This window comes from Aulonocara sp. 'chitande type north' Nkhata Bay, linkage group LG2 (genome assembly GCF_057382095.1).
Source record: "Aulonocara sp. 'chitande type north' Nkhata Bay isolate Kocher_YH1m ecotype deep benthic linkage group LG2, A_spYH_male_GT1.1, whole genome shotgun sequence".
Lineage (NCBI taxonomy): Eukaryota > Metazoa > Chordata > Actinopteri > Cichliformes > Cichlidae > Aulonocara > Aulonocara sp. 'chitande type north' Nkhata Bay.
This window is the reverse complement of record NC_141345.1, coordinates 30,078,552-30,222,730: the sequence shown is the minus strand read 5'-3', so window position 1 is coordinate 30,222,730 and position 144,179 is coordinate 30,078,552. Positions and strand designations below refer to the sequence as shown.

Genomic DNA, 144,179 nt, shown 5'->3' with positions numbered 1-144,179 from the left:
AAAATGTTATGCAAATGTATTCATGGTTCTAGTTATGCTTTTCTGCTTACAACAGGGAATGACTGCTGTTGTACTTTCCTCTGATGGAGGTTTTTGTAACGTTTGATGTTGCAACTTGGAGCCAAATTTGCAGCTTTAATGGAGGAAATGTACTGGAAGACTACACAATGGCTGCCAGGAGTCCAATAAAGTCCTTCCTCTGACTGTACAGACAAGCAAATTTCCTGTGTCTGCATACCTGACAAATGATAACAAAATATTGTTTTGAAGACCATTTCCAAGCACACACATTTCTGTCAAAACAACTGGAGGCAATTGTCATGGTCCCCGCACCTCGCCAGCTGACAGCAGTCAGGCGCTTTGTTTTGTTTATTCTCCTCTCTCGCCTCTGCTCTCTCTTTCTCTCTCGTCCTCTCCCACTCTCTCTTTCTCCTGCCGGGGCGGATCTCAGTATGGGCTCCCGCTCCTGGCCCACGCACCTGGGGATGATCAGCACACCTGCCGCTGATTACGAGAATTGGAGTCCTACTTAAGATGGCGAGTCTGCTCTACTCGTCGCTGGATCGTTGAGCTATCAGCGTCAATCGTCCTGCACTCTGCAAAGTTTGTTCGTGAGTACGTCTGAACCAGGAGACTAACTGTTTCCTCTGTCTGTGTATAGATTTCCCCTGGACCCGTTTCCCTGTGCACGGTGACTGAGCATGAGCAAGAGTGGTAGAGGAAAGAAGAGGAGCTGTGTGTGTTTGCGAGGGCTGTATGGAAATCTCCCCTCCCTGGACTCCTGCCCCTTTCACTCCAGGACCCTGGAACCCCGGCCCCTTTTCCCCAGACACAGGTGTGTGTGTGTGTGTGTGTGTGTGTGTGTGTGTGTGTGTGTGTGTGTGTGTGTGTGTGTGTGTGTGTGTGTGTGTGTGTATATATATTTCACTGTGGAGAACACTGTAAATAAATTCACTTTTGATTTGAAGGAACTTGTAGTCTGCGCCTGAGTCCGCTCCACTAATCGTGACAGCAATGAAGCTGAACAAAAAACAGCTTCTTGTTTTAATCAGCAATTCAAAGTAAAAAAAAAAAAAAGTCAGAGATTGTTTATAGGCCTTATATTTCATGCCAGCAGTCATTTTGGATAAAAGAAAGATACCCGTCTTTCTCCCCCCCAAGAGTGAACCCACATTTGCAGGGAATGAACCATAAAAGCTGGTGACATCCATGGGTTTTCATCCTGTTATAAGCAGCACAGGTGCATCATGGCTGTGGTATCACCTCCCGTCATTGGCTGCGCATCACATGGCCTGTCCATGAGCTGGTTGACAGAAAATGTGGCAGCAAAGTGAGGGGGTGGAAATCAAACAGGGAAAAAAAAAAAGTAAAATGGGGTTTACTGTGGCACAATGACAGTTCAATCGGCACGCGGTCTTTGGAGTCTCCGATGGGTTACACAGCCTCAGTGTTTAGCTGTCCCTTTGTAAATGTCATAGACAAAGCAGAAATGCCAGGCTTTGTGTATTTTCTGGCTGTAGCATGTCCTGCAGCAGAACAAAAGGAGTTATTTACATAAACACGGTGCAGATGTCCGTCACGCGTGTGATTTGGCAGCATTGGGCCTCACACAGAAAGGACTACGTGTGGCACGGGAAAATAACTGCTTTATGTGAGCTTCTTTTTTTTAAGGGTCTAAAAGGTACTGTGATTAGTAGGTAGATCTGCTGTGGCTGGTACAGCTTTGTCTCTAAAATATTTTCAGTAGGTTTATTATGCCCGGTTTAAGGGGGCTGAGATGCAAAATGAAAAGCATCCATTTTCCCAGAGCAGCCTCATGAACAGCTAACTAATGATGAATAAAGGTTTTATTTATTAATCAACACTTTTACAAACATAGGAGATTAAATTAGTGTTGGGGTAAGTTAGGGCCAGAATAACAAATCAGTCCACAAGTCCCAAACAAGATAAACCCAACTAAAACACGAAGGCTTACCTTACCCTACCAAAATAAAAAGGCCTATGCCTGCTTTAAGTTTGAGCACAAAGCTCACAGCAGAAGTTGCAGAAAACCACTTGTGTTGCTGGTTGGGAGCTGGTTCCTTATGTATGGTGTGGTCATCAGGTTGGAACCAACATCTTTGAACTCAATATTGGCAGACCTTTGCACAAAAGGAGAAAACACCACCTTACCCCCAAATTAAGCATCTTACTGCAATGTTTAATTCAAGAATAAAGCCAATTTAATGAAAAGCAGGTGATTGGTTATAGGTTAATCTATACCCTGGTAGTCTAGTGGAAAAGCATAACTTACACTAAATCGATTGGTGTTAAGCTTAAGTTTAAAAGGAAGAGCAAAACTGGCAAGTCAAAGGATCAAACAAAAGGCTTCAATAAACTAATCAAAATTTTTAGATGAGTCACTAAATCAGTCAGTCGTAAAACAAATCTAAGCTAACAACAATACTTTCCTATCAAACAGCCTTTCTCTCTGCATTTTTTTATTCATTCGTTTATTTTTCATTCCCTTGTCTTAATTTTTGGCACAGGGCCCGCATCCTTGCAGACATTCTGCTGAGCATTTTCAACAAGTTTCCGTTCACTTCTATTCAGTTTAAATTAATTTTTTGTTATAAAACACCAAATCACAACAGCAGTTGCCTCAAGGCTCTTTATATTGCAAAATAAAAACATTATTCGCTATAATATTCCACTAGATAGTGATATATTTTATTAGAACAGCACAGCAATTGCAAACATATGCATAAATAACAATGACAATGTTAATAAAAATCACACAGTATTGACAATACAAGATATTTTTAAAGGCAGTAGCACTCCAAGATAGTGTGTGTCTGTGGGTACCTGTGTGTACACCTATGTGAACACTTGTGTACACATCTGTGTGTGTGTGTGTGTGTGTGTGTGTGTGTGCGTGTGAGCGTGCTTATGTTCATAAGGTTTCTCCATGTAGTGTCTCATAGTGGGTGTGGGGAGCCACAGCCCCTGCCTGAAGCAGGCATGGAGGAGACCTGGACCACAGTCATCCAAAGACCTAAGACCCAGGAACACCTTAGCCCCCAGCAGGGATCTGACAGAGCCAGGGGGCTGAGGCCCGCCAAGCAGCTCCTGGGAGTGAGCCAGCACACAACAGAGCATCCACCCAGTGGGGAGTCTGACTCTTGACCTGACACATAGACAAACAGGCACACACAGTCACAAGCATGCATTCCCACCCTCATGCACACATACACACCCAACATGAAGACACACAGCAGAGAGACATGCAGATGGCCCCTGCCCAGAACCCTAAATGTCCACATGCAATTTAAAATTGACAAGAGCGCACCGGCTCCAGAGGTGAGGCTGAATGAATAGATCCCCCTCTGGATGTCGTTCAGTGTGTCCACCCCTAAGACCCTATATGTATGTGTCTTGAGAATGTAATGAATAAGAGTGTCTAAGTTGTGAAGTAAAATTGAGACACAGACGGCCATGGGGGCAGAGAGAAGGAGGACCTCCTCTGCACCTCAGTGATGCACCTGCACCCCAAGGTCCTGCATGAGTGGGTTGATGGAACGAGAGGAGGGATGTAATTAGGGATGGGGAGGAAAGGACCAGCTGGGCACAATACCGCTGTTACTCAGAGAGGTGTGGTGAGGGAAACATCAGTCTTCACTCTATCTTAACTGAAGTAATTGCTTTTATTATCTCTCGCCAATATCATGCACATACTCAAAGGAGCTTGTAAAGAAAAGCGTCTGGACTTCTTTAAGTGCACATGCACATGCACATACAGACAGCATCTATACTTTAATTCCATTGTTTGTTCTCAAATTCCATCGTTTTCATTTTAATTCCGTTGTTTTCGTTCAAATTCTTTGGTTTTTGATCAAATTCTGTTGTTTTCATTCAAATTCCATTGTTTGTTCTCAAATTCTGTTCGTTTCATTGAAATTCCGTTGTTTTCATTCAAATGCATTTGTTTTCATTCTAATTCTACTCTTTTTATTCAAATTCTATTGTTTGTTTTGGAATTCTGTTGCTTTCATTCTAACTCTGTTGTATACATTCTAATTTCGTTGTTTTCATTCAAATTCCGTTGTTTTCATGCAAATTATTTTGTTTTTGATCAAATTCTGTTCTGTTCATTCAAATTCCATTGTTTTGATTCAAATTCTGTTCTGTACATTCTAAATCCGTTGTTTTCATTCAAATTCCGTTGTTTTCATTCAAACTCTGTTCTGTACATTCTAAATCCGTTGTTTTCATTCTAATTCTGTTGTTTTCATGCAAATTATTTTGTTTTTGATCAAATTCTGTTGTTTTCATTCAAACTCTGTTCTATACATACTAATTTCGTTGTTTTCATTCAAATTCCGTTGTTTTCATTCAAACTCTGTTCTGTACATTCTAAATCCATTGTTTTCATTCAAATTCCGTTGTTTTCATGCAAATTATTTTGTTTTTGATCAAATTCTGTTGTTTTCATTCTAATTCCGTTGTTTTCATTCAAATTCCGTTGTTTTCATGCAAATTTTGTTCTGTTTATTCAAATTCCATTGTTTTGATTCAAATTCCGTTGTTTTCATTCAAACTCTGTTCTATACATTCTAATTCCGTTGTTTTCATTCAAACTCTGTTCTGTTCATTCTAATTCCGTTGTTTTCATTCAAACTCTGTTCTGTACATTCTAAATCTGTTGTTTTCATTCAAATTCTGTTGTTTTCATGCAAATTATTTTGTTTTTGATCAAATTCCGTTGTTTTCATTCAAACTCTGTTCTATACATTCTAATTTCGTTGTTTTGATTCAAATTCCGTTGTTTTCATTCAAACTCTGTTCTATACATTCTAAATCCGTTGTTTTCATTCAAATTCCGTTGTTTTCATTCTAATTCTGTTGTTTTCATGCAAATTATTTTGTTTTTGATCAAATTCTTTTGTTTTCATTCAAACTCTGTTCTGTTCATTCTAATTCTTTGGTTTCATTCAAACTCTGTTCTGTACATTCTGATTCCGTTGTTTTCATTCAAATTTTGTTCTGTTCATTCAAATTCCATTGTTTTGATTCAAATTCTGTTCATTCAAATTCCGTTGTTTTCATTACAGTTTCACTCTATTGGTTTGGCTCATTTCTTGAAACCGAGATGACATTCTCAAAACCATAAGGTCATTTGCCCAAACAGTCTTACAGTTCTGCCCAACATTATAGCTCACTAGCAAAATCAAATATCTTTCCCCAAACTCTTCGTCCATGCTTCAAAAGCAGATTCCTTTCTCATATAAAAGGTCAGTACAGTCAAAATAGCACAGATCCTTCTCAATTGCCTTGGCACATCTGCATTCATTTAGTGCTTTTGTCAAAATAACCTGGATGGTTTAGCACAACACCATGGATCCCCTGCAAAAGCTCATATCTCTCCCAAAAGAGTTTATCCATGTGTCAAAACTAAATATCCTCATATAAATAGTCAATGCCCCCAAAATGCATTATACCTTTGGCATTGTTTAAGCACTGCAAGTCAAAATGCTTAGACGTTTTGTCACTGAGGCACAGGTCTAGCAACAGAATACCACTATGAATAAAACTAAAAGATTTTACAGTAAAATCAGCCTCCAATAAACCACTCATACTCAAGGAAACTGTAAACATTTTTATTCGTACAAAGAAATGTTAACATTAGAGAACATACTGTGAAAAGAAAACATATACAGGATTCTGTAAATGTGAACAGTTATAAACACAAACAAAAAAAACAAAAAACTCTAGCCTACCATACTGTAAATAAAGTTTCAGAACTATAGTACAGTAATATTTTCAGTGGTCGCCATTGTCACCCTCTCTTTCCTGGCCACATCCTCATCCCCCTGGCCATCGACGCGCTGCTCTCTGTCAGGCCATAAATTCTCATCCACATCGCAACGGATATTTTCTCTTGCGATGCAGCGAGGGAAGAAACGGCGTGAATCTCTCAACCATCCCCTACATTGATCCCCTGTGATGTCCTCACATGCAGCATCCATTGCATGCAGCAGGGCCCTCTGGTCTTGAGCCTGATGCTCATACACCCTCCACCTCCAAGCTGAAAAAAACTCCTCAATTGGATTTAGGAAAGGAGAGTAAGGTGGAAGAAACTCCATTAGCATCCGGGGATGGGTGGTGAACCAGGTTCTGATGCATGGGCCGCGGTGGAAGTTCACATTATCCCACACAATGACATAATGTGGTAGCTGAGGTCTTTCTTCACCTCTCTCATTTTCTGGGATCAGATCAGTATAAAGGTGGTCCAAAAAATTGAGGAGCTTTTGTGTATTGTAGGGCCCTAAACTGGGAATGTGTGGCCACACCTCTTTCTGATATAGCGGCACACATTGTTATATTTGCTCCTCGCTGGCCTGGGACATCCACAGTGGCTCGGTGGCCAATGATGTTACGGCCACGCCTTTGACCTTTGGCCAGGTTGAAGCCAGCTTCATCAACGAACACTAGGATGTGAGGGGTTTCGTTGCCTTCTAATGTCATTATTCTCTACAATAGAAGAGAAATAAATCTAATCAGTCAAGTAGAGACAGATACTGCAGGGAGGATCTAAAGTACTGTAAAAACAGGGAGTGGAAAACTGAAGACAATTTCTAGGCAAAATGCTCTAGTCACACAAAGCTGGATTCTGAAGGTAAAAAGGATAACGCAAAACAAAAAAACTGTGGTAACCATGTCTTACTGTAATAGTGTTACAATGATAGACAACCAGTAGTTGACTTACATGCACATACTGGTACCGCAGCCCTTTCACTCTGTCAGTTTCTCTCAAATGGTACCCTGTAAATCTGTTTCATGGTCATCTGATGTTTCTTCAATACCCGGTCTATTGTGGAGATGCTGATAGAGTTTATATTTTGGAACATTACATTGTCTAGCAGGATTGCATTACGAATCTGTCTCAGTGTGATGGCATTATTTGCAATGACCATGTTGCATATTTCTCGTTCTTGTTGTTCATTTAGAAGTTTTCTTCTGCCACCCACTTGAGGCTGTCGTCCAATCCTAGACATACAAGTCAAAGGTCAACACTGTAAATTTGTTACAAAATGAGTTACCAATGTAATTGTACTGCTGTTGTATGGTACTAAAAGTGTGATGCACTGCACAGTGACTGGAATACTATTCACAGTATTTTCTCCATTTTTATAGTATCATATAACATCACATGAAGATATTACAGTACTCTAGGCCTACACACACACCAACACTGAATAGTTCAATAGCATAGTTCTGTACCTGTTTTCCCTGCGAAAGGTTTGGATGATGGAGGAGACTGTAGACCGAGGCACATTAGGCTGCACTCGGCGACCTGCCTCTGCCATTGTGAGGCGATGGTTTATAACGTGGTCAATAAGGGTGGCCCGGATTTCATCTGGGACATCATGGTGCCTCCGTGCTCCTCGGCCTCTTCCCCCTATTCCTTCATGCATTCTCACTCCTCCTCTTCCTCTTCCTCCTCTTCCTCGAGCAGGAAGTTGCTGTTGTACTTGGCGAGGTGCTTCCATGTTCACACTGCAAATGAAACTGGCCCCGGGCCAAGCTCTGTCTATATACTTTTGGCAGCAGTCATAATCATAGACAACACCTGTCAGGTATCTAAACAACCTGTTTGATTGGTCATCTGAGATGTGGGAAACTGCTCCTTCGTTAGTTCTAATTTCACCTGATTGATTGTCAAGTACTGTCATAACTTTATCAAATGTTCCAAGATATTCTTTCATGGTATTATATCTTTGACTAATTTTGACAGTTGAACAGACAATTGTGCATATGATGACTTACACAATGAAACCCTGCTGATATGTTTTGGAGTGAGTAACTATTTCACTGAAAAATCAACTAATCAGTTTAGATCGCCAAGATCTATTTATTTGGAAAATGTGCTAAATGTGGGCTCATTGTGCTAACTGTAGCTACTTGTACATAATCATTTGAAAAGAAGCACAGAGTCACTTGAGACATGTACTAAAGCATTTGCAATTTGATAAAACCAATGAAAAATGACATTCTGTTGTGAACAATTGCAAGGTGGTTTGGAGATTTGTCCATGTTATTTTGAGAATGTCATCTCGGTTTCAAGAAATGAGCCAAACCAATCGAGAAAAACTGTAATTTATTTTGTTCTGATCTTCAATTACTGCTCACATCAATACACACAACTGGGAATCTCCAATGCAGCTGACTTGGAACTTAACACAGACCCTCAAAGCTCAAATATTTGGCTGTCTCATGTCACTAAAAGTCTGTTATTCAGGGTAATTACACTCAAGTTTTCAGGATGTAGTGTTATTTGATCAAAGCACAATTTTAATTCAAGCACTGTCAGACAGCAGAGTCAAACAAGCAAATATTTCTCAGCTCAAATAAATTTACTAGGCCACATAAACACGTACTCCTTCAAATAAGAGAAATTTTGTCAGTTTAAAGCTCATCAACTTTTTAAGCTTTTACTTAAATTATGACATGTTTTTTGCTTTAAATAATTTGCAACAGGCACAGAAATGACTGCCTGTGAAGTGAATTTTGCAGTTTGTGTGACTGAAGCATAATGCTCCTTGTCATGGGCCTGGGTGGACCCAGGGCTCATGTGCTATTTTTGGGAGTACTGAATACAGTATGATAAGTCTTATTAGACTATCTGATTGTTTATTGTTGTTTGTGGGTGTGATCTGCTCCTGGTCTCTCGTTTCCCTGTGTACACATTTGAGTGTGAGTGTGTGTGTGAGTGTGTGTGTGTGTGTGTGTGTGCGCTGTGGTGTGTGAGTTTTGCTGCCACACCAGGTATGGAGAGTCGTCTCACCTTTGAGCATTCCACACCTGGGAGTAATCACTCACCTGTTGCTGATCAGCCTAATCAAGGAAGCTATTTAAGAGAGTAGTGGAGCGGCAGACTGCATGGCAGTGTTATAGAGGACTGTGGAAACATGTGGACGGAGCAGAACACTGATGTACACAGGCACTGAGGAGGACACAACACTGTGGATTGTTGGCACTGTTTTATGTTTTTTTCTTTGTAAATAAACACACTGTCTTCATCCAGAAAGTCCTGCGTTTTGGTCCTACTTCAACCAACCCTGACACCTTATCATATCTAGTATTTTACTTCCCATTCTGTTGTCACCACTAAACTCTTGGGTAAAAAAGAGAACAACAGAAAAATAGTGCAAGGAAAAAAATGTCACCTAACTGTCACACAACAAGATTTCAGTCTAAAATAGGACATAAATTAGGGCTTGCTTCAGTCATGATTTGAGACAGTCTGCATTTAAACCTGAAGATGTGTGTTATAAATGTAGCCCAGGTTCTGTTACACAATACTGCTTCTCCTCTTTAGTTTGATGAATTCAAAAACTCATCAGACTGAGACTGAAGAAGTCACTTGGATGAGTGACGAAACGTTTCTTCCACTGAAAACTTTACGTCCAGATGAGCAGAATTTAATTTTTAGGATTTCCTTGCCTGGATGATTGAGCGTACATCAAGACAAATCCATTAACACGTTCCCAAAAAGCCACTTGAAGAGCATGTGAGGCTTTGGAGACGAGAATTTTCAGTGAATGAGCGAGCCGTATTCAACACTGCTGACAGAATCTTTTATCTACAGCGAATGCATAAGAGGTTACCTTGGAGAGAAGTGCACTTGTTATAAGTCCTTCAGTTTTCCAGAAATCAGCCACGAGTTGGAACAGTACAAGTTCTTTAAATGTTCCATTTGAGTGAGGCTGTGAAATAACTCAAACGCTGCACTGTTATCGTTAATATTGAGCAGTCTAGTTGCACCGAACGGATCAATAAAGCAACCAGTGGCACAGGCTTCATTAGAAATATCCAGGCTAAATGTTGCAGAAGCTTTGGAACAGTTTTGGAGTAGCACTCGTTTAATTTGTCTCAGGCGACAGAGGTCTTCAAATTAGAGTCAAACTGAAAATCTCCCAGAGACAAAAACATTTCTCTTTAAAACGCAGGAAGTGAAATGAATGAGAAATCTTTTCTCACCCCGTTCTCTCAGACATGATGTTTGAGCCTGTACTCAAAATAATAAAAATGCGTTATTGTTGATTTAAAAAAAACAAACAAAAAAACTCCACTTAATTATTACCTGGAGTAAAGCTTCATACCTTAACAAATGCACACTCATATAGCAGCGCTCATTGTCTCTCACCTTTATTTATTTTGAACAATTCATTACGTCTTTGCCCTCTGAGGCATAACCGATTCCTGCTGTAACTATGTCAAGCTACTTTAACATACATTTTGAGTAATACATCACATGGGTTTATGAAATGTTGAAATTTGACATTTGGATATGACAGTGATCATCAGTCATCAGTGTTTTTAGGGCAGCGTCTAAAATATCTACTAAAATGTGTGATAAATCATATCTGGGGCAATTCTTCCCACGTGTACCTTTTTTTCTGACATGACAAGAATATTTCAGAATCAGCTCCTTTGTACCAATCTCTGTGTCAACATTGACTCTCTCCCTGTTGTTCAAAAGGAAGCAGAGCACTTACTCTGTTTTTGATTTGCTGCTTCACAGCTGATGATACTTTGCTTAAGCAGTTCATGGCACATCCCATCATTAAGGTACTTTTTCTGTAGGTGGTTGCTTATTTTTACCTGCACATATGTGTGCTCTGCTAAACCAAAACACTTAAAACACTGTGACAACACTTCCCCCTCTCAGGTAATGTCCCTCCCTCCTGGCTACAAAGTCAAAAGTTGAAATGGCTCCGCACACCCCGGCACTTCTTTCATCTCCCTCTTCCTGCTCTCTCCTTGAAGATGGTGGGCCTTTTCTTTGGGAAAGCCCCAAAGGCAGCCTGGCTTGTGGTCTTTGATGTTTTCTCCCTGTCTCCCATCTTAGAGACCCCAAGTGCTAAGAAAATGGCTGGAGAATTGACATCTGGGATACATGAAAAGACAGGTTAAAATGCCCATCAATTAGATATATTACTTGAAACTTAAGTATTACAAACAAAAGCAGAAAACTTCTAATAAATTATTCATAGGGGCCCTCTAATGGGACCTATTTTCTTAAAATGGCTTAAAATGGATTTTGGCTTCTTTCCCAAGTGGTGTGGAAAGAAAGTCAGCCAAACTCTTAAAGCACTCTTACTAATAATGAAAAACTGAACTGACTCTGAGATATTTCCTTGAGGCCAAGGAGGTCAATATCTTGGAAGAAAAAGTGTTTCAGTTTTTCCCCTTTCTGAAGATAAATGTGTTTGTACCTGTTAATAATTGCCACACAGAGGAAAGGTGAAAAACCTGCCGTCACAAACTCATCCTGGTATCATCACTCTTCCTCTGTGATCTTTTGTAGCTATATGGCTTTGTTACACTAAAAACAGTGGACTGAGATGCACACATGTGGACGCACACATGTGGACGCTCTCAAGGAACTCATTAAGCAGCCTGAAAAGAAATTGCAGAAATTTTTTTTCAGTCAATTTACGATGAATCAAGACTTTATCTTAAACCAATTTCTTAAAAATGTTACCCAGAAAACAGCATCTTAACATTTTTTAAAGATTTAGTAGTAAATTTAAAACTTTAAGTCATCATTGTAATGCAGCTCACGCTTCAGTGGTTCAGGTAACATCATAAACATATCCCCAGTGTCACAGTGGGGAAAAATCCATAAATAAATAGCACAAACATGCATACCATTTCTGTTCCTCAGTGAATTCATGACCATAAACAGTCAATCAATCATGTCTTCAATTCAGCTGAAGCCCCCTGGGAAATTTGTGGGGTTGCAGATGATCCCTTGTCGTGGTCTTAGAACCAACTCCCCCTCTGAGAATTACGTTTTTGTGTGACTGTGGGGAAATACTGCAATATGTGCAAAATAAAAGCAGGTGGATATTTTGATTTGAATACACCAACCAATAAAACCACAGATGGGTGACGTAAATAGCACTGATTACTTCATTCCGGTGCAAGTTTCTGCTGGAACACACTTGATACTGTGATCTATCTGGGTATTAGATTGATGTGTACCACTCATCCAAACAGACCTCACATACGGACAACCTCCACCAAGAGGATTAGCTAGTTTATTCTGCAATGTACAACATCACAGTGCATAAGAAAATTAAAATAGGCTCAAGTTTAGTTCAAAGAACATGACAAATGGCCCAAGACGTTACGCAGCCTCCAAAATCATCACATCCCTGAGTGTACAGACTCTGCCAGGCACCAGAGGACACCCCGGGTGTCCTATGACCCTGCCGGCTAACCACGCCTCTGCTGTGCTGGAGGTATTTTTGCCAGAGTGACCTATACAATGCTAGCCAGGCCTTGTTTAAGTTGTGGTTTGTGTATGTGTGTTCAGTGTTGGTTCAAAGTCTCATTTTTCTTGGTCTTTTGTCTTTGAAAATGAGCCGTTTTGTTCTCATTGTTTTTGTCGTCACTCATCCATCAGCAGTTTTCTACCTAATAATTAATATCTGCTGTTATTTCCATCAAATAACAGACAGTGATGCCTATTGATTTGTGAGCATTTGTACTATAAGCATCACACAGTGTTTGAAATAGTTTCTTGTGACATATTCCCTACATTTCTTATTCATTCATTAGGAAGAGTTATCCCCTCCTTTACCTCAAAGAAATAAGACTAGCAACTAAACAGAGACTAGATTAAAGTCCAGTGCTGTAGGTGTTTCAGGATCATGTAAAAAAAAAAAAAAAAAAAGCTTTCTTTACAACCCTGATTTAGTGATTTGGAATTTAAAATGTCATTTAATGTGCCTTAATTATACCCAGATAAAAGTGTAACAGTTTTGTTTCTGTAACTCTATATTTACATCCTCACCAAATTAAAACAGCATCATCTAGCAGCGTGGTTGTTGTCCCACTTACATGTTGTGGGCAGAAGCAGGCAGCTCTGCGGAGAAGAACACTCTCAGCATGGAGGTGGCCAAAAGGCAGAACACTGTTTGGCAAGAACATAATGTGTCTGGGTCTATGCTTCATGGTCCTCGGCTATCAGTGGAGCAGCTTTTAGGTACGTACTGGAAAATAAAATATTTATAGTCCAATTCTTTTTTTTTTTTCTGAATACATCACACGAGGCAGTGGAAGCATATTTCAATATCACTGTTCAACACCAAAATGTCTTTTCAGAGATTATATATATACACACACACACACACACACACACACACACACACACACACACACACACACACACACACACACACACACACACACACACACACACACACACACACACACTTGCTATTTTGAGGAGGGTTGATAGAGCCTTTACCCATTTAGCCATTTGTAGGAAGATCCTGAGCTTGGCTAGCTGCTTGTTTGTTGTGTAAAACAACACTGAATGCTCTTTCCTGCAGGAGAAAGTGCATGTAGGCGCTGTGTGGAAACGTAAACCATGAAAAGGGGATGTTCGCGCCTGCTGCTGATCTAGTCTGCTATGATAAAGTAACTTTTGATGGCTCCTTTTTTCATAAGGCATCACCACAGGAGGTTGCTCTGCATGTTTGATTTGGGATGGTTGGCAAATCTCCCTCTTCAAATTTGGCAGATGTGTAAATCACTACACTTTGGAGCCTTCTCCTCTAATTGACATGAAGCACAAAAATATACATACATGCTCATCCTCCCAAACCTGGTCTGACCCACATTTTTTAAACGTTTAGACAAAAAATTAGAGAAAACAAAAAGGTCTGCTACACAATCCTTCCTGAAATAATTTATAGACTTAATTCCATGTGAAGGTTTCCCACTAGAGAAAAAAAAGCTTAAATTTCAGTGATTTTCAGCCAATGTCAGGGTTTGTATCTTATTTGATATGAACATTTAAAACAGGCTGAATCCAATAGCACACTTTGGTTAAAGTAAAACCTCAAGCTTGGTAAATGTAGAAATCAATACATAAGATGTTGTAACACTCATTTAATACAGAACAGAGAGTTCAAGGTAGGATTTCAGCTATTTTACAACATAATACGTCTCGGAATGAATGTGGTCTTCATATGTAAATACACGGAGGTACACCATCTGCTGCTCTGAAGCTCTCTCTCTCTGCACTCTTGTTTCTTTTTAGGGGTTTTTCATTCAAGACTTCTTCATGAATATATTCCTCCTGAGCTGTTACTTTCATCTGCATACAGCTCAGACAGCGCACCCCATTCAGTACAATTTCTACTTCTTGTTGCCCCACTTTTTTCATCCCCCTGCAGAGGAGAATCTATAAAAGCAGCTGTGGCTTCAAACAAAACATACACACTGAGGAAAAAACAGGGAGGTGGTTGAATGATGAAGAAAAAGGAACAACTCTTTAGGAGGGGGAACTATCAGTGCTGTTGCTGCTGATTAACCTTTAATTGTGAAATTTAAAAATGCTTTCATTGCTTCACCGCTAAATGCATCCAAACAGAAGACCTTAAAAGTAAAAGCTTATGTAAAACTGTCTCAGCTCTTTGCTTATCAGAAGCTTAAATAAGCTACTTTGCCTTGTTTGCAAGGCGTCTCCACAGTGGATAGCTCCACATGTTAATTTGGCAGTGGTTTTTTTTGCCCTGATGGCCTTCCTGACAACTCCAAAGGGGATTTGTCTTGAACCATGGATCTTTCTCTTGTTAGGCTAAAATGGGTCAAAAAAAGAAAAAGGTTACGGTTTGGCAGCAGTCAGCAAACATAGATGTGTGCTCAAACACCAATAGCACACACAAGTGCTGCTAAATGGCTGCAGCATAGCGCAATAATAACATTTGACATGTTGCAGGGATCGGTTGGTCGACTGAGGGTAATGGCTTCAGCAGTGCATAGAATCTGACCGTACCGCCGCTGGTAATCCTGTAGGGAATTGTGGCTATTATAGAGATGTAGGCGACAGCCACCTTGACCAGCTCTGCAATGTGGCGAGTGACCTCTAAGCGCAAGCAAGGCAATTAACAGCAAATTAAATCCATGGAAACGACTTGGATTATTTTGGTTGCCTCTGCCGTGATTTTTTTTTTTCAGCATGGGGAAATGAGAAGCGAGCTGTAAAGCACATACCGGGAAACCTATTTTTGCCCCAATTACTGTGGTGTCTGTGTCTTTTACTAGACTGACAGAATGGAGTTTACCATGATACAGCTCTCAGGGTAAGCACAGTAGACCTCTTGTTGTGGTTCTTTAAGCTTTGGGCTACTGTTGCATCAAATATCGGACTTCAAAGGTTTGTGGCGTCATCAGAGAGAGTTCCCTACCAGGTGTGCTGACTCTAAAAAAAGGGCCCAAGCATAGAAAATATTATTGCATGCTCTCTCAAACCTCAAATGCAACATATTCACCTATTATGGCTGAGACAAAAGCATCTCTGTGCACAAATGTAATGCTATCCTAGAAGCTTGGTGGTAGAATTATTAGGGTGAACACTCGTATCCTGCCTCTGCTATCCCATCTGTAGCCTCTGGCTCACATTTTTCTGATTACTTAGTTTAAAGATTTTACCTGTTTACTATGTATGGTGGATTTATTATAGGTGCACCTTCAGGCCATTTATTCAAAGCCTCACAGTTCTCTACTTCAAAAGCATGCATGCAAAGTATCTTCTTTACTTGGACAAACCTATTTGCGTCAGTTCTTTTGTATTTACATGGCATTAGGTCCCCATATGGCACCACATTTTGCATTTCATTACACCGATGGTGTTTTTTTTTGCTAAGCAGGAAGGCTGAACGTAAATGCACTGAATCATTTATCAGCTGAATGCTAATGTAAATGAGTGTATTTGTCTTTTTTTACTGTACCAATCACACAGCGGTCGAAACCCAAACACACTGTTTAAATTTGCAGAGCAAGAGTGATGAGCAGAATGCTGTGCCAGGCATCAGGAGTGTCACAGGAGATTTACTTTATATGACGACCAACGTATTTAACACAGGCACTGCCATCAGTATATTGTTCAGTCTTTTGTAAGATCCATGTTTAGATTGCCAGTTTGTCTGGCAAACATGCTTTTGAAATGGCAATTGCTTGAAAGAGCACTTTGAATCTTAATGTCATAAATTGCAAGACTGGGAATCCCACTGACACGAAAAAAATGACTAGCTTTCAAACAAACAAGAGACAGAACAAAGGTTTGGTTTTCTCATCTCTTTTAGTGAGCATCCAGAGCTTTACTCTCTCGGGAGAGTGACTCACAGCTTCTGCACGTATCAGTTCATCCAAGGATTCAAACCGTAGTGGTTCCAATTACAACCCTTTTTATGCTACCTTTACAGTACAGCTGACCTTTAAGTTGGTCAGGAGCTAAGTGACTATTCCTGTAGAAATCCCTGATGAGATTCTCAAAGACAGTGTCAATCAAGACTTGATAAAGTAGACCAAAATAAAAGAGTAGCCTTAATCCTCATGCTGAAACAAGAATCCAAACTCAAACACGCCACAGAACCCTGAGACCATAACATCATTATTTTAATCATCATGATCATAAAAAAAGTTATGTTTATGCACAGTTCTTTCAACAAAGGCAGTGAAAAGTGAGTGCTGTTGGTTTAGTTGGTGAATGACCATGGCACGTGCTTCATTTGTATGCATGAGCAATAGGGGGAGTGAATTGCGTAAAGCTGTTAATTCCATTTCAGGGAGAAAAAAAAAAACTATTGGAGATGAATGTTGCACCAGTATGATTGGCTCTGTTCAAATTAGTTGCAGTCCTGTAAGGCTGAACTTGTGAAGTTGGAGGAGGAGGAGCATTTAAGCACATGCATCAGGGCTGTAATTATGTTTCTACAAGCCACCGGCACGCCACTTATTGCCTTGGGAAGTAGATGTGAGAAACTGATAAACATGGTCCCTCCCCAGTCACTTGTTCACTGTATAAATTTGCATATGGAGCTTCTCCTACTCATTGTAACAGCTAAGTGTTTAGCCTCGCAGTTTCATCTTTGAAACTGCAGAAATTCACAAATGTAGCAGCAAATCATTCATTTGCCCTTAGGTTTGAAAACATATTTATATATTCTATGAATAATAAAAAATATTCAATGAATCACTTCAACATGTAATTAAAGTTTGAAAGGAAAGCATACCTCTTTCTTTTTACTTTGTTTTTTGTTGGTGGTTCAGCATTAGGCAACTATAATAACATCTCCAGGAAAAAAATAAATAAATAAAATTGGATCAAAATTGGTTTTGAAGATTCTTGTTGTGCGGTGAAATAAATGTTTCTGTAAATTTTAGCAGGTTGAATCTTCCTTCCATTCCAAAAATGAGAATTTTTTTCTTTTTCCTTTTTGAGTTGCTCTTGTTTCTGTCTTATTTTCACAGGTCAGTGGTAATAGATCCTCCACTGTTTCTATTGTATTCTAAATACATTTGGAGTACAACACAATCTATAATTAGAGAATGCTTTGAGATTTGTAATAGCTTTAAATGGGCGTGTGAGAGGTGGAACCTAGACTCTCTTTGCTTGAACTGGGGCATTAAGTGCAGACTGGTGGTGTGACTGACTGTCTTGATTTTCCAAAGGTAGACTGAGTTGGATATTGTAGACCCCTGCCGACAGATTAGACCATAGAAATTGATGTATGTTACTGTGTCAATGTGACGCTTAGTGTTGAGGGTTATGCTTAATCTTTAGGAGAAGACCCTATTTTTGATTCCAGTCAGAAGCTCACAGCAGACCTAACCACCTGTGAAAACTTAATCTTGGGTCTGGGAGCTTAAAACAGATGAAAATAGGACCGATATCCCCTCTGAGGTACCTTTTTATTTGTTCCTTAACCATACTCATGCCCTACTCCAACTCAGATTTCCAGGATCGACTGCTGCTTTGCCTACATGAATCCCAGACGAGATGGCTGTGGCTACTGCACACATGCTGTTAAATGTATACCGTCTTAATTTATTTTATTTTTGGAGAGGTTCTTAATTCATTGTTTGCTTTTAGTAATTATGCACAGCATTGTATGTCATGGATATGACGCAGTATAGGAACACTCTTTACTTAAGTCTAATTACCAATTCATCTAAGATAGTTCTTGTAAAGTGTTGCTGATGGCTTTAACAAGTCATTCACTCAGGCTGAGCCTCCTACAGCCCCTGCTTGGCCCCTGCTTGGTGAAGATAACTTCTGGGGGAGAGAGCAAGATAAATAAAAGTTAATTTCCATTACTGGGTGTAATTTTTGCTTCACTCCTCCTGACAGCTGGACGAGAATTGAGAAGCAGAGGCCCATAAATCAATTCACTAGGGTGTTTGCCCCAAGACAATGCTTTCACAGCACACAGTAGTAACAATGCTAAATTGGTTGGATAAGGACAAAGGCATGAGGACAATTTAATAGTTTTCATGTAGCCTGGAGTCTGGAGCAAGAAAATGACAAAAGCTCTCACAGAATAAAATATTTTAGAGTCAATATTCAAGAAGGGAGTAAGCTTCCACATCCAGATGAAGACATTTTGGAAGTTTAACCACATTACAGCAGCACCAGTGCCTCATCTCCAAGAGAATCAGGTACTGTTTTTAAAGCAGCTCATTCATCAGTCATCTGTGATTGCACTGACCCAGTACACAGAGGCACTTCATTCACCAAGCATGGGAAAATCAAAAACTCGCAATCATGACACGCGTTTGTTGTTATGAGACACAGATCATAAAAGGGACAACAGCAAGATACAATTAGGACTAACTACAATAAAATATTTTTACATTCCTTATAGCTGTAGCTGACTCTTGTCATATCCTTCTCCCAAAAACAGAAAGAACATGCTGAGCTATCCACTGCAATAAAACAACAAAATATCCCTGTGGATGGTGTTTCTTCTTCAGGCTGTGATTACACTAAATAAGCATATAGATGTAAAACAGGATACAAATTTAATGCACTGGAAGCAAGAAAAATGTGTTCCAAGGCATCCCTAGTCAAGAAAAGTATAATTTTCTTATCTTTGTATCTAGGCCTCAGGGCAACAGACTACAAATCCCATGTGAGTCCCATGCTGGAAAGGTTAGGTAGCCTTTGCCTCCAGGGCCAAGCATGCAGGCAAAGGTATAAAAAAAGCTGCTGACCTGAAGCAGTGGAGCACATATCTCAGATGTTTAGTGCAATTTTCCCTGGACAGATAAACTGTGTTAGTATGTAACATTACCTTCTCCCAGATGTTCCTGGGTTGATGCTAAATTTACCTGAAAAAGGTCACCTTAAAAAAAAAAAAAAAAAAAAAGATTTATAGACACAAGGGGAAATTAGCAATTTGTGGGTCTTTTCTGATGCTTCTACACATCTCATAGGTTTGATTTGTCATCTTCCTGTCTACTGAAGAGTTTATAGTACAAACAGAAAAATCCAATTAAACAGCTCGTGTGATAAAGTTTCATCCACAGGAAGTGAATAATCTTGTACCGTTGTTACCTTCTGTAACTACGTGCTATGTTTCTTCATCTTCTTTTCCCACAGCAGCCAGCAGATACAAACACAACCACAAGCACATCTGTCAGAGAGCAATAAAACAGACAGCAATTCCAGCAGCGTCATTGATACAAACATAGACGCAAGCTGCAACTGAAGAGAACCAATACATCAACTCACTATGAGCCTATCACACAGGGATACGAGCCAGCTTGCCATCTTAAGGAGATATGATTATTCCTCCACAAGCTGTAGCTGACAGCACATTTGAAGAAATGAGACCTGACAAATTGCATGTCTTTAGATCTCATGTGTAGCAGGCCCTGACCTGGTAATCTAGTCAAATACATATTTTCCCCATTTAAATCTTCATGAGTCATTTTAAATTGAAAAACTAAATTCTTCACATTCTGAAAGGGTTTTCCCCATTTTTTTTTTTAAAACACAGAGCCTCTGGGATTTTTAAGAGCTTTTCCAAACTGTTTAAACATCCTTGATTTTTATTTTCAAAGCTTACTTTTTTTTTTTTTAAACTTTGACCCTGGTATTTTTTGGTTATTGTGAAAAAACGTGTTCTGTGTGCATAAATATTAGCTCCCCTGATAGTAATAGTGTCATGTACATCTCCTTAGAAATTGCAGCCTATTTTTCTTTTGGAATGTCTCAGGCTCCTCAGGCCTGTTTATGCCCTGTCCTTATCTCCAACGTCATGCTGCTCTGCTGTATCTTAATTGCCCTTTGGGGATAAATAAAGTCTTTCTGATTCTGAGATTTGATGGTCTTCTAATATGGACCTTGGTCTTTAGTTCAGCCCACAGATTTTCAGAGGATTCAATTCAGGGTTTTGTGCGTGCCAGTCAGTAAAGTTCACTTTGGACCTTTGGAGGTAGTTCTTCACCAGAAGCAACATATTTTTGGCATCGTTGTTTTGGAAGACAACATAATCCCCTAACCCAGTTTTGCTGCTCACTGCTTGAAGTTTTCTTTCAAAATCTTCACGTCTTTCCTTCATGATTCTTCCCATCTTGACGAGATTTCCAGTTCCAGACTTACTGAAGTCCCCACAGTATAATACTCCCACCACCACCGTTACTGTGGGGGATGCTGTTCTTTGGTTCGTTAAAGTTAAAGAACATCATTATTTTTTTGTGCTATGGCTCAATAAAAATGTCAGCTTTTCAGGGGGCTGATAATATTGGTAATTATTGGAAATATTGGAAAACGGAACAAAACTACTTTGGTTAGGAATGCTATACTGAAAATCACCTGCTCTGTTAAAAACTTATTTTTGTTAGCAGTGGTCTATGCATTTTATTGTAATTTCTGGCCATTTGATAAAGAAATTCTAGTTTATGTTTGATTAAATATCTTCCTGCTTTTAAAAATATATAATCCTAACATCAGGGAGTTACCACTAAGTCTGAAACTGTTGGCCATTGAATGGTTAGTCCAAGTTCTTCCTCACCCGTTTCATTTTTATTTATTTTTATTTTTTTGTTAGGCCTCCCATCTGCCTTCCTTATGTTGTTCTTTAGTAGTAATTATATTTCTACTATTAAAAGTGTGTTTAACTGCAACAGCATTGTGGCATCTTATGTTATGTTTCTTTGAGTCAGGGATTTAGGAAGAGTAATATAATTGGGGGAGCTGTGAGCGGGATTTGAACACAGAACACTATGGATAGAATGCCAGAGAGCAGAGATTGATGTGAAGTAAAAAACTGGCCACATTCATTTGCTGTGATTCCATCAAATGCACAACGCAAAATAATAGCTAATGTGTTAGCTATTAACATCATAATTAAATATTTTAAAGAAAAAAAAGTTTTTTGGTTGGCTGGGAGACATTGTTCTTCACAGTTTGTGGCATTTCAATGATAGTTTTGTGTCTTTATTGTGCATCTTCCAGCACACTCTCTCCATTGCCTCCATCAGCATCGACATTATTCCTCAGTTGTTGTTGTTGTTATGTTCAGAGCTCAAACAGAACAGGTAGTCCTGCTTTCAGCTTAGTTTGCAAATATTAATTTAGGGTAGTGGTGAGCAATTCTGCAAATTTTGGTTTCAATCCTGTACTAAGTAAATAGTATTGTTGATACCTTTTAACCTTTAAAGGCAGGTTATGCAATGTGTCATGATTGATGACATGAATCATCATTATGTAGACTGGTTAATGGACTGGATCTTACGCAGCACTTTTCTACTCCGAACAGTCAAAGCACTTTTTTCCAACATATCTGATTCACAAGCATACAAGCACTTTTTTCTATGTTAAAATGCTTTTTAACATTCACAGGCATCACACTCCTATGGATGCATCGGAGAGAAACTTGGGGTTATTATCTTGGCCGAGGATATTTGGCATACAGACTGGAGCAGCCAGGGACAGAACCACCAACCTTCTTATTAGTGGCTGATCTGCTCTACCTCCGGAGCTACAACCTGAACACATTTTAATGAGCACTACATCACTGTTATTTATACTTTCCACAATAATTAGTCAATACAGGAAAAAAACCCAAACAACTCCACACATTACAGCTGACATTTTGAAACTGTTTTTTTGGAGACTTTTAATGTAAATCTTTCTGTCTCTAAAGCATGTTGCATCAACTTCTGTACTCTAAATATGCTATAATGTCTATAATGCAGAACTGAAATATAAAAGATTGAGAAGCCAGGTATCTAATGCAGCCACACTTTGAGTACCAGTAATAAACATGCCAGTGTGCATAAATTAAGGCTCGAAATACGTCAACACTCAGCTCTTCTTATATTGCCCTTCCCCCCGGGCTTTGTGATGGCTGTTGACAGGCACTGTGACTACTGATTAGAGATGGACCGATCCGATATTACGTATCGGTATCTGTCCGATACTGACCTAAATTACTGGATCGGATATCGGAGAAAAATAAAAAATGTAATCCGATCCATTAAATATCACGAAAGCACCTCACAAAACTTGCAACATGCCGTAACTCACCTCAGAACGTTAGCACGTCGGAGCAGTATGCATCACGTGATAGAGCGGCTGTGGCATGCGGGACCTGTCGGTGGTCTGGATAGCATGTGGAGCTTCGCTAGCAACCCGGCATTTCATCTCCGACAAAGTTATCCCGAGAGAAGTAAAGCAAGTGTGTAAGTCCATCTCTGAATGTTTGTAAAGCATTCCTGCGTTAAGCTTAACAAACGACTGCCTCTCCTGCTGCTACTTCAATCATGAAACTGCTTAACGATCAGCTGATCGGCTTTTCTGTCGCGAGTCCGTGTCTCTAGTTTGCTTTTGGCCCACTTTGCACCAGAAAGAGGAAACCAGCGGCTGAACAACAGCAGCACGTTTAAGCTTGATCAGCTGTTGTTAGAATTTATTTAATATTACTTTCTACTCGAGGATCTTTTCTACGTAGCTGACGGCTGGTAACTGTGCAGGGGCGGATCTAGCAAAGTTTAGCCAGGGGGGCCGATAGGGCATGAACAGGGAAAAGGGGGCACAAAGACATACTTTTCTTTCTTATTCTCATTTAAAATGTCTAGCTTTTAATAAATAATTATCTGACACCCAAAGTTTTAATTTGATGTAAAATGAATAGAAGTCAATTACTGTATATAGTAACTATTAAGTCTAATATATATATACCCTAGTAAGCTATAGTACTTTTTACTTTGGGAAGGTACCATCTGTGCAGTCTGCAATTTTGTTGAAGAAAGATGTTGAATCTATTTAATATTTCTTGAAAAATAATTGATTTCTGTGCATTTTTTTTTTTCACACTGCATCAAATTAAGGTTGATTACGTTGATTAAGCATCATGAGGTGGAGCGTGAGGGGTGGTTCCCTATTTTTTTTGTTGCTGGGAGTTGGAACCCTATTAGTTAGGTTGCTTAATATTTATGCTAAGTACTCTTTAAAATACCAGAATAGGGAGGATGGTGTAGGTTTAAGTTTATTAGATTGATCAGTATTGCTGAACTATGAATTTTTTTTTTTTTGCATACAGGTATAACAGAATAGCTTTAGTGTAGTTGTTGTTTTAAACTTGAGTATGAACTTATACAAAATGCAGCAAGATATTTAAAAAACAGTTTTGTTGATTAAAAAACACTATATCGGATTCATATCGGTATCGGCAGATATCCAAATTTATGGTATCGGTATCGGACATGGTATCGTGCCATCTCTACTACTGATGTGCTGTAACTCCCGATTCAAATCCACTTTTGAGCATTATTTGGAAGACAGCAGTGTTGGACTAGTCTTCCAGAAAAACTTAGGCTCTTTGAAAGCCCATGAGTTCATGCATTATTTTGGGAAAGTTTGAGGCAGGCTGATCAGATTCATCCTTTTTAAGGGAGAACCCAGGAGAGCTAATTTTGATTTATCTGTTTTCACACCTCATTACATTTTTATACTTCTGTGCCCTGAGGCAGAGATGCCTCCTTTCCTTCTTTTGTATCACAGTTTGATGGGAAGACCAAAATGTCCAAAAGAATAGAGAAAAAAACCAAAACGTCCAGCTTATCTTTGAGGCGATGACTAGTGGGGATTCAGGAAACAGTGAAGGCACAAAGAAGCGTTTCTAAAATGTCTTGGTGAGTGAAGACCACCTTACTCAGCAGCTTTCCAGCTCCAGCTTTCCTGGAGCCACACACTCACATTACCCATGAAGCTCAGGGCTCAAGCTGACAGCAGCGTGTACCATGCCAGGCACAGTTAGTGTTGAATTTAAGGTGGAATAGAAATGTCGGGAATTTTGATTTGTTGTCTGTCTCCCTCACCAGAGACACTAACTCTACTTAAGAAAAAAACAAAACTAAAATAAAGCTGATGTATGAGTATATTTGCAAAAATTCATGAGAAAAGTCTCTGAGATGTAAAATGAAATTCTGGCCTCAGTTTGAGATCCCCATTAAGTTTTCCGCTGGCACCAGAGTATTGATCCAAAGTCCAGTGTCCCAGCGCCATCATTGCATCTTTATATTAGACTATTAAAACTTGCGAAGCATTAAATGAAATACAGAAACATGTGATTGCCCAAATATTCATCATTTGCTATGAAAGCTTAATTAAAAGGAGAGAAGTTAAAATCATATTTTTACTAATCTTTTTCTTTATTTGGACATTTAGCATTGATATAACTAGGAGAAAAACATGCCTGTATTTGCTAAATGTAGATCCTCCTAAATAGCCATTATAACTGCTTTATTCATGATTATTTTACACCACTGGTGGGTAAAAATATACACTTTTTATAACTATTTGAGATGAATGATGGTCCAGATCTTCAAAGTTCAAGAAATTTGATTGATGAGCAAACAAGACGCCACAGCTAAGGAGCCATACTTTAATGACACCATAATAACTATGAATAGAAACAAAAACAGAAAGCAGTTATGCTTGAAGATCCTGACTATAACGGCTCAGCTTAACTTACCTTTTACTAATTTAAGTTTACATTAATATTAACATTTAGCTTTCAACACAGCACTACAGTTTAACTGTTAACTGATAATTATGTCACAATGCATTTTAGGTCATGCTACGTCAGTAATGCAAAGGTAATAAAACAAGTAGTGTAATAACTATACTTTATCCTGTGAGTAATTATGTACAGCACAAATTAATGTTATGCAATACTTTGAGTAACTCCATCATTAATGGAGGAAATTATAAACAGTAGAGACACAACTTCCTGTACAGTGTTGAAACATGGCATTAGAACAATCTGCAGATTTGAGATAATGGCTTACCACTTAATACAGGAGCACAACACGGCAGCTGTGAAGTTTGACAAACTGACTTTAAAGAACCTAGATGTAAAACAAAGTGTAACTTGAAGAGTAAGGGGGGATAGAAATGCAGTGCAGGGCGTCAGTGCACAAAACTGTGACGCTTCCCTGTTTGTGCTTCAGTGCTCGCAGCTCTGGTGCTGAATGTTAGTGAAGCCAGAATGCTGTCAGAACCTCCCTCACTGTTCTCATGAGAGGTTTACTCTTCAGTTAACAGTGCTTTTTGCAGCCCAGCAAGAGAGATGCTCGGTGATGGACTGGAATTTTTTCAATGGCATACTCGTTATTTATGTGTGTGGAAATCTGATATTTTCACATCACAGGTAATGAAAAAAAAAATAATAAAATGAGACTCTTGTCTGGGCTGTGTTACAGAATTATTAGGGAGACTGTTGATATTAACTTGCGCCATAATGTGCAGTTACTGTAATGGACACTAAAATTTCTCAACAAAACAAAACAAAACAGTTTAACAGTAATTACAGCCTCAAGTCTTTTTGAATACAGTGGGATGCAAAAGTTATTAACCTTATTAATAGTCATTTTCCTGTATAAATCGTTGGTTGTTACAATAAAAAATGTCAGTTAAATATATCATATAGGAGACACACAGTGATATTTGTGAAGTGAAATGAAGTTTATTGGATTTACAGAAAGTGTGCAATAATTGTTTAAACAAAATCAGGCAGGTGCATAAATTTGGGCACTGTTGTCATTTTATTGATTTCAAAACCTGTAGAACTAATTATTGGAACTCAAATTGGCTTGGTAAGCAGTGTTGGGGAGTAACGGAATACATGTACCGCCGTTACGTATTTAAAATACAAAATATGAGTAACTGTATTCCGTTACAGTTACCGTTTAAAAAGGTGGTATTCAGAATACAGTTACTTTGTTGAAATAAATGGATTACACTGCTCTAAGGAATGTAGCATCATGGGCAGTGTAGTCCGTGCTGCAGGGAGAATGGACTGCCATACACGTTATGTGTCTGTGAGCGCGAGGAGGGAGAAAAAGGGGAGTGGAAAGGTACGAGTTGTCATCGAGCAAAAACGGGAGCTGGAAGCATGTAAATATAATAATAACCACTTCAGCCAAGAAGAGTGCCTGACGAGCCCAGTTTTAAATACGCTATTAAGACTCGACTGTACACCGTGTTCGTGTTTTCCTCCGAAAACAATAAGTTCCGTTGGAGCAGCCTTTCAACGCCTCTCTCTGTCTCTCGCAAGAAAAGTTGACCCACACAACAAAGTAAAGCTATTTTTCGGCTACGAGCCGACAAGGACCCCGCCATATTAGTCAGAGGTCCCTTTACTACAGTTCGGAGTCGCGGACCTTCAGTAATAGTAATAAATCACACAGCAATAGTACATTCACATTGTTGTAAAAAGCATGATAATATATTAAGTAATCCAAAGTATTCAGAATACGTTTACAGAATACATGCCGCAAAATGTATTCTGTATTGGAATACATTTTAAAAGTAACTTTCCCAACACTGTTGGTAAGCTCAGTGACCCCTGACCTACATACACAGGTGAATCCAATATTGAGAAGAGAGTATGTAAGGGGGTCAATTGTAAGTTTCTTATAATTTTCTCTGAAGAATAGCAACATGGGGGTCTCAAAACAACTCTCAAATGACCTGAAGACAAAGATTGTTCACCATCATGGTTTAGGGGAAGGATACAGAAAGAGATTTAAGCTGTCTGTTTCCACAGTTTGGAACATATTGAGAAAATGGAAGACCACGGGCTCAGTTCAAGTTAAGGCTCGAAGTGGCAGACCAAGAAAAATCTCGGATAGACAGAAGTGACGAATGGTGAGAACAGTAAGAGTCAACCCACAGACCAGCACCAAAGACCTACAACAGCATCTCGCAGCAGATTGAGTCACTGTGCATCGTTCAACCATTCGGCGCACTTTACGCAAGGAGATGCTGTATGTGAGAGTGATGCAGAGGAAGCCTTTTTTCTGCCCACAGCACAAACAGAGCCGCTTGAGGTTTGCTAAAGCACATTTGGACAAGCCAGCTTCATTCTGGAATAAGATGCTGTGGACTGATGAAACTGAAATTGAATTATTTGGGCATAACAAGGGGCGCTATGCATGGAGGAAAAAGAACATAGCATTCAAAGAAGAACACCTGCTACCTACAGTAAAATATGGTGGTGGTTCCATCATGCTGTGGGGCTTTGTGGCCAGTGCAGGGACTGGGAATCTTGTCAAAGTTGAGGGACACATGGATTCCACTCAGTATCAGCAGATTCTGGAGACCAGTGTCCAGGAATCAGTGACAAAGCTGAAACTGCGCCGGGGCTGGGTCTTTCCACAAGACAACGGCCCGAAACACTGCTCAAAAATCCACTAAGGCATTCATGCAGAGGAACAAGTACAACGTTCTGGAATGGCCATCTCAGTCCCCAGACCTGAATATTATTGAAAATCTGTGGTGTGAGTTAAAGAGAGCTGTCCATGCTCGGAAGCCATCAAACCCTATTTTGAGCAGATTCTCCTTTTGCAGAACTTCTCTACCTCAATCAGGTTGGATGGAGAGTGTTGATGCACAGCCAGAGATGTTCAATTGGGTTCAAACTATGGGCTCTGTCTAAGCCATTTAAGGACATTAAGAGTTTGCTCCCAAAGTTGCTCCTTTGTTATCTTGGCCTGTGCTTAGGGTCGCTGTCCTATAGGAAGATGAACCTTAACTGCAGTCTGAGATCCAAATCACTCTGGAGCAGGTTATCATCAAGGATGTCTCTATATGCTGCTGCATTCAACTTTTCCTTGACCCCGACTAGTCTCCCAGATTTGCTGCTGAAAAACATCCCCACAGGATTGTGCTGTCACCACCATGTTTCACTGTATGGATGTTATTGGCCAGGTGCCTGGTTTCCTCCAGACATGACAATTGGCATTAAGGCTAAAGAGTTCGATCGTCTAAATTCTCTAGTCTGAAGAAAAGAAACAAATGGTTGTCCTTCTGGGAGGTTCATCTCTTCGTAGAGCAGTCCTGAAGCTCTGACAGAATGATCGAGTTTTTGTCTGTGAAGGTTCTCAGTCATCCAGGTCATCGTAGTCAAAGGAGCTTGCAAAGAAAAGCGCAGTGCAGCGAGGAATGCTCAGACCTCTACATTGGAGAGACCAAACAGCCACTTCACAAGTGCATGGCACAACACAGAGGAGCCACCTCCACAGGACAAGACTCAGCAGTCCATCTGCATCTTAAGGATAAAGGACACTCTTTCGAGGATGCCAATGTTCACATTTTGGACAGAGAGGACAGATGGTTTGAAAGAGGAGTGAAAGAAGCCATCTATGTCCACTGTGAGCGACCATCTTTGAACAGAGGCGGGGGTTTACGACACCAACTCTCTGCCATCTATAATCCAGTTTTGAGATCCCTTCCCAGACGCCTTAACACCCACTCACATCCTGGGCCATCTGACCTCAGGAATTCGCATGATAAGGTGGGGCCAGGTTTCACAATGAACACACCCGAAACTCTGGCTGATTGGGACCCACACCCAGTTTCACACCTTGGCTCAGGCGATTAGAGGATCATCAGGGGGTCCTTTTGTCCCTCTGTGGGGGGGTTACTCCCACTAGGTTTATATCTGGGACTCTCCACCATTTGACCTTAGAACTGAAGAAGCTTCTCGGATGAGAGGTGAAACGTCTTCAAGCAACTTAAAGAAGTCCAGACGCTTTTCTTTGCAAGCTCCTTTGACGATCGAGTTTTTGGTCACCACCCTGACTAAGGCCCACTCTAATGCAATTGCTGAGATTGTCTGGGCTCCCAGATCTTGGAACAGTCCTGTTGGTTCCAAAATTTAGGCCACTGTGCTCATTGGGGCATTAAATTTGTCTTTGAACAAGTGAAGCAGTGAATACTTTCCAGATGCACTTTATTTGTAGAGTCTATTTTCACAACAGCTTAGGCAGATGCAAGTCTTTTTTGATATAGCTTCACTGGCCAATTCATCAATTACAGGTTGATAGTCCTGGGTTGGAAGAACCCATGTGAAATGCATCTTCATAGAATCAATTCAAAAAGGTGAAACAACAAAAATGCTCCTGAGAGATTTTGGTTCACATTGAAACAATAGCATCAAACAGTTGCTGCAGATTTTTTGGTTGCACATCCATGAGAATCCATTGGATTGAGATCTGGTGACTATGAAGGCCATTAGACTACACTGAACTCATTTTTCTGTGCATGACTCATCCCTATGTGACCCATCTCTTTAAGGGATGGAAATGGATGACTTGACAATCAAGATTCAAAGTCATAGTCTTTGCGGTACTGCTGCCCTTTTTGTCAGCACGCAGCAGTCTGGGAATTCTTCTCTAACCTCTGACATCAACAATGCATTTCCACAAAAAGAATTAAGCTCAATGTGTATTTTGTGCAGAAAATCACAGTAGGTCACCCGTTTCTGAAACACTCACACCTGCCTGTCTGGTACAAACAACCATGCCTTTCTTCCCAATTTTGATGCTCTGTTAGTTCGTGACCATGTCTACATGCCAAAATGGGTTGCTGCAATGTGATTGGTTCATTATATGTTAACAAACAGTTAAACAGGTATACCCAATGAAGTTGCCAGTGAGCGAAAGAAGGATACACAGACTCTGGTCCGGTCTGAAATGCAGTGTCATTTTTACCGCGCATGCTCTTTTCCTGACTGTCACATCCAAATATTCAATTAACTCGAGTTGTCATCCATGACCAGTAATGTCAGCTGATAGAGCAAATCTGTCGCACATAAATTAGTCTTCGAGATACCTCCGTGCTCCCTACATCAAACATGGCTCAACTAATTGGTAGTTTGAAAGTGAAAACACAAAAGTTGAATGTCATTCCAAAGAAAATTAAAGTGCCTTAATGGAATACAAAACAGAAGCCCCAAGAGAGCCAGCTCGACCTGAATGCCTTCGTAGTAGCACATTTTTATTTTTTATTTTTTTATTAACCTTTATCACATCAACAGATGATGAACATGAACTTCTTGGGTGACCTTCCAGGGTTGTCTGTTAGGAAGTGGCGGGGGAAGAGAGAACACCGGCAAGCTTTGAGAATGCTGATGAGGAGGTCAAGAGTTGGAAGCGAGAAAGTTTGACACTTTTTAGCCATCTGGGCCTCAGGTGTGGATAATAGTATGATGCTAATCATCACAGCTTTGGCGGTATGTGACTGAAGTTAATGAGCCTTTTGCTGTGCACATCAAAGGAGGGTAAGACTGAGGCTTTGCTGTCCTTCATGTATCACTGACTCACACACCTGAGTAATAATCCTGCCAATCAAACCCCAAGCTGGACCACAGAGCACCTGCACACAGCTTTTAAATATTCACTATTGAGTTTCTTTGTCCCTCTGATGACTGCATTAATGTTCACTGCATTAATGTTCTGGTAACTGACTGATTTAGGGCACACACATGCTTTTCCATACAGTGTTTTTTGATATAGTTTCTCTTTTCTTTTTTTTTTTTGAGCAACAGCCTTGAGATTTTAGGCTCTTGTAACAAAATTCTAGTGACATGTCGAAATTAAAAGAGAAATTTTCAGTGAATAGCTACCATCAGGATGCCCTTCGACAAAGAATTTAATTGTTAATTGAATGCTATTTTTCAAATGATCTTTCTCGCTATGCATGAAAGGAATGGGGGATTAAGCACTGGTTGAATGGATCTCACATGAAAAAAAAAAGTTATGTAGTCTACTGTGTCCAAAGAAAAATCTCAATTAAAAAATAAATAAATACAAAAACAAGATGATGAAAGGACATTTAATTTATGAAAAGACAGACTGCTTCATTATTGAAGTCAAGATGTTACACGTTATGCTATGAACCATCTTACATGCTCATGTCTGACCACATGAGCTTAACTGATGCAGTCAGCTGGCATGTTTTCTTTCTGTTACTTTCCTGGCTCCTCCACCTCTTCACTCTGTCTCATCGTATGTCTCCATTTAAATCAGATCTTGTGTACATATTCTTTTTGAAATGTAGTTCCCTTTATCATGTGACATTAATGAAACTAGACTAAAAGTATCTAAAGAAACAGTGATTTTATGACAAGGACAGTCTCAAAATAAATCTCCAACATCTTCTCCCTTTAGGTAGGACATCATCAAAAGTCCTCAGTATCTAAATATGTTTTTATTTTATATTGAGAGAACCCGCTAGAAGTGGTAGTAGCAGTAGTAGTTGCTTGTTATTAGGGTAGCTGGCATAATTATTATTCCTCAACATTTAGAACAGAACATATTTGATACTGCAGTCAGTATGAGAAACCTTTGACGTAGTATGTTATTCCAAATAATCATTTTCAGAGAATCAAGGAATTTGTGTATAACTATATAATGATGACAAAAGTATTTTTTATTTAATTTTTAACCAGCATCTAGGCTGGTTTTGTAAAATAAAAACAAAAAATTGGAAAATGAAATTGGCCAGACATTAGAAGATTTCTAGGTGGCTGCAGACACACAAAATGTCTTAATTTGAAGGAAAAATTTAAATATGAAAATATCTGACTGAAGTTTGTCCAGTTATCCTATAGCAAAATCCTGTTTGACACAGTCAAATACACATCTGCAACTAACAAAACAAAACACAAAAAACCCAGCTGTGAACTGTGACCTCACTGAATATTTCCTTCAATTAAATAAATTCTCTCCAGTCTTAGCATATATGACTCATCACTCACAAAGTCAATGACTTTGTCCCATTTCTGCCATTTCATCGGCAAGCGGTGACTTTCATTAAAGACGACAAAATATTACACAGCGCCACTGGGGACCCTTCTGAGGTGACAACATGCATTTTCAGAGTCTTGCTACATTCATTTCCCATTTTCCCTTCAATCATATCTTTGTGCCTCTGTATAGAGTGAGCGTGCTCTATAGGGAATTGATTTAATTATGCATGCAAGAAAATTGATACTCTGAGCTAAAGGTGGTCCTTATCATTAATTTTCCTCCTCTTCATTATGCTGTTATAATTCAAATAAATAACTGAAAATTCAATATCGTCAGTGTAATCAAAAGATGTCTCTAAGTGAGGAGTCAGCTCTTCATTTTTAGGTATTATGGGCTGTCATGGGTGAAGCAAGCAGAAAAGAATGAGACTTAGATCTGAACTTTCCCTCTTATCTGCATCATTACTAATTCTTATAAATTGCCACTGCTGTTCAAAATGATACAAGGATGGTGATCCAAGTGAATCTTGATCAAAAGAAACTGCCATAACATACCGTGCAAGTGCAAAGTTTGGACCCAAATGCAGAAGCCTGGAGGCAGACTTGGCATTTGTTAGACTGGAAGAACAGTCCACAACAAAACTACAAAATGTGAAAAAGATGAATTTCATTCATGAGCCTAAAGAAAGATTGCCTATTACAGATGACCACAAATGGGGAAACCAACAAAAGACAACCATAACAGGCTCTGTGACAAAGGATGAGGGGAAGACAGGACAATTTATAAACACATGGCTGATCAGGGAAGTGAAAACATCTGGGAAATGAGACACAGGTGTAAACAATCAATAACATCGCAGGGTGACAGTAAAACTCAAGACAGACTCACAGTATACTTGGAATGAGGAAACTGAGACAGGAACCAAAACATCAGTCAACAAATGAGTCCAAACTCCAGACCAAATTAGTGATGTGTTGTTTGTGAACAAGCTAGCTCTAAGTGCCAATTCGTTTTAGCAAACAGCTATTCTCTGCCCTGCTGGAAAACCACGTAAGCCAGGGCGGGACTTCATTTTCATAAGCACACCATGTAGCCAGTGATATGCAAAGACAGACTAGGAACATACCATGATGTGCAAGAAGGAAGGGGGACAGACACTCGAGCTAGTGTAGTGGTGCAGGCCAAGTACTACCTAGTAGTAAATACAATGAAATAAGACTTTTAAGAAAACCCTAGAAAATTCCTTCCCAACACACAAATTATTCACAAGTATTATATGCAAACAAAATTTTACAAAAAATAATTAAATAAATAAATAAAAAATTTTTTTACTGACTTTGAGTTCTTTGCAGGTTCCGTCTGCTTTATCTGTGATTTAATAACAACCAACAAACAAGGTAACATACCTAAACTACAGTGACAAACCAAAAGCACTTAAGGCAGCACTCCTACAACCAAAATGTGTCTAATTAGACAAACCTTCAGGATCCATGGTATGGTGGAAGGTGTAATCTAGGCTTGAGGCTTGGCCAGAGAGGCTCTTCACAGGTGCAAGAAAGAACCTTTCAGTCTGTAAAGCAAACCAGCACATAAAAGGTGGGAGTCAAGGATTTCAGCCCACACCTACAAGTTTGCTACGTTAATGACTCACAAAAAAAGAATACCACTGCAGCAAATGTAAAACAAGGTACAGACCTCTAATTAAAAATAGAGAGCAGCAACAAGGTGCTAAAATAAAATCACAACCACCATAGCTAACAGCTTAGCTGCTTCTTTAGGTAGGTGAGATAGTGAGCTGGGGCACCCTGATTGGACCACGTGGCTGGGGTGGCAACTCAATAAGGCACAGTGTGAAGGAAAAGCAGAACTGGAACATGGTACATGCCTACAGGAAGAAAAATAAAACAGGGATACAACACAGTTTAAAGCAGTTAAAGTGCAATATATCTGGCAAGACAATGCTACGTTCTTTCATAACCTTTATGAACTGTTGTTTTCATTTGTATTATCCCCTACCTCTCAGTGCTGCTGACACACAAAGCCACCTGTACATCTTGATTTCATCTTGCAGTACTCTTATCAGTGACCTTGAGGAAAACATACTTGTGACCATGCAGCCTTTTGTATGAGCAAAATCTTCACAAATGTGACTAATTTAAAACAATCTCATTTACACTGTAATGCAAAAACAATGTCGCACACTTAAGGTGGTAAAAGCACAGTGAACAGCGTTAAAAGCTATCATAGGCTATACAGGCTATTGAAAGGGGCCGATCGATAAGAGAGGACCAGTGGGCGTTGGTCAGTGAGGGACTCACAAGCTGCACTACCACACAAGAGATGGCAAATAAATTATTCACTGAAGTGGTTGAAAGGACATATATGTTGTTGTCTGTCAACAAAAAAAATCTATACACTGTATTATGAAATCCAAGTACCTCATGACCCTGTATTATCCACTATGTCAATATGCAGTAGGTGTGGAAAAGATTAGAAAATTCTAAATGATGGATGTAAGTGTATGTAGGTCAACATGTTGTGAAACCCCTCTTCTGCTTCCCCACGGTAATTCTGTGCAGTTTGATAGCACTGGATATTAACCAGCTTCCTTTCAGCTCTACAATTGTGGCTTTGATGCCAAGTCCAGTCTGTGTTTTGATCTCAGATCACAAAAGCCAGCAAAAATCTGGTCTGGCAGTAATTTTCAGTTCAGATGGCAGATCAGGGGAGAAAAAATCCAGATCAAGTAAAAACCAGCAATGATCACAAACTGGAAGGTAGTCATCTCCAAGGAAACTCCCCCCAGTCTGTGACTGTTGTAGCGTAAGACAGAAATATGCTTTAATTATAATTTCCTTGCTCTTGTAATTTAGAAAAAGAAGATGATTATTGTGGTTTGTTTTTACTTTTCTCGCATAATGTGTGGGGTTTTTTTTATATTTAAAAATAATAATACAGGGTTATCCTAATTATCCTAATATCCTAACCTGTTCCACAGCCGCTAACATCCTTATGGCAGTTCTTCCCTTATAATATCATTCAAAACACTAAGAGAATGGCGTGTAGCAGATTTATAATGCCACAAATCAATTTGTAATGTAAAGTTAAAAAAATACAAAATTAATATGGTGTACTATCAGTGTCAGCTATGATATTAGGACGTCTTTTTAAAAGGTTTTTAAATGAATGAAATGCAAGGGGTTATGAACTGTTGATGGGTGGGCAGTTGTTATAATTAACTCTCTCTCTCCAGGCGCGCCGACACCTCCGGAGATGCTGTTGAACAGAGGGGACAAACTGCTCACCTTCGACGGCTGGGAAGAGTGGCGGTTGGTAGCCCAGAGACGCCTCGAAATGGGACACACCGGTGGCAGAAGAGGTAAGGCTGTTATGAGCATATTCAATCCACGACAGTTGCTCGCTCCAGGTTGACTGGTTAGTGGATACCAGGCACCGGAGAGCCGCCTCGAGCTCCTGGTTGGTACGCTCCGTTTGGCCATTGGTCTGTGGGTGGAAACTGGAGGAAAGACTGACCTGAGCTCCGAGGGCACTGCAGAACTCCTTCCAGACACGTGATGTAAACTGCAGTCCTCGGTCTGACACAATATCCGAAGGGATTCCATGGAGGCGAAAAACATGGTTAGTTAGTAGTTGGGCGGTCTCTAGGGCAGTGGGAAGCTTAGGGAGAGCGATAAAATGAGCAGCTTTGGAGAAACGGTCCACAATGTTGAGAATGACAGAGTTACCTGACGAGACAGGCAGGCCGGTGATGAAGTCAATAGCGAAGTGTGACCAGGGACGGCTCGGAGTCGGCAGAGGTCGGAGGAGGCCCGAGGGTGGTTGATGGCCGCTCTTGTTTCGAGCGCAGGTCGGGCATGGAGGTCCCGTTCCAGGGTCTGGTTCAGTCTGTTGGGCCTCTCCAGCCAATGGCGCCACTCCTCCAGCGCTAGCTTGATGGCTAGTAGCTCTCGATCTCCCACATCATAGTTGTTCTCTGCGGAGGTGAGACGGCGTGAAAAGTAGGCACAGGGATGAAGCTTACCACCTTGCTGCTGGGAAAGCACCGCCCCCACTCCAGCGTCCGAGGCGTCCACCTCCACAATGAACTACAGGTTGAGGTCGGGTTGGACGAGAATGGGCGCCGAAGCAAAGCGGTCCTTCAGATGGACAAATGCTTGTAGAGCCAGCTCATCCCAGCAGAAGGGAACCTTGGGAGAAGTAAGACGGGTCAGAGGAAGGGCAAGTTTACTGTAGTCGAGAATAAAGTGACGATAAAAGTTTGCGAACCCCAGAAAGCTTTGGAGCCGTTTACGTTTAGAAGGGGTCGACCAGTCAAAAACGGCTTGAACTTTTGCGGGATCCGTTTTGAGGTTACCATGATCGATGATGTGGCCCAGGAAGGAAACAGTTGAGACTTCACTAACGCGTGGTAGACAACGATCCAGCGATGAACAGCAGTCGCCTCCTGGTTTAAATGCTGATCGTCTTAATGAGACCCAGGTGTCTCATCTGTCGAGGACGTGGGCCAAGGGCATGAACCCACAGTGAGTTCAGCCCCGGCGATAGAGAGAGAGAGAGCTGATCAGCGTGCAGCTGATCCGCCTGGCCGTGACACTCTCCTACTTGAGATCTGATTTCAAGTCAGAGAGTCCACCCTGTGGCTTAGGCAACAAAGGCACAAGAAAACTCAAATCATATATCTGGATATTAAAAATATCCCCTTTCACTCATACATATCACTACTGCACACAGTGGTATGAAAAAGCATTTGCCCCCTTCCTGATTTCCAAATGTTTTATATGTTTTTCACCTTTCAATGTTTCAGATCATCAAACGAATGTCAATATTGGATATAGATAACACAAGTAAACGCAACATGCAATTTCTAAATGAAAGTGTTATTTAATAAGGGGAAGTAAAACCCAAAGCTACATGGCCCTGAGTGAAAAACTGGACCCGGAAGACCTGCTGTGGCAAATGGAACCAAGGATTCTGCTGTCTACCAAAACATCCTGAAGGAGAACGTCCGGCCATCTGTTCATGACCTCAAGCTGAAGCATACTTGGGTCTGCAGCAGGGCAATGATCCAAAACACACCAGCAAGTCCACCTCTGAATGGCTTAAGAAAAACAAAATGAATACTTGAGAGTGAACTACAACAAGTCTGCAAAGTTGAGTGGGCCAAAATTTCTCCACAGTGCAGTAAAAGACTCTTTGCCAGTTATCACAAATATCTGATTGCAATTGTTGCTGCTAAGGGTGGCCCAACCAGTTATTAGGTTTAGGAAGTTTAGAGCCCTTTGCTGCAGGTAACACAAAAATAACCACAACTCAAATATTTAAAATCATGGAGTTATATATACTTCTCTGGGCCTTGACTCACATGTAAAGTCTTTGTTTCGTCCTTGTTTCTTTCATTTAAGGAACCTCTCTAAACTCCAACATATGGTTTCCTCAGCTGAATTAGAAAAAAATGTTCATGCATTTGTGTCATCACGTTTAGATTATTGTAATGCCCTGTTTACCAGCTTGAGCAAATCATCTCTTTCTCGCCTCCAAACGATACAAAATGCAGCGGCCAGGCTACTAACACGTTCTAGTAAACGTGCTCACATTGCTCCCATTTTATATTCTTTACATTGGCTCCCAATAGATTTTAGAATCCGTTTTCAAATTCTTGTTTCAACATATAGAGCACTAAATGGCGAAGACGAAAGGGGAGAGAGCCTTTCAGTCTTTGGCACCACGGCTGTGGAACAGTCTACCACCACAACTACGTTTGGTTGACTCTGTGGAATCCTTTAAAAAGCAGTTAAATAACTTTTTTGTTTAAACAGGCCTTCTTTTAATCAACGTTTTTGAATTGTTTTGAATTTGCATTGTTTATATCTATTTTATTTTACTTAACATTTTCCATATTTTAACATTTGTGTATAGCGCTTTGTGACTGCCTGTCTAATAAATAAACCTTACTTACTTCCAAATTTCAACAATGGTGAGTAGGGATGGGTATTGATAAGATTTTCACGATTCCGATTTCATTTTCAATTCTGTTTAACGATTCGAGTCTTTATCGATTCTCTCATCGATTCTTTTTAAAAAAGGAGAACACTAAGGTCGATTAGCTTAGAACTTTGTTTTATATCTTCTCTTTGAACAAGATAGAAATTTAGGAGTAACATGGCCTTACAAACCCCCTACGGCTCTTCAATGGGGTGTAACAGGGTCCTCGGGAAAAAAAAAATTGTAAATGTAAAATAATAAAATAAATATTCTTCTGTAGCAATAACACAAGAATATCCAGTCCCTGCCTACAATTAAACACATTCACTTACCGAAAATCGGGGCATCTGCTGTGGCAAATGGGTGCAAGCCTTTTACCACAAACTTAGTCACTGCTCGGTGACATTCGTCTATCCTAGCCTGAAAGGAGACGCTACCGGTAGACTGCAGTGAGAACTGGCAGCATCTGAGCCAGACTCTGTCTGTCTCATCATGGTCACCTAAATGCACAGTAATGGCAGGTTTTGTAATAAGGCCGATCGCGCTAACATAATATGCACTGTTAGTTGATTATTTACCTGCCGCATTAACGGGAGAGGACGTGCAAACGTTACCGCTGCTGCTGGGTTGAGATTCACGAGTCTGGAGCGGAATTAAAAACACAACATTCATTTAAGGTCATCGCATGTTTTGTGCAAATGCTTTTGCATATTCGTAGTGTTTCCTCCCTTAAATGAAATATCTACTTTGCAAGTATTGCAAGTTGCCCTGTTGTAATCCGTTCTCGTAAAGTATAACCAAAATTTTGAGCGTCTGAGCCGCCATGTTTCCTGCCAGGTAAATGATGTGGTGACGTCATTTACCTGACGTCATTCGAGGCAACTGGAATCGATAAGGGAATCGTTTGCAAAAATGGCAAACAATTCCAAGGAATTGAAACAGTGGGAACCGGTTCTTGTTGAGATACCCATCCCTAATGGTGAGGGCAGACTTTGTTATGCAAGATTCATATCTAAGAACTAATGCCATTGTGTGGCTGCATCGTGAAGGGGATCTGGTGTGAAAATTAAAAACTGCCAAACTCTGCCAAACATGCAGAGCTACCTGCTGTCATGACTTCTTGTGACAAAGGAGCGTCCACAAGTAGCTTTTATATCAGTAAAAATGAAACTTAACCTGACATGTAACACAGACTTGTCGTCACTTGGATCAACATGTGAGTTTTCTCCCTCTTACAGAATAAAAATTCTCCACTCTTCATCTGCAAGTTAAAAGCGAAAATATTTGTCAGATGTCACACATCGTCAGGGTTCTGTGAGAGAAAATTAATAAGATTTTCCCAGTATACCAACGCAGTGTTGTCACAGCTGGACTTGGAGTGGTTCAGTGCCCTCACTGGGGATCCTTGGTGATAAATCTTGTTATTCCTGAATTAATGGCTAACTATAGCACACCACAGGATGACAGTTTGTCATTAGTTTCTGAAATATCAAGCAAAACTGCTTTGCTAAATGAGCTGCTGCTCTAATTTTATTCCCTAACATATGTCTTCCCTTTTTACTATAACAGGACAGTGAAGAAAGTGGTTTGAGTTATTTAGAAGATTCTACTATGTAAGTGTTTCCTGGAGGTGACTGGGACTCTGTGTAGTGCCAGGGGACGAGTACATGTGTGCCCTCCACATCAATGTTTCAGGGTCTGTTCACTCCACTGGTCCCCACAGAAACGAGAGCACTGCTCTTTTTGCTGTAGGCCACCAACAAACACAGTGTATGGATCCAAAGCAGGGGTGAAGCAGGGACTATGTTTTCTGCTGAACTGTTTACACACAGAAACATTTATTTAATAAAACACGACCTCTCGCAGTTCAACAGCTAGAGTAAGACTTTTATTAAACAGATCCTCATGAGCCTTATTAAAAAACTAATTAAAAAATACAAACTATCACCTGTTAATTCAACTCTTCAACAGATTAATTTTTTTTAGAGATTGTGAAATATTATTATTTTTGCCTACCACCATTTCTAGTATCAACAATCAAATTTCACCACAATATTTAGAACAACATGAATAAAAAGTCCTTAAGATTGTCTTGAAAATGGAAATATAAATCCTCCATTGCGAAGATCAGTAGCTCCCATTGTCATTAACAGCTACAGGAATATTTTTATCAGAACAATTTTCTGTACATTTTACATTGTAACTCTCCCTTCTTGAGTCTGATAGGATACAGTAACTACATTATGAATAAGAGAGAGGATTTTGCAACCCTTCCTGCATTTATTTACACATAATTGTTAAACACTTGGTTATAATCAAGATCATTATGAATGAACTGAATATTTATAAGGCCTAAGAATAGGTCATGTGAAGATAATGGTGTTAAGCAAGTACCAAATGAAATTTAAATGACTGGTCTAATTAAATATCTAAGAGGGCACATGATTCTTTGAAAAGTGCCACACTTGTCTTTATTTCTAATTGAAGCTGCAAAGTCTGCTGGACCTGGAAAATTCTTTGCAAATAATCACCAGATTTTATTCAGTGATGTGACTCTTTGTAAAACACAACTGCATATCTTCATTCATGCTTTACAGCAGTGTTTTGAATCATAAATTGTAATTTTTGCATGAATATCTATTGCAGGAAGAGATAAATTATCCTAGGACAAATCCCCTGGGACCCCTCAGCAGATCTTGTTTACAAAAACACTGAGAATCAATCAAAAGCAAGTCCTGACATGATAAATGGCAGCCCTTACCAACACAAAGTGAATTAAACAGCCTCACAGCGAGGCAGGGGGAAACTGGGTGTCAGGCTACAATCAGAGGCAGAGGCCCCTTGAGGTTAATCTGATCTCTCAAAGAAATCCAATTAAAAGGCCAAAACTAAAGAGTCATACATTACTGGGCATCTTTTATTTTACATAGCTTCTGTACAAGAGAAACAAATCACCATGACACCTGGGGAAATAAAGCCTGGTTGCTGTGGCTATTATAAAAGTCAGCATTTCCTATTGTTCAGGGGAAATGTGGAGTCTGTCTGATATGAAGACTCTTTGTTTCTCTGCTCTGATTGTTTTCCTGGGGTCACTTTGCCATCTTTCTTTGAGGTGACAGAAGGGAAACGTTAAGACCGCAGTAGTAGCCACAATTAAAGTAAACAACAGGAGAAACTTTGCACCAAGAACATTCCTGCTTTTACTGGCTCATGTTGTGAAAAGAGGAAATTAAACCTTGAAACCACGCTATGCTCCAGCCAGCCACAAATTATTCAGCATCCATCATGCCCATCGAAACACACAGTCTAAAACGGCCTAGTCGGTGATCTGTGATCTGTATAGATATTAATGTGATCGTAAAATGTGTACCTTTCTACTAATGTTTCTTAAAAAAGGATTCAACTAAGTATCTCCCTGGTCACTAATAAATACAAGCAGTGTGAGAGCTATGTCTCAAAAACTCTATTGACTGTACATGTTATTTGATCTTTATTATAAATTAGGGCTGGGCGATATGGCCTAAAATCCATATCACAGTATAAGTTGAAGCATGTGTGGTAACGATATATATTGCGATAAAAATCCTTTAATTTTCTCAAAAATTGACAGTGTGCTTTATGTATGAATTCTGGTTGTGCTTGCTGTCCTCGAACCGATTTTATGTGGTACATGGTGCGCAGAAATCTGTCAATAAATGTTTTAGTGCGACTTTGGTAAGCTATGAAGCCGCACCGTTTGATGGATTGTCGGAGCATTACGGCTACCGTAATCAGGAGCCTTGCAGAGTAATCTGGGTCCAAACTCCGTCAGCTTGAGGTCCCAAAGACGAACACTGTGGCATCACTGGGAGTTAAAAACTGTCTAAATTCTTTCATCTTTAATAAAATGATCAGCGTTGCTGCTTTACCAGGTGTAACTATTGAGTTTAACATCCAGACATCCATGAAAAAAGAATTTATTAAATTCAACGGAGTTAGAAGTCAGCTCGCTAGTTTCCACCTAAACATGATATAGCATGTTCTGACTGAGAGATTTCTGAAAAAATTTAAACGTACAGCTCTGCTATCACTTCCAACATAAATGAAGATGGGAAACTAAACAGCAGTGACTTTTGTAGGGTTACTGAAGTTGGGCTAGCTGGTATATAATGATGTCCTACATGATCGCTAGCAAAACAACATATTGCACAAACAGCACAACAAACAACTACTTCTTCTGCTCCAAATGTTAACATTAGCAGAGAAAGCCTTGCTCAGAAACACAGGCCTGTGGTGCTGGTATCTGATTTACCTTAAATAAAAAGAACATGAGGTCATAATCACAGATGAATCCTAAATCCTGTCTTAATCCACCGCAGCAGCAACGAATAAGAAAGCTGAGTGAATTAGCTCCTGCGGTTACCCATCTAGCTGATCGCTCCTGAGCACCTACAGTTGATGGTACACCTACATGTGCTGCCATTTTCTACAGATCAGAGAGAAGTGATGCAAGGAAATTCTAAATAATGCAAGAAAACATAAAACTTGAAATGAGGGAAGCTCCTAAAACTTGTGAAGAAAGGCAAAACTTATTCAAAGTGATTGTAGAAGTAGATGAAATTCCCAATTTGACGCTTTGGTGCTCTAAAAAGCTGAACATTTCTTGTTGAAATATTGTAGGTATTAAAAGAACTACCCATTCACATTACTGGATAGGGAATGGTTAAAAACACTATTTATTACCTGGAGTTGAAGTATGTGGGCTCAGTGGCGTGTCTAGAAAATTTTTGTTGGGGGGGCCAGGTAGGGGCACAGATTTGGAGAAGGGTGGCAGATTTAATTGGCAGATAATGTTTAAAAAAAAATATTCTACCAACCCTTAACCATAATTCAATAATCCTATAAACCTAATAACCAAATGCACTTTTAACTCTTATTAGAATGAGATTTTAACCACTACGGTGCAAAGTTTTTAGATACTGCGTTGATAAAGTACAAGAGATACAATCAGTGCTTTGTCAGTGCTTACTCAGCATTCAAGGACATCAATATTTGCATAGTATTTTTACTGACATATAGTGCACATATGTTTTGGGCAAAAACATTTTTGAAAATTAAAATACGAACATTTGTAACAAACAATTGACAAATTAGCCAATGCCAATGCAAAACTTTATCTGCCTGTTAAAAAAAGAAGATAATCTTCTCACAAACTGGTGTTTGATTTTGAAACAGGAAAAAAGTGGGGAAACAACTGAAAAGACTAACATTTGAATAAAACCTGAAAGCAAGTAAATACTTTCTATGCTGCCTTATGGTAAACTTTGGTAATATTGATGTATGAAGAACAACACTGGCTGATGATAAAATACAGTCAGCTGGCATGGTGACACTGCCAGTATTAACCTGCAGGGCTGGACTGGGACAAAAAAATTGGGCATTTTTACTACAGACCGACCCACCAGGTATTAAAGCCATAAAGCCTTTGAATGAAAACAAATGCTGTTGTGACAGTGATGTACAGTCTTGTTGGTATATGTATGATTTCTATACATTTTACGTCAGATAAAAACTTTGGTTGTAAGATTTAGATAATTATTTAATAAAAACTAGGTATTTTAAATGAGAATAAGAAAGAAAAGTATTTCTTTGTGCCCACCTTTCCCTGTTAATGCCCTACCTGGCCCCCTGGCAAAACTTTGCTAGACCCGCCCCTGCACAGTTACCAGCTGTCAGCTACATAAAAAAGGATCCTGGTGTTATTTATCTCTCAGAAACAGTTGATAACTTCAACTCATTCATGTCACCTAAAAGGTAAACCTGTTTCTCCATCACCTGTTCAGCTCTGATGGTTCAGTAAGGACATCTCCTGGTTTCATCTTCATGTTTCCCTCTCACCACATATCTAAACAGACATCATGACCAGCAGCTTTACAGCTGTGGCTCCAGCAAACATCAGCTGATACTAGAAATTAATATTAAATACATTCTAACAACAGCTGATCAAGCTTAAACGTGCTGCTGTTGTTTAGCGCAATATCCGCTGGTTTCCTCTTTCTGGCGCAAAGTGGGCGATAAACAAACAAGAGAGAAAAGCCGATCAGCTGATCATTGATCAGTTTCATGATTGAAGTAGCAACAGGAGAGGGAGGGGGAGAGAATGAGAGAAGAAGAGGCAGCTGTGCAGCATAAAGACAGAATAAATCCAGCTTTGTGTCTTTTTTCCATTCTAGCTAAAGTCCGGGACAAACTGCGTCTCTTCTCAGCTCAATACGAAACGCGTAATATTTTCTCTGAATGAGGGACCATTCCATTTTTTTAAGGAGCAGTTGGCAACTCTACTAACCTTATGAATAAAATAAAGTTCACTATCAGTAACATCATAGCACCCACCCAGCTGTATAAAAACTCCGTCAAACTGGCTAGAACGCAGTATGAGTTATTGCAACTGACAGTAAAAAGTCAGCAACATGAAAATAAACTCCACCTAAACTTGGTTTATATCTGACCCAGAGAGACTGCAGGTCATACCTTCTTACCTGAAGTTCAGTTCACCTGACACTCGGACTGGCGGCTGCTTCGGGTCTCTCCTCCTGCCTCTGCCACAGCTGCAATAATTCTTTAAGTGTTATTTTTTTCCTTGGTATTCTAATTTCACCGAAGTTTACTAAACTCAACAAACTTGATATTACTTACCGGGACATTTATTCTGTCCTCATTTTCTTTCACCGAAAAATTGTTTCCTGCAGTGCCGTCTTTCGCGCTTGGCTCTCCTACCTTTGCTAACGTGATGCGCATAGCAGAAGCGATGCTGCATTCACTTACACTCGGATATCTGAGCGTCACCGTGAAAACATAATCGGACATTTGATATTTGATTGAATTTTATTGTTTTGCCTTTGGGGTGGCACCTGGGGTGGCCAGTCTGGTTTGGGGGGTGGCCTGTGCCCCCCCAGGCCACCCCGCTGGACACGCCATTGTGTGGGCTAGCTGATGCTCCCAAATGATTGTGGGGACCGAAGTGTTCGAGTGACCCATGCTCTTCTTTTTTCCAATTATAATGACATGCAAGTAGATCATGTTTGTTCTCAGTAGTCCTACGTCATACTATAGACATGGCGGTTCACTAAATAATTTGGTACTGTGCTCACCTGGTGTCCTTCAAGGTCATTTTCTATTTTTAGTTCCAATTAAATCTCTACTGTTGAATTCTCCACAGAGAAAATTGCATGTGTTTTAGGTGCACTCAAGCAATCGCATGCTGTGCCTGGCTTAATGAGCAGTCTTATCTGGAGCTTCTAATATTACTGGATGCAAGTCGAATGTGTTTAATGAAAAGGCATGTCGCTTTTCTAACTTATTTTGATTGAAGAAAATCATTTTGTTTGGATTTATTTGTTCCCAACAATCATTAACATTAGTATGCCTTTAGATGCTGTGTGTTGTAGATCTGTTAACAGACTATTTTAGACTCACATTGTCACCATTTTATCAGCTCTATGATTTCTAGGTCAGAAAATCCACCTATCCCTAATATCAACACAACCATCTTTACTACATTTTCAGTTTATTCTTGCTGAAGCTGAACATCCATATGGATACAGAGATAAGGAATGTGCCACAATAAAAAACAAAAATATGGGTGATATATTTTCATCTCTAAATGGGAAATTTTAAGTGATTGCAAGATGACCGTTCTAGTTTATAATCCGACATCTGATTTTAAAGACTTCAAAAGAGGAGCCCATGAGAAAAATCAGGTCAGAAATCTTACAGGCATCGGCATGGAAGATTACCTAGACAGGGAACTGGACCTGGGAACCAACAACACTCAGATTTCTGATCCAGTCGATGTATGATGTTCTGCCAAACCCTTCTAACTTGCATTGTTGGGTTCTTGCACCTAGCACACCCAGTGTGCCAGGCAGGTTGTTTCCTTGAGCATGTTTTGAGCTGCTACCGCAAGCCTTGGTAAAGTAAAGAGATGCATGGCGCCACAATCAGTATTTGAAGGCAGTAGCTGACGCCATCTGCACCTGGATCCAACAGGCCTAAATTAGCCATCAGCAAGGTGAAACATTGTCTTCACTGAGGCAGCGTTTCTTTAAACAAAGGTAACTTCCAGTCACAGAGCATTAAAATGAAATGTTGTATTTCAGTGTTAAATTTTGGATTAACAGTATAAAGCAGGGTTCTGCTCCCTAACGTAATTGGGAATCTGCATTTTAAGCACATAAATCTCCTAAAACACACTGCACTGACAGGGATCTCAAATTAAACGACCTGCTCTTTAAGTCACTGGCTTCTGATTGAAGATCATAAGCTGCCCACTGGTTCCTCTTATACAAAAGCCAGCATTTCAATTTCAAAGCTGCCCATTTGTTCAAAGCAACACAGCATCTCTTCTGCATAAATCGCAGCCCATCTCTTGACAGTGGAACAAATGAACGACTTAAATTAAATTTGAGTCAATTAGGCCGTCTGCTATATGTAATTGGTTTTCTGGATGGATCACAGTGCCAGCTAAGGCTTGGATAAGAGGCAATGTGGGTGGATTCAAAGATGCAACAAGGGGGAACTTGGACTGAGAAGTTCCAGATGGTTCAACAAATAAAATACTAATAATATTTTATTAGTATTTTATTATTTTATTTTATTATTTACAGTTTTTGACTGGGGACCTTTACCTCCTAGTCTGATTTCCTCTTTTTATTTTTTCCACCTTTACTACATTCCCAACCCACTGATAGCCATATAGATAGTGATTTACCTTACAGCGCTCTCTGCCACAGCTACTTCAGAGTGAGAATTCAGACATCAGGCTCAGAGCATTACCCTCTGTTATCAAATTTCCATAGACGACTGGCAGTTCAATTTTGCAGCTCAGCAGAGCTTATTCCAAAAGAGCACTTTCTGGGAAGTAAGGCTTCAGATTGAGCTCGGCTAAATGTACTGTTATAGTTCATGCATCACGTTTGAAAGTAAGTAAGAGTACACTGAGGAAGGTAGACCAAGACTCTGATATTGTGAGATACAAGGAGGCCTTTTTGATGACCATAACATGTAATGTACTGTGTGGGATCAATAACTAAGAAATAAAAGAAAAAAAAGTGTCACATATTTTTTAACAGACACCAAGAGAACAATGCATGGAATCTTTTTAAGTTTAAAAGGGAACATTTATGATCTCCCTTGTCCACTAGAAATAGCATAAAAATGTAAACGGAGAAGGCAAGTGAAGATGCCTAAAATGAAGTTAATGCAATCAATGAATGAAATCCGCACAGATGATTTTTCCTAATGTGTTTTAAAAAGCGGCGTCAGTCAGTCTCTAAAGACTGTTGATGTCTCTGAGGCAATGGGCCATAATTTCCATGCTCAATCAGTGTAACATAGTTCCAGTTTTAATTAGAAACAGCAGTCCTCCCAGTCTGCTCATCAGAAACCATCTTCAGATCACATAAACCCAACTCTTTCAGTTCCGACTTTTAGCTGTAATAACGGAGTAAAATGTGAAGGACGTGAGACACATGTGACAAAACCGGTTACATGTATTAGTGTCTAAGGACATCTTAACCTTAGAAAAATAAGAACAGGTTGGAAAAAGTTGACAACTCAGCTGCTTACATTTTTTTATTGGGGTGGAAAAATAATCGAATGGTAAATGGCCTGTATTTGTGTAGCACTTTATTTAGTCCCTAAGGACCCCAAAGCGCTTTACACATTCAGTCATTCACACATTCACAAACTGGTGATGGCAAGCTACATTGTAGCCACAGCCACCCTGGGGCGCACTGACAGAGGCGAGGCTGCCGGACACTGGCGCCACCGGGCCCTCTGACCACCACCAGTAGGCAACGGGTAAAGTGTCTTGCCCAAGGACACAACGACCGAGACTGTCCAAGCCGGGGCTCAAACTGGCAACCTTCCAATTACAAGATGAACTGCCAATTCTTGAGCCACGATCGTCAAGGTAAAAAAAAAAAAAAAAAATTTCAAAAGCCGTTTGGCTTTTGCTGCCATGATGCCAGGTCTCTCTTGGAAATGAGATTTTTACCTGGACAAATGAAGAATTAATAATTTAAAAAATAAATAACTTGCTGCGTGCTTTTGTACAGATCATTGAGGAAGTCTGCACTCTGGGTTTCGTGAGAAAAGTCTAGGAATCAATTTGGATGTTACTGAGTATATACACACGTTCACTTATAGATCCAAAATTAGAAAAAAGGGCAGGGCGAAACAGTTACACACTCTAGACAACTGACGGAAAGAATTACAGGTTAAGAAAGAAGAGAATAATCTTACCTGAATACATGAAGGGCAGTGACACTAATAAAAAACTATGTCAGGTAGTACCACATTTATTTAGCTCTAAAAAGAAAGGTTTGAGAATCCTGAGCCACATCAGCTGAATCTATAGCACAGCTGCCATCCCAGTGTGAATGCTGGTTGATTTATTTTCTTTTTCTTTTGGGAGACAGAAGAAGCAGCACTTCCGACTGACAGATTCCCAGAAGGAGACGTTACTGAAGCGCTGTGGTATTTATAGAAGGAGGAAAACATCCTGTTTACCTCCTTCAAATCCTGATTGGGGGGTTCATGCAGTATTCATATTCCCAGTCTCCATCTTCTGTTTTTAGATGGAGGAAGTTTTATATATAATGCAGGTCAACTCGCATAAGGTTTCGCGGAACAGTGACAAAGACTACACATCATCATCGCATGTCAGCTATGTAGCACTTCATACTCGGAGGAGAAATGCTCGTTAATTGAGGTCAGCAGTGCTCTTTAACTGAACTTTTTAAATCCTTTTCTGCCCATTTGTCTGCTCCTTTTAACACAGTGAAATGGAAGATTGTTCCCTGAGAGTCCTCTGCTTAAATTAAACGCCTTATAATACGTCCGACCTCTTGTCACCAAGGTGGATAAAAAAACGCAGCTCCCTTGTCTGTTGCTGATATGTGTGGGGAAGGTCTCTGAGCTACTTTTTCATTAAATGGACCTATTATAGCTTCACCTGAGCTTTGGCGGCTGCTGCAATCTTATGTCAGTGGACTTGTCAATCACAGGGTCCCCAGGATGCTGCTGATACCTATCTGAGTCCAGTGGATACAGGGCTGAAAATGGAGAGTGAGGTGTTTTCACAGACTTGAATCACATTTACTTCCCAAGAGTTAATTTGCATATACATAATCACCATATGCTAATCAGAGGAGTCAGCAGGCTTATCTGTTTGGAGCAGTGTGTCCATTTTGGATTTAGTTGAATGAGAAAACACACAAACCTTTTTCAGAGTGATTGCCTGTTTCTGTGTTTTGGTTTTGCTCTGTAGAAATATGACCACACTGAACGCACACTGTTGGTCTTACTGTATGTTTCACTGTAAAACTACACAACCACAGACATATGTACTGTTGTTGTTCGCAGACCTATAAGAATAAACTTAAACTTACAGGAGATAGAGCTTCTTTAAAAGTAAGGTGTCAGTGTGTGGAACGGGTTCACCAACTTGCTGTTGATCAAATGATTGTGGGCTTGAAATTATGCAATGAGCCAGAGAATTAAGAACGGTGAACATTCTGCTGGTATTTTGGTTGCTGCCAAAAGCATCGACTACAGGATCTCTGAGCTGATGGCCTTTGGGATATCATACAAGGACTTCAGCTGCTGATCCTTTAAGCCTGTAAGTTGCAATTTAGGATAGCTCTTCATGTATTCCCAGCATGATTTGTTCCAATATGCTTATTACAACTGACTGTACCTGTACAGATTGTGTAATTATGCAATAAAAACCTATTCATTTCATCTGTCAGATATGTTTTGGCATCTGATTCAGAAAACGATTCCCTCCTGCATCCCCCGTCACGCAGAATAGCAGGTCAGTAAGAGCACATAAAATATGCACTGATATTGTTAGTGTCACATGTTGCCTCACCTTGTTATTAAAAAGCTTCTTCTCTGGTAAATATAACCAAACTTAGATCTTTTCAGAAGAAACCTGAAGTAGTTCTGTTGCTGTAACCTAAACAAACAATAACTTAAAGCAAAACCTCACGAACTAAAGTCTGAAAACACTCTTGGTAAGTCTCTTGATAAACAGTCCAGGAAAATGACCTGTCCATTCACAATAGCCAACAGAGTTTTTCAGCAAACATGCACATACTGCATGTATAACGCTCCTTCCATTCAGTGAAGACCTGAGGATCCATCTTGAAGAGTTATTATTCTCACATGTGTGATCGGCAAGAGCTGTAACAACTGTTGATGACTTTTTAATGGTCTGATAAATGTAAAATAACAACAAATCCACTTTAATGTTGGAGCTCTGATTTATGTCCACAGAGATTGGAGAGTCACACTCCATGAAATTATTTCAGCTGAATCAAACTGAATTCAGTTCAACTTTATTCAATTTTATTTTTAAGCGCCAAATTACCACAGCAGGTGCCTTAAAATACTTGTAAAGACCTTACAATAATACTGAGAAAACCCCAGAAACCGGGCACCGCCTGTCAGCATGCACTCGGCGACAGTGTGAAGGAAAAACTCCCTTTTATCAGAAGAAACGTCCGACAGAACCAGATTCAGGGAGGGGCGGCCATCAGCCGTGACCAGCTGGTGGTGAGGGGAGGGAGAATTTGGTTTAGCATCTATACGGTAAATAAATATTACGCAAAGAACTAAATGCAGTATGGCCGAGTATTTTTCATTTGCTTCATTCAGTATTGTGGGATTACGAAAAAAGCTATCAAACCTGGATTGTTAGATCATGAATTAACTGTGGTTAACCACAAAAAGCATCAAGTCATGCTAGCTTTAGTTGGACATTTACTTTTTCATATATAGACAAGTAGGTTTGGATAGCCTCAGGTTATCACTCAGGTTATCTGTCTATTATTGTCATTTAGATTTATTGTTAATAGAGTTATATATTATATCACAACAGTGCGACAGCAGTTCTGTCCATGTTCCCATTAAGTTTTTTATAAAAGAGAAAAAAACACTGATTCCAGTTTCAGTGTGAATGTTGTAAAGCCAGGAGTCAGTGCCCAGTAGAGAGCAGTTAATTGACATCGACTGTTGCATGTCTATAGGACACCAATAGAGCCGTGGCTCTCCTGCTGCCTAAGTGCTGCTCAGAGAGCACAAAGGCTGCTGGGTTTGAAAAAGCTGCCTCAGTGCATGAATGCTAATGGAATTGATTTATACCTCCATTTCCTCCACAAGGGAGACTTGTGGACTTTTATTGCAGAGGGGGAACCAAGACCCTTCTGTGTGCTCAAAAGTGTGACGAGGTTGAAATCGTAGGAGGCAACTACAATCATGATTTAAACAGAGTCCAGAGCTGTTATGAAAATCCACTGGGGAAATGACTGTGAGAATATAGTGGCACACACAGAGACAGATGTTGGTGGTTTTGGGTGTGTTTTAATTTATTTTTAAAACTTTTTAAAACGTATGTAAAGTGAAAGAGAAAATCTTTCTTTTCTTGTCTTTTCTTTAACAGTGATCTCAGTTAGCGTACTAGTAATTTCGCAGCCTCGACTCTGGTGAAAATAGAAGAATATATGGGCTTTCTCTGAGTTAAGCTTGAGGAAATGCTTTGAATACATCTTTGCTTCATTTGGTGTTGTGAATGACTCCAGGTAACTTTAGAAAAGACATTTAGTCCATTTTTTATTCAAAAATTTGAAGGTTGTATTTAGTTGTTAATCTTAATATATTGCTGTTAATGCCATTTTAAATACTAATAATAACAACCTGTCAAGGGATGGGGGTATCTATGCGTGAAGAGCCGGCAGAGCATAAATTGCTCAGCATCTGTTGGAACAGACAGTAAGAAAGATTTTTCCCCATGTGCACTGGAAACCACATGTGGTTTCTGAAGTTCAACAGAATGCATCCAAATTGCCTGCTTTATCAAGTGAAAATACTATTATTTATGGATAAATTAACGTGTTTGTTATTCTTGTAAAAAAGCTGTGTATTTCTGAAAACGCACGGCAGCGCTGCAGAGAAGAATGAAGAATGTCAGCATACCTTTACCAAGTGGAACTTGCTGATGCATGAGTGGGAGGTACATAAATGACAAGCCTTGAACAGTAAATGCTAAAATGTGATGCTTGTAACCTTGTGGGCAAGCAACATTAGAAATCCAAAATAGTGAGATAAGGAATAAACTCAGAAATGTCAAAACACATTAATTGAATAATTTGGTTTTACTTTCTGCCTGCTTTCTGTTCCCAAATTAAAACCAGCGCAAAAGTAGGGCGCCATCCCTCCTCGGCATTCCTTTATTATCTTTTCAGTGGATTTGTTTGATGTTAAAGGTCTGCTGTTACCCGTAAACCCATTATCACAGACGCACTTATGGCAACCAGTTTGCTATGAGAGATATGCCATTTGCATCTCTTTGATGTCTATGTACTCACTGTGACACGATCACAAGTCAGGTCTGCCTCCAATCACGATTTGAACGACAAACTGCATTCTGTTTACAGCCCTTTTCGCTTTTATTGAATAGATGTTGAAATTCCTTCTGAGAAAAAAAAAAAGTAAAAAATGCACAACAGTCATGTTGAGATGAAAAACAGGTTTGACTGACACAAACAGTAACATGTGAAATACATTAAAGGTTTTTGCACATACTTCCTCAACGAATGCCATGCAATGGGATATGATCCATGATGGCAGGCCACGTCTCAGAGTCACAAAGCGGGGATGATCCCGCCTCCCAGAAACACACTACATGACTCTACCACTCCTTCCATATATTGTTTTCTTTTTTTCTCTTGTACACACAGGTAGCTAAAGACTTGCTGCTGTACTGTTTGAATGCAGAAACACAAGACGATGAAAAATCATATGAAATCACTTTATTCTCAGTGTGCGGTGATTCCATTTTTGCAGGAAAGTTACAGACCGAAATATTAGTCTAAAATGGCATGCAGTGAGGCTAACAGGTGGCGCTTTGAAACACAGAGAGGACACGGAACGATTATATCAACAACCTTGCCTACATCGCACACCATAAGCATGCATACATGTTGGTCAACAAATAGGGAGCTACAGAGAAAGAGAGAGAGAGAGAGGAGGGGGGTGAGAAGATTTTGCAGTACAAAAGAATACACTAAATGAACATGTTTTTTTTTTCTCTCAAAATATCAACCACCAGAGGACAGGACCGGCTACAGACAAGAAAGAAAAACATACTGCACCAGACTAAATATCTTCTCAACAAGTACAGAAAAGAGAGAGACAGATGCAAGAAGAGAGAAACGTCAGACAGTTACATTCAAGTCACATCAAAAGATTTTTTTTTTCTTTTTTGTGCCATGTTTTTCAGGCAGCTTTTTAAATTCTATCAATGGCTGTATGAGTGGCACAAATGACTGACTGGGTGTCTGACACAGTCTACTGGACAACAGGATATTGATTACGCATGACTTGGGCAGTTTGTTTAGGCAGTGATCAAAAAGCCATTTGGAGCGCAATCAACCGACATTTACAAGATGATGATGATGATGATGATGATGATGATGAATGAGTCCATGATTATGTCAGTGGATGAGAAGCAAAGCTTGATCTGATTTCAGAGCACACTCACTCATAGCCTGAAGGAATGCACGCGCTAACGACGTTTGCTAAGGTGTTGTCGTCCTTTGCAGGGGCAGTAATTGTAGCTTTCTAGATTATTTTCTGGGCCAAAAAAAGAGATATTTCACTCATAAAGAAAGACCGTAGCTATAGGCTTGCTAATCCGCTAGCAATGAAAATATAAAATTCTTTAGCCGAGAACCCAATGAGACTCTAAGTGAAGGCTAAATATGTTTAACGTCTATGAAAAACATTACTAGAATACCTGAGAATTTTAAAATAAATCAGATATGCAGGAACTAAATGGGAATGACACCCCTTGACTAGGTCTAATACTACCAGCACTATTCTTTGGTTTGACTGAATAACTGCTGTGATGATGGATTTGAGTGCATGAAACATCTACTGGCTTCTAGCTAGCTGCTAACACACTGTAGGAACAGAGGCTGGCAAAGGCAGTTTACAGGTACAATAAAATCACAGGAAGTTCAATAAATGTGCTCTACAGATGATCTTACCACACTGTGCCATTTGATTTTGTTTTAACATATTCAGGGTATATATGTATATATTCACCATGATTACAGAGCTCACAAAACACAGAGAGAAGCTAAATTTCCCTTTCTCTACGCCACAGAAATACACAAGATCAGAATTAGTGTCATTTCATGGTTAGCTAGCTTAATAAAAACAGTCATAATGTGGCGAAACAGCTGGTTTTGAAAACCCTAATTTAACACCTACCTATGGCTACTGTGCACAAGTATTTTCCAACAAAATTTAACCGATCACTGCAAAAAGCACATTTATGATTTCCCCTAGACTTCATGCGGGACTTTTCCTAAATGGCAGCTAATATAACCTCTCCGCAGCAACATTTTAGTGCCATTAATCAGATTCAGTCTAGATAAATTTTGCGGTTACAGCATCAAATTTAAGTTATTCATTGTGATGTACTTGTAGGCTGAAAAGGCATTTACTGAGGTGTAGTGTAAATCTAAGTTTGCGTGTTACCAGCTCGAGTCTGGTGGAATGTCTGAAATATCTGGAATGTTTAACAAGACACTGGGAATGATGGAGAAATTTAAAGAAAAGGCATGAGGAGGATATATTTATTCCGTCCTCATTTGTTTTTAAATTTGTGCTATTACAGTTACCTGCAAGGCAGAGTAAACTGTAAACTATAAACAGCAGGTCAATGTTATTTTTTCAAGATGCCAAGGATGACTTTGATTTGTTAATGTCTGCTTGTAAAAACCTGTAGTTTGTAACTCTGAACACAAACCCTGGATGCCGTATGTCACGTGGATGAACACTTCTCACAACATTAAACGAATCATCCCACTTTCTCTCTTCCTTGTTTTAAGTAAATACCTCTGACCAATGCACTCTTAAGTCTCGCTACAGTAAGTAGCCACCCTCGCGTCTTTAACATCGACTAACATTAGGGATTAACTTCAAACACACAACAATGAAGATTGTCTGTTATTGCTGATTTGGGACTCGACTCCCATCAGTTAAACCAACGGACACGAGACAACTTCATTTTGAACAATATATTGCACTATTGTCACTGTCTGTTCACATATAGTGTATTCACAACATAGTTGTGTTTGGGAAGTGTCTTTTTAAAAAGTAAAATGATGAAAGTGTTAGCACGATTCAAAATTAACAAGCCTGGCCAAACGTTTACATTTCCTATTACAAAAAGCTGAGTGTGCAACACCACAGAAGGAAAAGAACTTTGTTTTTTTAAGCCTCAAACATGTATAGCCAGTGACTTTATAGAATTTAAGGATTTCATCTTACTCTTTTTAAGACAAACTTTATGGAGAACATTTATAATTTCCACCATGGAAGAACGTTTTAGACACAAAGTCAATTATCGCTTACTGTACACGGTGGTGGATGAGACGTTAACTAAATAAAAATGGAAAACCAGTTATTGCCTCAAATTTTCAGTGTATTTTGCTTCATCATAACAAAGGAAATGGTATCCATATATGTACTTCACAACTTTACTGCATGCTTAAAAAAGTAAACAAAACAAAGCAAAACAAAAAAGTTTCATTTCAACTGAATTCCTTCACTTTTGAGTTTACAGATGTATTGGCTTTGCCAGTGTTCGTACTACACATTTACATTAAAACAGTGAGAACATATGGGACAGTTTGTGGGAATGATCCTAACCAAGGAGAACCAATAAAAATGCAAGTATATATACACTGTATGTATCAAATATTAGCAAGAACATAACAGGACGATTCAATTAAATTTGATATGATTTGGATCATTTCTTACAAGTTAAAAATATGGCTTATACTCTTAGTTATCTTGTTATACGTCATATTTCACTGATATATAGTACTCTTTTTATATAACCGAGGCTATTTACAAACAAAAAGGGTGGATGATGGGTGATATCTGGTCGTATTCTAAGTGCTGGGCATTTTGAAAACATGGCATCAGTTTGCCTTAAGTAAAGACATTCGATCTGTGTAGGTGTTGCATACTTTTTAAAACACGATAATAATCACAGGTTATCAAGAAAGATCTCTGTCAGAGATATTAAAAAGTATGAATCACTGTGAGATCAGAAAGTTTAACTTAAGGGCAAAATCACAGCATGTTGTGTAATTCCAGGACACTTAGAAGTTGAGTTGACTGGGTGGGAGGGAGGTGAAGAAAGGTGTGGCTGCAGCTGGAGGTGGGGCAGGGTGGTACAGCATTGATTAGATGGACAATGTAAGAAGTTAACCATTTTCCTGCCAGAACGCTGTTACTTTTTATTGAACATATCCATGAGTGGTGCAGGGATGAATTTCATGACCGTATCCACGATGCTCTCTTCTTCCTCCTCATCGCCGCAGCCAGCAGGAACTGCTTTTTTCGGGCGGGTGAGGCTGCCCTCGGAGGCCTGCTCCATAGCAGCTGCTGCCTCGGCTTCCTTCTCCTCCTTCTTCTTGATGCCATACTGCACGGTAAAAGGGAAAACAGGTAAAAACAAAAAATAGTTAGAAAATGAACACCCTGTAGAGGTTGCAATCAAGACAGAAGCAAAGGATGTTACCATAAAACCACCAAATCTGTACAGGTAGGCTAGATGGATGAGTTGACAAAAAATTGAATTTTAGCATAATTCCTTTAAGTTCATGTAGTCAGTTTTGTTACAATGATGAAAATGGTTCTTTCAGTTGAATAAAGTCTATCCTTCAAGCTTGGATCCTCTACCAGAGGCCTGGGAGCTTGAGAGTCTTGCGCAGTATCTTAGCTGTTCCCAGGACTGCGCTCTTCTGGACAGAGATCTCCCGATATTGTTCCCGGGATGTGCTGGAGCCACTCGCCTAACTTGGGAGCCACTGCACCTAGTGCTCCGATTACCACTGGGTCCACTGTTACCTTCACCCTCCACATCTTCTCCAGCTGTTCTCTGAGCCCTTGGATTTTCTCGAGTTTCTCGTGTTCCTTCTTCCTGATGTTGCTGTCATTTGGAACCGTTACATCTATCGCTACGGCCGTCTTTTTCTGTTTGTCTACCACCATCAAGCCCGGTTGGTTAGCCACCACCATTTTGTCTGTCTGTATTTGGAAGTCCTACAGATTCCTTGCTCGGTCATTCTCCACCACCATTAGGGGTGTCTCCCATTTTGACCTCGGGACTTCCAGGCCATACTTGGCACAGATGTTTCTGTATGCTATGCCGGCCACTTGGTTACAGCATTCCATGTATGCCCTGCCAGCTAGCATCTTGCACCCTGCTGTTATGTGCTGGATTGTCTCAGGGGCATCTTTACACAGCCTGCACCTGGGCTATGCTTCATGCATGAAACAACACCCCATTCTCATTCACATACTTCCACTATGTGTCAAACCCGCTTGAGTCTCACAAGATACACAAAGTGTCCTTTGTTGTTGAGTTGTGTTGCCTAAACATAACAAAGCAATGACCAAAATTTCTAAACAGAACAGTGTCCTGACTGACAAACTTAAGCCTTTCCCTACCACAACCCCCTCAAACTCCTATTTACCTAATTTGTTCTGTTCTTTGTTACCAGATGAAGGAGCTCTAAAATCACTCAGCATCTGATATTAGTATGGAGGGTTCAAAAGACACCTATGACAGCAAGATCTGACAGCAAAGCTGTATCTGATGACAAGGGATTAGAATATGCAGTTTTATTAAATTTGTATTAAATATTCACCAACCAACCTGCATAGTTAAGGCCAAAATTCTTCACCAATTATGATCAACTAATTTTGTCAAGAACTTAGGGATAGAAATATGAATGAGTAATAAATTTCATTGTTACATTTCATTAAGCAGTATATTTGCCTCTTTTTAAACTCAACCCTTTATAAAGTCTATTCCTTCTGTCAATTAGTGTCTGTCCAAAAATGTATTTATTATATTTGTAGACACAGGGCCTTAAGCTAGTTAATTGTTTTTTTGTTTGTTTTGTTTTTTGCTTTAAAGGCTTGCAGAGAAAACTAGGATTCACTTTAAAATATCAGTTTCTTTTAAATATAGGAACATAAAGACATGAATATTTCAAGCAATTCCAGGAGGTGGTGACTGGTTAAAGCAATAAGTATTCTTATAAAGTAACAGATTTCTTAATTTGCATGGTTTAGCTTGAGGCTACACGCAAATTAGGCTAAACACAATGTATACAGCAACCTTTAGGTCCTGTTGCAACTGATTTCTGCAATTAGATGCAGAAAGAAGTTCAGGTTCTTGTTTTATTTTTGGTTATGTTTTTGTGGGTGTATATGGAGGCTTGAACTGCTGCTAGCTCTAATTTAACCTTCCTGGATATTTTATATAGCAATTACAGAGGCAGAGGCACTTGGCAGGTGTCCTGGACAAGGTTTGCTTTTAAAAAGCCCATTTTTAAGACTACTACTAAATCAAGAGTATGTTTGGAGAACAACAAGCTTGTTAAAACATTAAAGACATCAGCTGGGAAATGCATTCCACTAGTAAGTCCACTGACACAGCCATACTGTAATGTCTGTGAACAACTGCATTGAAGATAGTATGGAAATGATTTTGTATTTTATGAGTGATATGCCCATAACTAACCAAACACTGTGACAATATGACATGAAACATGAAACAAACAAGTCCAGACAGGCTGAAATAATTCATCGTTATTTCAACACGTTAGTTCAAGCACCACAATTGAACCTGAAGCTTTTATGAATTCAGAATAGATGGATAGATTGAATTTGTTGCCATACGGAAACTAGGATCCTGACCTCAATTTCTGCATTAAACCTGAGGATCTGTGTCCAGTTTTGTGTATTTTGTGCATTTGTGGTCATAGATTGAGAAAAATCAATACAGGAGGACTGCAAGGAAAAGGTTGCAGTGCACGGGGAGGTCAGCGGGCCGAGTGATAGTTGATCTTGAGGCAGGGAAGGGGAAAATGAGCTGCACTCCTCCATGACCTCTTGACTGCTTTGCCAGGCACACACTAATGTGATTCTGTGGCAATAAATATCTTAGAGGAGGAGTCGCAGTGTCCATTTCCACTGCAGAGAGGAACACAGGGCATAAGTGGGTATGTCTGTGGAGTGAAGCTGTACGACTGTTTGAGGGAACAACAGCTGAAAAAAAACTGTTGCTTTAAATATTTTTTGTTTTTTGCCTTCATGACTAAACCACTCTTTTGTCAAGATCTTATGTTTTTTCTCTTTGAGGTTTGAGGCTCAAAGACTTAATTACAGTTTAAAAAATGAAAAGACAGGCCTAAATCAGGTATCATAAGGAAAGAGTGGGAGTCGACCCTGGACAGGCCAACAGTCTATCACAGCACTAGCACAGCGACAGACTATAAGTCACATTTATGGCTGATTTGGATTAGCCAACAATGATTTTAGACATTATTTTTCAATTATACCGCATACTAAATTGTGTTTGATTACAATATATTATTTTAGGCTAGACTGGCTCAGATCAGGCCAACAGAAGAATCCTTCAGAACTGTTGAATTGTAGGTTTTCATTTCCTCGGTTCAGTTAAATCCACCGATTTTCAGAAACAGCATCAAATACTGATGTTTTGTCACATCTCAGCCTTAACCATCAAATGGTGAGGAACGACATCAATGCTAAAGGACAATGTTTGTGTATCTTTAGGTGGGTCAAACTCACAGCTCATCGGGTGTATTTGCTTGTAAACAATCCCTTGCATACATACACTGGGTAATATGCAATGTTAATGTTAAGTTAACAGCTTTTCCAAAACCTAACCAAATGCTTTAGGTGTCTTAAACTAAGAGGTGTCTTAAAAACAAAAAGAAAAAAAGAAAACCCAAGTGAAAATTAAGCAAAACAAAAACATGAAACTTCCATATAGGACACAAACTGCAGTCCCTAGCAAACGTTTGACTCACTCAGCCCCTCCAGGCTGCAAACGGACTGTCAGAGGTTGAGTGGTTGGTGGATGTTGTTGCCATTTTAAAAAATGATGTAATCTCTCAGCACTGATGCTTTCCTGTGTCCTCAGTAGTACATATGAGCATAGATATCATGTCGACTGCTTTACTGACAACATTTTATATACCAGTAATAATTCATAAACTGTCACAAATCTTTCAATACCAAAAGTATATTAACACTCCAGCTGCTGCAGTTGGAAAATGTGGGAATCCTCATATACATATCTTCAACAATGACTATTTTAAAGATGTGACTATGAAGAAAAGTTTAACTTCAGCAAGATCGAGAAGCTAAATATTTTTTGACTGGCTGGAGGGGTGTATCTTACTTCAGTACCTAAGAAATATTTCTTCTGAATTTCCGACAGAAATAAAACAAACATTGGTGTAATTGGTTGATGTAGCTCTCTTCTATAACTCCCTCTGTTTCCACTCGGTCTCTCTTTCTTTTTTAGACTTGTTCCACAGTAACAAAGACTTGCATCAGTTGAAATGAACAGCCATGCTTAGTCAGCCCCTCTCACCTTGCTATAATCAAACGCTTCCCAAAGATATGCTGTCATATTGCTCTTTTTTGAGAGAGCGAGAAGGAACTCCAAACATAGTTTTATAAGAGCTACACATAGAAAAGTTTCAGTCTCTCTCAGGGCATTCAAGTCAAATATCTAATGCATTATTAGCAGTGTCAAGGGTAACCCTTCCCGGCAAGCTGCAGACACTTTGATCATCATATCTTATTACAGCTTAATCAAATTTTAATTTAGACATTATCAAAGCCAGAATTATCTTGGTGACATAAAAAGTCAAGAATTTCCATTGAACTTTGAAAATGAACTCCAGAAGGGAATATGTTTAAGGATCTATATCCAGTAATTTAAAAAAAAAAAAATTAAGAGTGCAGAGTTTTAAATCAAAACAGAAGGACTAATATATAGTCCAGTTTTTTAAACCTCCATTCTCCATTAGCTAATTCATTTGAAAGTGCAATTTGCAGTATAAAGCTTGATTTATAGTACTTGTTGAATCCTAATAGAGCCATGCCAGAGAGGCTGATGCTGTTGATTATATTTGTGCAATGGTCTCGCTGCACTGTTTTGTGACCATGAGTGAAGCTGAGCTGTTTATGACGGGCCTGAAGCTAATCGGTCTCGAACAACAGTCACCAAAATGCAAGAGATGTTTTTTTAGAGCCGATTGAATTTATTGCAGCCAGTGTATAAAAGATGGATGTAACCACCATGACTTCACCCTCTGGTTCTGACCCTGCAGTTTGAAGCCTCAGTATGTTTATCACTATGTTTTTTTCTTTGTTTTGTTTTTTGAGTCAGATGTTGCAGTTTTTGGATCAGAAAGGGTAACTGTTGAGTTATTAGCCAATATCACCTAGACTGGTTTGCAGCCTGGATTCATGGCCCTGTGTGGGCTGAACACAGACACATATATCACTGACGACTTTAGTTAACAAAATAGTAAAACCAAAACTGAAGCACAAACTTCTGGACAGTCTGTACCTCATCACAAAAACAAATATTTCTCAAATAATTTCATTACAAAAGCTCAAGCAGCATAAAATGAGCAGAAAGGTCCAGATCAGTGACTCCAACTGTCATCAAACACATGCAAAAAGTGCACGTTTTTAAGGAAGCCTGAGGAAATGCAGGTTTTGGGATGTTGAGTTTGATGCTTGGTTTATAGACATGTTAGCAGAACTATACGAGAAGCAAAAGCAGCATCTCTCTACGACTAAAGCCAATCCCACTTTGTTTTACAGAAGTTATATTTGTTTTTTTTACACTGTTTCTATTCTCTCCTTGTCCAATTTAGGGTCAGTCGGAGGCTAGAGCCTATTCTGTCTAGGGCAAGAGGCGGGGTATGCCCTAGACAGGCCAGTCTGTCACAGGGCTAATACAGACAAACGGGCAAGTGTTCATACTCACATTCACAGCTAACGTCAATTTAGAATCACCAGTTAACCTAACCCTACTACTTGCATGTGTTTGGACTGGGAGAGAAAGCTGGGGAGTACCCAGAGAAATGACACAATCTCCACACAGAAAGGCCCCGGACAGGTGGCGGAGCTGAACTCACGACCTCACGACCTTCTTGCTGTGAGGCTGTAACCATGCTGCCCAAGTTTACATTGCATATTTCTACTAAACAGACCTGTTTGTAAGCATGTATAACAGCTGAACAGCAGTTTGTTTAGTCTGTGGACTGGATAACAGTTTAAGAACAATGAGAGCTCTTTGAGCATGATTAACTCGTGAGGCTCTATTAGTATTGAAGTTTACCTTATCCCTGATGCCCTGTCGGATGTTTTCTCTCTCTGCCTCCATTCTTGCATATTTGGCCTTCCTCTCCTCTTCCTGTTGCCTCAGCGCTTCTTGTCTTTCCTCTTCTTTTTTCTGAGCATCAGGATCCTTCTCCTCCTCTCCACCAAGCATCTTGCCCATGTCTTTGGTGGCCCCTGTTGTTGGTAATAGACAGAAAGAAATTGTGAAATAAAAGAAATTCAGTCATTTCTTTTATGGAGTGACACTGGCAGTTCATAGTGATTGCACATAATAGATCACAGCTATCGGGCTGGTTTTCAACATCTGATGTGCCCAGCATTACATCTGAAATCTGGATAATTCAATAGATACTGCTTTGTATTTAAATCCTCTCAGGCCAGTGAATGCATCCAGAAATGCATACACTATTATATATTGTACATATATTTATTAGTTTCAGGTTGGCCATTCTTGTATTTTGCTCGTTTGTGTTGTTGTGTTTGCACATCTCTGTTGCTTGTGGGGCTCGCACACAAGAATTTCACTCGCATGTGCTGTGCCAGTGTGCCTGCACATGTGATGTGACAATAAAAAGTGATTTGTGATTTGTGATTTGTGAAAGAGCAGCACTTGACTGAACCAAAGACAAAAGGGTCTGACAATAGAGAGAACAAGAGGTGAGCAGCACGAAGAGAGCTGAGATAAAAGACTGTAATAAATTATTAGCAATTCTCTTGATTGCCTTTGTGCTGCTCATTTTGGCCCTTTACTATCTCCAAGAGGAATTTAGATACAAGCGCCCACTTGGACCATGGGTTAAGACCAGAGAACAAAGGGCATGGGGAGCAGTTGAAGGGACAATAACAATCAGACACAGGGGCTCATTCTGCTACTGACGTCTGAACTTATTAAATATGTAAAAACTGAGGATGGAGAATGTGGTAAAAAGATCTTCTGTGCTTCACAGCTGGCTGCTGAAGGTTTAACCAATGTGTATCTTATCTGTTCAATTTAAATGCTGCTTATCTTGGAAATTAAACATTCTATCACTGATCTGTATCTTAAATGTGAATGTTTGTCAGCGATGTTTACGTGGCATTAATGAAACACCTGATTCTGATTTTCGGGAAGTGTAAAAAAGAATAGAGAGAGAGAGATGCCAGAAAGTCTTTTTAATGAGGTGCTCTCTTGATGAAGGCTGGATTATCGAAAGTCCTGCTGGTGCTAGCAAAGCTGCAGCAGGCACTGACATACTGCTCTATCTGGACCACTTCTTTTGTGTATGTGTGTGTGTGTGTTAGTGGATTATCTGGTGTGTGTGCTGCAGGCGTCAATTGGCATTCCTCATACGTCACTATATGGCCAGTGTGTTTATTTCCACCCCAGCGCCTCTTGGAATCATTCTGTAATTTACATCAAGCTTCAGCCAAGGAACACGCCTGCCTTTGTAGAAATACACGGGATGTAAGTGTCTGAACATTAATCACACACGGCAACCGTGAACTTTTTATAGGAAGAAAGAATATTAAAACATTGGCTTTGGAAAAAAAATGCATTAAACATGCCAGCTCCACACTGTCAAAGCTTTCAGAGCTCAAAGTAAGCCAAATACTGCGCTGGAAATTGATCAAATAAAAATATCTTCCACACAGATCTTTGCCCCTGAGAGGAAATATTTTGTTTGTTTTCCATTTGATTGTGTTTTAAAAGGTATGATTACTGGCCTAAGATACAAATCCATCCAGGAAAACATAACACTCACTGGTATTGATGCTTTATGCTTGAAATGGTGCCCGGGGTCATTTCAATGTTAAGCAATTCAGCTAACCAGTTCACGACCCTTTTAGTGTCCTTCAGGATGAGTGTCCCACAGTCTTATTCACACTCAGAGCAACAAGAATGTTGGTTTAAAAACCCTCCGCTATCATCTTTAAAGTGACAATCACTTGAAAAGCCAAAGATCAAATCAGGAAGTTACCCAGGCTAATCCTGACTGTCAGTCTGCATGTTGAGCTGCTCCCGAGGTGCTTTTGCACACTGGCTTAACACGGAGCCCAGCCTGTATGTGCGGACTCCAGAGGCATTAGCTCTTCTTTCCGGCTCGCTGGCTGGAAGCAAGCCAGCACTCTAACAGTGGTCTGACGAATCTTGAACCCATGACTCTCTGCTCACTTCCAACTTGAAAGAAGGGAATTGATTTTAATGAGAACTGGACCTTTGGACATGGGTAAATTTGAAATACACTCGGTTCTCCCTCTGCCCTTGGCCCAGCGTACTTGCTTTCACTGTTAGGGCTTTTGCTTCCTCCACCGCTCTGGGCTTGACTGTAAAGCTGAGCTTCACTGGTTCTCTGGAGGAAACACTCAAAGACTGAGCCATCTGTTTAGGCGGTGAAATTGATGAGACAGCGATGACCTTAAGGTTCTTGGCTGTAGTTTGAGCTTGCCATATTGACATACCAGTACAAGCCCCAGTCGTTACTCATAAAGCGCAGGGTGATTGCTAATTAATGTTTCTTCACGGTAACTCTTTAATGTCTCTCACACATGGCATGCTGTCATATTGAGAAGGTAGTGCATCATCATTGATATCTGTGAGATTTTATGATATACATGTCAAACATCTGCTTGCACAGTGAGCAAACGTGAGCCCTTTAAAGGCAGTCTATGTTAAGTCTTATTTTGATAGTTTTATCTCTGCTAACCAGGTGGCACGTTGCTTTTGATAGTCCTCAGCGTCATTCAGCTGCCTCTTCAGTAAGCCTCCTCGTCTCTCAGTGACCGCAGACAGACTCTCTATGCCATCTTGGGCAACTTGTTCTTGTGCTCTCCAGCCTTGGGGAGCTTGGCATAGTAGCCTTTCTACAAGTGCAGTTTCTGGTGGGAGTATCCCTACAACTTGCAACAAAAGTTCTGCTGCTGCTAACTGAAATCATGAATTCATAGAAAGAAGAGAATCTCTGGAGATGCCATGACAACAGTGGCCTTCCTAACCTGCAGGTAGGAAAACTAAAGATGGGACGAGGTGGAGGAGGATGGCTGGTTACTTACAACTGCAAGTTTTACAATAAAGATTGTATTTGTTGTCAGTTTTTATTGTCTCTGCGGGTAGAAAGAAATAGCTGCTAGCTGTCATTATAGTTTAGTCTCTCTGTGAGGCTGTTATCTGTTCATATTTGCTATAGATGCCATAATTTATTTCCAATTCTTAATATTAGTTAATTGACTTTACAGTGCCTACAATAAGGAGAGAATTTCAAATGAATTTTTGACTTCAGTCCAAAGTTGGCCTGTGATTAATCTCATCTCCACACTCAACGTGAGGTAAAAATTAACAAATAATGTTGTAGGAAAAAAGCTGCAAAAGCGTGTTTTTTAAAAGACACATGCTATCAGGATTACGATGCTGTTTTCATCTGCTGTTATGATCCTCTTGCTTTCTGTGCAATCACATGTTTTCCTTGCAGGCACCAAGGAACTCTGGGGTTTAATTAAAAACATTCTCTATGCATTTCTAAAGAATTCAGATTTGTTTTAGGTTACTTGTTTGGTATAACACAGAATATGTGTAGCCTAGAGATTATTTATTTTTGTCTGTGCCTTGCCTCAGGTTGAAGTGCTGAATTAAACTTTGCTTTCCTGTGACTTTGTTGGTTGCTTGAGGAGATTTTCCAAATCTTGTATGAGCAGCAATTGTCACAGAAGCTGAGTAGACTCTACAAAGAAGATACCCTTAATCACTTAGGGCTAATACAGTCTTCTTTGGCCAAGCTGAACAGAGAAACTTTTAAAACTCAAAGTAGTTATTATACGTTAGAGTCTGCAGACACAAATTAAAATGCAGCACGACAGATACTGTTACCTTGTCTGGGTTTATACTTTATTAGATATATATTCCTACATTCCTGTCATTGATAGGTTTGTAGCATAAACCTATTCGCTGGAACGTTAAGACAATATAATTACACTGCAAGCAAGACGCAAGTAGGCAAACTTCTTCATGGTACTCGTGCACGGGAGAGAACCAGACAAACGCCGTTCCTTCGCTTGACCCCAGTAGCTCTCGTCCGTCCTCCCGTACACTGTCCTTTTATTGAGGTTACATGAATATGCATAGGTTCATTAACATACGACATACTGTGTGTGTGTGTGTGTGTGTGTGTGTGTGTGTGTGTGTGTGTGTGTGTGTGTGTGTGTGTGTATGTTACTGCTGATCAAAGGGTCATAAAAGCACACAAGCAAACATCCTTGGTTAGGAAGAGGGTAGACTAGACCCCCCCCCCCGGTGAGGAAGTCCAGCAGTTCATCTAAACAGAAAAGCACTTAGACTAGAACAGATGTAACTACGTTAATCCTACCATAACAATTAAACAAGGTACAAACTTTCCCATGCTCCCAGTGTGGAATGCACACCAGGCCTCTGTAGCCCGTTAAAGATCACACAACTTATCACTACACAATTAATTATACACTTCTAAGCATCTATGGTTAAACATTTCTAAGCATAAATGACAATCAACAATACAACTCTATCATTCCCCCCTTTTCGACATTTATGCTAGAAAAGTTCCCAGTTATGAATACCTCATGTCTGACAGCTTTAAGGCAAACATTGTTATATTCAGCATATGTTAAATCACCCTAAATTACTGAAAAAGTACACAGTTTAACAAACGTATTAGCAGTTATCCCATTCCTCATTGAGCTCATCTCATGGCAAACTGCATCTTACGAGCAAACAAAGAAATTGTTAATTTAATAGTGAAAATAAAAAAGTAACATTTTCAAAAACATCTCAGCTTGGTAATGCTTCCTCCAGGTGTGCACATCACATGTCTCTCTGCAGAGTGGTTTGAGTTCTGCAGGGCGTCATGAATGTCTCTTCCAGTTGTTTCCATCATTGTCCATAGGACCAGAGTCCAAACGTATGTAGAATAAACATTCAAACATACCAGTTGGTTTTGTTGTTTGTCAACATGGGTCTCAGCTATTTCCAAAGCTGCAGACCTCTCAGCACTCTAGTTTTATGGCCTCCCATTACCTCACTTCAGGCCTTCGTCCTGTGAGGGGGATATTTATGACTCCTTCATTGTCCTTCATTGTCCATACTCTGCAGAAAACACCTCTGTGGAAAGGGTGCAGGGTTGTCTTACTGCTATTATGATCCCAGCAGCCTTCAGAGTGTCATCGTATGCACAGTACAGTGGCACATTAGGTGATGTTCATAGTAAACTGCTGTCATCACCACCATAGCTTCTGGTTCCTGTGCTTTCACAGAATCATGATGTCATCCTCGAACTCCTTCTGCGCTGTCGATGGAGCTTGGCACGCTCCTCATCCCCTGAGTGTTTATGTTCCAACGCTGCTGAAGGTTTAAGGCAGAGCACGTCGTACACCTTAGTCGTCTTCCTCAGCGTCAATATTGAATCTTTCATTGTATTTAAAATCTTGCTGTGGGAAGTCTCCTCTTGATTTCCTGGAAGCTTAGTAGCACAGCTCTCTGTGTCATGTCTGCTGTGCTGAAGATGATCTCTGATCCTCCTGAAGCCTCTCTCCCATCTTGTATTTTTAGATGTTTCATACATGGTTCAGCATTTTAGTTGTTTTCACAGGTGTGCTCTATATCTCAACAATGGCTCATAATGAGACGACAGTCTTTCACACAGGTCAAGTGTCTCTATGCACTTCATTAGTTTAAATATTTACCTATATCACTTCACCTCACATGTCATTGTACTGAATTTAAGCAACCACAAGCTTAATGTAGATTACTTTTAACAACTATCCACCTCAATTACGTCCATGGTCTGGCACACAGGCTGTTAACATTTTGTGTCAGGAAGGGGTGGGGGGAAAGCCACCCACCAGAGCACAGCTGCTGATGTGGGCTGGCCTTTTCCACACACTCCTGGTTGCTTAGGAAACCCATGATAACAACAACAGCTGCTGACGTCACACACCACGCGGTCTGCTCCGCACACACAACAACAACAACGAGACGACGACGAAAATGACAATAACACAAAATAGGCCTACTCCGGACTCACACCGGACCGCTCGGGACCCTGACCCAGCTGTGGGACGCTCACCCACTCGCGCGACAAAACCCAATGAAGGGACGCTCGGGACACACACCCAGGGCGATTTCAAAACCGGACACACACCAGACGCTTGGGACCCTTGGGCGATTTAACCAAAACTTCTTTTTCGGGACACAAACCCAGTTATCGCTCCACAAAGCAGCGAACTTCTCAACGCCTCACAAAATGGCGGAGACTGCACAATGACACGGTTATAGAGTCGGCCTCTTTAAACTTACTTGGCGTTGCTTAGCGTGTAATATCAGCCTGAATTCCGCCGATCGCCATTCATCGAGGAGAAGGACAGACAGCGAATCCACAGGAACTTCCTGGCTGACGTCAGTCTTTCAGCGTGCCTCCCCCCCCTCGGTGAATGCGATCCCAGGGAGCCGGCATCGAAGGACCAATTAATGATAGGTTTGTAGCATAAACCTATTCGCTGGAACGTTAAGACAATATAATTACACTGCAAGCAAGACGCAAGTAGGCAAACTTCTTCATGGTACTCGTGCACGGGAGAGAACCAGACAAACGCCGTTCCTTCGCTTGACCCCAGTAGCTCTCGTCCGTCCTCCCGTACACTGTCCTTTTATTGAGGTTACATGAATATGCATAGGTTCATTAACATATGACATACTGTGTGTGTGTGTGTGTGTGTGTGTGTATGTTACTGCTGATCAAAGGGTCATAAAAGCACACAAGCAAACATCCTTGGTTAGGAAGAGGGTAGACTAGACCCCCCCCCCCCCCGGTGAGGAAGTCCAGCAGTTCATCTAAACAGAAAAGCACTTAGACTAGAACAGATGTAACTACGTTAATCCTACCATAACAATTAAACAAGGTACAAACTTTCCCATGCTCCCAGTGTGGAATGCACACCAGGCCTCTGTAGCCTGTTAAAGATCACACAACTTATCACTACACAATTAATTATACACTTCTAAGCATCTATGGTTAAACATTTCTAAGCATAAATGACAATCAACAATACAACTCTATCAGTCATCATGAGCTATTCTCACCATCTCATTTGCACTTCCACTGATACTGAAATGTAAATTTATGCTAGCAAAATTGGATCACACTATGCAGAAAATATATTTCTACCCCAAATTAAAGTCATATATAAAGGAGGTTTTGAAGGGTGTTTGATTTTTGTTTGATTAAATTGTACTCATCAGTATTGTCTCATATAAATAGGTTTTCAAAGTGAATCATATTCTTCTTTTCCAGTTAACTGACATATTTCTAATTGTCCAGATGAATAAGCTGTGTTATATTTAGGCATTTTTCAATAGAAAGAAGCTGTAACATCAGACTGATATATCGTCTGTGGCTGATATAACTTTTTCTTCCTGATTTTTTGTCAGTTCCCATGTTGCTGTTATTCTACGCTCGCTTCTCCCAAACCTCTGCATGACTAATCTCAATGCTCAAGCCTAATTAGCTCATCTGATTGTGACAAAGTTGTTGTGTAAAACTATGAGACATTTATTGTTCCCCAAAGCCTTGGTATCATCAAAAGATGCCAGCTATGAAGTCTTGAAGTAGTACAGTGAGAAAGCCCTTGAGGAAGAGCTAAGAGCCTCAGTTATGGTTAGAAAAACGTCATAAGATGGTTTAGAGTACTCCATTAGAAGACACAATGCACCACAAAATCAGTCTTTTACAGATTTATAAGATCACTTGTTGTTGTTGTTTTTTTTTTTATGTTAAGACCATGAAAGGTTTTTAGTGGGTTGCTACATTACCTGCCCTTAGAGATTATTTAACCAAGCCAATCAAGCTCATGCACAAGGAGATATGATCTGTAATGTTCAAGATCAAAGATGAAAGTTGAAAGTTAATGTATCCAAAAAACATTATATTATAAACCTTTCATCATACCCATGGCTCCTTTTTAATGCAAAGAGAAAGAGAGTGGTTCTTCATGGTATCTTATAATGTCTGTTAAGTAAGAAAACGCTGTTGAAATAACTAATATCAAATATATATCAAAGCAATCTCAGACTGTATGAGGATACCAGATCCAAACTACAACATGGTCAGCAATCAGCCAGGAAACAATGAACAATAACAATAATAATCTTAATCATGGGATAGAAAAAGCCTCCAAAGTCTCAAGACTATTTGTTGTACTATTTAAAAACAAAAATATCAATATTTTACCTCAGACTGTGAATCATTCCACACATATTAAAAAAAGTTGACCTCTTTATCTTAAACTCAGAATGTATTTTCATTCATTCAGAATGATTCCATTAATACTTTAAAAACGAATACACCTCATTAAATCTAAGCTTGAAACATGACATGAAACAAGACAATTATGTCTGTCTGCATGCTAACACATACAAAACGTATACTGAAGAAAACCATACTTTTAAGTTCAGTATATAATGAAATTTTTTGGACTGATTAAACACTTGAGATTTGAACACGGTGGAAAAAAAACCTAAATCTGACATTGCAATTGAGCCACCAATCTGAACATTTCAATCTGAGCCACAAAGATAAAAATGCTGATATTGCTGGAGGAAAATATAACAACAGAACCACTGAGTTCTGTAGCAAAGTTCATGGCAATCCATTCAATACTTGTTGAGACATCTAATTATAAAAAATGTCAACTTTAGGGTTGGTGAGCAAAAATCTCTTTCAGGGTACCATGAAAGGCAGAACCAAATTTCAGTGCAATTGACTGACTGGCTGAACTCATTCAATACCTGACAGACAGGTGTTGCCATTTCATGAATTATAACGCTTGAGTGTCTAAAACCATTTTTTTTCAGTCACTGCAATACACCAGAAGCACAGCATCAATGCTAATAATCACATCACTTCTATAAATAGAGTAAGCTGTATTTATGCGTGTCGTCTCATTACGGCTTTTAGGGGCATTTTTTTTTTAGTTCAGCTGAGACATAGGGGCTGATTATAAAGGAAGAAAAGACTTGGTGAGAATAAGGGTGAAAATTTAAAAGGGGATAAGGAAGAAGTTGGAAAGTTGTGGATGGTTGGTCTAGGGACGGATTAAACTGTGCAGAGTTACATAAAAGCTGGCATTGGATTTGGAAAAATGTGGAAGCATCGGTGGTACTCTGCATGTGTGCATGGATGAAACACTGGAAAATGAAAACAAAATGTACAGGTCTCCATTGTGCTATTAAAGTAAGATTGAGTGCATGTCCTCCAGGTGCATTTGAGCTCCAAGAGCATTTCCTCTGAGTAAGTGCGTGAGCTACAGTAGCGTGTTTCATCCTGATAGACTCGGTGAGATCACGAGATGTGTCCCCTGTGGAGCACAACGCATCTGAAGGACAGAAAGGGAAATGGGAGCAAAGTCAAAAGAAGGGAAAAGGGAAAGAAAAAAAAACCAAATAAACAAGGTAACATGTAAAGTGTGAGCAAGAAAATTAGAGAGGTTGAAATAAAAACTGGCAGTGCAGAAGATTTAGAAGAAAACAGTATATCAGAGATAAGTTAAAGAGCTAAAAAACAACAACAACCAAACAAAAAAAACAAAACAACAACAATTAAAAAGAAATCAAGAGAAGAAAAGAAACTTGTGTATTCAGTTAGGAGAAAAGACATAAGCAGAAAGACAGGGCAGTGACTGGTAACAAAGGAAAAGCACAGAGAATGATGACTGAATGATAAATGAAGTTAGGTGGGAGAACAAAAGAATAATGAACATATTCCTAAATGACAAAAGATTTCTCAAAAATGATTTAATGCACTGTGAGAATGAGATTGCTGCTGCAGAAAAAAAGTGATAGCATAAGAGAGGAAAACAGCAGGACCAGCTCAAGGACTCTGTGTTCCTGCTCTCCCATCTGTCACTACTACTCAGCAGTCCCATAGCTGCCTACTGTCAGGTCCCCCCATCTTGACTCCAGTGGGTCGGACCATCTTCATCAGCCTCCCACCCTAACCTGGATGGTCCATAATCCCAGTGGGAAAACTACTAAAGACACCATGCATGGCTGCATTCTCTTTCAGTGCCTTCCACAAGTGGGATCCCACATCTTTTAGAAGCTATGACTCGTTCCCTCAAATTGCAAGATAAAATAATATATAAAATATATTTTTAAAACCTCAGAATGGTGTAATGTTACAGAGGAGGAAATTCACAATATTGCTGATAAGAGGTGAAATGTGGTTTTAATTTACGATGGGCAAAAAAAGGTGGGGCACATCCGGGAAAGGTCAGCAGCCCATCACAGGGCGAGCACAGAGAGAAACAATCACATCCACGCCAGTTAAGTTAACAAGCATGTCTTGGAAATCTAAATTGAGTTATTTAGATCAATGAATGGGCATGACGAACATCAGAGGAGGTATTATGTACCATGACTCATCAAAAACCAAAGTAAAGTAAGCACAAAGCTTTTACATTTACTGATAGATTAAAAAGGATGCTCCAGTTTTTCCAGATTTTAGATTAAAATAGTCTAAATACAATTTTAGATTTAAATAATCTAAAATAACTATGTGACAAAATTGGTGACCATTTTTTTAATTGGATTCAATAATTACCTCACATGCATTTTTCCTTGACTGGATTAAAACAGTCATGCTGATGTCAAGGAACCAATGGGGCGTCAGCGTAGGTGTTTATAAAGTGTCAAAATTTCTTGCCAACTTTTTAGAGGTGCCATAGAAGTTGTGGTTGCATCGTGATGCTTTAGATCTGTGGCTGTGTTTCAACTCCTACACAAAGTTTTATCAGTGTCAGACCTTGAAAAGATCTTTTGTTGAAGCAGCACTGAGTCACTTTTCACACTGAGCTGTCTGTTCCCGTCCTAACTATTGACTCGTTCTCGGAGACTGGTATGGTTTTTGGAACACAGCTGTCCTTGGAGAGCTCTAGCCACACTTAGTGTTGGAGAAAAGGAGAAAGCCCCGTTCAGTACAGAAGATTACTTCTCTATTGCTATGAGTGACAGGCTGACCAGGGAAAGATTATTTTATAGTGCAACTGCGCCAAGTTAAATCTTCTCTGTCCTTGAGCGAGAGACAGAACCATCTCCTTTTCATTCCTTGTACATTCTTATGCATAAGAGAGTGTCCTTTAAGTGGCCTTATGTATAACACTTTTCTTCTACCAAGGTAATTGAAAGCATTAACTCACTAAAATTAAAGCATTACGCTACGACAATAATAAGGAAAAACGGATGGCATATTGGTGGATAGAAAACAGATTCACTGTACAAGTTTGTATGGGGATCCCATTGTTTCTTCATTAACACTTTGCATTATAGCATATCATTACAACATGCCAATAAGGATCAGTTTTATTTAAAAGAATAACATAAAAGACACCATGTAGCCTTCATGGGGGACATGGCTAGCAGAAATAAAAATACTATGTAAATGAGGCATAAAAGAAACACCGAGCATTCTGACTTCCGAGTTATCACATCTATGAAACCATAAAGCTCCAGATTTTTTGAGTGTACACAGTAGTCCAATACAGATGCTATGACACTGAGCGAAAAGACTGGTGTAATACCAACCTAATGCCTAATTGTGGTAACCAAGGAAAAGCTATGCAATGTGTTTATCATTAAGCATGCGTTTAAAGCCATTATTCTCTATAAATGTAACCAAAGTGACAGAAAAGTTAAAGTCAAAACCAAAGTAACATGAAGCCAACCCCGCCCCATTGTGTTAAATAATTTTTGGAAGAGTGAAACAATGCGATGACGTGTTGGGAATTGAGTCTGTCCTTGCTGTTATAGGTTAAAAGGCAGTATGACAAAGGTAAGCTCAGCAGTCTTTTGCAGGGCCAGTACTGACAGACAGAAAGACATTCACACCTGTGACCAATTTATAGTCAGGACACCTGCACAGCCACAGGGAGAACATGCAAACTCACACACACGGATGCTAAAGTAAAATTTGGATTACTTTTTGATCTGAACAGGAAACATTAGACTGCTCTCCTTCCCTGTCAGCCACACACAGCCAAGCAGTTCCAGTGATGTTAAAGTGACACTAGAGAGTGTTGTTTTTAACTTCCTGTGGTATTTTTAGTGATTGCTTGAGAAGATCAGGAGTATGACAGCCCTCTAAAGTGGAGTGCAACTGGCCCTGATTTGTATCCATCTCAGGAAATCCCAGATGGATGAATTCAGATTTACTGAAGAGATGCAATACAGAAAAAGATACATGAAATAAAGAAGTATGAATGAGGCCATATTGTCACCATCTGCAAATTCAGAGGAAAAACGATGTTTACTGCCCTATTTGTTTACAACATTTGATTTATGATGACAATCAATCTAGAGGATTTTGGTTGAGTATTTTTCTTTAATTTTACTTTAGGAATGAATGTTATTTAAAACCAATTTGAAGAACTAGATTAGAAAAATATTTATTGAATGACGTGGACATCCCAGTGTTCCAGCAAGTAAAAACTGATGATGCACGATGGGGGTAAAGTGGCCTCATTTTTCCAGATTCACTGAATACCTCAGTAAATCTCTGGGGCACAAGGGAAAAGGAGGCTTGAGCTACATCATTCCTGTGCTTTATCACCCATTTGCAACCAGTATCATTGGAAGGCAGCCTCGCAGAGGTTGGCCTTGGAGATGTGCAAGCAGCGACAGAGCACATTCATCACCTCTGAGGATGGCACCAAGCACGAGGCAATCCATCCATCCTCTTAAACACACATCACACGCAGAGTTGTGTATCAGAAACTTGAGGAGACATTAACTTAAATCAGTTTCCTAAAGACTCTAACTCAATGTCTACCCAAACCAAACATTACTAATATAGGGAACACATACCTACACAGTTACACAAACAAAAACAAATCAAAGTGTTCAATTGAAAATCAAAACAGCTGTATTATCGCATCATATTATGCAAGACAAACATTTTATAAGAACTTTATCTATCTGGGGGGGAAAAAGGCAAATCCAAGTAAGCCTTGAACAACAATCTCAAGTCAGGGATCATTTCCTTCTAAGATTACATAAAAAAAGCCCAAATAACCCTAAATGTAATCATTTCTGCCACAGTTATCTCCAGGGTAATACCACTTTCATCATGACATCCAGGCCTCATTATGATAACTGGCTTTGTATATGGAATCTAGGTCTGATTTCCTTTTCTGCCTCTTCCAATAAGGACTATCAGCGTTAGAGCGTGTTCACCCAACCCCCCACAGCTCAGGGTGTCACGTTTGGTCGCGTGCCACAGATCACTGAGAGCAATAGCAGAACTTCATAAGCAATTACTATGGAGTCACTGCAGTAATGAGTCATAGGAGGGGACACTGCAGCAGGCTGAAACTCCACCAGCAGCACCAAAGACGCTGCCCCCATTGGAAGAAGAGGAGCAAGAAAACAGCGAGAAAATAAAGATCAAATATCAAAGTTTTAAATGGGAAATTTCCCAAAAAACAGATTAAGTTGAAAGAAACACACACACACACACACACACACACACACACACACACACACACACACACACTGTGCTGGTGTTCTCAGCCATGCCCTGCACAGTAACCTTTACTCAAAAGTCACATAACTGAACTTGAAAACAATGTAAGAGTACTTTAGGATGATGGACAGCAAACATTTTGGCATCAGAACATCCTCGATAGAAAATAGATTCTAGTTTTCATTGATCAGATATTTGGTTTCTACATTGTTTCAGCTGTTGTTTTGCTGTCCAAGGGGACAAAGAAGAGACCAAAAGGCAGTTTACCGGTTTAAAAAATAACTTTACTGCGGGACTCTTTTTTTATTTAGCAACCTTTACTATAAGATTTAATGATAGTATTCGAGTACTTCAGTTAACTGACAACAGCAAGTCTAGTTTTACAGAATGAATAGCTGATGAACATGTGATGTAGATTTCATGTATAGAAATTTCTCATCCTAAATCAACAACTTCCTTCTCTCACCTCAACCGGTCGCAGCAGATGGCCCCGCCCCTCCCTGAACCTGGTTCTGCTGGAGGCTTCTTCCTGTTAAAAGGGAGTTTTTCCTTACCACTGTCACCAAAGTGGTGCTCATAGGGGGTTATATGATTGTTGGGTTTTTCTCTGTATGTATTATTGTTGGGTCTAACTTACAATATAAAGCACCTTGAGGCAACTGTTGTTGTGATTTGGTGCTATATAAATAAAATTGAATTGAACTGAATATATGAAATGAATTCATTATTTGACACTAAGCTTTTGGTGACTGTGGGTGGCCTTGGTAATAAAGATTTCAACATTCCGTCATAGTAAATTATCCAAAAAGTGTGGTATCATAAAAACCTCATTGTCTCCTATGCCATCTGTTGTTTAAGCATTAAAAATTTGGCTTCTTCTAAAAGTTATTCATTAACTGTCCCCAAACTTGCACAGTCAACCAATACAAAAGTGTCCCTTTTACAAACACATCTGCTTCAATTGGGAGACAATTTAACTTTCAGCTGGGACCAATTTTTAGGTTTTGATTTCACTTCCTGTTCACTTGTGTTTGGTATCTGCCCTTACTATTATTGGAACCCCCCACTGTGTAGGTTTCCAACGCCATCTGAAAAACAATCTAAAAATGTGATCAAACAAGCAGGTGTTTAAGCGTCTGTTTAAAATATAGCTACAGTGCAGGTTATAATAGCAGCTTACACAAATGACCTATCGGATCATTTACTGGGGGAGGGCAGTCTCCACAATTTATAAAACTGCATGACTTTGTGGAGGTTAAGTCATCAATTCAAGGTTTCAACCTCTATCATAGCACCGCTGAAGAGTTCTTCAGCAAATTACTGCATATTTGACTGCTTCAAGGGCCCTGCTCTAAAAACCACAGATCTGTTATGGCAGACTCTGACCTGTCGACAGGGGATGAGAGATCAATAAGGTATCAGACAGTGCTTTGAAGGCATAATCTTACACCACGGCTCTTTTATTGCTATGTCTGAGTTTCTGAACGTTGCATATGCTCACATTAAAGAAGATATCCAAGCACAGCCAGCAAGACAGCTCATTAAAGCAGCGAGAGTTGAAGTATAAAAGTTGGCTTTCTAAATAAAATAAAGAGCCTTTGTACACTGAAGGCCAAATTTACAGTCATCTTCAGGTCAGATTTTAAGTTTTAGTTACAAAAAGTAGATGAAAAGTGGGAGCTACCTCTACTGACCTGTCATTTCCCCTTCCAGTTCCTTTTCAAGTCTTGGATTGTTCATTGTACATGTTCAGTCATTTACTGATGAAAATTAAAAAGCACCTGTTTCATCTGCACCACACACAAAACAAACAGCAGCTGCTAGCTGTAGACCACCTGGAAGAGAATGAAGCAAGGCTTTACATCCATTTTTGATCCTTGCCGTCAAGATAACATGTACTCTGCACTCTGCTATAGGACTGAGGTGGAGTTTTAGTTACATAAAGCCACAGTGACGTGTGAGAGCTCACCTGGAGGACGTGTTCTGAAAAATTCAGACATTCCTCTGGTTTACTGTCTTCATTTTAAGGAATTATTAAAGAAAGCACTGCAGCTTTAAGCCTAAAAAAGTTATTTTAGCATTAGTTACTGCTCTACTACTTATCCACACATTCACTCCATTCATATTTCACTTCAGCTTTCCACTGTTCCACAAATGTTGACTGGCAAGCTAATTAGCTCTGTGAAGACGCTGTTATGTGACGGGGGAAAAGTGAGCAGGTAATCAGCTCTACAATCACATTTAAATGAAATGTTCATTGATTAAATCTTTTATTGCTTTTCTATGAATGAACAATGGGAGTGTACTAAGCATAGTTTTTTTCAGTATGCTGGGGTAGTTCAGCACATTTTAAGGGCATTTCGCTGAAGCTAACAACCAGTTAGCTCACAAATGTAATGTAAATACAAGTGTATTAAAATGTTTTTAGATGGATCAGGTGATTGTCCAAATTGTATCTGAACCAAAAATTTGATTCACTGTCAGCTCTGTAGCTCTCTTATTGTCACGGATTGCCGGGGCAAGCCGTGTGGAATGTAGGAAGGACCCAAAAGGCAGCAGCTCTGGTGCAGGTGAGTGTTTATTAACAGGGGTGGGTAAGTACAAACAGCGGTGGCGACAAAACATGAAACTGGAAACCTAAACTGGGTAAACTAATAAGACAAACCAGAACGAGGATGCAGGGAGGTCCGGAGAAATACATATGGGAAGACGCAGGGAGACCAAGGGGAAACAACACAGACGAACCAGCAATTACTAAGACAGAAAATACAACTTAAATACACTCAGAGAACACAGGGAGATTACACACAGGTGGGAAACACAGCTGGGAGTGATTAACATAACGAGACTAGGGAGGCAAACTGAAAACACTCACATAAGACGCAGACCTTCACAATAAAACAGGAACACACGGGCAGAACAGAGTAAACACTAAACAAAGGAAGAACAGAACCAAAATCGAAGAGAAAACACAAAATGCTGGGTCAAAAGGACCCAGGATCATGACAGAACCCCCCCCCCTCAAGGGCTGGCTCCCGACAGCCCAAAAACAAAAAAAAAAAAAAAAAAAAAAAAAAACAGAAAACAACCCGACCAGGGCGGGCGGAGGGGGTCTAGGACGGAGGGCTCGAGGCAAAACAAAACAGGAGCACCAGAAGGCCAGAAGACAAAAAGAAAAACAAAACACAAGTCCAAAACCAAAAGAAAAGCACACCAAAGCACAGGAAAACCGAGTCCAAAACAGAAAAGACCAGGGGGCCGACAGCACAGGAACCCAAACAGTCCAGGGGGCCGGCCGCGCGGAAGGCAACGGCGGCCACTCAGGCGATGGCGGTCCGGGGGCCGGCCGCGCGGAAGGCAGCGGCGGCCACTCAGGCGATCCGGACCAGGCGAAGCACAGGCAGTAGCTGGGCCAGGCGAAGCACAGGCAGAAGATACGGAGGCTGGGCCAGGCGAAGCACAGGCAGAAGACACGGAGGCTGGGCCAGGCGAAGCACAGGCTGAAGACACGGAAGCTGGGCCAGGCGAGGGTGAAGACACGGAAGCTGGGCCAGGCGAGGGTGATGAAGCTGGGCCAGACGAGGATGATGAAGCTGGGCCAGACGAGGATGATGAAGCTGGACCAGACGAGGATGATGAAGCTGCAGCAGGAGGCTGGACGGGCTCCTCGGACCCTCCAGCGGAGACAGGAGACGAAGGCCGGAGCGGTCCCTCGGACCCTCCAGCGGAAGTCAACACTAAGCCAGTAGTCATGGAGTCTTCTGGCAAACACGAAGGCAACTGGCAATGCACTGAGCACTGGCTCTGCCCAGGCAACGCTGACATGGTGCAGTTCTCAGGTGGCTGCATAGACTTCAGGGGTCCAGAATCAGCTGGGGACTGAGACCTAGCCTCTGGGGAAGCCCTGGAGCGGCAAACTGTGCCAATGGCGGCTGAACCACGAAAAGCCCCTTGAGGTGATATTAGACTTTCTCCCTGCATGGAGTGAATGAGTGAAACCGGGGATACTGGGGCCTGCGCTACAGGCGGCACTGAGGGAGCTGACTGAGCTGAGGGGGGCTGCGAGGGAGCTGACTGAGCTGAGGGGGGCTGCGAGGGAGCTGACTGAGCTGAGGGTGGCTGCGAGGGAGCTGACTGAACTGGGAGTAGCTGGACAGGCGATACGCAGCTCGCGTTGACATCCGCCACACAAAACACAGCCCCTGAATGAACAGTCACGTTGTCTGGAAAAGACACAGAGTCCTCACTCACCACAGCCGGTAAATTAGAAGTCCGAACGTCCGGCTGTGGGGTGGCGCGTCGGCGGCGCGATCGGCGTTTCCTCCCCGCAGACGGCTCCGACGGGCCGGGGAAGATCACATCCGGTGAGTCGGGCAGCGAGGCAGGAGTGGCTGAGAGAAGGTGAGGTGTGTGCTGGAGAAAAGCCTGCATGGTCGGAGGAAGCGATTTCAGAAGCCATGGCAGGCCGGAAAAGAGCCGTTGTAGCCGGCTTTCGACGGTGCGGCGAAGCTCCTCTGGAGGGTTTTCAAGCCACAGCCCGAGGAGAATCTCCACGTTATATGTAACGTCGTCCTGGAGCTCCTCGGACGGATTTACTGCTGCTGGGTCCATGGTGGCTGGTTCGTACTGTCACGGATTGCCGGGGCAAGCCGTGTGGAATGTAAGAAGGACCCAAAAGGCAGCAGCTCTGGTGCAGGTGAGTGTTTATTAACAGGGGTGGGTAAGTACAAACAGCGGTGGCGACAAAACATGAAACTGGAAACCTAAACTGGGTAAACTAATAAGACAAACCAGAACGAGGATGCAGGGAGGTCCGGAGAAATACATATGGGAAGACGCAGGGGAGACCAAGGGGAAACAACACAGACGAACCAGCAATTACTAAGACAGAAAATACAACTTAAATACACTCAGAGAACACAGGGAGATTACACACAGGTGGGAAACACAGCTGGGAGTGATTAACATAACGAGACTAGGGAGGCAAACTGAAAACACTCACATAAGACGCAGACCTTCACAATAAAACAGGAACACACGGGCAGAACAGAGTAAACACTAAACAAAGGAAGAACAGAACCAAAATCGAAGAGAAAACACAAAATGCTGGGTCAAAAGGACCCAGGATCATGACACTTATTGACAAGAATATTATCAAGGATGTGCTCCAACACAGCAAAGAAAGACAAGTTAACCCAGGGAGCCATGCAAGAGATTTGCTTTGAGATAGTAAACGGAGAAATTTGTTTTTTGTAGACAAATATTTTATTGACATGATGACCTGTGGCTGTATGTCCATATAAACTAAAATCAGCGTTGCACAATGTTAATATCCTATAGAGTCTACGATTTGATTTTTACATATTTCAGCCACTTTAATGTTAAAAACATGGTTTTACAGCAGTTGCTACATTTAAAATGTCCTCATGTCTTAAACTGTAAAAGTGTAAACTACCAATAAGTCACTTTCAGGGCTGAATCATAAAAAGTGTTTTAAAAACAAGCTGTACAAACCTGTAGATGTAAATTATTCCTTCCTCACATATTCCTGAATACATTCGCTTTATTTTCGTGTCCTATTTATACCTTTTTTTTTCCACATATGTGAGATGTGACTTCTAACACATCAGAATTCATACCAGAGCTAATTAACAGGTTGATTAACAAATTCCTTCATTTTCTCTTATTACAGCTCAGATGAACAAACTCTCGTGCTTTATAATATTCATCAACGATAACCAGGCAGCCAGGGACTATGTTTAGGAGAATCCAGCATTCCTACATTTACGTTTAGAATTAATATTTCCCACATGGTTAAAGATGCTAATGCAACTCCCTCGTCAGCTCTGCGATAAAATTCCCCATCAGCTATTCAGCAGACAGACTCTTTGATGTTATGGACAACAGCCTTTTCCAACATGACTTTCACTTTAACCAATTTCTGCATCTGTCATCTAAAAAACAATCATCCAATCACTGCCATAATCACATCCCGATCTGCCTGAACAGCCCATCACATCTAAAGGCTAACATTAAAGTAAAAGATCCTTGTGATCATTTAAAATACAGGAATAAATACAACTAGACGTTTTAAACCAACCAGTGAGATTAAGAATCTAAGCCTGCAGCATTCAAATCCCAGCAAGATGATTAAAGAGAGCAAAAGCTAGATGTTTACAGTTTAACAGACTTCTTCAAGTGGGTCAAACTTTTTTTATAAGCCAGCTTGTTTACTTTATTAATAAGGAATTGGGGCATCACAAAGAGTCAGTTCTCTGCTGCATTGACATTAATGAAAAGCTGACTTTATAAATTGATATTCAAAAATTCAATCTACATAAGCCAAGGTAAACAGAGTCTAAATCCCAAATTGTGGAATGACCTTTTTGGAAAGTCATCTTTTCAAATCCTGCAGCTCCTTAGAGAGCACCGTGAAGCTGCTGTCGCCTCCTGAAACAGGAATTATGAAAAAGCCAATGGACCCGAGCTCACTGAGATCCTCCTCGGGTATGTGTTGTCAGTATTATGCACATGCATATTGATCCCTAAGACCCTAGGCTTTGCTTGCCTTTCACCCTCCCCTAATATGCTTTTAGATTTATAGCTCCAGTTTTGCCTCCTGCCTCTAATATCAGGGGCTGTGATTCAATCCTCTGTGCCTCCTGACAGCTTTGGAGAGCTTCGGTTTGGGAATTAGCTAGATGGATTCATGGTATCCTGATATGCGTTATCACTCCAGTCTCATCTTCCCCTGCCACTCCCTGAGTATACTCATTGATCACGTGAGGGAAATCTGATTTCAATGATAACCTAACACCATTACTCAAACATGAGATCGCGCCGACCTCTACGCCGTCACCCGTGGTTTGGATTTGTGCAGCTTTGGAGCATTTTGAGTGTGTGAAATATGAAAATGCAATTCATACCAATCCCTCGCACAGCATGAGTGGTCATGCAGGGGCGAAGACCGTGCATGCATATAGAGCTGGACTGTGGAGCTCTGCATGACTCAGATGAGGTTGCAATTTATAAATCTGCAGCTACAAGTGTGAAAAACAACAACTGCCACTTTACTTTATTTAATCTGCTGACCTATATGCTTGTCTGCAGTCCAATGTTCAACTCATGTCATTTTGAGGTAGTTGTAGTTTAAATATTTCTATTATAGACTAATTAATGGAGGAAGGCACACTGTACTTTGCTGACAGAACAATTTTGCTGCTGCTCCTTTATGTGCCACCATAACAGCCATGACCCCCTGAGGCTTGGAGTGCACACGATTTCCCTGTTGTCCCTAACACCAGTATGTCAATAGCCACTAATTTAGACTGGGAGCCAGCATTGATCAGTCTCATTATAGCACATTTTCCATCACATAGACCCATACGGAAAAGAAATAGTAAAAACTTATATGTGATTACTCATGAAAGTGGCCACTTTCATGAGTAAATCATATAAGGCTTACATGATTTACTCATGAAAGTGGCCACTTTCGCATTACTTTCATACATTGTTTTAGTAAGTATCCAAAACATACAAGTTTCATTATATAATTTTTCAAGGGATCTTATATCTGTTTTCACACTTATATGCTTTTCATACAAGTTTCACACAAGACAGATACAAACTTTATAAGATTTATATATATCTTTTCCATATGGGGAAGCTTTAACCTGATTAACAATAGTTCTCCTCATTAAGTATTTTGACTTGAGAACCAGCTTTCTGACTTACCACTAAATACTAAAATATATCTGACAATTATTAAATCTTAGATAACAGAGAAATTTTATAAACATGTTTTTTAGGTTGATACAACCACAAAAAAAAAAAAAAAAAAAAAAAATAGGTCCACGTAAACCACCTAAAACCTGGGTGTTGAAAATAAGACCAGGGACTCAATCCGGATCACTTGTGAATGTGAAGGAAAGCATAAATTTTTGGACTTTTAAATGTTTTTTTAAATACTTATTACATCTTTTTCTGGTGGTCAGTGTGATGCCAGATTTGTTTCTGTAATTTTACACATTTATTTCTTAAAACTTAAGCTGAAAGAACCATATTCAAAAATGTATTTTATTTATTACAGCAGCATTTCTATATCGTGAAAATTTGGGACTGCTGGAACTGCACTTCTTTGTCTTATATTAAGCTATCTCAGGGATTACATGTGCTGTCAATTTACATATTCCTACTCTCACCTATGGTCATGAGCTGTGAGCAGTGATGGAAAGAATAAGAACATGGGTAGAGTGAGTGGAAATGACCTTGGGTTGAAGAGGTTCAGGCATCTGACCAGGATGCCTCTGGGGCACCTCTTAGGGTGAGGTGTGGAAGGAGGTCTTGGGGCAGAACCCGGACACGATGGAGCGATTACACCTCAGTAAATATTTGCAGTAACATTACCATCAAGATTCCTGAACAATCTGCATCCTTATACACAAATTACTGCTTCTGTTTCGAAGATTAAAAAGTCTCTCTGTCTCTCATTAGTGAAGGTTCAAAGAGTGAATTCTAAATTTTAAAATCCCAACGGGGTGATATCGTTCCCTTGAATTTATTTCCTATGATTACACTTCTACAGAGAGACCAGGTGCTCTTCATATTTTATATATTCAGACTTGGGAACTGGGTGAGCGCAAAACAATGTAAAAAAAAATGTGACACTTCGAAGTCAACCTGGCCTCAATGAACAAGTCTGACTGGCAGAGAAAGAGATTAATACAAATGCTAAAATATATTTTAACTCTTTGCACCGAGAGTAATAGAAACTCTGACTTTCCACTCCTGAATTTTTCTGACTTATCATCCTGTCTGGAAGTAAAGCGACAGTTGGTAATGGGATACAGCCGAGCTGATTCATACTGTGAATCAGAGCCTGTTGAATAATTATGGCCCCTCTCTTTGTCTTCAGCTCCATAGAATCTTCCACTGAAATGATATGTAATGTGATATTATGCAATAAAATGTTTCCTGTATTCCATCATAAAGGGTGGCCTTATTAATTATCAGACTCGTGAATTTGCAGAAGATGCATTTGGATTTATACCATTGCTTTACACTTCATGAAACGCATTAGTAGCTTTATTATGAGCCTCAGTTCGGCTTTTGCTCTGTAGCTGCTCGCCATTTTGATTTCTCGCTTTGCATTTCTATCTTACCTGCAAAATACTCTTGTCATTATACTTGATTAGACAGTGTGCATACATTACTGTCTTTAAGTATACTAATTCATGAACAAATAACAACAGAACTTCTTATTTAGTGAGCTTTACATGTGCTGGTAGGCAGGCACTCATCTCCCAATAGAGCTGTTTTTAGCGTTTGTGCTTAACCTATAACACTAGCCCTCCTGTCGCGTTCACCTCCCGCCCCGTGTTCCCAGTGGAAGTTGACTGGTATGTTTTAACAGCTCTTAAATTAGCACAACAAACATTTTTCGCCACCGAATTCAGTTCGGTGGGGGTCGTTCAGTGGGCCATTCAGTAAGTAAGTGAGTGGATTCCTAATAATTTCCTATGGCTGTCACTTTTGACCGGGAACACCATAGGTGTCACACAGTGTTTTGATTTGTTTATTGTTTATTTGCGGGGTTATTACTGTCTGTGTTTTGGTTTTGTATTTCTAGATCTTTCGTTCTTTTGTTCCATCTGTGTTCAAGTCAGTCATGTCCCTGTGTGAAGCCCATGTCCTCGAGTCTGTGTACTTCCTGTTTTACTTTGGTAGTGTTCAGTCTGTGTGCGTCAGGTTCTGTTTTTCTGTCCTCCGTCTCGTCATTGTAGTTCATGTCAGCTGCGTGTCCAAGGTGTTTACTCTTTGCCCTGTTTCCCTTTTGTATTTAGTGTCTACTCGCTGTCACGTCGCACCCTCAACCAGCTGTGTGTTCTGTCTGTCTATCTGCCTGCCTGCATACTTAGTTTGTAATCTCAGTTAAGTTCAGTTTGTGTACAGCGATAAAGCTGTTTTTCAGTTCACTTTCCACCTCCGTGAGTCTGCATATTGGGTCATTTTCCTGCCTGCCTGCACGCAGTCATGACAATAGGTGTAACAAGGTTGATTAAAACACTCAAAATTCAGTGAAAGAGGTGATCGTCACTTTTATATGTTCAAGTGCATAGTGTGGAGGATATCACAAGGCCTTCAGATGTAAAACACAATATTTATGAGTGTTTAAGGTTGTAAAGATTTGACCCGAACACAACGGGAAGGCTAGGTCAAGTCTTAAAATTTATTATGGTCCACATATACTTAATGGTTTTCTAGTTTCTGTGTTTTCCTATTTATGGCTTCATGTTTCCCAGATATGCACTCTTTGAAGGTTATTTTCCCCCACGAGTGTTACTGTCTTTGTTCTCGATGTTCTGCACTGGCTGTGTCTTGTTCCTCAATCAGCCCTCTCCCCGTCAGTCGGTCCTGTTTGCATCACCTTCTCCCTTCTTCATGCTCCTTTCTGTATTTTGAGTTTCTTTGATTTCTAGTTTGTTTATCTGTGGGTTTTGTGTAGTTGGTCGAGCATTTTTTGTTGTTATTCATCCTCATGTGTCCTCTATTTAGATTTTTCTCCCATGGATCTTAAAAAAAAACACCTTTCAAAAAAAAAAAAGATGAGGTGATAATGTGAAAATGAAAAGTTTTATTATTTGTATGCTACAGAGGACAACGATAACTTAAAAAGCTCACACATATGTAAACAATGTTTTTGGCTCGCACCTTTCTCCAAATAGACGACTCCTACTTGTCACCCACTGTGAGAGCGGTACGGTAAGTAGGTGTAGCTGACAGCGATCCAACTAAAAACAAGCCGAAAGGTTATCTCTGCACAGCACACATTTACTTTATTTCACTTTCACTATTAATCCTAAGAAAGTCATGTGGCTGCAAATGGCTTTTCATAAAGGAAAAGAACTTCCATTAAATGACGTTTTTTCCCTCTTAAAGCCTGGCTTGACCTTCAGTTTGACAACCTCTGCTGTGACACGTCCACTAAGTTAGGTGTGAAAAGTGGAACTGTCTGCAGCATAAAAATCCCATCATGCCTTTCGTCTTGACTGAATCTTAATCGTGCCGCATGCTCTGGCACGCTTTCAGGCTTTCTTGGTGCTTGAGTATTTCTAGAGGTCCTCTGATGTTCACCGGGTGACTGGTCCCCTGCCTAACCCACAGCTCTTTGAAGTTCTTCTCAGGAAAAAAGAGGACAAGAAAATTGTAAGAATCAAACTCAGAATTCGGGTCAGCACACTTTCGGAGGCCTGATATACCCTCAATTTTTCTGTTTGCCTTTCAAGAAATTTAATACCTACGTCATAGAAAATGGAGTAATAGGAGAGGGTGAAGGTGAAAGAAGGAGAGAATCAAAGAGAGATTGGAGCAGCAGACAAAAGGAAACCAGGGAACCAAAAAAAAATCAAGAGAAAAAGAAAGAGGTCGAGAAACATCCTTTTTCTCCTGGGGAGAAAAAGGAAGTAGAGTGTGACAACAGGGCTTGCGATGCTGACTCATCCATATCGGTGACCTTGGCTGGCAGAGGAAGAGGAGCAGCACAGAATATCAATGTTTTCCCCTTGGATATAGAGTAGAAGGAAATGGGTCATACTTTACATGTTAAAACCTGACAAATCTGACAATTGAGGAGTTTTCTAACAATGTTTTTGGTTACATTCAAACATAACCACAGTTGGCTTTATTTTAGGTGGTCTGTTGATGAACTAACTGTACTAATAAGTTAATTTATTGGGTGGTACAACTGGGAATCCACTTACAGCATAGAGACACTTGCTCAGTAACAAGAAAAATAAGAAAATCATCTCACTGCCTGCTTTCCTTCTTATTGCTGTGATGTGTTCATGGTGCAAATGTTTTGTTTGGGTTTTTTTTTTGTCATGGTGCTAAATGGAGTGACCTTTTTTGTTAGTGGTAACTTAAAGCAAGTTCTTGAACATCTCAACAAATAAAACAAATATGAACATTTAGCTAGCAGACACATTGGCTGTTATTCAAAGGTTGCATGAAAGTACTGTACTACGCCATTTAGTGTGGACAGACTCGGTTAGCTTGAGTATGTATGTACATCAAGTATTACATCAAGGGTAGCAGATATTAGTTTATATTCCAGCTGATGATGTTGATTAGATCCACTCACTGAATCCTTTTATACTATTTATCATGTCAAGAAGGTAAAAAAAAAAAAAAAAAAAAAGATTGTGATACATTTGCATCTATCTTGTTGAATTTAATTAGCTAAACAAAGGGCAGCAGTGCAGGTCAGCTGATCCCAGCCTGTAACATTTTATTAGGCAACTTTATTTCAAAGTGTTTCTTCTCGCCTTGCTACAGCGCTACACACTTTAACCCCTGACTGTAGTACAGAGACGGTTGTCCCCTCTACTAAACAAATGCAGTATACTCCTGCTTTGACATGCTAAAATCTTGTTTGCTAGCTAAATAAACAGCAAGTTAAACATAAGGGAATTTTAGTGAAAAACAGGCTTTTTCATGTCTCATAGCTTGGTTTCAACCAATCATATATTTAGTTCAATTATTTGAGCAGTGGGTGGACTCAGCCCTTTAAAAGACCACACTTCAGGTACATTATATGTGTGAAGGGAGTGGTGTTGGTGAGTGTCACTCCTGATAAAAGTGCTCCTCTGTGAGATACACAATCACCTCCAGCTGCAGACCTGCTGCTGTTTCTCTGATGTGTAACCTCAGAACGGAGGAAGGGCAGAAAAACCAGCATTTAATAATAAATATATTTTTGCTTCTTACTTCTATTGCTTTGGATTCATCATGTCAAACAAATTCAATTAAATCTGATGAAGTCAGGGAGTCTATTGAGAATTTTCTGACCTCTAAGAACAGAGCTGTATCAAAACACATTTCAAAGCCGCTTGACTATAAATGATCTGCCGGTGTGCTGATGTATCATGGGATGCTGTGGAGGTAAGGTCAGCGAGGACAGGCAGAACAGAGATGGATGTTCTATACTGGAACTCTGAGGGAAAATCATTAGTGCTAGTTTATGGTGTCTTTATTACAAACATTGATAAAATTACATAAAAGGATTTCCCACATGAAAAGGTAATTATGTTCTTTAGTGAGCCCGTCTAGTCCCAGTGGGAGAGTGCATATGGAGGGCATGCATTTGACTGTCTTTGGATAATTACAATGTCTTCGAATAAGCATGGGATACCACACAACACAGGAACGCACACAAACCATAAAAAGACAGTATTCTCCCAAAGTTGGAGGAATTAGGGGTGCTGAGGGTGCTGCATCACCCCCTGGTGAATGATGGAGGACTTGCATGTTCATGACGACAAAATAAATCAACAAATGAGTTTTCATTTGATTTTTTTCCCTTATATTACAGAGCGCTATGATATTTTAATTATAATATTAATCATTTTAGCGTAAGTGTTTAACAGTTGATCTATGGCGTGGTCACCACAAATCTTCCAAACAGGAAGACAAAATTTAGTATTTCCTCATGGATCCATCAAAGAGAGCAAAACTAGATTATCAGCAGCTCACAGCAGCAACTACAGTTCACAGGTAACTTACCTGTACCTTGCTAACTCTTTGGATGCAAGAAAGAAGAGGGTAATATTTATGAAGCTAGTAAATGGATACAACCATTTTTTAACTCTCTGCCACCTTACAGTCGGTGTATATGCACATTAGCACATTATTAACTGTCGCTTAATGATCCAATGCAGCTTGCTTTGCCTGCAAACTCTGTGTCGTATCATTAATAGATTAGATCATTGTAGGCTTTGCTGGTAAATAACGGAGTAGCTACTTGCCATTTCTTTGAACATTATTGACAGATACTGTGTCTGATGTACAATATATTTTGTGCATGTTTTTTGTTCTCACATTATTATATATATAAATGTATTTAACATACAATCCAAAGAGAAAGCATGAATAAAAATATATTTTAAAGCAACATCACTGATGCACATCTTTCTTTTATCTGTGTTCAGGCTGTCACAACTTCCCTCAGGTGTGCATTATATCAAGTACTCAAAGCAGAAGCGAAAGCATTTCCAAGAACTCTTACAGTACTCTGTTTTCATGTGTGCTGATCCTTCGAGTGGCGCAGAGGATTATCACTGTAGCAGGGTGTTGCTTTGCTTTAAATGGCAGAACATGGAACATGGAACATGAATTAAACACGTACAATAAAACAGATCACCCAAAGTGCCACAAAATTCTTCAAGCAGCAACAGATTATTTGGCAAACAGGAAGCTGAAGGAAATATTCATGAATCTTTGTTTGCAGGGAATCATCTTTTAGCATCAGTAGTCCCCGTTACTTTCTTTCACTACATTTGTATATAATCTTATGAACTGAACATTAAGCCGTGCCCTTTACCCTTTTATATAAATCTGAAAAAAGTATAACATTCACTTGCATAACCACAAAGCACAGCAATTTTTGAGGTGGTCATTTGTTTTTTTTTAACCACAAAGTAAAACTGAATTTTAGTATCCTTGTATTGGTAATCCTAGGTGTAATCTGAAATCAGATTTTGAAACAGAAGGACAAGTATAACACAATTCTTCCGCCTCCTACAGCAAAGAAACATTTAGGCATCTTTTAAATCACCGTTTTTGTGTTGCAGCCCACAACTTGACTAATTTTGGTTCAGCCTCAGCTCTTAGACTAACTCTTGCTTCCTATCCCAGCAAACAAGCTGCTTTCAGTGATAATACCACCACTACCCACCAGTAAATGGCAAGCAAATTTAGGAAACAGACATGAGCAAGTGCAACATTTAGCTGCTAAAGAGGCTTTAGGAGATGTTGGAGAGCCAAAAAGAGCTGAAAGGAGAAAGAATACAGGAGCAGCTGCTTGATCGCTGCTTGATGTTTCTAACCATATATATGATTATAAGACAATATAATATGTTGTGTATACAGTGTATACAGTGTATACAGTGGCTCATCTGCCTTCACCTCATCCTACTTCCAGCATCCTCCTCTGTCACATCAACTCTCTGCATGTCCTTCATTACGTCCATGAATCTCCTCTGAGGTTTTCCTCTTTTCCTCCTGCCTGGCAGCCCCGTATTCAACATCACTAGTCCAATAAATTCATCCAATCCTCATGTCCAAACCCTCTCAGCCTTTCCTCTCTTTGTTTCCAAGCCAATAAATTTCAGCTGTCCTCTGACAAAGTCATTTCTAATTCTGTGCATCCTGGTATCTCCCAACGAAAACTCTTCCGCTCAACCTGCTGTCTTTTTGTCAGCACCACCCTCTCATAGCAGGTTTAACCTCCCCTTTAAGTCCCGCTGCTATCCTTCTGTCACAAATCATCCCTGACACTTGTTTACACCCTTGGAGACCTCGGTGGATGTAAGCAAGATTTTAATGAATTGTTAACATGACCGCGCTCTGCACTCCTAAAAGGTTTTTATCAGAATTTATTTAAAACTTTTCAAGCTTCCATATTTACAGATAGAATAACAAACACGATGCAAACGCTACTGTGGCAGAAAGTGGTTTGTGACTCCACTGCAGGTGAGATGGACGCACCAGCGTGGCATCTACAGTCATGCCTCACCAGCTTAAAAGCTGTACCGGGTCCTGTATTGAGGGTTGTTGTGTGCGTGTGTAAATAAAACATGCTGAAACCAAGAGAACCGTGGTCCTGTCGTGCCTCTCACCTGTCACAGCTACCAAAAAAACAAACTCCTTAGGGGAGGTAAATATATTGTAGATACTCATAGACAAAGTATTGAATATATTAAGTTACTAGAAAATGTTAAAATGTGTAAGTTGCTAAATAGCAGATTTGATGTTTCCAGGTATTGAAGGTATTAAGCATCAGTTATGATGAGTACCGGGTTTCAGTGAGTAATTTTATCCAGATATAGCAGAAATCTGTCTTGTGGGACTGATCCAAAGTGTCACACACACACACACACACACACACACACACACACACACACACACACACACACACACACACACTGGACAGCAGTACCAGTCATGCCAGAGCTCACTGAAACCTTCTGACAGTCTCGATGTCCAAGAGTCACAATGAGTCACACAAGGTCACGAGTCAGGACGAGATACACTCTCTGCCTGGAGTTGTATACATACCAACACAGAGCCACTACACAGTTTCTGAATTAGCATGTTAATGCAAGTGACAGGAGCAGCTCAGTCGGAAAATTAACCTTTTTTCCTCAGGGTTGAATGGCGGTGGCTGGCCATGTTCAACCCAGGAAGAGAAGCTTGTGTTTATCAGGTTTTAGGAGGCTAAATGGACCTGGAAGATGTCAGATGTGGAGTAAACTGATGTCAGACCAACTTAGATCACTCAGCTGCCTGAAGCTTGGCAGGAACACCACACTGTCAAAATAAGAGCGTGAGTACTTACATCATAAAATTGGAGACTGAAATCTCTCTATTTATAATATATGTACAGTATCTCACAAAAGTGAGTACGACCCTCACATTTTTGTAAATGTTAAACAGAACCCATCAGGACAACATTGACACTTTGATACAATGTAAAGTAGTCAGTGTACAGCTTGTATAACAGTGTAAATTTGATATCACCTCAAAATAACTCAACATACAGCTATCATTTGTCTAAACGACTGGCAACAAAAGTGAGTACACCTTAAAAGAAAATGTACAAATTGTCCCCAATTAGACATTTTCCCTTCCTGGTGTCGTGTGATTCGTTAGGTCTCAGGTGCAAACGAGGCAAAAGTGTGTTGAATTTGGTGCTATTGCTCTCACACTCTCTCATACTGGTCACTGGAAGTTTAACATGGCTCATCATAGCAAAGAATTCTCTGAGGATCTGTAAAAAATAATTTTTACTCTACATAAAGATGGCCTGGGCTATAAGAATATTGCCAATACCCTGAAACTGAGCTGCAGCATGGCCAAGACCACAGTTTAACAGGACAGGTTTCCACTCAGAAAAACAAAACCTCGCCACAGTCGACAAAAGAAATTGAGTGCACATGCTTAGCATCATAATCAGAGGTTGTCTTTTGAAAATAGACGTATGAGTGCTGCCAACACTGCTGCAGAGTTTGAAGGCATGGAGGGTCACCCTTTTTTTTTTTTTCTACTCTTGCTCTTGATGAAGGCGGTCGCACTTTTCTCCTCTCCTCCTCTCCCTTAGCTTCCCTGCTTAGCCTCTTATGTCCTTGTCTAGTCTCGTGTCTTTTGTATTACTTTTCCCTGGAACACTCTCTCATAGTCTGTTCTCTAAAACCTAAAAGAGGAATTGTGGATTTGATCAACTGGTCCCTAAATGCAATTGACACCCCTTTAACGGGAGGTTTGGGCTTGGGTTAGCCTGAGTGCTGAAGATATCTACCTATTCGGAACCATGGTCACAGGGTTCTTGCTGATCGGAGCTGGCTTGGCCCTGACTTATCGAAGAATTAAGAAAGCGGAACCGGCTGTTCAAACCCCCACAAGGCTGCCCGCTGGGATTGAAATGATGGGAAGAGGCGTGAGTTTCTCAAAATGGGCTCATTGAGTCATCACGGATAAGATCGTAGAGAGGCTACGGCTGCCGTGAATACTCAGAACAAGACCTCTGAGCACAAATTGGATCACATCTTGGGGAGGCTCACTGCGGTCGTGAGTTCTCAGAATCGGCTCTTTGAGCACAAGAATGACAACATCACAGAAGCAAGGTTGATAACATCATGGAGAAGCTTACCGCTCTCCAACAGGAGATTGAGAGACCAGTGTCGGACTGTCAGAACAGCTTTGAAATTCGTATGAGCTGTTCGCACTAAAGTAAAAAGCACCATCCCTTCATGCGGAGACCCTTTCGGCACCAGCTGTGGTCGCAAGGCTGGAGCCGAACAAAAACACCCTGATAACGACTGTGTTTAGTCTGTTCCTTCCCATGCAAGGCCACCTGGATTGGCTTGAAGACTGTTTACTTAGCCTAGCAGGGCGAAGGACACTGTCTCAGCTGAACTCTGGACACGCACACACATACACATACACTGATACGCACTCACTCATCCCCCCTCCCTTTCCAAACGCCTTCGATGGTTGTTCCCTCCTGGGAAGACGGCAGGTCTGAGCCTGCGCTGGAATGGTAGCGCTGGGCAGGATGGCTGCTGTGTTTGCTTCGGATTACTCCTCAACCCCCACCCGACCCTGTGGCTTGTCACGTGTTCCATACTGTTGTGCTGTGGACTTTTGTGTTTTTTTGTGCAGAGGAGTTTTTTTGTTTCTTGTTCTCATGCTGTCCTCCCAGGAGCCCAGCATGAGTAGAGGTCTCTTTTTTTCCTCTTGTACTTTCTCATTGTAGTGTATATTTCAGTCTTTGTTTTCTGTAACGCTACCGATCTCCGACCTGTATCCCCATGTGATGTCTGTGTTGTGTGTGTAAGGTCGGGGGGGGGGGGGGGGGGGGGGTCCTATTTCACTGCAGGGCAACCTGCACGTGGCGAATAAAGCCTTGATTGATTGATTGATTGTCAGTGTTCAGACCATACCTGCACACTGCATCAAATGGCTGTCTTCCCAGAATCCTCCTCTAAAGATAATGCACAAGAAAGCCTGCAAACAGTTTACTGAAGACAAGCAGACTCAGGACATGGATTACCTGTGGTCTGATGAGATCAAGATGAACTTATTTGGTTCAGATAGTGTCAAGAATGTTTGGCGGCAACCAGGTGAGGAGTACAAAGACAAGTGTGTCTTGCCTACAGTCAAGCATGGTGATGAGAGTGTCACGGTTTGGGGCTGCATGCGTGCTGCTGGCACTGCGGAACTACAGTTAATTGAGGGAACCATGAATGCCAACATGTACTGTGATATACTGAAGCAGAGCATGATCCCCTCCCTTCAGATAATGGGCCATGGGGCAGTATTCCAATATGATAATGACCCTAAACACACCTCCAAAAAAAACAGTGCCTTGCTTAATAAACTGAGGGTAAAGATACTTGACAGGCCAATCATGTCTCCAGGCTTAAAGCCTGTTGAGCATCTGTGGGGCATCCTCAAATGGAAGGTTGAGGAAGGCAAGGTGTCTAACATCCACCTGCTCCATGATGTCATCATGGAGGAGTGGAAGATGATTCAACCTGTGAACCTCTAGTGAACGCCATGCCCAACAGAGTTAAGGCAGTGTTGGAAAATAATGGTTGCCACACAAAATATTGAAATTTTAGGCGCAATTCAGACATTTTCACTTAGGGGTGTACTCACTTTTGTTGCCAGTGGTTTAGACAAATGATGGCTGCATGTTGAGTTATTTTGAGGTGACATCAAATTTACACTGTTATACAAGCTGTACACTGACTACTTTACATTGCATCAAAGTGTCATATCTTCAATGTTGTCCCATGAAAATATATGATAGAATATTTCCATAAATGTAAGGGGTGCACTCACTTTTGTGAGTAAGTGCATATAGCTTATAGTAACCTGAGTGCAAAAGGACCTTCAAAGTACAGCTTTCTTTTTCTAGCACTGCTCCAATCAAAGTGCTTTTGTTAAGAATCTTGTGAGAGAAGGATTATTTCTTCTCTTATAATCCAATCAAAATCAACAAGATGACTCATATTATCAACACTACAAAATAGCGAAGGGAAAACTGACCCTTGGTGTTTTGCAACAGCAGAGATTTGCCCCTTTGGTGTGGCTTTTTAGTTAACTTGATGCTGGCAGTATTGTTTTTAATCTGCCGACTCAAACATAAGGCCTCTTTGACGTATTGCCACTTTGGCGTTTCTCTCGTTATTCAAGTGTTGCCCCCCGACAGCGAAAACAAAAGAAAACTAATTAATCAAAACTTCTTATGTCACGTGACTCAGTATCATCTCATTTTTCACACCAGCTAGAACCCTCATTAATTAGCAGCTTTACATTAGCATGCCATCAGTGCTGCTTTGCAAATCACTCTCTCCCTCTCTCATTTGCATGCTCTTCATCACGTCTTCTGACTCTCATTGTGTTTTTCTCAGCTTTGAGCTGAGCTTGACAAGCACAAGAACACACAACAGCCTTCAAGTGTAACCTCCTGTTAGGATTTCTTCTGTTTCCTTTTTGTAAATGTTGCCTATTGTGAGTCTTTGATGTCCCTGGAAATGTTAACGATATCTGCATTGAAGATAAATGAAGTAAAAGTTTAGTAAAGATATAAACTAATGTGATTGATGCAGAGTGAGCCTATATGGGGAGTGAGCGCACATACATTTTTCAGCCTAATGGACTGTGGTTGCTGGCATGTATGCATTAGCTGGTAAATGAATAGCTCTAATGAAACCTTTATTGTACTCCCCAGTTCTTTGTTTCCTGCCGGTGTATCTTAAATTTTAACGTGGAAATAAACTCAAAGGTCTGAAATCTCAAACCTGTTTTTCCTTCTGTAACTCTGGAGGTAAAATGGCAGTTTGCTGCATTTACAGGCTGCTCAGCGAACTGTTAAGAGGTACAAATATCAAAGATCGTCATTCATTAGTGACATAGCTGTGAGACAGCGAAGATATATGTGAATCGGAAACAACGTAACTGATGCAATATAGATTTGAGGTTGTGACATAAATTCATTATTGTTAAAACATTTTAAAGCATTTCTTCTTGTTTAATTTTAAAGACCAGCTAAAAAAGTACATAGATTTGAGAGATAAACATGTAGTTTCTTGTCAAGTAACTATAAGATTTCAGTTTAAAAGGTTGAATCAACCTCATCACAGCGCAGACACCAAGCTTACTGCTATGCCTGCAGTAGACGACACAATCAAATGAAAGCCTACTACTCAGAAGCCAGGAAGGCAGAAATTCCCCTGAGCAGACATTTGTGTGTACTGGATCTTTCGCAGGACAAAAGAACAAACTTGTTTGGATGCTCTGATGGGTTCTGTTTAACAACACCTACAAGGCAATGGGCAGATGCAAAGATGCTGCTAGTTACATAACCCACACAGATGCACCTCCACACTGAAGTGACTGTGTGGCATTTCACGTCTGTGGTGTGATAAATGTGCCACGTAAAGCCAGTTAATGCGTTTCTGATGAATGTGTAGCTTCAGTTCAGGAGAATTTCTGAGCTTTTCTTATATATTTATAACTATTTTTCTGGCAAATGTATGACTTTATACTTTTTTTTAAATACTTTTATACTTTTTTATGCACCCATTTTGACTTTAATGACTTTAATCTCAGCAGTTGTAAATATTTTCTTAAAATAACAGCCCTATCCTTGTGCACTACTTTAAAGAAGACACACTTTATTGCCTGAAATTGTTACCTCTGAAGCATACGAGTGCATAAACTCTTTTTTCCTCCTGAACAGCTGCTGTCCTGTTTCTTATCTGCTCTGACAGGTCAAGGTTTTTATGCTGCTCGTTTGGCATGTGGGACAAGTCTCTTTGTAGCTCTATAGATATGGATTTAGAAGATATCTTCTCTATTGTCTTGGAGGACAAAAACCAGCATTGGCGTGCAAACTGTGCACTAACAAAGCTGTCAATTCTCTGTCACGATCACTGTGGCAATAGAAAGAGCAGCATGGCCCTCGGGCTGTTGTTGATTACTTGTTTTTTCAGTCAGTAGTCAGGAAGGTGACACGATTACACTAAAAATATATGTAGCTTTGAGTCAGTGATAGTCTGAATGCCTATAGAGAGAGTGACCTTCACAGCAAAGGTGCATCTCTACTTCTCTTTTAGAGACTTATGAAATCTATTCATGTCTGCATCCTTGGGCAGCGTGCTCATAAATGTCTGACAGGAGCTACTTTTTCATTCACCTCATTTCTGACCCTTAAATCTGAGAGGCAGGCTCACCTAAGACTATTTGCATCAAGGTATGCACAAATAAATCATGTAAACAACAAACTGCCTTTCAACTTGCTTATTATTTCCCCCATCTAAACAAATCATTATATCTCTTAAATGTTCACCACACATACCCAGAATCTGATAGTTTAGTGCATCTGTTGTTGTGGCTTGAGGTCCTAGTTTTGTTGGGAGGTATTTGTTAATGTGACGCTTATGTTCAAATTGCACCTTAATACGTTCCCGATGTCCTCAGTGATTCATTATTCAGCTGGGAGGGATATAAGCGAGGCACACTAATTTGATGCCTCTCTCTTTTCCTGCCAGTGACACATTTAACTGTCCCCAAAATTGAGGCACTTGCCATTCAATTCACATCTGCAACCTAATTAGCGCTGCATTGTGGCAGTTGGCTTCTTTTTTATTCCTGTTTTTTTCCCCTGGAGTTTCTCTCTTCTCGGTGGCTTGGCATCTTACAGAGGATGTATTTGCTCAGTTCTTTAAACTAGCCTTCAGTTAAACACTGCACAGAACGTGGACACCGTTTAGCTGAGAAAATGCTACTATCGCAAAGACCAAATATGTCAGATTATGCAGATAAAAAAGCAAATATATCAAAATAGGGCTTTTTTTGGATAGAAATAGTAAAGGAGAAAAGCCACCTGAAGCACTAGAGTGATAGTCAGTTGAATACAGAGTGTAGTTCCTATAAGTTTTACTCCGGTTCCTGCAGAGATTTGTTCTTTTTATTCATCCCCATGGCACAGACACGTGACTCAAAAGCTGCTTCCCTTGTGGGCAATGGTCAGTGAGAGTCAGTGAGGCATACATAGTGTGCTTCAAGTGCACTGGCTGGAAGCTTAAAGGTCCTGAACATATATGCCGACACCGAGAGCCAACAGTTATGCCTGCAGCGAACTAGTTCAATGAGACAGCCCAGAGCTGAAGGAGGGACCTAGTTGATGAAGGGAACTCTCACCCTCTTGGTCATGACTGTTCTTTATTAAAGTGATTTCTGTCAGTTTACAAAATAAGCCTTTATATTGCCTTAAAATTATCCCTTAAATAAAGTCAGTAAGCAGTTTTCTGACAAACTTGAACAGTTCACTGGATTTTAAGTGACTCAATTTGACTCTCAGACACAATTGTGTTTGTTTATGTAATTACTGTAAAAAAAAAAAAACTATTGTTTATATTCACATTCACATTATGCAAAGACCAGTGTCAAGTAACTTATGGTCTCAATCTTGCTGCTAAACACAATTTTCCATTACTAGTTAAAAACAGCTAATCTCAGGTCCCTTCTGCCAACAATGATGGTTTGATCCAGTTTCTTGAATCCCACCTACTGCTCTTTAGGTGGAATAATCCAGGTAGCTTCATAAAACCTTTTAGCAGTCAGTAGAAGTTAACGCCCCCACTCACAGTAACCCAACTGCTTTTTCTCCACACTCATATTGCATGTAGCTTCACAAATGTTCACAATATGAAGGTATCCCAAGCAAAATCTTTAGCACTTTGCCTTCAGTACTGTAGGGGGAAGAACTGATGAAAAACAAGGTCAAAATGGCTAAAAATCTATTATGAAGTTTCTTTCTGAAATCTGTTGTTGTGCAGTGTTTCTGTTGTCACACAGGTCTCCCTTTAAACAATTCAACTGCTTCATGAAGACAAATTCAGCACTGAAACAGTGCAGTATCCAGATTTACTGGTTTCTTTTATGAAGGGATCTCATACAAATGTACCATGACGAGTATTTTTAAACAATATCTGTAAAATATTGAACTTTAGCAAAATTGAAAAATAAATCATGTTATCTTTTAATTTGGCAGAATAGCTTAGATTTGTGTCATTTCACAGATTTTGTTTTAATGAAGAAACTGTTCAAAAAGTAAATCAAGGAAGCAAATTGCTTCCTTGCTGCTACAAAGCAGTAGTTGCTATTTGAAGACTTGTATAGGGAAAACTGACAAAAGTTCACATAGTAAATGTTGTAAACTCTGCAGGAGGTAAATGCTGAAGGCAAACTCTAGGTGTGTGGGGGTGTCCACAAAGCAGAGCTGTATGAAAACCGGAAAATCCTTAATCAGCTTCAGGACTAGTGAGTTTATTGCCCACAATCATCAGCTGAGGTCAGGAGTTTGCTGGAGGATACATGAATCATGTTATGACTCAGTGCTCAAGTAGGAATAAATAAAAAAGGGATTCCACCCTCTGAAGGATTTCAGGTCAGAAAGAGACAAACCATGATACTCAATCAGCTGTGCTATTTTTACAGCATTTCCTTCTTTAAATCAATATAAAAATAAATAAAAGGACATTCGGGAATGAACACTTGCCTGACTTTCTGGATGAACTTACCTTAAAATCAGAACAGGACAAACAAAAATTAGTTAAACATCATATCTACTTTTTTAAACAACAGTAGAGCAAGTAGAAAAAATATAATTCTACTGTAACGTGCTTCTACCTCCCTGTGCTTCACTTCTGTCTGTACAAACTTCCCCGAAATATACGGAGGCTAACGTGGTCCTGAGCTTGGCAGCATAGTCAGGGCAGCATTGGGCGCTCGCCATCATCCTGTTCTCATCTTCATGTCCCGTTCTCCAGCAAGTTCACTGCTACCAGGCCAAATACCACAAGCTATTAATCTCCAGCACCATACAATATCGTGAGTGCATACATTTTCCGCTTGGCTTGTCCCAGCAGGATTCGAACCACAGAAACCTTGGCAGTGCTTGAGACCAAGGACTGTTGAGGACACTCGGCATACGACAACCAGCAGGCTATAAAGCTTGTCCTGTACAGACTGCAAAAAGATAAGGTTCATTGTTACGCTTCTAGAAAACATCTAGATGAATGGGATAAGCTGGAAGAGTGACATAAATAGCAGAATTTGAATTTTTATTAATGCATGACTTCCTGATTCAGTTCTGTTAGAACTGGACTTCACAGCGTTGTCAATGAAAACAAAAGTTCCTGCTCGCAGTCCTTTGGATCCAAAGTCCTGTTGGCTTTTATTCCTGCCAGCTAATCAGGGACTAATCTACACCTGGGAAGCCATGTGAATTCTGTTAACACCAATTAACTAAGAAGAAAAACCAGCAGTAGTCATATCTGTAAAATACAGAGGAAAGAACTGCCCATGATTAAACAGAGGAAAAGCAATGTTAAGGTATTTAGACCTAAACTAGTGCATATGATCATGGCTGCTTTATATGCCAGTTGGGCCTATTCAGAGTTAGATGTATTAAGATAAACTAATGAGTTTGTTTGTTTTTAGTTTATTTTGGATAGCAAGAATCTAACATGCCATTTAAAATCACGTAAAAACATCTGAACAATTGTCATGACCAAAAACAAAGTATCAATACAGACAGAATTTTTCTCCACTTGTTTGTATTCTGTGAAGTTCAATGTTTTTTTACATTTTCGTGACATGCTAGACTTGTGGTGTGCTCAAATCTGACACTAGTCTTACAGACTTATGTTGGTCTACCTTTACCAAAAATGTCTGAAGCATGTGCATATCTGTGTCCAGTTTTAGTATTTATAAAATAAATATTTGCCCAAAAAATCTGTTTATCCAAAAAAAGTAAAAGATTCCTCATGATTCATGTTGATGTACAGTGATGTACAGATGCAGTTAAATTTGATTAGAGTTGACTAACTTGCCCTATCCATCATATCAAACCACACGTATCCTCTCATGGTCTTCATGTGAATATATCCATATCATATATGGAAGCATGTCTCTCTGTATGCTTGGCTCTGTATGGATATAATACTGTATGGATGAGGGAGATGCTGGAGGAGGCCAAAAGTGCACTATACCTTACAAAGCGCTCTTCAGTGATCTAAAGGATTAAATTACTTCCCTCCTTTAAGTACACCCTGCCTTATTTCATTTGATTCAGAGAATAAAACCCAAGTGATGGAAGCTAAAGATGGTGTAACTGCTGTTCACTGACTTTAAAAGAAAGAACACATATTTTAGATAATGGCTGTCCTCTAGGTATTGACTATTTGTTCCACCGGTAGAGTTGAGATGAGCAGAATCATAATTGTTCTGCTTCCTGGCTGAAAATCGCCTTGTAACCTTCACGGAAGTCTCAGTGGGCGTTCTGCTGTGTCTCTTTGATCTGCTGGCTTTCAGCTCCACCTTTCATTGCATCTCAGACAAAATCACCAGTGTGAATCCTTCGGGCTCACAACAACAGCACTAAACATGTCTGGATGAATGCCTGTGTGCAGGGTTAAGAAACGCACACCTGCAATGTTTGCAGCAGGCGTTAGCAGTGTTGTGATTAATGATATAGCAGAACAAATGCAGCTGAACAATTTAATGGACCCACAGCAGCTCAGCCTGCGGTAGATACAACTGACGGTCCTGTTTGTTTTCCATGAGAAATGTGTGTGTATCCATATGTTTGTGGATACACCGTGCAACGTCAAGGGGAAACACCCCAAATCCCATGTTCCTCAGCAATGGAGCGGAGAGCAATGCTATGCCAAGATGACATATTGAAGGGGGCGGCCATTTTGGATGCTGGTCAGGAAGGTGTAGAGAAGGTCAGCTGTTGCTTTTTGCCTTCGCCAGAGAATTACACATTGTTCCCATTGGAAAGAGCTGCACAGTGTGCTGCAGCAGAGAGCCAAGTGGAAAATTAGTGATTATCTAAGTAGGGAAACGTCACAATAGATATTTTAGGCAACAGTGTTTCCTTTACATAATCAGCCACAGATTTTGCATTAAATTCAAAGAGTCTTCTTATCACAAGCTTTTTTTAAACACTGTAATCCATTAAAACAAAATTTTTAAAAAAGATACTGTGTTCTTGCCTTCGTAGTCTGCAGCTTTAAGCAGCCTGTAGCTATCAACACTTTGAAGATTCTCATTAAAACAGAAAACAATATTTATACATAATTATCATATATTACCATAAAAACACAATAATTTTTATATATCCCTGTTTTGTGTATAGCTCTTTTTATTCCTATTTTTTTTTATTGTTATTATTTTGCCATTTACAATTAGTTGATAAAGAGTCACTGAAGGAAATGTTATCTTTCCAGAATGACAAAGTATCTTAATCTTATTCTTATCTTACAAAACTTGATCCTCAATCAAAAACAGAAGTTTTTCCAGAAGTAAAGCTGGCAGTTTGTGCACTTCTAAGCGTTTGGATGCCACAAAATCCTTAAGCAACAGCCTTAAAAAGTATCTCCTTTGTTACAGATGTAGTAGCTATTAGCTTGGGTAAATAGTTAATAATAGTACACTTTAATTTTATACTTCAGACTAGTTCTGGATGACTCGGCTGTCTTTGTGCTGTACTTTACAATAACAAGGTGTCCTTTATTCAAACATCTGATGGTCTTCCTCTCCACGGCGCCGGTATTGTGTTTAAAGCCATTTGACCAACATCACACAACACGAAGCAGCCATTTTGACATGTTGTTGCAAGGATTAACACAGGTGCAGGTAATTAATAAATATGACCATTACATTTAGTTGAGCGTAGAGCTGCTGGTTTGGGAACTCGTGGTATCTTTCAGATAAAGATACGGGACAGGAAAGCCTGCTCATGTCTACTGGATAAACAGTATAAAATAAATGGACAGATAAACAGATACGCTTCCAGGGCCAGGGTATCTACTGACTTACTGGAACACACAGTAAACAGAATGGAACTATAATTAATGTTATAAATTACACCTGTGTTTACCCTGCTAAGACAGGTCAGAATGGCTGCTGTGAATGGGGCCTATTCACTGAGAGTTTCCTGCTATGAATAAGAGCCTTTTAGCGGCAGAACTGATTAACTACACTGTGTACATTTTTTTCCTCTCTTTATATTCAAAATTTTCCCCAAAGTTATTGCAGAGGTGCTTCTTAATCTCCCCGAGTCCCCTGACTCAAACTAAAGCAGTGTTGCTTGATGTTAAACCGCCATTAAGTGGACGGTGGAGGCCGGCACAGTGTTCCATGCATAATGTAGGTGACAAACAGATGACTCGTGTCCTCACAATTCAACCACTGCCGAGGTAGCGAGTGAGCCCATCTGTGGTGTGCATATGAGCGGCTAACGTGCTATGATGTATGTTTCTGCACACTGTTACATGCGAGTGTTAGCGTGTTTATTTCTTCATCTAGTGCCTTCATGCATGCCAATATGCACACATGAATCGGTCCCAGTTTGGCATGTTTGTGTTTGTAAGTGTTGTATATTTGTACTGTGTGTGTGGAAGTAACATGACTCCCATTTATAGGCAAATTTATTCATGAGCATATTTATTTTTTTTGTGTATATGTTACTCTTGGTAGACATTCATATGTTTATGAGTGTATGTTTTAATGCCGTTGCCACTTGATGGATTGAACTGGCTTCACTACATCTGCAGGGGTTTTTATAAGGTTACAGAATGACTCAGCCACTTCTTGGCCACGTGCATGAAAATTCACTTCACAACCCAACTTGTGCAAAGGAAAACAAACTGCAATATCTAACACTCCTGCAGCAGCCATTGATAACTTCTCACCCCTTGGTGAGTGCATGTGTCACAGTGGCAGGCGGTGTCTCTTTGCATCAGGATCCTACGGGTGGCACAGCGGGCCACAACACATCACTGATTCCTTCTGCCCTTGGTTCAGACAGCCCTGCCACTGCCAGTGTGTGTGTGTGTTTGCCAAATGTACAGCTGCCGACCCCTGCAGAAAGTTCTGGATGCTGCTGGGCTTCTGACAGGATGTCCTGGCCAATTCTTCTCTCTGTGCACTGTGCAAAGCCTGAAATGCAAACTACATGCTAATTTAAGAGCAGCCTTTTCCGATTTCCAGGGCTTCAAGTATTGCACTTTGATTTTGTCAAAACCCCTGGTGTCTCACACTTGGTGAACAAAGTGTCTGAGCCATGTTGAGCACTAGGTTATGGCAACAATGATACAGGTCCATCATTTAGCTGTAAAGGAACTCTGGTGTCTTATTTAAAGACAGTAGTTCTGCTATTTTTGGACAGTCAAGCTTAATGTTGTAATTCTGCACATTATAACCTAATTAATTACATTTTGGTTGTTAAAACTGAGTAAATGTAAAATGCAAAGGAAAATTAAAAAGTGAGTGAGGGCAAAGTGAAAAAACAAAGCTCCCATTAACCGTGGTCTCCGAGGCCTCTTCCTGCTGTGCGATACTGCAGAATTTGGTATTGATCCAATACCAAATGCAGGACCATTACTGACAATACGTGGCGATCGTGGTTGAAGGTGATGATCGTGGCTCAAGAGTTGGCAGTTTGTCTTGTAATCGGAAGGTTGCCGGTTCAAGCCCAGGCTCCAACAGTCTTGGCCGTTGTGTCCTTGGCCAAGACACCTCACCTGCTGCCCACTACTGGTGGTCAGAGGGCCTGGTGACGCCAGTGTCCAGCAGCCTCGCCTCTGTCAGTGCGCCCCAGGGCAGCTGTGGCTACAATGTAGCTTGCCATCACCAGTGTGTGAATGGGTTGATGACTGAATGTAGTGTAGTGCTTTGGGGTCCATAGGGACCAAGTAAAGCGCTAAAGAAAGAATCTAAATTAACCCAACTAACCTACCAGACTTAAAATGGCAAATTTTAAGGCTTTGGATAACTTGAATCTCTAAAAATGTATTAATAAACACATTTCCTTACATTGCACTTTTACTTTCATTTTTACAGCCAGCCAGTATGTAACACTGGATATTTTATGGTCTTTATCCTACAATACTCTCTATAGATTAGAATTAACTAAATTGGAACTGCGACATAATTCATTTCTTTTGGTGCTTGCCATCATAACATTACATTTAAGTCTATCCTTGATATACAGCAAGCCTTTTACAGCCTTCTATAGCTGCATGGACAAAGCATTATAGTATATATACGATGCCTTCCATTATGTGTGTCTGGGGTGAGAGCAGCAGCCCCAGCAGGAAGCCCTTTAGCTTCACTTTTACATTCGTGCACTGTACCACTGTGGTGGGAAAAGTCATCCTACTGCCAGGAAATCATACACGATTAGTTTTCGTCTGATTAAATGTCAGGAGCGCTGACTGGTGATGCATAAAATCAATGAGCAGATTATGTTAAAGAAATTATAATTGACTTAGAATATATTTCTTAAGATTTATTGAATAAATTTGAAGGAACAAAAAGATAGGGGGCAAAGCTGAAGGTGGAAAAATTGAAGATTTTTGATGGGAGTTACCAGGAGGGATGAATTAAAAATGAGTGCATCGGAAAAAGGAAGGCTGAGATGGTTTAGATAAAGGATGATGAACCTCGAGCAATAGGAAAAAAGGATTTTGAAGATGGGGTAAAAAGTTTTCTGTCTTATTTATGTTTTGCAGTTACCGAGCATGTTTACTGTAGTTTTCGAACTTTTGCCACAAAACCACGTGTTAAAATTAAAGAAGTTTGGTGTAACCATACCAACTGATCTTATAACTGACATTTCAGCTACACTAATCTTTGTTCACCATTTTAATTTCTGAGATATAAGAACAACAGAAGCAGTTTTTGGAACAGATGGAATTTTATATCCAAAATTATGAAAATGTTTTCAAGTACAGGACTACTTCTCTGTCAAATCCAGCCTGCCATGCTGGTGTTACACTAAATATTTGACAACAATATCAAACGTGTATGAAATGTCAGCGATCAGCCAACAACAACGATATCATATTCTACATTAAGCAGTGAAGTCGTTGTGTACATGTACAGAAGCTGTCAAAAGTACAACATTAATATTTCTATACAGTTATATTTTACATTACATTTGAAAGCACTCGAGAGCCACAAACCTGTCCATAAAAAATAAGAGGTGAGTCAACTGCAGATGTTGGCACCGTTCCTACCAGATAATGCTGATATACTGTATAACACTGCACGCACAAACTCAATCACGTAGGAGCTCCATAACATTAATGCGTGCTATCCAATCATCCCTCTCACTAGCGTATAGTTAAGTGCCATGCCGGCTCGGCGTACACTATTAACTGTTTTCTAGGTCAAAGCGTGAATCAGTAATAAGCATCAGTGGCTCTCACACAGAACAGTGTCTCTCAGCTCTCTGGCGAGGCAGGTAGGAGTGTTTTGATTCCCTGAACTCCTCGCCAAGATCACACACACACGCACAAAAAAATATCCATTTGGAGTTGTAATTAGCACTGAGAAGCAAGAGAACTGTGGTGTTTGTATGTTTAGGTTCAGAAAGGCTCATTTGTCTGCACGGCTCACTGAGCGGAACTGCCACGTGGTGAAACTGCGCGTGTTTTTGCTTATTTGTCATGCCGATGGCAGTCCTAGTAATGCCATTTGCATTATTTAGTAAATATGGATTCACTCAGTTAATTAGCGAGAGACATGGATTTGCTCACCTCTTCAAACAAGAAGGTGAAGGGCAATAATCAAACCAAGGATAAATGTATATTCAGCTGAGCACAAAGACTAAATGATTCATCTATCAGTGAACTTTGTTTCTGAGGCTGATGAGACATGTTAGAAAGAGAGCAGAAAGATTTTCACTAATTACGTGTGTGATAACATCACTGATCTACATGCAGATACACACAGTAAGTTGCTTATACACTGCTACAGTATTAATGTGGGGGAAATGAGTCTAAAAATCTAAAGAAAACCAGCACAAAAACACTTTTCTTATGTGATTGATATTCCTGATCTGTAGATCATTTTCACCTCATTTAACCACATTTAAACAAGAATGTTTGTTTTGGTGTCCAGAATAGGTGTGCGTTTATGCCTGTATTCTGCTTATTACTTTCATGACTTCACTCACAATAGAAGCCTGAGGGAATTTCCCTGCTGAAAGTGAAAAGTTTAGATTGACAGATGTGTTGGTCACATGGGGACTCCCTTTGCAGTTGATGGGCTGCCCACTCACGGCAAGTTGTTGCAGGGCAGAAAACCCCCACAGACTTCTGAATGTCAGTCTATTGTTGTTACTATATAAGGAATATAACTATATAACACTTTGCAAAGAGCATCTGGTAGGTTGTAGCTCCCGTAACCTGAGAAACTTGTGCTTTGATTCACACTAAAACCTTGTTTTTGTCTTTGCATCACTGAAAGCCTCTGATGTCAGATTTTCACAAACTTGTATTGACTTAAACACCAAGTCAACTGCTACTTTTCTCTTTTAACACTTTTTGCCAATAAGTGGAGATTTTATTATGTATCACGATAAGCTGCTTTGGCTCAGATGTTTGTTTTTTGTTCACTTAAAGATAGTAATACAGTGTGAGAATATGGCATTTTCTCTGATTCGCGACTATTTGTGTGCCCCAGTTAGACTCAGAATTATTCAAGGTTAAGGGAAGATAATTTTCCTTTTTAAATGATAACAGTATCCTTGTGTGTATACACCTCAATTTGCTTCAAAACCTATGATGGATGATTTGTTAAAAAGAATGGCCAGTGCCCAAATCAGAATTTAATTCAGTTCAATTCAATTCAAGGACTTTATATTGTAAGGTAGACCCTACAATAATAAAAAGAAAACAGAGAAAACGCCAACAATCATACCATATGAGTAAGTGCTTTGGCCAACTTCCCCTGACAGATGACAGGAAAGGGCTGCTTACATTTCTGGTCCAGCTGCAGCTGTAACACTGGCTGGTAGCCTTTGTGATGTTTTTTAAGTGGTCATCTGAATTGTTAGTTAGTTGTGGTTTTGCCTACAGAAGAATGCGATTATTGTTCTTCTTCACTCACATAACTTGTGAGATAGTGACTCATCACAACCGACAGAAGCAGTGGCATGTCTAGAAAATTTTTGTTGGGGGGGCCAGGTAGGGGCACAGATTTGGAGAAGGGTGGCAGATTTAATTGGCAGATAATGTTTAAAAAAAAAAATTCTACCAACCCTTAACCATAATTCAATAATCCTATAAACCTAATAACCAAATGCACTTTTAACTCTTATTAGAATGAGATTTTAACCACTACGGTGCAAAGTTTTTAGATACTGCGTTGATAAAGTACAAGAGATACAATCAGTGCTTTGTCAGTGTTTACTCAGCATTCAAGGACATCAATATTTGCATAGTATTTTTACTGACATATAGTGCACATATGTTTTGGGCAAAAACATTTTTGAAAATTAAAATACGAACATTTGTAACAAACAATTGACAAATTAGCCAATGCCAATGCAAAACTTTATCTGCCTGTTAAAAAAAGAAGATAATCTTCTCACAAACTGGTGTTTGATTTTGAAACAGGAAAAAAGTGGGGAAACAACTGAAAAGACTAACATTTGAATAAAACCTGAAAGCAAGTAAATACTTTATATGCTGCCTTATGGTAAACTTTGGTAATATTGATGTATGAAGAACAACACTGGCTGATGATAAAATACAGTCAGCTGGCATGGTGACACTGCCAGTATTAACCTGCAGGGCTGGACTGGGACAAAAAAATTGGGCATTTTTACTACAGACCGACCCACCAGGTATTAAAGCCATAAAGCCTTTGAATGAAAACAAATGCTGTTGTGACAGTGATGTACAGTCTTGTTGGTATATGTATGATTTCTATACATTTTACGTCAGATAAAAACTTTGGTTGTAAGATTTAGATAATTATTTAATAAAAACTAGGTATTTTAAATGAGAATAAGAAAGAAAAGTATTTCTTTGTGCCCACCTTTCCCTGTTAATGCCCTACCTGGCCCCCTGGCAAAACTTTGCTAGACCCGCCCCTGCACAGTTACCAGCTGTCAGCTACATAAAAAAGGATCCTGGTGTTATTTATCTCTCAGAAACAGTTGATAACTTCAACTCATTCATGTCACCTAAAAGGTAAACCTGTTTCTCCATCACCTGTTCAGCTCTGATGGTTCAGTAAGGACATCTCCTGGTTTCATCTTCATGTTTCCCTCTCACCACATATCTAAACAGACATCATGACCAGCAGCTTTACAGCTGTGGCTCCAGCAAACATCAGCTGATACTAGAAATTAATATTAAATAAATTCTAACAACAGCTGATCAAGCTTAAACGTGCTGCTGTTGTTTAGCGCAATATCCGCTGGTTTCCTCTTTCTGGCGCAAAGTGGGCGATAAACAAACAAGAGAGAAAAGCCGATCAGCTGATCATTGATCAGTTTCATGATTGAAGTAGCAACAGGAGAGGGAGGGGGAGAGAATGAGAGAAGAAGAGGCAGCTGTGCAGCATAAAGACAGAATAACTCCAGCTTTGTGTCTTTTTTCCATTCTAGCTAAAGTCCGGGACAAACTGCGTCTCTTCTCAGCTCAATACGAAACGCGTAATATTTTCTCTGAATGAGGGACCATCCCATTTTTTTAAGGAGCCGTTGGCAACTCTACTAACCTTATGAATAAAATAAAGTTCACTATCAGTAACATCATAGCACCCACCCAGCTGTATAAAAACTCCGTCAAACTGGCTAGAACGCAGTATGAGTTATTGCAACTGACAGTAAAAAGTCAGCAACATGAAAATAAACTCCACCTAAACTTGGTTTATATCTGACCCAGATAGACTGCAGGTCATAACTTCTTACCTGAAGTTCAGTTCACCTGACACTCGGACTGGCGGCTGCTTCGGGTCTCTCCTCCTGCCTCCCCTTCCCTCATCCACCTGCTGGCCTCTGTGGAAGCCCCGCCATAGCCACCACCAAACAACGGAGTTATTTCTACACATCGACCTGCATCTGGCCAATCCACCACCTCTCATTGTTCATGCCATTACAAAAAAAATAAAAAATAAGTCACTGGGGATATGCCCGGTATGCCCGATGGCCAGTCCAGCTATGTTAACCTGCAACCAAATCTGCAGCTCCATACAGCAATGTTACGACTTAGATTATATCTTATAACTCATAACTCTTATGTTAGCTGCCCTCAGTAGCATACTGTCTGAAATATTCCACAGCTGCAATAATTCTTTAAGTGTTATTTTTTTCCTTGGTATTCTAATTTCACCGAAGTTTACTAAACTCAACAAACTTGATATTACTTACCGGGACATTTATTCTGTCCTCATTTTCTTTCACCGAAAAATTGTTTCCTGCAGTGCCATCTTTCGCGCTTGGCTCTCCTACCTTTGCTAACGTGATGCGCATAGCGCAGAAGCGATGCTGCATTCACTTACACTCGGATATCTGAGCGTCACCGTGAAAACATAATCGGACATTTGATATTTGATTGAATTTTATTGTTTTGCCTTTGGGGTGGCACCTGGGGTGGCCAGTCTGGTTTGGGGGGTGGCCTGTGCCCCCCCAGGCCACCCCGCTGGACACGCCATTGGACAGAAGGGGACATAAGTGCACACAAAGCTGACACAAATTCACTTTTTGTGTATCTGATGTCATTAAATCCCATGCCACACCTGGACTTGTATCACGGAACACCAGTGTCGCTCTGCACACCATTTTGAAACCACTGGGCTGTAACTTGAGTTTCAGAAAATTCCCCCAGGTTAGTCCCTGTCACTTGCTCTGTGATCATCGCCCAGACAAAAACACAGTCTGACATGAAGGCCTTCAGGGTGACTTGCTGGACCATCCATACATCAATCATCTTCAGGCAGGCATTTTTTTAAATTGGCCCTTTCAGTTCAGCCAGGTGGAGGGGAAAAAAAATCATCTTTTGTGTGGAAATTCTTCCTTTTTCATGGTGATTTTGAAAGTGTTTCTTAAGTATAACTTTAGAGCCGAGTACACAAATAAGCAGTTAGCATCTAGCCTTTGTCTAACATCTGTCAGCTCCTGATAGAAATATATTACATTTCATTTGAAGGTGGTAATGTATCCTTTTCGCCTTCTAGTATATTACATTTAAATCCCATTACACAATAATGTAGTTCAGAACCACGTTACTGTTGATGTTTTTAAGTTAGCGAATTTTGATGGAATCTGATTAAGATATATCAGAATTACTCAGTTTAAAATGTTTCCAGACACAGTGAGCAATTTGGGATTTATTTTTCTCATGTAAAGATTGATCCACTGATCCATGCATTTTCTTCCAGTTATTCAATTCATCTTCAAGGGGATATGTACAACAATAAATAATTGAAACATGCATTTATAAAGCCTGCCAGAATACAGCAGTTGGTCACATTGTGGTTCAAAGGAGCTGAATTGTGTATTCAGAAATGTGCACTCTTAAAAAAAACGTCTCTGCACCACGCATGATAAAAACTGCTGCAGCGGAGGTGTCTAAAAATGGCAGATATCATTACCGCAGCTCAATTTATCAGCATTACATTGCCTTCCTTCTTGCCTCATTTCTTTGAATTCACTTAAAATTGGTTAATATCCACCATAAAACATTATTCTTTATATGCCAAGTCAGCTGAAAGCCATTTAAGTGTGAAGAAACTCATCTGAATTGTTCACAGAGATTGCACACTCGGGCACGGAGGTTTTACATGAAATCCAGCAGGAAGTGTGTCATGTTGAAATTACATGTTGTGTTATCTAAGCTTGTGGTTTAATAGTCAACTCTTCTAAATAAAATAAGTTATGTTTTAAAACGGATGATTTTTTTTTTCATTACAGGCCTGAGGGACCAAAATAGCTTGTTGCAATAACACAAGCATGCCGGCAGGACTTCAGCTGCTTTACGATCGCACTTCAGTTTCCTGTTTTTCAATAGTTTAAATGAAAGAATAACTAAAAAAAAGAAAATTGTGCCTTTACAGTTTTAAAACTGACTCTCTATTATCAGTGCAAAGGCTCCTCTGTTTAAGGACAGTAAGAGGATGGAGGTCATGCCTGTAGCTCTAAGGCTCATTAGTGAGAGTGGACAGAGCGTGAGGATGAGTGGGGTGGAAGACGAAAGGCAGAACTCTATGAGGACAAGCAAAGAGTAAAAGCATGGAGTAGAGGGCACGGAAAAGCCATTAATTTACAAATGTAGGTTTGTTTGAGGATTCTTTGAGGGAAAGGAAATCCACATTAGTGCTAAGAAAAGTGTGATTTGAAAGCACAAAAGTAATTATGTGCAATACAGAAACTCATGGCGCTGTCTGAACTAGCAAACAGCATCAGCAGGTGAGTAAGGTCATGTGGGAGTTGTATATCTTCATACAGACATATATGCTCCAGGGTTCTCCAGCTAATCCTAATTAATCCTTTAGGATAATTATGTTTTATCACCTATGTAATCGCACAGCCACAGTAACACTGTCACTATTAGTCATGACACTTCAAATTAATGCATTTTTTTTTTTGCACAACTCTATGTGGACTGTATTTTCACACAAACATGGCACCCACGTTAGCTTAACATACGCACTTTATGTGAGTATTTGTGCGGCTAAATGTAGCGATGCTGTTATTTTCAGCAGTGGTTCAAAGCTTTTTATGTGTGACGACTACAGATGAGCTTATGACGGAACCGTCAGATTGGCTTATGTGTCCCTCCACTCGTCAGATGTTTAGTGCTTATACTGACTGTAATATTGCACATAGTCATAAAAGTTTAGCTTGGCCATAGAATAATTTGCACATTTTTCTCTTTTTCTCAGTAGGCCTAGTGAAGTAATCAGTACAAATATACAGATGTGTTTATGAGTACCAAACATTATTTTTAGGTAAACCGCTGAGAATCAGAGGGATGCAATGAGATATGACATAACTATGATCAGTTGGAAATTCTGATAAACACTGAGACTCAGATCTTAACAGCAGATAAAAAATTAGGATAGGGCTGTTTGTCTTCCAGTTTTTATGGAAACCCATTTGGAAATCACTGGATGCCTGAATGTTAGAATATTCTTCCTGTCCGTACCTGATACTGTGCGCTCTTGGTTCACGTCTCTGACCTTTGTTAACAAAAAGCTGAACTACTCTTGAGGACTACCTTCAGTCCATACGCACTTCAGAGGTAGTCGCTATGTTTGACAGCAATTGTACACAAAATGTACACGTAAAATTCATTTTCTCTTTTAAATCACATACTGCTGGTAAATCACAAGTAACCTATGAGATAAGAAACGTGTCACAAAGAAGAGCTGGAGCTGAAAACTGACAGTATTGTGGGCGTTCTTTTACGTCCCTCGAATGTGTATATTGGTATTGGCATTCCCTAGTGTTATTATCTGTTGACACAGAAGTTTGTCTAGAGAATGTTTACATGTTTGCCAAGTGGATAAGACAAAGGAGTTGATAGTGGACTTCCGGAGGTGCAGAGAAGTACACACCCCCATCACCATCAACGGCGCTGCTGTGGAGAGAGTGAGCAGCTTCCGGTTCCTTGGCGTACACCTGGCTGAGGATCTTACGTGGTCAGTACACACAAACAAAACAGTGAAGAAGGCCCAGCAGCGCCTCTTCTTTCTCAGGAGACTGAAAAGATTCGGCATGAGCCCCCGCATCCTCAGGACCTTCTATCACTGTGCCATTGAGAGCATCCTCACTGGATGCATCACCACCTGGTATGGCAACAGCACCGCCTACAACTGCAAAGCTCTCCAGCGAGTAGTGCGGTGTTCTGAACGGATAATTGGAGGTGAGCTTCCCTCCCTCCAAGACATCTACAGGAAGCGGTGCCTGAGGAAAGCGGGGAGGATCATCAAGGACTCCAGTCACCCCAGCCATAAACTGTTCAGACTGCTTCCATCAGGAAGGAGGTTCTGCAGCATCCGGTCCCGTACCAGCAGACTGAGAGACAGCTTTTTCCATCAGGCCATCAGACTGCTGAACACGTCATAGACACCTCACCTCCACTACTGGAACTTTAACATTATGCACTCCATACTGTATATAAATGCCACTTGTTTTGCACATATTCAACTCTGTATATTTTATATATTTTATTATTATTATTATTATTATTATTTTATTTTATTTTTTTACTATTTAATTTGTAAAAATGTGTACACACACACACACACACACACACACACACACACACACACACACACACACACACACACACACACGTAGGAAAATATTTAGTATACACATCCAGAAATGCATACACTATTATATATTGTACATATATTTATTAGTTTCAGGTTGGCCATTCTTGTATTTTGCTCGTTTGTGTTGTTGTGTTTGCACATCTCTGTTGCTTGTGGGGCTCGCACACAAGAATTTCACTCGCATGTGCTGTGCCAGTGTGCCTGCACATGTGATGTGACAATAAAAAGTGATTTGATTTGATTTGATTTGATTTGATATGTGAAGCTGCAGGCTGCTGTATCTGCATTGTTGTGGTGCAGTTTGCCCTCCTGTGGTTTACAGCTGGGGGCACGAGGCCCGTCGCATCCCACTGATTATGGCCCCAGAGTGCGTGTGTGTGTGTGTGTGTGTGTGTGTGTGTGTGTGTGTGTGTGTGTGTCTGTATGATCCTCGGTTTGTTTATCATGTCACTAACTTTGAATGTGATGTTTTTCTCTTGGTTGTGTGTGTCCGTGTTCATGCATCTATTGTTTGCCTGTTTCATGTTGTTTGTGCTTGTTTGTGTGTTTGTCATTTCTGTTGCAGTCTTACTTGGAAAGCCAAAAGAAAAACCCAGAAACACACACACACACACACACACACACACACACACACACACACACACACACACCTACCTTATCATCTAATGCCAGCTAAAGCCAACTACTAAGGTCCACCCTAGTCTCTCTGTTTGTCACAGACTTTGTCACTCTCTCCCTCTAGCTCACTCCCTCTCTATCCCGCTGTCACTACGCACAAAAAACACACTAAGAAACACACACATGCACACACACCTACACACATATTCAGACAAACATATCCTTCTTTCCCCTGTGGCTGCCTGATTGAGGTTTCTTTGCCTCGCCCTTCAGATTTACTGTAATCGGTGAAGGAGGACGGCAGGAAAGAAATAGATGGAAAGTTAAATTGAAGGATGGGAGAGCAAAGAAGGGATAAAATTAGTGATCCAGTAAAATAAGAGAGGCTTAGGGAGCTGATCTGGGAGGGTGGGTGGAGGGGGTGATGTGGAAGTGAGAGAGGTAGTGACACGAGGTGGAGTAAAGGTTTGGTCTCAAAGAGGGATACAGTGATGCAACCAAAACCTTGGTTGGTTGCTAGCAGTGGTGAAATTGAGTACAGAGTACAGAAAACAGAGACTGTTTACCTTCAAAGTAAAAGTTACACATTTTGAAGCATGTTGGTTGGAGAAATAAGCCACAACCTTTACTTTGGAGGTGAACGTTCTGTTCCAGTTTGTGTCAGTGATGGCGTAATACCACCCTGCACCACAAGATGGTACACTGAGTTGGTGTAACTTTAATTTAACCAGGCACATGAATAACTTTCAGTGGCAGCCGGGCAAAAACAAAAAATATCAAAAGTGAAACAGCAGCACACATCAAACAACATCAACACACTCAGAGGTAAAGCGCTGCCCCCTGGTGGTGAAAGGGTAATTACGAAATGTACCTTTAAGTATGATTTGAAACTTCCAATAAATACAAATTTTAGAAATCATAAAATTGTATAAATCATTTTTCTATGACCTTTTACCACAACTTCAGCTAATCAGATGATGCGATGGCAAAGAAGGAAAAAAAAACAGAAATCGGAGAATGATGAGCTTTGAAAGCTAGCAAGCCGCTAGTGAATGAAAAACTGAAAAAAGTCACCTTAAATAAAAAAGGATTGGGGGAACCATCCATCTCATCACATTTGAACAGCATCCATAGCTGCAAACTCAGTGGCTTATAGTTTCTCATATGAGGCTGACTGGTCCAAACTTTCTCCTGCAATGAGTTTCTCCACCACTTCTGTCGCCTTTCTACAAAGGTCAGACATTTTTCATGCACTTATGTACACATGCATGTGCACCAGTCATTTTAACTTCCTTCAAAAAAAAAGAAATCAGCTGCTATTGTCATTTCTGTGTTGAGGTCAGGCTGGAAGGCGAGAGAGAGACTCAGAGGCTGCTGAGGACAGAAAACAACTCCAATTAAAGAGAGATTACAGCTTCTGCCGGTCCACAGTGCAGCGTGACTTTACAACATCTGCCGTCAGCGGCTGATGATAAAACACCAAGTTTTAAAGATCAATTTGTCACTTTTCATCTCCTCCTACACCTCATTTACTTCCAAGGCTGAGGGCAGGAGGAGGCCAGAAGAGAAGGGGGGAGGAGGAAGGAGATGGAACTGCAGCCTTATTGCGAGAAAGAGGTGAGAGTGAGAGAGCTGACTTCTCTTTACGAGCACTTTTGATGATGTCATTTGGAATAAATCCTTCCCTCTGCCCCCTGGCATGGATTCCCGTTTTTGAAATAAGAGCTCTTCATGCACACACAAACATGCACACACAAACATGCACACATTGCTTTAACAGCAATGGACATCAAATCAATTCCTCATTTGTCCTGATTTTTTTTCTCCCTATGTGATACTAATGAGCTGTATCAAGCAGTTCTAAAACACAGATCCAGGAAGTTCAGGGTGGGATTTATCCCAATAAAATGTTTAGTCTGCATACAAGTTGTACATTGTAATATGTGCATAAGAAACCTTTTATTTTGTGTCATATTTCCACCACACATAACTGTTTGAAGCAGGAACCGTTTTGAAATATGTCCTTGGAGAAGTGAAGGTTAGAGAGCTAAACCTGATGTAAACAAAGCCAAACACACAGAAGGATTGCATGCTTAGGAAGAAGGTCTCACTTTCATAACCTTCTTTCTCTTTTTCACTTCTTCCTCACGCCGTTTTTATTCTGGCTCGATAAAAGTTTGAATCTGGGTTCAGCTTTGTTCAGGATTACATGTTTTAATAATAATAATGATGAATTTGCTTCACCCACACTGGTACATGACGGCTAATGATAGGGTGATGTGATGTCAATCAAACACAGACTGTACACACTCACACAGTCAAACTCTTCGTCACACTCATTGTGCCCTCACCCTTTTTACTGTTTCTCTGTAATTAGCATGACACTGGACCTTCACTGTGAAAATACAAATCCATATGTTTAGTGTGTTTGTCACAAATCACGTGAGTTGCCAGATTGTCTGTGAAGCACAAATTAAGAATCTCTTTTAGCAGATTTATTTTGGTTATTGCAAACACTGTTTGTTCTGCTATACACATCTGATTGTGGTTACTCTCAGCATTAGTTTAAAATATTTTAACAAGCGTAAAATCCCTCATATAAACACTTAAAACAACACTTAAAACAAATCCTGCAAAATTAACAAAAGCAATTATTTTTGACACTTAAAAACTGATATGCATAATCTTGAAACTAGCCTAAGGAGGCCAAATGAAAGAAAGCACATGAATGACTATTAATCATTTCATAGCTGGATTAGCTGTCTTAGGTGAGTTTAAAATTATATTTTTGTGAAAAGTGACTAGAAACAGCAGAAGGCAGTTAATTATGCTACCTTGATCTGTTCAATATAGACCACACCAGAAAGAGCCACTGCAGCACTATGGTGCACTTAGGTGGCATATTGACTAGTCAGAGGAATGAACTGTTACGCTACCACAGAAAGCTAACACCCAGCCACTGGGCATGGCAGGATTATTTAGTCATGTTCTCCGAGCTAGCTGACATACTAAGTTTCACCATCCAGTTAATAATCAAGAAATAAATGAATAATAAATGATTAAATTCACATTTGGGAAACTGATCTGAATAGTTTAGGGCAGCGGTCCCCAACCTTTTTTGTGCCACGGACCGGTTTGTGCCCGACAATATTTTCACGGACCGGCCTTTAAGGTGTCGCGGATAAATACAACAAAATAAAACTAGTAACGGAACCGAAAAAAATAAGATTTATTCATAACACACGTGAAAAGACCCAGGAAAACAGAGTTAACGAAAAAAAAACTATAACAAAATAACGCTAAAAAACGATAAAAACCCTGAAAACCATACATTTCACACCCGAGTCTCACTCTCGTGGCCCGGTACCAAATGACTCACGGACCGGTACCGGTCCGAGGCCCGGGGTTTGAGGACCGCTGGTTTAGGGTGTTGTGGAGCACCTCCCTCACTCTCTGACCTCAGTAAATATTTTCCGGATGATTTTAAGGACTCTGATGTTAGTTTCAGGTTATTTTGATTAAAGTGTGAAGTTCATTTTGTAAGTTTTAGTCAGTATAACAGTCAGAATGGAGGATCATCCAGGGTAGTCGGCAACTTCTGAATCACAAGTCTTTAACCAATCAGGGTGCAGTGTTCTTAAATTCACAGTCAGATTGTCACAGTCCTGGGTCGTATTTTGATATTCATTGTTTATAGTTAGTCCTTTTGGCATTAGGTCCTAGGTTCCTTAGTTGTAGTTATTATTCATTGTTTAGTAGATCTCCTTTGGGTCGTCTTCCCATGTATTAAATTTCCCATTGTTGTTTATTGTGTCTTATGTGTCATGTTTCTGGTCTGCCTGGTTAATGCTGTCATGCCTGTGTCTAGTCATGTTTTCCTGTTTATTTTGAAAGTCCAGTTTTCATGTCGTTGTGTTTTAGTTTACATTTCCTGTGCATCATTATGTTCATCCTAGTCAACTGTTTCCTCATGTGTCTCCACTTCCCCTGATCACCTCATGTGTGTATTTAAGTCCTTTGTCTCTTACTGTTCATTGTCAGGGCGTCTGATCATGATAACCTTTTGTTATCATGGTCAGTCATAGGTTTGTCATAGTTTTTCATAGTTATGCTTGGTGTTTCATAGTTTCACGTTTTCAGCCGAAATAAAGGCTCGCCTTCTGTTTGCAAACCAGCTCCTTGCCTCCAGTGTCTGCTTTTGGGTCCGCTTTAACAAACACACCGGCACTGTGCCCGACAATAGTGCGTGACACAGATCCACCACTCCCTTGCCGTGTCCAGTTTCAAGCAACCAAGATGGTGAAGGTGAAAAAACACAGCTTAAGGCTTCATAACAGGACTTTACTCGCCAGTGAGCAGAGATGGGCAGTAACGTGTTACAGTAACGTGTTACAAGTAACGCGTTACTGTAATCTCATTACTTTTTTCAAGTAACGAGTAAAGTAAGGGATTACTATTGCAAAAACAGTAATTAGATTACCGTTACTTTCCCGTAGTAACGCTGCGTTACTGCGTTACTAAAACTGTGATTTTTTGCGAGAATGTCTCATGACAGTGATGTAAGCGAGTGCGCCGTTCGTGACAACAGCTGTGTGCAGATCAACAATGGATCATATATCGAGTGCAGGAGAGAGTATGAGCATGCAGCGTTTAAAGCGTGGAAGTACTGACCTTATTTTGAGTTTGATTTCATAAAAAGTGACAAAAACATTAGTGTCCGTTGTGCGTGGGAAGAAAACTTCTTTTTACAGCAAAAAACCCCCCTAAACTTCCGAGCAAGCACCGAGTGCGAAACGACGTAATGGGAAACTCACAGAGAAACTCGCGGATTCTTCCGCTGACCGCGGCACACCTGCACCAGGGTAAACCTCCGCCTGCCCCACTCCTGCTTTACAGGTGAAAATAGAGCAACAGGACCGCTGAGTCTTTGACTTTATTTATTTTCTGCTGTGTTTTACTTGCATCTATTTGAAAGAGTGAGTGTAAACACAAAAAATATTTTATTTTATGTGCTGGGATGTGCAGAAAATAGGTTTACATGTTAAACTAATTTCTTCAAGTCAGAGAATGGTGCATATAATTAAATTTTTGCTTGATGCATAAAGTTAAAAGATTAAAACTAATAAAACAAGTTTTAAAAAGAGACTTTTCCATTTGATTACATTTTGTATGATGGATTATGCAGAAAAAGTAGAATTGGGCTGAAAGATCTATCGCTTTATCACCTATTCAGGTTGTAAATCGTGTTTTTAAAAAGTAACTAAGTAACTAAGTAAGTAATTAATTACTTTTGAAAATAAGTAATCAGTAAAGTAACGGGATTACTTTTTTGGGGAAGTAATCAGTAATTAGTTACTGATTACTTTTTTCAAGTAACTTGACCAACACTGCCAGTGAGTGACATCACATCTTTTATACTCTCTATGATAGCAGGGGACTTGGGTAGAAGTGGATATAGGTGCAACAGTGAGGATGTTTTGTGACAACTTCTGTTTTTGCCTCTCTGGGTGTCTCCTGCCTCACAGCTCAGTGTTGTACAGAGTTATATGTCAAAATACACCAAAATGGAGGATGAGGGGTTGAGGATGGAGTATGTAGTTACCACTGGTTAGCATCATTACTCTATCAGTACTCACAAACTTTGATTGACAGAGTAAACACACAAACACAAACCAGCGTATTTGTTCTAACATCTTTTTCAAAGTCTTCTCTGCATGGATCCTTGACATGAAAACATTTTTGAGACCTCCTGATCTATGACTTGCATTTCAAAGGACGAAAGGTTCGCGGATGGCAGATGAGTACACCTTGCAAGGCGACCTTTCTCTTCAGCGTATGAAACAGACAGAGCACAGATCGGTGCCTAGATGGGAGCAGATGGAGTGTGAGTTTCTCCTAAGAGCGCGCAGAGAGAACGAGAAGTGAGATAATAGCTCACAGCTAATCCACTGCACACTAAAAACTCATTACTTCTTAAGAAGGAAACAAAAAACTTGCTCCCCGAGATGGAAAGAAATACTCTGCTCAAGGTGAAGACCTTGGCACAGCCTGCCTGATTTTCCTCATGTGTGCAGTTTCTTTTATGTGCGGTTCAGCAGATTTGACTCGTTTTTATTGACGGGGAGCTTTGTACCAGCCTGGCAGTGGTACAAAGATTAAAGATGAACACATTGCTACGGAACCTGTCAAAAACACAAAACAGGAAGCTTCGTAAGTACATATAATAAATATTTTACATGTGTAGACTTTTCGATGCAATATTAATCATCAGTGCCATTGAATTATAAGTATTCTATGGGTTTTTCTTTGCCTGAATCATAACAATTTCTTAATGAATTTGTCTAGGATCGTATAGACTGGAACACAGGTAGCTGTGTGTTTTACATCAGTGATGGTTGCTTTTACATCACTGAAGAGAGAAGCAACAGCAAGTAGGAAGATCCCCAAAAAAGTTTCAGGTATTTGAGATTAAAAGAAATTTGCTGTTCAGAGGAGCGATGAAGGTATATTTTTTAAAAAGTCCTTGTCATCTGCACTTGTCATTGTGCCTCTGATGATGATCATTGCCAGAAGTGGGAGACAAAAGCTGTGCACTCAAGGTTTAAAAGAAGATTACGCACCCATTTCACCTTGCATTTCACTTGATTATTCAGTAAATGCCTCCAGATTGCTTTGATGCTACCCTGACTAGTAACAGGGAGCATTATGCTGCTCCTGTTTTTGCATGATGTAACTTGGGATGATTGGTTACAACAGCCTTTAGGGCACTACGTCAAACTGCAACCCAACTGTGATCTTCAGCTACCTCTAAGAAGATGTTAGCTAAGGATCTGGAGATCATGGCGGAAGAAGAATCGGGGAAAAGGTGGCAAGCAGGACGTCCAGTAACAGTAATTTCAAACTGGCTTTTAGTTTGTTTTTTTAGAGCTTCATGAAACAAAAGTCTGTGAGACAGACAATGAGCTGATCTTCTTGCTGTGGGAAAAGTAATATTAGCATGCTTGCTTTGTCTTACTGTAATACACTAGCATTGCATTTCACAGTTTCACTGCATTTGACCAGCGACTAGCTCTCCAAATCTTTTAACTTGTTAAAAACATGCATGTGTAGCTGTCCATATGGTGGGCAGTGGAGGGTTGCCAGGGTGGGATTTCTGAGTCTTACAGTGGTGTAAAAATGAATCACAATTCAAACATGTGGGGGTATCCAGCTGTAAAACTGTATGGCCTTAAAAAGACATTTTGCAAGAAATGAAATTCAATCCCCAAATTTAACATTTTAATAACAAATACCTGCTCATCAAAGAATTGTGATGTTTAAAATAAATAACTAAAGCTTGATTTGTGCGTTTTACTTGATTACTCTGTAAATGATTAATTAGTAGTTTCCATCCAAATGTTTTTAATGTTCTATATAATGAATGCACATATTTGAAGAGACCTCCTTGTAGAAAAGTGGAGTAGGCAGGTTTTTGTCTCCTATAGGAATGTAAAGGCTAAAGAGTGCATGGAAGAAGAAGAAGCCATTGTAGCATAGTCATCATATTAATGAGCCACTGACAAAAAATTAAATTAAATTAAAAAAAATGTCCAACTGGCAAAATGACAAGTTCACAAAATGACACCAGATACCAGAAGCATCATTTTAAATCCAGCATTCAGCGAAAATGTTGCCATTCTGTTATATATTCATGAATAAAGACAATCAGAAGAACATTCCCCGCCATACATTATGTACTACATTACGTTTCAAAAAAATTTACTGTGATTCATATTAAAATATGTTGGATCCTCCCTCGATAAAATAATTCACATCGTCATCGAGTTTTACAATTTTTTTTTTTTTAATTTATTTTGCGTAACGTCGAAAACAGACACGCAGTTGGAGAGATTAACTGCTCTGATCACAAAGCGACCTCCGCAAACGCAGCTTACATGTGCTTGAAAAGTCAAACAGCCTTTTGTTACCTTTGCTGTTCAGGGGGAAGGTAAACCACTTTCATTCTTTGAACTGTCCCACGAATCATCACGAACCATCCGCTGCTTTGTGAAAACCATCTCCGTCATTTCACCTTCCACTGCACTGTCTGCATATTCATAACAAGTTCATACCCCTTCAAAATTCATTACTCTGTTTTGGTATTCACATGTTCAGGGATTCACTGCAGCACAAGCCATTAGAAAATCACCCCCGTGCCTGCACGCGGGAATGAAATTATTTAAGATTAGATTGTGCCTTGATTATCTTTTCTTCCTCAGGTGGAAAATGTGCGTTCAGCATCTCGTGATAAGGAGTCGCTGCAGAGTCCCGGTCAAAAGGCATCTCTGTGTTTTTGATGGGTAAGACTGAAAAACGATAAAAACGTTTTTAACTCGTCTTGGTGAAAAATTTGAACTTCTTCGAACATAAAATGCCCCTTTGACTGCACTGGTTTAATCGCGTTAGAAATCATGAGCTCACTGAAGTATGCGCCACAGAGGCCAACTGCGCCACGCGCGCAAAGACCAAGCAGCAGATGTGGAAGAAATGCGCAAAAAAGCACCAAAGCGCAAAACATGAAAGAAAAAGAGAGAAATTCTTGAGATGTGACAATCCAATAATGTTTGCGTGGAAAAGGAGGGTGTTGGATACAAAAGTAATCACTTTGGAGAGTAATTAAACCTCTACAAGAAGCAGAAACATCGGCGGACTCACACTCATCACATCCGTCGTTACAGCGGATAAAAAGGGAAGAACTTACCTCCCAGCGCTTGTTTCATAACGAAATTCATGATGATGGCTTTTAATTCCCTGCCTTCCTTATCCGAGCGATGTTACATTCAATAGTTGCGGAAGATGAGAAGTCCTTTGTTGCCAGATCTGCAAATTAAAACGACAAGCACGTTAAGCACGGAGACGTGTATTCAGCTTAGGCTACAGTCGACGCTCTTTATACTACATTTGTTAAGCTGAAATATGAAACGGTGATTTCTGAAATGTTTGCAAGAGGTGCTTTTGCGTGTAAAACACATTTCTTCGATGCGCCAACTGAAGGGCACCGAGGTCAATGGTTCGAACACAAAAGCGCCAAACATGTCACAACTACTGACCAGCTCAGAAACTACTGCTCGCGGTTTATCTGCGAACGTTTTGCTTTAAAATATTTTCCAGGACAGCTGACGATCGTTCAAACCGTGTACGGCTAAGCTTTTCCTGCAGTCAGAGCACTTCTGAGAAAGTGCACCGTGAAAGACCCTCAGTCTGGCAGGACGGTCTGCTGTCACGCATGTGAATCCCGGACTAAACCACTCCTGTGTATTTTTCCTGATCATGTGGTAAAACTTTCCATCCTCCATTGGAGGGACGTGGACTCAGCCATCCCGCTTCAACATTAGAAAAAAGAAAAAGCTACTCGCACGTTAATGAAGCAGAAATATCGAGCTATGCACGCATGTCTACAGCTGAAATTGCAGTTGGAACATATGTTCAAAATGACCCCCCTTTTATGCATGCATGTGCTGGGATTGTGTGAAAGGAGAGGCACACATGCACTTCCTAGTAGCTGCGAGCCTGGTTTCAGCACCACGGCGAGTGGATAGCTCCCTAAACCGTTGGCTTGTGTTGAAGCAGCTGCATCAAGCGTCGATTTACCTCCGTCCGGCGCCTGAATGAAATTTTCCTGGCACACTCACACACCGAGCACGGATCGAGGAGCAGAGCTTCAGCTGCAGTACCCTCCGGAACGAACTTATCCTGCAGCAGGCAACAGCAGCACGGGCTAATCTAACTGCTCGTTCCTTGCATCTCCGTCTCCCGGGGCTGGAAAAAGGACGTCCTTGGTGCTTCCTCCTGCTTGCCGCTTCGTCTTCCTGCACTCACTCACTCACTCACTCACTCACACTCACACGTAGAGACAAGGAGGAGGAGTGGAGGGGGTGGCGGTTTGCGGAGGGTGAAGCAGCTGCCGTTAACACTGTGATGGGAAGCAGCGAATGAATCACATGGAGGGATGGAGAGAGAAACGTCCCACTAACGTCCCCCTGACCGATAGAGAGAGATCAATTATTCAGCCCTGACGCTGGCTGGCTGCTCGGTCCTACAGCCCGCCCTCCCATCTCTGAAACGAGAAGGGGGACTCGGTGTGTGCTTAAAACGGTGGTGCAGAATATCAGCTATAGGCTGGGGGTGTTAGGAGACACAACATTTCTCGCTTCTTGGCTCGGAGGTGTCGTTTTCTTTTAGGTGACCCACATTTGGTTTGCATTCAGGTGTCCCCATGTGTGTGTGTGTGTGTGGGGGGGGGGGGGGGGGTCCTTTATGTCCAAGAGAGTGGTGTGTGTCACTGTAATACTACCCTGCACACAAAGAGATTTTCTTCTCTTACCTTTAATTTGACTTGCTTGTGTAAGTGTGGGATGTACTTGGCAGGAAAATAAATCGCAGACATGCATGAAAAAGGAAGGTGTTGGTTGCACAGCGTCAATAAAATTGATAACAAAAAGAGTAAAAACTGACGTGAAAGAGACTCAGAGAGGACACACAAACTAAATGAACATAAACAACATGAGGCATAAGTGTGCAGGCGGGAAAGAAAGGGAGTGCCTCACAAAGAATTAGGCTTTGAAGTAAAGCGGGAAGTAAAATGAAAGAAAGACCAAGTCATGAAAAGAGCAGAGACACACAGACACGGGGGACGCAACACGAAAAAGGAAAACACTCAGCAAAGAATGAGGTAAGCAAAAATTACCAGGGATAATTACAAAGACCATGACAGTGTTGTAGAGTTTGTTTTATATTGAATTTGTCATTCAGGAAAGACTTTCACCAACATCTGGTCTACTAAATAGAAAGATTGATGCTTTTTTGCTTTTTTTTTTCATCTGCATGGAAACAAAAGTTTGTATTTCATCTTTATTGGAAATCAAATGCTGATTGAAACTTTAATCATATAGGATTAGTTTAAAGATTTATGGATGTAGTGATGAAGGGTTGGTGCAGCAGAGGAGGATGGCATGACCAGGGCGACCTTGAGACTGATCATCTGTTGTGGAGACCACTACACGGAGGAGGAGGAGAAGGAAGAAGAAGACTATGCTGATTTGATGATGTTTACTTTTCACAGCAAGTGAAAAGTAAATGCATGTCTCCTGCAGGTCTGGGGGACCTTTGAGAATATGTGGAGGCATAGTTTACAGATTTTATAATGCTGTAAGGAATTTAAGGACTTTGATAGCAGTTCCATCCATCCATTCTCTTCTTCTTATCCAGGTCACAGGGGTGTGGAGCCTATTCTGGCTTGAGAGCAATTCATCTTCTGAAAAATAATCCAAGTTCTATTAGAATTTTACACATAGAAATGATAGACAAGCTCTCTTGGCCTCAGGAGCCTTGATTTCGACATTTTTTTGTAAAGTCATCTCTTGCTATTTACCAATGGTTTAAATTCCAGGAGCACCCAGGAAAGGAATCGGACCATTTTTATTTTCTACCCTGAGAGTGCTGCTTTATTGGATAGGTGCACTGATTTTAGGTATTTTCATAGCTTTTATGTCACGATCTGCAGATGCAGATCATGTATTTGAAGCGGGGACCCAAATGCAGATGCTTGGACTCAAGTTAGCAGAAGCTAGCCGTTTATTAAGGCTGCACAAAAATACAAAACGAAGGCAAGAATAAGACCCTTACTAACAGTAAACTAACACTAAGAACTTGGATCGTGGCAGGGAAACATGGAGGGAGAACTGACGATCTGACAAAAAGCAAGGGGAGACTGGGACAAACAATGCAGGTGTTTAGGAGAGTGGAGACAGCAGGGAAACGAAGCTAGAACAAATTAGACACAAATAGGGAGAGCAAAACTGAATATAACACATATGAGATGAGGTACTGTCAAAATAAAACAGGAAGTGACACGTATACGTGAGCTGACACTAGGATGGGGACAGCAAACAGTGGAAGACATGACAGGCTGAGGAGACAAGGAGGAAACACTAGGAAACAGGTCAGGAGACGAAACACAAAGGCATGACTTAGACACAGGAAAGGTGAGCGATATAAACAGCGAGAGAGAGAGTGGGCAAACAGAGACATGACTGGGGAAAGACACATAAAAACAGAGGACATGACAGATTCTCACTGGAGACACAGGGACGAGACAAAGATACAAAAGGAACCCAATATGACCCAAAAAAAACCCCCAAACTCAGGGACAGTAGAAGAACTGAACTAAAGAACTAAACTGAAGACTAAGCTGTATAGAGCTTAAATAATCATTATAATACAAAGAAAGAATCAAAAATACAAAACAAACTCAAAATGCTGGGTATTTCTCTTTTTATTTTTTTAAATCACCTGTCTTGTGTTCATTAGCGTTTACTTTTTCCCTGTGTTAATTTGCATGAAGTGCTCTGCATATTTTTTGCCTGATTTATATCCAGAAACTTTATTTTGTGTGTCTTGAATGTTTGTGTTTCTCTTGTGTGTTTTCAGGTCAGCATTTTACCCGCTCTTTCATTTGAAACCTCCTTGTTTTCTAATATTTTGGGTGCCTTGCTTGAACTTTACTTGGACTTATCTTGTTTTCTCCTTTAGCTGTTTTTCAGCATCCATCAGTTGATTAGTAATTTTGGTATTTTACAGCCTGTTTCGTTGTGCATTTCAGGAAGATTTTGGAAAGAACCCTGCAACATAAAACCAGGGGTTCAAAAAAGGATCGTGTTAATGTGAAGAAAGTCACAACCACACCGCTCTGACCTCTCAAAGCTTTTTTAAAAATAGATGCAACTAAAATCAGATCTTCACCGGATTTAAGGTCTACTCTAGTGTGAAGGCAAACATACACCAGTTAATAAAGCCTGGTGTATTTGTCTTGCGAATAAAGATGATTAAATGATCATTGTTGTATTGTTTTTGTTGTTTTGATTTTATAACTATATATCCACCTGTGTAGTGAATGGGACTCTTTCATTCAGCTTCATTCTACTGAATTATATTCAGCTTTTCTTATTGCTCTGTTTGATGGGAAAATAATGAGCCTCCACTGATTTGCACATCATTTTGTTCACAATATGAATGTCAGTCACTGATGACACAAGCATATATTTTCTTTCTCTTCAAATCAATTAATTTTTTTTCCCTTTTCTTCTCTTAACTCATGTCAGACCCTAAATTTCACCCATAAAATTAGTTTAAGCTCTGTTTAAAGAGAGAAATCTACCTTCAGCTATTTTTTTTATTGATTGCTGTGTCTTTAGCATTTGACATGCTGACCGAGGCCTGTAGAACTGAGATGTAGCTCTTGTTTTTTTGCAGTTTCTCTGAGCATTGCACAGTCTGACCTTAGGATAGATTCGCAGGGACATCTATTCCTTAGAAGACTGGCAGCCGTCTTGAATGTTTCTCACTTGTCAGTGATCCTTCATGCTGAAGAATGAACTGCAGATTATTTGGAAATGGCCTTACAACACTTCTCATACTGACAAGCGGCAGCAATTGTTTCTTTAAGCCCGTTGCAGATGTCTTTCCTCCCTGTCATCATGTTAACACACACCTGAATGCGCCAGATAAGAAAACTGCAAAACGTCTGCTTTCATAGCGGTGCTCACACTCACTGATGATCAGTTAATCAAGTGTATTTGATTAACAGCACCTGGCTACTATTTATGCTTTTCGTTTTGAAGCAGTAAGGATGTATTTGATTTTTTCAAACAATGTTTCTGCATTTTGTCGTATTTTTTTACAAAAACATAATTACATGGCGCATATGATGTATTTTGTAGTTCATCTGAGGTTTTGTTTAAATAATTTTAAGACATCCTGAGATGCACATTATTCTTTATTATGTCCTGATTATGTTCTTGTATTTTATTTGTGACCACGATTTCTCTCTTAGAGAAATGTAATGGCAGTGACTGTACCAAAACTGTGCTGGCAACATACCCCCATATCAATACAAAAACCCAACAGATTCTCTCAATGAAGGTCTTCGGCATGTGTGCAATTCGCTTTAATTCGTCGCCCATCTGTATCCACCTGTTTCCCCAACTTGTAATAAGAAGTCACATGTATCATTTTATACATTTAGAACATTTGTATATGAAATTTTAACATTGTGTTCAGTACACGTTAGATGTAACCCTACCTCTGTCTACCGAGCGAGCTTGAAGCCTGGCAGACGTTATATGATTTATATTGAGCCTGCTTCAGTCCATAATGCCACTTGAGCCCTTTTTGTTCCCAGTTCATAACATTTTTTCTTATCAGGATCTTGCTTTCAGGGAGGTTTAACCTGCTAGGCGTATCTCCCAACATAATACAGTATTAAATTTTATCTTGATAGATGATGTGCTCTGCAAATTTATGCAAAGCTCTGACACTAAAACTTCCACGTCTTACATGCTTTCAGATGTTCCTCATTTAGCATCCCATTCAGCATTCAAACTTGCTCTTTGGTTTGCATGATTTGTATGTAAAATCATGCCAATATGAGGCCCTTCACCATTCAGCTGTATTGCAGGGACTTGACATGTTTCCTGGAATTAGGCTTCATGTAGAGAATTTTAATCCCCGTTTTCGTTTTATCTTACTTGCTCACCTATTTGAGGATTCTCAGTAACAAAAGGTTGAGCAGTCTGCCAAACTCAGGTAATTAGGCTTTCTCAGTTTTCACGAATACTGTACTCAGATGGGTGAAAATTCTACCAATTTTCTAGGTTATGTGTTTAACTGCATATACATGAAGCTTGATTTTCACAGAAGTCACTGCCAGTGAAAAGATATAACAGCAAACTGGAAGGAATATTGTGTCCAAAGCTTTTCCTTGGGTTAAAGCATCACATAGGATGCATTTGGCTGTCCTTGGAGAGGCTTCAGCATAAAGGAGAGAGTATGTAAACCTTGTCTTTTAGTTTTATAACAGGTGTTGTATATACAGAGAAATTATGAATACATTTTTGTAGTTTTGAACTCATTTGGTCAGGAGGTGAACTTAAACTTAAATGTGAGGTGTAGAGTTTCTAAAAAATGATTCCTTGCAGGAAGAGCATAATTCACCACTGCTGAACCTTTCCTAATCCCTTTGGCTCCTTCTTGACATACGCCATCAAAGAGCCACTGGGAGAATAGCAAGGCTAGATTCTGCATGTATTGCTAACGTCACCTTACAGGATTTCTGGAAGTCCTTAAACTTCAAAGTGAACTCTCCTTTTCATTTTGCAATGAGTGCTATTTTCATGCAGACTCTCTATTTTCTATTTACTGTTTTTTTTTTCTTTTTTATCCAGTTTCTCTGTATATGTTTTTAGGGAACATGTCTTTCCACCATAGCACAGCAATACTAAAGCTTGGATTTATATTTATAGTGAAAGAGATGTAAAAATGAATTTGTAAGGCATAAAATGGCATACAGATCTTTGGAAGAGTAAATATGTTGCACAAATAAAGTGAATAAGAGATACAAATAAAATAAATACACCCAGACACCAAAAATATACAGTAACTATCAAATTCGAGTTCTGCACTTGACACAGGCTGCCCTCTAGGATGCCTTCGAGTCAAAGCATGAGTCCACCTATAAACCTCCATCTGTGCCTTCCATCCAGTGCAGTCATAATTCACGTGACGGGATTTGTTAACAGAGAGCTGATGGGGATTTGTTTGATCATTATTCAGCCACTCGATCAACTGTACTGATCAATTATAGAGCTGTAAATATTCATAGCACTTGTTGTATCTGGGCACTAAACACGACCCCGAATCCTTGAGCAATCTATTAAACAAAAATTAAGGTCAAATCAAAAGGCATGTGAAGTTTTATATTTTTAATGTGAAACTTAATATTTAATATTTTTACATTTTTAAAGGTATTCTGACATTTGTTTTCACTTCTGGGGCTCTAACCTAGTAGTAATGTATCCAGTGAGAGTAGATAATGTGTTTTGGTTGGCTATAACAGATGGATAAATGGATGTAGCCGTCGGGCCAAAATCCTGCATTCTTTCTATAGATCAGCAGGGGGCGACTCCTCTCGTTGCAAAAAGAAGTCAGATTATATATAAGTGCACAAAAACAATGCCCTCATAGCTGATTGGATTTATGACCCCAGTGAATGCTGTTTTGGGGTTGAGTCACAATTTTTAAGTCCTTTTTATTAAAACATTATTTATTATCGTGGCTCAAGAGTTGGGAGTTCGCCTTGTAATTGGAAGGTTGCCGGTTTGAGCCCCGGCTTGGACAGTCTCGGTCGTTGTGTACTTGGGCAAGACACTTCACCTGTTGCCTACTGGTGGTGGTCAGAGGGCGTGGTGGCGCCAGTGTCCGGCAGCCTCGCTTCTGTCAGTGCGCCCCAGGGTGCCTGTGGCTACAATGTAGCTTGCCATCACCAGTGTGTGAATGTGTGTGTGAATGGGTGGATGACTGGACATGTAAAGCGCTTTGGGGTCCTTAGGGACTAGTAAAGCGCTATACAAATACAGGCCATTTACCATTTACAGGCCATTATGACATTATGTCCATTTTGCAAATAATTATTATCCTGTTTACAGTAAGATAACTGAAAAAGCATAATGTGTGTTTTAGAAAACAGCTACTTTAATAAATCGTTGAAATGGTCACTGCTAGAATGCTGTTTTTTGCAGCATGTGTATTTTAACTTTTTTTTTTTTACTTGAAGTAATTAATCAGATTATTAGGGCGTATGTACCTTTTGGTTTATTATTTTTCAAAGTCCAAGTATTTGGAAGTTTTACACCCTGACTAAAACCCTTTTCATTTGATGATACCAGTGTTCTTATATTTGGAGCCACTGGTGCTGCCAAAAAGACAGGAGGGCGAGCTGAGGATTTTAAGATTTTCATTGGGAGTGACCAGAATGGACAGAATAAGAAACAAGTACCTCAGAGGGACAGCTCAGGCTGAGCAGTTTGGAGACAAAGAGAGGCAAGGCTGAGGGGATTTGGACAAAGGAGGGATAGTGGATATATTTGACAAAAGATGTGGAATATGAGCTGCCGGGTACAGCTCAGTGAGAAGATTCATGGATGTAGTGAAGGAGGACATGCAGAGGGTTTGTGTGATAGAGGGGGATGTTAGGGATAGGGTGTGCTGGAGGCGGATGATGCAGTGTGGCAATCCTTAAAAGGATCAGCCAAAAAAAAAAAAGATGATGGACGGGAGGAAAACGAAGATAAGTAATGAGTGCCTTTAAAAATTGCAGAGTTAAATAGACTGTTCACATCTGTCCACACAGAACAGTTAGAAACTGTAGAAACTCAAGGACATGATGACACAAAATACCACATTGACTGAGGGTAACGCGGTGCTTGCGGAGGAGCTGAACCACTTCTTCGCACGCTTTGAGGTGAAGGGACCAGAGGCAGCAGCAGCAAAAACATCGGACAGCAGCAGCAGCCCAAGCCTCATAGTGCAGGAATATGAGGTGAGGCGCACACTGAGGGCAGTGAACCCCAGGAAGGCCGCCGGACCAGATGGGGTAACCGCAAGGGTCCTAAAAGAGTGTGCAGACCAGCTGGCTGGGGTCTTGACTAAGATCTTCAACACTTCACTGTCCCAGTCCTGCATCCCGCCGTGCCTAAAGTCAGCCACAATTGTCCCACTGCCAAAGCGTACTAACATTAGCAGCCTCAACGACTACCGACCAGTTGCTCTAACACCTGTTATAATTAGAGATGGACCGATCCGATATTACGTATTGGTATCGGTCCGATACTGACCTAAATTACTGGATTGGATATCGGAGAAAAACATAAAAAATGTAATCCGATCCATTAAATATCACGAAAGCACCTCACAAAACTTGCAACACGCCGTAACTCACCTCAGAACGTTAGCACGTCGGAGCAGTATGCATCACGTGATAGAGCGGCTGTGGCATGCGGGACCTGTCGGTGGTCTGGATAGCATGTGGAGCTTCGCTAGCAACCTGGCATTTCATCTCTGACAAAGTTATCCCGAGAGAAGTAAAGCAAGTGTGTAAGTCCATCTCTGAATGTTTGTAAAGCATTCCTGCCTGAAGCTTAACAAGCGACTGCCTCTCCTGCTGCTACTTCAATCATGAAACTGCTTAACGATCAGCTGATCGGCTTTTCTGTCGCGAGTCCGTGTCTCTAGTTTGCTTTTGGCCCACTTCGCACCAGAAAGAGGAAACCAGCGGCTGAACAACAGCAGCACGTTTAAGCTTGATCAGCTGTTGTTAGAATGTATTTAATATTACTTTCTACTCGAGGATCTTTTTCTACGTAGCTGACGCTGGTAACTGTGCAGGGGCGGATCTAGCAAAGTTTAGCCAGGGGGGCCGATAGGGCATTAACAGGGAAAAGGGGGCACAAAGACATACTTTTCTTTCTTATTCTCATTTAAAATGTCTAGCTTTTAATAAATAATTATCTGACACCCAAAGTTTTAATTTGATGTAAAATGAATAGAAGTCAATTACTGTATATAGTGACTATTAAGTCTAATATATATACCCTAGTAAGCTATAGTACTTTTTCCTTTGGGAAGGTACCATCTGTGCAGTCTGCAATTTTGTTGAAGAAAGATGTTGAATCTATTTAATATTTCTTGAAAAATAATTGATTTTTGTGCATTTTTTTTCACACTGCATCAAATTAAGGTTGATTACGTTGATTAAGCATCATGAGGTGGAGCGTGAGGGGTGGTTCCCTATTTTTTATTTATTTATTTTTGTTGTTGCTGGGAGTTGGAACCCTATTAGTTAGGTTGCTTAATATTTATGCTAAGTACTCTTTAAAATACCAGAATAGGGAGGATGGTGTAGGTTTAAGTTTATTAGATTGATCAGTATTGCTGAACTATGAAATAATTTTTTTTGCATACAGGTATAACAGAATAGCTTTAGTGTAGTTGTTGTTTTAAACTTGAGTATGAACTTATACAAAATGCAGCAAGATATTTAAAAAGCAGTTTTGTTGATTAAAAAACACTATATCGGATTCATATCGGTATCGGCAGATATCCAAATTTATGATATCGGTATCGGTATCGGACATAAAAAAGTGGTATCGTGCCATCTCTAGTTATAATGAAGTGCTTCGAGAAACTGGTCCAACGTCATATCATGTCCTGCCTGCCACCCACACTCGACCCGCTCCAGTTCGCATACAGAGCTAACAGATCACCTGAAGATGCCATTGCTACAACGCTCCACACCGCCATCTCTCACCTGGAAGTGCAGGGCCGTTACGCCAGGCTGCTCTTTGTTGACTTTAGCTCTGCTTTCAATACGATACTCCCGGACAGACTAATAGTTAAACTGCTGGAAATCGGACTTCCTTCTACCACCTGCCACTGGATCAGAGACTTCCTCTCAGACCGTGTACAGAGAGTTAGAGTGGGGCCTCATCTTTCCCCAGCCCTCAGCCTTAACACCGGCTCTCCACAAGGCTGTGTACTGTACACTCTGTACACACATGACTGTGTTAGTACCCACCCAGACAACACAGTCATCAAGTTTGCAGATGATACCACCGTGGTGGGGCTTATCTCAGGGGGAGATGAGACGGCGTACAGAGCTGAAGTTCAGAGGCTGTCAGATTGGTGTGTAGATAACAACCTGGACCTCAATACCACCAAGACAAAAGAACTGGTAGTTGACTTCAGAAGGAGGAAGTCTGAGCTGCAGCCTGTCAGCATCAACGGGGAGTGCGTGGAAAGGGTCTCCAGTTTCAAGTTTCTGGGTGTGCACACAGACACAGACCTCCAATGGAGCTCTAACACCTCTGGAGTTTTAAAGAAGGCCCAACAGCGTCTCCACTTTCTGAGAATCCTCAGAAAAATGGACCTGAAGAAGGAGCTGCTGACCGTCTTCTACTGCTGCTCCATTGAAAGTGTGCTGACATATTGCATCGGTGTGTGGTTCTCCAGCTGCACCACAGTACACAGAAAGGCACTCCAGAGGGTCATCAATATGGCCCAAAAAATCATTGGACATCCTCTTCCCTCCCTGAAGGACCTGTACAGCACTCGCTGTCTCAAGAGGGCGCGCAGCATCCTACGGGACTGTACTCACCCAGGACACCGGGTGTTTAAGCTGCTGCCATCTGGCAGGAGGTTCAGGCTGCTGAGGTCCCGAACAAATAGACTCAAGGACAGCTTTTACAACAGGGCAATAGCCCTGATCAATGTAAATAGCTGACCTGACTGGCTACCTACCTGGACTTTTTGGGGTAAAAGCAGTAACAATAATAATATTTATATTTATAACAAGGTGCAATAACAATTAATGTGCAATAATAACAGTGTGCAATACACATACACTTATTCTTCTTTTTTATTACTAAGTTATTATACTGTGTTGTGTTGTTTGCGTTGCGTTGTGATGTGTCGTATCGGGTCGTGTTGTGTTATATGTAGTGCCGACGTAGGACAGTTTTCCAATTTCATTGTACTATTGTACTATGTATGACGTGCAATGACAATAAAGAGTTATCTTATGTTATCTTATCTTAAAAAGAGCAGGTCCTGAGATTAAACCTTTCTCAACTTCAAAGTGAGAAACTGAAACAAGGGATTGCTTTGACTGACATGTGACAGGGTGGAAAATGCATTAAAAGGTTACCTAGACAACCAGAGCCTTGAATGTCCACTAGCAGCCAGCCATCACCAGTTATGAGCAACTTCCTGTGTGGACATCCCTTCAATGTCAGAGGTATTGTGCAGTATATACTAAATATTCTGTCTTCATCCATGGAGAAGAAGAGTTTTACCATTGATACCTTCCAAATCTGCAGAGCGTTTGATTAGATTAAAGTGACAGATAGTCCAAATCTAGCTGTTATTCCAGACCCGAGTTCTACTCTGTGCTTTAAACCTAACCTGATGTAATAACCTTGGGAACTCTGTCAAAGGAGCAACAACATGATAAGTTCACTTTTCCTCGGTGCACAAGGAGTACAAAAAGGCACAACACACACTCACATGTACACTCTCCTCTCTTGCACACATGCTGTACTCCCCTGACGTCTTGTTAATGCAGCTCAGGCCCACTCTTAGACACTAGATCCTCCTTTCTTTTCCCCTCTCACTGTATATCTACTAGTGACACACTCACACGTACATGCACAAACACAGAAAGTGTGGCTGAAATCAGAGGATACCCACTGACCTGCCAAACTTTATGCATTTAAGCAAGAAGGTGGCCTGCAGATCAACATGGGAAGCCAGCAAGACACCACTGACGCATTGTATTATTTCCCCTGTGTGGCTGCTGATATGTGCTCAGCTCACAAATTTCCCCAGAGGACGAGTTGTGTGACCTGTAGACTGGAGTATGAGGGCAAACGCTTGTTACTTGTAATGTCGGCTTGCTTCTTGTTTGTCCTCATTAAATGTACTCACAAGCAGAGAAATCAGGCAATCTGCTTTGAAATGAGGATTATTAGTTGTTTTATGTAATCTTGCATATATAGTATTATCCTTCATAAAGATAACATACAGTAGACCATGTTTGATTTGAAAACGGCTTTATAATGTGTAAATCATCTTAGGTCGACATGTCGTTCTATTCATCATGGCTTGTTATGGAAATTATGATGAAACCAGGTTTGCCTTGTTCGGGAGATGCCGGTGAGTAATATAAACTTTTATCATTTTTATAATGGAAGGTGCTTCATATCAAGGACAAGAGAGATGAACATGTTCCAAGTGCTAATCTCACACAGAGTTTCATTTACTCCCTTCTACAGCTACTTTCAACATAAGTATGTCTCTGCTGAGAGGCAAATGAAACACTGGTCACCATTATCCAACAGACTCCACTGGGCGTGACCTTTCAAGTCTCCCCAGAACAGAGAAGCCTCATCAAATACAGTGATTGGCACCAAAAATATATATTACACAAACTTTCTATGTCTATATCATATCATATCAAACAACAAAATACTCTGTAAATAATACAGTTTATTGGAAAACAACATCATTTATCTGTTTTCAAATTACTGTTGAAAAATAAACCTGCTTTATAAGTTATTTAATTAGGTTAGTTCAGTTCAATTTGATTCTGTTTGATTTTATTTACATGGCACTAAATCACAACAACAGGTGCCTCAAGACATTTTATGCTGTAAGGTAAAAATCCTACAATAATACAAAGAAAACCCAAACAATCAGACGACTCCCTCTGAGCAAGCTTTTGGTGACAGTGGCAAAAAATCCTCCCTTTTAGCAGGAAGAACCCTCAGAAGAAGGGCTCAGCCATCGGTTGGGGTTGAGAGGAGAAAGAAGGACAACAAACATGCTGTGGAAGAGAGACAGAGATGAATAATAACTATGATCAAACTCAAAGAGGTGTATAAACCCTCAGAAATACTCAGTACATTATGGGAATCCCCCAGCAGCCTAGACCATTTGCAACAAAGCTAAGGGAGGATTCAGGCTCACCTGATCCAACCCTAACTATATGCTTTATCAAAAAGAAGTTTTAATAGAAGTAGAGATAGTGTCTGTCTCCTGAATCCAAACTGGAAGCTGGTTCCACAGAAGAGGGGCCTGAAAGCTGAAGGCTCTCCCTCCCATTCTACTTTTAAATACACTAGGAGCAACGAGTAAGCCTGCACTCTGAGAGCAAAGAGCTCTAATAGGGTCATTCTGTACTATAAGATAAGATGGCGCCTGATAGCTCATTAGCGAAACGTCAGATTTGGCTTAAAATGTTTACTTTGCTAAGGTTAGAGGAACCTTTGACGCTGAGATCATAACTGACACTAAAGGAAGAATCTTTACATCTTTAAAGGAGTGATGAAGCAGTTATATATTATTGTAGCACGAGCTGCACAGTGTGACTGCGCATGCTCGAACAATCACATTTTTAAAAAATTCCCAAATACAGCTGATCAGTGTGTTTTATGGTAAATTGCACACACTTGATTATTTGTGAGTTGTTTCAGGTATCAGTTGGAGTGATGAGTAAGGGATCACATTATCACTCTGTCAGAATTAACAAATCAGTGTTGTACAGTATAATTAGCTAGTTTATGAATTACCAGCTTACTTTTGAGTGGGTGTTACACAAAGTTATGATTTCTTAATTTTCAGCAATGATTTAAAATTAGTTGTTTTTCCAGTTATCATGGCAGAAATCCAGCCAGTATTTACTGTTAGTGTTTTACAACTTGTGACATTAAAAATAAAAGTATTTGTATAAATACAATAAAAAAAAATTCACAGTGAGAACAGTCTATTTGTTATTGTACATAATCCCACAATGGCATCCAGTCTTACTCACAGTAGAGTGGTTATGCAGAAATTATATCTTCTACAGGGACTGTAGGACTGTAGTTACATTAAGGTGGTTATTTTATAGTCTTTTCTGGTTTGACATGGATGGATGGATGGATGGATGAACTATGAAGATGAGATCATCAGGGCAGTGCATCAAAGATCCATTAGCCCTGAAATTAATAAAGAACACTAATTTCCCTCAAGGCTTCCCCACAATGCAAGTGTGGGAAGAGATTTCAGTCAAATAGTTTAAATAATTTTCCGTTTTTAAATTTTCTTTCAATTTCTCTACTTCTAAATATCAAAAAGTCAAAACTTTTCAATTACATATATCTGCAAGTTGGAATCTGTCAGCGAAGCCAATATTCAGTTTACAGACTCCCTGCTCTGTCTTTCCCCTTTGGTGTTGTTTCTTTTTATTGTTGATAGACCTGGAGAAATTAATGTTTTATTAATATGCATTCACAGTGGCTGCACTTGCATGATTAAATTGCTCACAATTAAGTACTACTGTGGAGTTTTGCACTTTACTCATACTAAAATAAATGCTTGAGCTGTGCCTCTGAATACCACCCAAAGGCCTTATTCTAGTGGACTAATCCAGGACGATGTTATTAATTCTGCTCTTTACTTGAGTAGCATGAAAGTCTGATATTGACTGGGGAGGAAAAAGCAGATGAAGGTTTAAACCTTGTAAATCAAAAAGTGTCAAAAAATGGATTTACAGTCTAGGCGACCGAGTGGTCCTTTGATATCCTGATCGAATGTAAATGAAAGAGACGGGGATGGAAAACTTCAAAACTATTGTTGCTCTGACAGCATTATTTGGTTTTCTTTACCACCGAGTACGTTTTTGTTGCTCATGCACAAGAGGACTGCAGCAGTAAACCAGCCTGACACGGGAGTGTATAAGTCAACTGCAGCAAGCACAGCAACTGAAATCTGAGTTAGAATCTACGCTGTAGAAGTTTGTACTCCATCACCTTTCCTCTGACAGCTCACTACAGCCAGAGGGAGGTACACAGACACAGAGACAAATACACTCACAGCTCTTTTGCATTGAGTTGATACACACCCAGTCATTTCACTGGGATCAAATGACTTTTTTGTGGGATTGTTTTGAGAACAATTGTGGCAACAGAGTGGAAACTCCATCATGAGATCTTAAAAACTGAAAATTGCAAATATAAATTAAAGCTGCAAGCAGCGTTATGAGGGCCCTCGCACCCCGGCGTGTCGAGCCACACCCAACACCTAAAACCAGCACGTCCGATCTGATGTCACATTGATGGAATTCATGCATTTAACCAACAGCTAACCTTTCATCTCATTCAATCATGATTATAGTCGTCCCACTAGGTGACGCTCTAACCATTAATGACAAATGGCATAACAAACATTTCCGAGCTTGAGTCTCATCATGCCTGCGACCTTTGGGAGAGATTGGACATTGTGTTTTTGAGTGACAGCAGATTACTGCGTTTTGGCGAGTGATTGAGAGTCTACGTGCCGCCATAACCACCCCGTTTCCCTGAACGTAAAAAGCTTCGCAATTTAACAACACAAAGGTCTTTGGATTCCACACACTGAAGAATAGTGCAATCTGATGAAATCCCTTGGAGGAGTTCGTCAAAGAACGATGCCTGAAAAGAGGGGAAAATGTTGCCAAAATTGCACATTAATTTTAAAATGGCTGACTTCCTGTTGGATTTGGGATATTGCTCCAAGAGACTTTTTTGTACATCTTGATATCTCCTATAAGCTTACCAGGTTTCAGACTCATAGATGAAACACAGAGCTGGGGCTGTGGTTTTGAAATTTCGTAGGGGGCGCTGTGGAGCCATTTCGCGCTATTCAATGAAAATGATCACATGACAACAAAGCCTTCATCCATTTGGAGGTGTGTGCCAAATTTCAAGCCTCTATATACTTTCCAAGCCCCTCAAAAGCCACTTCATCTTTCATGATGAACCGCGTTGCCACCAGGGTGCGCCGTTCAGTTTAAAGTCACAATTTTTGCACTGAAGCATCACGAGGGACTGATGGGGATATTCACCGCTTTTGAGGTGGCCACGATGAACCTGTGAAAATCAGTACAACAAAATTAAAGCCATGACATTTCCTGTTGCCACTAGGTGGCGCTGTCCGTATTTCCGACAATGGGCACATCAATCTGTTCAGGGCGGGTCTGACATCATGCCTGTAAAGTCTGGTACTGATCAGACTGGATTTCATTGAGTTATACTAATTTGTTTCTTCATGGCGTGACATCAAAGTTCGCCATGCTGCTGGGGTCACACCCTTTTGCGAAAAGTCACAGTTTTCACTGTAACCCAAGACCAACTCCTTAAGGCTTTCCTGGAGAAATTTGAGGCTGCAGATGTCACCCATCACTATACTGTACCCCAAAGTGTAAAACATGACATTTCCTGTTCCCACTAGGTGGCGCTGTCCCTGGTGTCAAATATGGCAGTTGAAATATGTTCAGGGGTGGAGCCTTATCATATGTGTGCTCTTTGGTCCAGATCGGAACATGTATGACAAAATGAGAGGCAATAAGATTTTCATGGCGAGTCATCGAAATTCGCCATGGCGCCACGGCCTCATAGTATTGTGAAAACTCAAAAGCTCCGCAATTTAACATGGCACAAGGGTATAGTTGACACTGTCCAAATTTGAAGTTTATAGGACCAAATCCCAAGGAGGAGTTCGTTAAAGTACAAGGCATGGAAATGGCAAAATTAGAGCCAAAATGTCACCTTCAATCCAAAATGGCGGACTTCCTGTTGGGTTTAGGACATTGCCATAATAGACTTTTTTGTTCGACTCTCAACGTTATATAGGTGTACCGACTTTCAAACATGTAGGTCATACCCATACCGGGGGCTCGCGTTTTTCATTTTTCTAGGTGGCGCTACTGAGCTAATTTTCCCTGGCCATGTCTGAGAACATTAAAATACGTAAATTTTCACCAGACCTGACGCGTGTGCAAAATTTCATGAGTTTTCGAGCATGTTTAGGCCCTCAAACGGCCAATTCATTTGCCGAAATAATAATAATAATAATAATTAAAGCTGCAAGCAGCGTTATGAGGGCCCTCGCACCCCCGGCACGTCGAGCCACTGCCAACACCTCAAACCGGCACGTCGGATGTGATGTCACATTGATGGATTTCATGCTTTTAATCACCAGCTAACATTTCATCTTATTCAACCAGGATTATAGTCATGCCACTAGGTGGCGCTCTAACCATTATTGACAAATAGCATAACAAACATTTCCAAGCTCGAGTCTCATCACACCTGCGACCTTTGGGAGAGATTGGACATTGTGTTTTTTAGTGACAGCAGATTACTGCTTTTTGCGAGTGATTGAAACTCTACGTGCCGCCATGACCACCCCGTTTCCCTGAACGGAAAAAGCTTCGCAATTTAACATCACAAAGGTCTTTAGATTCTACACACTGAAGAATGCTTCAATATGATGAAATCCCTTGGAGGAGTTCGTCAAAGTATGAGGCCTGAAAAGGGGGGAAAATGTCATCAAAATTACACATTAATTTTAAAATGGCTGACTTCCTGTTGGATTTGGGATATTGCTCCAAGAGACTTTTTTGTACACCTTGATATCTTACACAAGCTTACCAAGTGTCACACTCATAGATGAAACACAGAGCAGGGGCTGATGTTTTGAAATATTGTAGGGGGCGCTGTGGAGCCATTTTGCGCTATTCAAGGAAAATGGTTACATAACAACAATGCCTTCATCCATTTGGAGGTGTGTGCCAAATTTCAAGCCTCTATAAACTTTCCAAGCCCCTCAAAAGCCACTTCATCTTTCATGATGAACCGCGTTGCCACCAGGGTGCGCCGTTCAGTTTAAAGTCACAATTTTTGCACTGAAGCATCACGAGGGACTGATGGTGATATTCACCGCTTTTGAGGTGGCCACGATCAACCTGTGAAAATCAGTACAACAAAGTTAAAGCCATGACATTTCCTGTTGCCACTAGGTGGCGCTGTCCGTATTTCCGACAATGGGCATATCAATCTGTTCAGGGCGGGTCTGACATCATGCCTGTAAAGTCTGGTACTGATCAGACTGGATTTCATTGAGTTATACTAATTTGTTTCTTCATGGCGTGACATCAAAGTTCGCCATGCTGCTGGGGTCACACCCTTTTGCGAAAAGTCACAGTTTTCACTGTAACCCAAGACCAACTCCTTAAGGCTTTCCTGGAGAAATTTGAGGCTGCAGATGTCACCCATCACAATACTGTACCCCAAAGTGTAAAACATGACATTTCCTGTTCCCACTAGGTGGCGCTGTCCTTGATGTCAAATATGGCAGTTGAAATATGTTCAGGGGTGGAGCCTTATCATATGTGTGCTCTTTGGTCCAGATCGGAACATGTATGACAGAATGAGAGGCAATAAGATTTTCATGGCGAGTCATCAAAATTCGCCATGGCGCCACGGCCTCATACTATTGTGAAAACTCAAAAGCTCCGCAATTTAACATGGCACAAGGGTGTAGTTGACACTGTCCAAATTTGAAGCTTATAGGACCAAATCCCAAGGAGGAGTTCGTTAAAGTTCGAGGCATGGAAATGGCAAAATTAGAGCCAAAATGTCACCTTCTCTTCCAAATGGCGGACTTCCTGTTGGGTTTGCGTCAATGGGCCCACAGACTTTTTTGTTCGTCTTGGAATGATACACATGTGTGCCAAATTTCATACATGTAGCTCAAACCATGTGGTCGTAGGGCTGCATTTAACAAGGCATAGGTGGCGCTCTAGAGCCATTTCCCAGTGCTCATAAGTAAAACCATTAAAATACAAAATTTTTCACCAGACCTGGCATGTGTGCAAAATTTCATGAGTTTTTGAGCATGTTTAGGCCCTCAAAAAGGCCCTTGTTTGGGGTGAATAATAATAATAATAATAATAATAATAATAATTAAAGCTGCAAGCAGCGTTATGAGGGCCCTCGCACCCCCGGCACGTCGAGCCACTGCCAACACCTCAAACCGGCACGTCCGATGTGATGTCACATTGATGGATTTCATGCTTTTAATCACCAGCTAACATTTCATCTTATTCAACCAGGATTATAGTCATGCCACTAGGTGGCGCTCTAACCATTATTGACAAATAGCATAACAAACATTTCCAAGCTCGAGTCTCATCACACCTGCGACCTTTGGGAGAGATTGGACATTGTGTTTTTTAGTGACAGCAGATTACTGCTTTTTGCGAGTGATTGAAACTCTACGTGCCGCCATGACCACCCCGTTTCCCTGAACGGAAAAAGCTTCGCAATTTAACATCACAAAGGTCTTTAGATTCTACACACTGAAGAATGCTTCAATATGATGAAATCCCTTGGAGGAGTTCGTCAAAGTATGAGGCCTGAAAAGGGGGGAAAATGTCATCAAAATTACACATTAATTTTAAAATGGCTGACTTCCTGTTGGATTTGGGATATTGCTCCAAGAGACTTTTTTGTACATCTTGATATCTTACACAAGCTTACCAAGTGTCAGACTCATAGATGAAACACAGAGCAGGGGCTGATGTTTTGAAATATTGTAGGGGGCGCTGTGGAGCCATTTTGCGCTATTCAAGGAAAATGGTTACATAACAACAATGCCTTCATCCATTTGGAGGTGTGTGCCAAATTTCAAGCCTCTATAAACTTTCCAAGCCCCTCAAAAGCCACTTCATCTTTCATGATGAACCGCGTTGCCACCAGGGTGCGCCGTTCAGTTTAAAGTCACAATTTTTGCACTGAAGCATCACGAGGGACTGATGGTGATATTCACCGCTTTTGAGGTGGCCACGATGAACCTGTGAAAATCAGTACAACAAAGTTAAAGCCATGACATTTC

General features: G+C 40.3%; 2 protein-coding genes across 3 annotated transcripts; both read right to left on the bottom strand.

The window, feature by feature from the left end:
• Positions 1-11,400: 11,400 nt before the first annotated feature.
• On the bottom strand, positions 11,401-36,268 carry LOC147338164 (uncharacterized). The gene is made up of 7 exons (XM_086309335.1): positions 36,203-36,268; positions 35,637-35,996; positions 35,196-35,486; positions 33,907-33,977; positions 33,586-33,775; positions 33,370-33,460; positions 11,401-11,442 (listed from the first exon to the last, which is right to left on the bottom strand). The coding sequence occupies exons 1-4, from the start codon at positions 36,266-36,268 to the stop codon at positions 33,951-33,953; spliced, it is 744 nt and encodes a 247-aa protein (XP_086165461.1). The 3' UTR covers positions 11,401-11,442; positions 33,370-33,460; positions 33,586-33,775; positions 33,907-33,950.
• A 16,465-nt stretch (positions 36,269-52,733) lies between these two features.
• On the bottom strand, positions 52,734-125,028 carry cplx1 (complexin 1). 2 transcript variants are annotated; one of them, XM_086258711.1, is made up of 4 exons: positions 124,686-125,028; positions 123,796-123,914; positions 62,204-62,379; positions 52,734-56,443 (listed from the first exon to the last, which is right to left on the bottom strand). In XM_086258711.1, exons 2-4 carry the CDS (start codon positions 123,824-123,826, stop codon positions 56,249-56,251), a joined length of 402 nt encoding a protein of 133 aa, XP_086114837.1. In that variant the 5' UTR covers positions 123,827-123,914; positions 124,686-125,028; the 3' UTR covers positions 52,734-56,248. The 2 variants fall into 2 exon arrangements, with proteins under 2 accessions (XP_086114837.1, XP_086114844.1); XM_086258718.1 differs by lacking the exon at positions 124,686-125,028 and adding an exon at positions 124,145-124,336.
• Positions 125,029-144,179: the final 19,151 nt, after the last annotated feature.

Bases quoted from the DNA above. Each gene is read 5' to 3' on its own strand.
- LOC147338164 (XM_086309335.1), bottom strand. From the start codon at position 36,268: ATGGTAACCTCAAAACGGATCCCGCAAAAGTTCAAGCCGTTTTTGACT. The intron at 35,997-36,202 runs GTAAACGGCTCC...CTCAACCTGTAG, and splicing joins CTGGTCGACCCCTTCTAAAC to TTCATTGTGGAGGTGGACGC. The intron at 35,487-35,636 runs GTAACTCTGTCA...ATATTGTGTCAG, and splicing joins CGGCCTGCCTGTCTCGTCAG to ACCGAGGACTGCAGTTTACA.
- cplx1 (XM_086258711.1), bottom strand. From the start codon at position 123,826: ATGAATTTCGTTATGAAACAAGCGCTGGGAG. The intron at 62,380-123,795 runs GTAAGTTCTTCC...TACCAACAACAG, and splicing joins TATGAAACAAGCGCTGGGAG to GGGCCACCAAAGACATGGGC. The intron at 56,444-62,203 runs GTAAACTTCAAT...TTTACCGTGCAG, and splicing joins GACAGGGCATCAGGGATAAG to TATGGCATCAAGAAGAAGGA.